Raw genomic sequence first — 121,896 nt, 5'->3', positions numbered from 1 at the left:
GCTTAAAACTATATTTAAAACAGAAATATTTCGCGGTCTTTTGTGATTTTGTAAAGATCGGACACAAGAGTGTAAAACACCAAACGACAAGTCGATACAAGTTACATAACCTCTCAGAATAGTTAAGTTTACGATGGCAACTGATAAACAGCACATTCGGCACTGCATTTTATACGAATTCCAACATGGAAAAAATGCTTCTCAAGCGCGGGAATCAATTTGTAGTGTTCTTGGTGACGACATTGTATCTTATGAAACATGTAATTATTGGTACAAACGTTTTAGAAGTGGTAATTTCGATCTTAGTGACCAGCCGCGTCCTGGGCAGCCTCTAAAGTTTGAAGATGCGGAATTGCAAGGTTTACTAGATGAGGACTCAACCCAAACGCAAAAAGAGCTTGTAGCTCAATTAGGAGTCACCCAAACAGCTATTTCCAAGCGTTTGCATCAAATGGGAAAAATTCATAAGCTTGGACGTTGGGTCCCACATGTGTTGACCGAACACAACCTAGGTCAACGTATGAACACGTGTCTTTCACTGCTTGCCCGACAACAAAAAAAAGACTTCTTGTGGAAAATTGTGACGGGTGATGAGAAATATATTTTTTACGAGAATCCCAAACGTAAAAAGTCGTGGGTAGATCCCGGGCAACCCTCTACATCGACGCCGAAACCGGACAGCCATTTGAAGAAAGTTCTTTTGTGTATCTGGTGGGACATGAAGGGTGTGCTTTATTATGAACTACTGGAAACTGGTCAGACCGTGACAGCGGAACGCTACAGTCGACAATTGAACAAATTGAGCGAACAGCTGGATCAGAAAAGGCCATTTACTGGGCAAGGAAGCCGGCAAGTCATACTGCTGCATGACAACGCTCGACCTCACGTTGCTCGCGCGACTCAAAAGACCCTCTTGGATTTGGGATGGGAAGTTCTCCCGCACGCGGCATATTCGCCAGACTTGGCCCCATCTGATTTTCATTTGTTCCGGTCAATGCAGCACGACTTAAAGGATAAACAGTTCAAAACGCTGGATGATGTGCGTAAATTCGTCGATGACTTTATCGCCTCGAAACCTGCAAGTTTCTTTCGCGACGGCATCCGTATGCTGCCTGATAGATGGCGCAAGGTCATAGAGCACGATGGACAATATGTACAAGATTAAGTTCATTGTTCCTATTTTTTTATAATTAAAAAAAACTATTTAAGAATCTGTAAAAATTAAGTCATACTCCCAACCCAATATTATACTTATTTAGTGTTTATATAGGAATTATGTATCGCACATAATCTTGTTTTTTTTTTGTTCTCACGGCACGGCACCCACCATAGATATAATTATATATTATTAATATTATTATGTAGCACCCACCTTGACGCATATCTGTTTCGCCCTATGGTTGACTGGTAGATAATGCCTAGGTTAAGTCCGCCCGTTGTACTTTTTTATGTGCGCTAAAGTTTAAAATAAAAAATGCCTCAGTGTTAATAATTTCAAATTAATACCAACTATGTAAAGAAATGGTAGATGATAAATTTATTAACTGGTATTACAAAATTTGACATTTGATTTGTAGAGGGGGTCGGGAGGACGAGAGGTAGAGGAGGGCCGGAGGTTTGAATGAAGCCTGTAGCTGTAGTGTAGTGTAGTTTTAGGGAGTGAGTGAGTGAATATCACGGAGGGCGGCGGATTGGCTGTGATTTTGTGACATATGTTCAGTTAGGTGCAAATTAAAAACAATCAGTTTCACACGTACACGTCCGGAGTCCAGACAACATGTCGCGATTTTTCACGTATATCGCTTCCGCGGTGCTTTGTTTTAGCCTAGTTAATACTAACAATGCTCTTAAATTTTATCAGGAAAAGGTAAGTTTGATTAGTATCTGAATGAAAACTTTTTGTTTATTGTTAAGTTTAACATAAAGAGTTCACAAGGTCAGGGTAGCATAAGGAAATGTAAAGTTTAACTGTAATAATTTGACCTTTACTTTCGCCAGTCTAATATCCGAGAAGTGTTGAATTACCTGATATGACCTGTTGCTATTAATTTCTGATTAATTTGGTAGCATTCACTATTTACTATAAAGTTTCTAAATATTTAAATACCTAAATAAAAGTTTTCATTACTTTTTTTTATGGTACAGATAAAAAGCCTATTTTGAAGTAAACTAGTGAATCCCATTATTTTTTAAGGTTCATAGGTGTCCATTCAAATTTAGGTAACCTCTTGTTAGGCTAAATATTTATTGCTAAAGTTACTTCTCTCAACTAAGTAAATAATTTTAACACTTAGAAGTCATTTAAGTTTAAGTTGAATTTAGGATGTCTGTTTAAAAAAAATCCTTTTTTTGAAGAACTTCCATGAAGCCCAAGAACTAACAGACCAGGACATTAAGAACATAGCTGCCATGTCAGACATAACACATTTTAGAACAGTGCTAGACAAGATCATGATCCCTAGAGTAGTTGCAACACCCAACCATGGCAAAGTGAACAAATTCATCAAGAAAGAGATGTCAAGTCTAGGTTGGAATGTAACAGAAGATGCATTTGATGATCAAACGCCAGTATTTGGCACATTGCGGTTTAAGAATATAATTGCCACATTGAATCCAAATGCAGACAGATATTTGGTGCTAGCATGCCATTATGATAGTAAATATACAAGGGAACATGTGTTTATTGGTAAGTTTTTTATTTAATTTTACTTGACTGATTATGAGTATAGTTGTCTGTTTCTTTAAAAATAAATTTTATATGTTATTCAAAGTTTTGTCTATTAATGGACATGAAAAAAAAACATGATTCAAGCTTCATTGCCTATTTAAAGTTTTAAAAATACTGAATAAGAAAACAAAAGATAATGTTATTGGGTGGTCCTTTTTGCCACATAATATCTAAGTGTGCCCTATAAAGGCTTAGTTTAATTATTCACATTAAAAAACAATATATTTCCCTATTGCTTGTTGTGCCAATATCTTATTATTGTTATAGGCATTTTGCAGCAACTTTTATTTTTTAATTCTACCAAATACAATTTACCAACAGGTGCCACAGATTCCGCTGTACCATGTGCCATGATGATAAATCTAGCCAAAGTGATGGGCCCCAAGCTAGAGAAGTTAAAACGGGCAAACCTGAGCCTGATGTTCATATTCTTTGATGGAGAGGAAGCATTCCGGCAGTGGGGGCCTACAGACTCCATCTATGGCGCTCGGCATTTGGCCAAGCAGTGGCATGGGATGTCTTATAAGGATGGTGCTAATCATTTGCAGAGGATGGTGAGTTAAAAAAAAATTGCATATGCTCAGGGGAATTTTTTTTTTAAAGCTCGGAGCTTCCACCAGTCATGTCAAAGAAAATGCTAATTTCTAGTACCTAGCTGGTCACTAAATTGCCTTTTATTCAGCTAACAGCTAAGGTTTTCCTTCTACTGCGACATGGCTGTGTCCCTTGCTGATGTATGATAGTATCCGACTTTTCCTAAGTGTATAAATTAGAAAGAGTCAAACATATACAGTCAGGAGTACAAGATGGTAAGTGGGCAAAGAATTTAAGATTCACTGAACAAAACTTTATTGTTAAAGAGAATAAGAGTGTGTGTTGATAATTCTGAATAACTCGCCCGTTTAGCTAGTTTTGCTATGTTACACAAGTTTCTATAATATAAATAATTCCATTACCATCTCATTCCATATATGCATTGTAGATTTACCTATAGTTTTTAAGATGTTTGTCTATTCTATTCCCTCTGTAATACGTTTATTTAATTCGCTGTACATTTTTTCTAACCTTGAAACTATGTCGTGTATGCTTCCGAACAGTACTAATCGATTTGCATTCAGTTTGTGTCCCCTTTGTAATATAAATCAGTGTTTATATTATTGTACCTTCATTCATACCCGGTTCAAATTCAAACAGATATCCTTTTTAAATACTATAGGTGCTTCGGCTTCCTCTAATCGTAAAGTGGGAATGTTTTTTTTTCGCTTTAACCCTATAGTGCGGGGTATTGTCGCACAGATCTTTCAAAACGAATGGGGGTTTTGAAGAACCATACATACATACATAAACTAGGCAGAGACAAACAGGTTTCCAGCTCATCGCCTACAACACATTTTTTGTTAAAGTGATTTTTTTAGGAAATAATCGTTACGAAAGGAAAAAGAATGTCCCCCTATTACTCTAACTTTTGATCCGTGGGTCCAAGGATATTATGAAAAATAAAATCATGAGCTTTCATTGAAAATTATAGCGAACATGATCGGTTCGGTTAAGCAGTCTTTGATTTTCGCAGTCTTTCCGTCTTGGTAAAGTTACTCCATTTTGCTTGTTATGTACATAATATCAACTAATATTCCCCGTTCTGCCTATTGTGACAGACGGGTAACTGCGGAACCCTACATTGAGCATGGTCCGACATCATTTAGACTCATCTTTTTTTTTTAATACAATAAAAACTCACGAATTACGATTCTAACTTAGTTTAACATGGTATGACTGATTCAATTTACTTACACTAATGTATTTTTCACCACACCGGCTGATAAAGGATCTCTTGGTACTTCAAAAACTAATGAGAAAGTTGCAGTTTATCCACATGTGTGGCAAACATAAAATAATCTAATGCAAATATGGAGTTATTTCCTTATGTAGGTTGATGGTAGAATTGACTTTTAAATGTTGATTTTGAATAATAAATATTTAATAGGTACACATTTATTTTGATTTATTTGGTTTGATTTTGTTTGATTTTTTACAATTTTTATTATCATTGCGCTGGTGTGGTGAAAAATGTCGTGTTTCACTCGATGGCTAAGTTTTTTTAACTCTTATGTCTTAAATATCTTGCAATGCTCAAGATTCAATTTTGGAACCACTCTCTACGCTCGTGGTTCAATTTTGGGGTCTTTCACTTGCACGGGTATCAATATTAGCACGAGGGCTTAAACAACAACTTTGCCTCCTTGTAAAACAAATAACTATTGTGATTGTGACCGTACTCATAACCCCTCTAGTGTTGCGGGTGCAACACCAGGAGGGTTTATGCAATTAATAGGTATATTACTGTAGATTTTTTTTTAATATATACAAGGAAACACCATTTTTGAGTTAAGTATACATATTTAAGTAGGTATTTCCAATGTAGTTCTTATTATATGTATTACCCTTTTGACATGTAAAATTTCTAATTTTATCAATAACAGAAAATGAATATGAATATGTTGAATTGTAATACATAATAACAGGCAACATTTTAATCTTACGTGTGTGTACAACGGCCACAACATCATGCAGAATCGAGGTATTTAACGTACCTAAGGCAATTCAGACTAAAATTAAGTACATGTAAATTATATGTATTTGTTAAAAGTCAGTCTCCTGGTGCCTTTAGCTATTATTACTAAGCCTCTAGCTACATTACAAAGTTGGTCATTTGTGAGGAAAAAAGCGGTAAGTCTTATCCCGTAATTCACCTAGCTTTGAAGTAGCGTGGTTTTGATTAGATTTAGATGTAAGACTAATCATATTTCACTGTAATGCGAATCTGATTCTCCTTTTATCGATTGGTATAAATTGGACGGACTAGTATATAGTTTTTGTACGATTCGTTCGTATCGTTCATTTTATTGTTAATGACTTATAAACATTAGGTAAGCATAATTACATTGTGTTGCGAGCGTGAAACAAATTAACAAATAAACTTTTTTTAACATAACTATGTGCTCTCACTACTCAGGTGAAAAGTGCCACACGAGGCAAAGTTTTTTACAACTCTTGCCTTAGAGTTCCTCGCAGCAAAAACTAACTTTGCTCTTCAGTTGCCCAAAAACTATTGTAAGCTGAGTAGAATAATGTCAAGAAACTTTTTCTTAGAATTATCAATTGAATGTTCTTTTGTTTCCAGGACGTTCTAGTGCTTCTAGACCTCCTAGGCGCCCCAGACCCAGTGTTCTACAGCTACTTCCAGTCTACAGAGAAGTGGTACGTGAGGCTGGCGAGCGCAGAACAGCGGCTAGCGGAGTTGGACCAGCTCGGAGGCTACACTAAGGGCAGGGCCGAGCAGACATACTTCAGACTGTCGAGCTCAAGGTCTTTTGTGGAAGATGATCATATCCCGTTCTTGAGGAGAAGTAAGTAGATTCTTTGGTACGGCAGTTTTTTAAAAGTTGTATTAAAATATCTAGCGTATCTAATGTAGGTTGGAAATGTGAAGGACACGCATAGTTTACGATGCCTTTCGGATAACATCAATTGACATCCTGCTGAGAGAGACATGTGCCTTAATTGGTCAATACATAAAAGCTGTTATTAAGTACAAGGTTGATTAAAAAAGATCCCCGCAACCCTGTACTTTTGCAAATGATACGTATGGTATCAAACGTCGCTTTATCTTAATTGACGGTCACGGTTATATGAACTAAGGAACTTATATAGTGAGTTAAATTAAGCAATTACTCCGTACTGTAATTATAATTGCCCACAAGGTAACAAACCTTAAGACTACTGAGCAGTATTGCCCTACACAGTGGACATAATTTTTCAACCGTTGATGCAAACAATGGGTTAAATTATTTAAAATGGCGTTTAGATAGAAAACTGACGTTTGCGAGCTTTAATTGATACCGATATTAATATACTTTTTTCACTGAGCTTTTTCTTGCATATGTACTACTTATATATAGTTATAAAAAGCGCTTTTAAGTTCGAATCATGAGGGGGAGCGATATATTTAAGTACTTATTTTCAATAAATTTTGGAGAGTAGGAGACCCTGTTATTGGCCCCTATGAATCCTATTCTTTTAATACCGGGTGGGAAATAAAGGAAACAAAATAAATTCGCAATAGATCCGGTTTTAATTTGATTTAAAATTAATTTTTAACAAGCAGAAACGTCTGTGAACGATGCTATTAAGCTAAGAATAAATTTAAAAGTGGAAATTTACTGCCTTGGGTGAGACTTGGACTCAAGACCTCAAACAAATTTCAAAATTTTTAAATGTGTTCAAAACACGAAAGTTTTAATTTTAGGTAGGTATAATCCTTTTATTGTCAGAGAGTCACCAATTTCCCTTTCTTACATAAATACACTTTAAAGGATATTTTAAACGAATTATATTACGTTAATATGATCAGTATAAAACAAGCTTTCAAATCATGGCAATTTTTTTTTATTAAAAGATTTGTATTACGTTTTATCAGTCAAAACCTTTGTGACCTAACTAAGTGTAAAATACTACAAATCAAATTCAAATGAACGCTATTATATATTTATCATTCAAAATCATTTCTTAAAAGTCAATTCCATCTGCCAAAATCAGGAAACACATTAAAATTTACATTTAATTAATTACTTTGCCACTCTTGTGGATAAAATGCAACTTTCTCGTCCGGATTTGAAGTATCGAGCTGGTGTGGCGAAAAAGACTTTCTTATGTAATTTTATAAAATTACAATACTCGTGGATCCAATCTTGTGAGAGATTATCAGATCAGTACCTGCTTTGTCGTAATTTTATCTTATCAGTTATCTGTGATGTCCACGTCTCGCCATTTCTCACGTAATAAATTACCGTACTGCCTGATAGTTAAGTACCTAATATCAAAGAAAATTTGAAATAGAGGTGGATTGTCAAAGAAAATTTTGTAGTCACAGTAAATTTACTCCCATCTCTCGACACATGATTAAAACTATGGACATCGTTTCGAGCAATAAACGCCATAACCTTTGGCCTATGCTCTATTAGATGGCGCCACATTTTGGTATTTATCATTTAACATATCAGTGAAAGACTAAGGATCAAAGTCAAATGGCGTTCTAAAAGTTTTAAGAACGTGTCGAAAGATGGCAGTAAATTTACTGTGGCTACAAAGTTTTCTTTGACAATCCACCTCTATTTCAAATTCTCTTTGCTAATATAAACGTAATTATAAAAAGTTTTACCGTTTTTTATGGTAATTTAATTCTTATAATTCCCATAAAAAATGTTTACGGTGATTTAGATAATGGCTATTGTTATAGTCATTGGAAAAATTATAAAACTTTTATATATTTAAATATTTTAAATAAAAATGTTTTTTTTTTGTTATCGCGGTAGTTAATAAGCCTATAGGTATTATTTTGAATAAAGCTTTCTTTCTTTACTTATGTTGATAGTGTGACAAACTAAGTTTATCACGTGACAAACTTTAAGTCTGTAAGTAGAGTAACACACATGGTAATTACAATAATAAGTCTTCTTCTTCGCGTTGTCCCTGCATTTTGCCACGGCTCATGGGAGAGCCTGGGGTCCGCTTGACAACTAATCCCAAGATTTGGCGCAGGCACTAGTTTTTACGAAAGCGACTGCCATCTGCCCTTCCAACCCAGAGCGTAAACTATAGGCCTTGTTGGGATTAGTCCGATTTCCTCACGATGTTTTCCTTTACCGAAAAGCGACTGGTAAATATCAAATGAAGTACCGAAAAACTTATTAGTACGAGCCGAGGTTTGAATTACAATAATAAGTAGCTAGTTAAAATACCTAATTAAAGAGATAGCGTTTCGTAATAAAAGGCACGTGTAGGTAAGTGTATGTTGACTTTATGCATTGTACGTGTAGATATAGGAACGTATGTAGGTATCTAATTGATTTGATTGTGCTACCTCTCCGCAATTTGACTGTTTAAAGTATTAATTTAAGATGTTGTGATAATATTTATCATAGTAAATTATGATTGGCTCCGGTGTCTGAGCGTGACAGTGTCTGTATATAGCGATGTCCCGCTGGCACACCGGAGCGACGTGCTAATCCGTATGAATGTGAAAACGAGAATGTGTGTGATGGAGTTTACATTCTATCATAACTGGTAAATATTTGAGAATTCGGGATTATGGTGTCAGGGCATGCTAAAGACCCAGATTCGATTCCTGCATTCAAGGCCTTAGTCACTTTTTCTTTCGTATATTCCACTTTAACAGCTTTATTCACCATGAACTTCAGACGTGTACACGTAGGTGTAAATGTGTTGACATTGACTGCATGAGTAAAGTCCCAATCCCTTCACTCGATGAAAATAATACCTAATTGCCGTTTATGGACCAAATTTCCCATACACGATAAGTACTCATAGCTTATCAACTGTGGAAAGAAAGCGATTGGCAAAATTCGTCATGTACCATTTACGTACGAATAACATTTTGTTCGAGATTTTTTTTCTTAGAAACTTCGGTAGCCATTTAAGTATAAAAGTTTGAAGTGTGCACAGTTCGCTTATCTATTCGTATAATTTTCTGAACGAATCAATGTTTTTAGCTTGGTCGTAATATTATGATGAAACTAATCATTGTTTTCAATTAGATAAGGTTGTTGAGTGTATCAACGACATTACACGGATATTTAATAATCTAAGCAATTTAACATAAGACCATCACTATTTATTTAGAATTATCTTTTTTTTTTGTCGGTCATGCTTACTGTAATACACTCATACCTGTATTAACCTTTCGCGTCCGGCTGGTTTTAGCACTGATCATTGCATCCTTACAGTGAACTTATAATGTTAATATGTTGGATGTTATTCATGTTTAGAACAGCCAACATTTTACAGTAACATACGAAAGGTTAGGCAAACCTACGAGGACAACATTAAAAAAAAATAGGCACTTAAAAATGTATATTAAATAGGCACTTGCCTCAAAAAGGCGAACTGGGATATATAGAGTCGCCGGCAAGCTTCGTTCGTTCGTTCTCACTTTAAAACTACGCATTGGATTGTAATGAAACTTTGTATATCTAAATTAGTTCATATTGCACTCCACCTTATAAAACAAACGAAATAGAGAAAAAAGCGGCCAAGTGCGAGTCGGACTCGCCCATGAAGGGTTCCGTACCATTTATGACGTATTAAAAAAAAACTACTTACTAAATCTCGTTCAAACCAATTTTCGGTGGAAGTTTGCATGGTAATGTATCTCATATATTTTTTTTAGATTTTTCATTCTGTTATTTTAGAAGTTACAAGGGGGGGGGGGGGGGGGGGGGTGTACACATTTTTAGGGTTCCGTAGCCAAATGGCAAAAAACGGAACCCTTATAGATTCGTCATGTCCGTCTGTCTGTCCGATTCTGTCACAGCCACTTTTTTCCGAAAGTATAAAAGCTATACTGTTCAAACTTGGTAAGTAGATGTATTCTATGAACCGCATTATTTCACTTTGAAAGTGTCTCTCGTGCAAACTATTCAGTTTAGAAAAAAATGATATTAGGAACCTAAATGTCATTTTTGAAGACCTATCCATAGATACCCCACACGTATGGGTTTGATGAAAAAATTTTTTTTTTTTTAATTTTATGACGTATTAAAAAAAGAACTACTTACTAGATCTCGTTCATACCAATTTTCGGTGGAAGTTTGCATGGTAATGTATATCATATATTTTTTTAGATTTTTCATTCTGTTATTTTAGAAGTTACGGGGGGGGGGGACATTTTTTCACTTTGGACGTGTCTCTCGCGCAAACTATTCAGTTTAGAAAAAAATGATATTAGAAACCTAAATATCATTTTTGAAGACCTATCCATAGATACCCCACACGTATGGGTTTGATGAAAAAATTTTTTTTTTTAATTTTATGACGTATTAAAAAAAACTACTTACTAGATCTCGTTCAAACCAATTTTCGGTGGAAGTTTGCATGGCAATGTATATCATATATCTTTCATTCTGTTATTTTAGAAGTTACGTACGGGGGGGGGGGGGGGGACACATTTTACCACTTTGGAAGTGTCTCTCGCGCAAACTATTCAGCTTAGAAAAAATTATATTAGAAACCTCAATATCATTTTTAAAGACCTATCCATAGACACCCATCGTATCTCCATAGATACGTATGGGTTTGATGAAAAAAGATTTTTTGATTTTCAGTTCTAAGTATGGGGAGCCCCCAAAATTTATTGGTTTTTTTTTCTATTTTTGTGTAAAAATCTTAATGCGGTTCATAGAATACATCTACTTACCAAGTTTGAACGGTATAGCTCTTATAGTTTCGGAAAAAAGTGGCTGTGACATAATCGGACAGACAGACGGACATGACGAATCTATAAGGGTTCCGTTTTTTGCCATTTGGCTACGGAACCCTAAAAACAAGTTTTGTATGAAAATCTTAAATTGCTGTATTTTTTTAACTATGGTATCTGAGGCTACATAAACTAATTACAGTCTTATATACCTTATCCTATTGGAAGTAAAAAGTTACGGAGCAATCTAGCTAGTCGTTTTAAAAATCGATCTCAGTAACTACGTTTGTATGGAGAACCGAGCTTGCCCTTAAATATCGTAACTATACGAGGTAAGACTTGTTCCACCGACCTTAGAGTAGCCAGTTGCCACCTACTTAAATATTGTGTGCAAATAATACTTATCTCTTTGTAGCGCAAAAATAGCCATGGTAGTAAGTTCAAGCCTCATTGACGCTCGATAATTGAGCAATTATATATAAAAATGCAAACAGAAAGGTCACAAATTATGTTGTTTCTAACCTATGTACATTACGTAAAAAAAGGGTTAATAACACATTGTTAACTGTGTTTCCAGACGTGGACTGTCTCCACATAATCCCGTCCCCGTTCCCGGACGTGTGGCACACGGCCGGCGACGACGCCTCGGCGCTGGACTTCAACACCATTGAGAACCTCAACAAGATCATGCGAGTGTTTGTGACGGAATACCTGCACACGCAGGCCTAGCTGTACAACCGATGGCGGCTTTGGAGGGTTATAGTTACTTAATGAGTTACATTCCGAATCAGACATGTTTATGATGTTTCCGTTTGACGGTATTCGATGTTATTGTCCTTTAGAAAGGACATCATTGTTGAACCAAGCAAAAAATATTCTAAAAATTTAGCCCATGTGAATTTTAATAGGTACTTATCATCAGCACATGCAATTCTAATGGATAATGCTACCTTAACCGCAGACTTGGCAAGGTACTCGTTATTTTACATGTTCCAGCAGTTTCCAAAACTAGACATACCTATAAATCCAATGTATCGTCAGGTGACACGAAAACACACTTTACAATTTAGTTGCAAAAAATAATCCAAAATCAACCTTGTGTTATTACTGTTACGGTTCACTATGTCTCTGAACTTGTTGTAGTAATTATAAATTGTTGGTTGTCACCTAACGGTATGATATTATTCTCCTTTATAAAGGGCATATTTTTTGGAGCATAACCAAATATCTATAGATTTTAAAGACATCGAGACTCTTACCAGTGTTTGTATCAGAGGACAAGCAGGCAAAGGCATAGAGCAGGCAGGCATGGCAGGTCCTGGTTACTTAGTGTTCTACATTCCGAATTATAATTATATAACAATATAAATGTTTGTGAGTTTGACTACCGGATGTCTACGCTTGGCTGTGTACGATATTATGCACTTTTAAAAGGATTTTATAATAATTTATCTGCTTATGGTGTCAGAAAAAAAAATTTATATATGTAAATAAATTTTGTCAATGGATTTTTCGCAGTAATATGAACATTATGCATGTTTGTTGTATTCTACTTATAGGATCAACGTCAATTTTATGTCGTCTGACGTAAAATATCTTGACATCGATTGATAAACTTATGTTACAGCTGAGCTGACTTTATTTATACAATTCCCTAATTTAAAGAAAATAGAAAAGAAATAAGTACTTGGAAAGTTACTTTATTTGAGTTTATGCAAAATATGGTCTAAAATGGTCGCAGGTGTGATTTTTACGATCATGTAATTTATTTTTTATTTTAAGGACTTAATTGGTGCTTATTTTTTTATATATTTATTTACAGTTTTGCCTTTTTTGTAGTTAGACAATTTAGATGTAGGATGAATCGTCACAAATGTGATTAGTTATTACTAAGAAAAGTTAATATGATATTATACTTGCTTAAAATGTGACAAATTACTGCGGTTTATTAGTTAGGTTAGGTTAGATGAAATGAATTGAACGCGGCGGGTGCCAACAACTCGAATTAAGTATTTGAAAAAAATTGAGTACCTGCGATATAAATATATTCTCAAACGCCACCTCGTCGCTTACGGGCCGCCTGACTGCTAAGAGGACATTGCATTACGAAGATCGGAATGGCGATCCAGTGTTCATGAGAAAGTAGATAAATTTGGGCAGCAGCGTCTGAAAGCCCTAGATGCTAACTATGCTAAGCGTCATATCTGCAAGACGCGATCTAAGCTCTCTTAAACGTACACCCGCAACTGGACAACTCCATTGCGCATCATGTGACCGCATAAAGTTTGGTTTTGTAAGACACATGGCATTTCATAATCCGGATTAGAATTGTTGATGGAGTCGCCATTGCCGGATACGGCAAGGAAGATTGACTGTATTGTAACACGCAATAGTAAACTTTATAAGAATTTGTTAAGGTTCTTTTTATATTGTACCTTTTGTCGGCTATGGCCGACTGTGGCGGTTAAAAGGTAAAAAAACCTTTCTAGTTGTTGGCGCCCACCCCGTATACATAATGAAGTTTGCTTTAAATACATGTGGCTTATGTGAAATCAAAGCTTTGTATGCATTACGATTTAAAAAGCTTAATGTACAATTATAGTATGCATAGTTGGTATTCTATCTACCAAGCGTTTAAGTATTCTACATAATTATTATATGGTTTAATATATTGTTCCTAGAAGGTTGTGTGAATGAGTGGAAGATATTTTTATCTATGGTATTTTCTGAGATTTTATAACTCTTGATATTTAAAAATATTTACGAATATTATTAGACTAATTTATTAAAGTTTTTAGCCTAATATTAGTTGGGTTAAGGTATTTAAAGATGTGTCTTTGTTAATTAATATTTTATTCAAATCCATTTCCACATTTACAAAAGTACCTACTTAATTTAAAGAACAGATCTTATTTTAAAATATTGTTTAAGTACTAGATTTTCTAGTCTAAGTTTAAACCAGTGTCCAAAATATGGTTGGCTGTACATAAACTGGGTAGTTTCACAAATAATGCCATAGAAACTAAAAACAACAAGATATTTCAAAATAAGATCTTTCTCTATGTGTCGAAATATTTGTATTAGGGTAAAAGATTCTATTATGGACTCACAATTTTTTTCTCAACAATAAATGTGACAGTCAAAAAGTGTCCATAATAGGTTAGTTTATCCACTCTATGTTATAAAATCAATACTGCGAACTGACTGACAACATTTAGCCATTACTTACATTTTGTGCTTGAAAATCCGGTATTACTTATCTTTGATAAGTCTTTTCGAAAAAATGACAGTTATTTAGACTACCTACTAATGTACTTAGTGCTTACAGGAACTCAGCACAGTTAATTGATACAATAAACATCAACAAGAAAGATCTACATTAACGCCAGGTAACAACCAAAACTCACTAATTGCAAACAAGCTCGCCCACCGAGAGTTCCGTACTTTTTAGTATTTGTTGTTATACCGGAAACAAATATGTAGATCTGTGAAAATTTCAACTGTCTACGACTTCAACTATCACGGTTCTGGTGACAGACGGACGGACAGCGGAGTCTTAGTAATAGGGTCCCGTAGCGACCTAAAAAATAATCATCCTTGTTTTATTACTAGTACGGTTCACTGTGCCTCTGAACTTGTGGCAGTCATTGTCATTACGAAATATCCATAGATTTTAACATCATCGAGACATACCTAGGTTATATTCTTAATTTGTGGTAGTAATTAGTGAGTTTTGGTTGTCACCAAACGAAATATTCAACCCTACGTTGGTATACGGTTGAATATCAAATCAGGCAGGTGTGAACGAGAATATTTTAGAAACACTATACAGCTTCCTCATTTACTTTCGTCGGGATTGTAGGTCTAGCACATTTAACTGCGCGAATAGTCGCTCGCGAGAAGATCCACTATCATTTTCTAATTAGTGTCATAAAACTGAGGATGCTGTTTTTTTGTGAATAGATTGTTAGTTGTGCTAGTACTAAGGCAGTTGTCCGACCGTCCACAATTTGTTTTTGCGAGCAATTTTTTCTGATAACGCTGCATATCGCCGGCTGTGTCGAACGAAACAGATTAACGTTTAATGCATCTCTTATCCACACAGGCTCCATCCCTTACGTGAGAAAATGCTCGATGGCTGGTCGCTTTGGTCGGACAGTTTGCCTAAGAGTTGTCTCCATTTTTAGTTTCCAGATTTTAACTAGTGATAATTTTCTAAGCTTACTTAAATGCAGTTTAATAAAAAGTAATGTTCACAAGAACTACAGCCTTACATTCTGGATTAAAGTTTCAAACATGATTGGATTATAAAGTAATGTCATTGGAAATGAAATAAATCATATGATTAAATTCTGATTTTATTTATTTTGAAATACCTAATAGACGGTAAAAACGAACTGTAGTTATGTTTATACAAAAAGTTTGAACGAAATTCATTTTTGTAATAAATAACACTTTTCTTCTAGTAAATATACATTAAGACTACTATAAAAATACAAAATAAAAATATTTTAACATATTTCAAGACAGCTAGGTTCAAACAACACTAACCAAACACTTGACTTTGACTTGGGAATGACCGAAACACTTCGTTCATTCGTCCATTTGCCTCTATGGATAGAATATGCAAGAGCGATAGAGAATCCACTACTCTGGCAAGCCAAATGTCAATCAATGTAAATCAATTCATCGCATTCTAACCTTTAGAACGTTAGCATAAATAGTGAGACTGGCAGAGGGCCTACCGGGAACCACGTTCGACGTGTTGCCTCTCTGTCGCACTCGTAAATTCGTACGTGTGACAGGGAGGCAACACGTCGAACGTGGTTCGCGGTAGGCCCTCTGATATCCTGTAACTGCCGCATTTGGCCAACCAGACACTAAAGCGTTTTACGCAAAGCTTAAAAAAATGCACTTTTTCAAAACTTTGACAAGTCTGATAACTGCAACATCTATATAGGTGTGCAGGAGACGTAATGAGAAATCCTCACTTGACTTTTTTATCTTTAATAATAATATTTGTTGTAGTCTACGCCAGCCCTATTAGGCTTGTCTGCTTACCACACCGAAAGATTTTAGACTTAGAAAAACTTGACACGAAACGTATTACCAACGATGACATTAAAGCGCTGGGTAGAGTTGAGTCTGAGTCTATATCTTCCATAAACACTATAGTTTGCCTCGACTTCAAGTTCTTAACCCTTTTCCAGGCCACACCAATCTAAAAGGTTTTCCCAAAAAAGCCAAATATATACCAATTAATCCAGCTTTGATGATTCATTTGAAGACAAGTAACATTTCCTGAAAGTGTAATCTAATTTGAACCTTAAATCGGAATACTAAAGTTGAAATTATAATGGCGCGTATGTGGTCGATAAATAGTACTATGCCTGGAAAAGGGTTAATCATCACTTGATTTCTATATCTGTATTTCTAGTCCCGTCTCAGATTCTACACGTAGTTATCGTAGTTCACGTAGTTGATAGTAAGTTTTAAAATAATTCCCAATTCATAGTTAGTCTCGCGTGTACTAAAGTCAGACTACAAATGGTTTCATAAAAAATGTTGACTAATTATTAGTTACACAGAAATTCCATGATTTTGTCTTTTGTATAGTACAATACATACATGTTCTAATTAGTATAGATGTTTCAGTTGACTAACTTTTAACCAACAGAAATTCACCGTGCTCAATAATGCACCTATATAAACAATCAGTTCATATTCTCTTACTTTTTAAAATGCAAACATCTGACATCTATCGGTTAAACATACTTATTCAGAATATGCTATCTAAAAGCGACCCCTTAAACTTATTTAAAGTCTTCTCTTCCAATTCAGTTAGTTTAGTTTCAAGATCTTTCTTCGATTCATTATTAACTAATTGTATTGTCGCATCCTTATTTTCTTCTAAATTGGGTACTTCTATCTTATTATTACTTACACTTATAACTTCTGCATCATTCTCTGTACTCACATTTACACTATTATTAGCCTTTCCTGTATCCGAATCACTTTCCGTAACCCTAACATCAATATTCCCATAAGTTTCTTCATTACTTTTATCATTTTCATTATTAACTATATCATTTATCGCATCCTGGTAGTCAGCGGTGCACACGTCTGTATTCTCCTCTGTAAGAATAACCTTATCACCATTCAATCTTTCATTCCTAACTATTTCTTTAAAATTCTCTGTATCGGATTTTATCATTGCTTGGAAATCCATGAATTCTTCAACACCTTCTCCTGTTATCGGCTTTTCGTTTTTTATAAAGCTTTCGACGTCCATTTCTTTATCTTTGTAGTAGTCCTTAGATGTGATAGTGGAGTTCCTCTCTGTAGGTTCGGTTCTCGGGATTTTGGCCGCCTGGTTGGACTCTGCCTCTATTCTGGCTTTGGACCGCTTTATTTTCGTTCCAGTTGCGTCTTTGTTTTTCCGTGATATCCGCGGTGGCTCAAATACTATCGGTACGGGAGGTGCTTGTGTCTGAAAATGGAAGAAATACACTTTAATTTTGTATTAAATTAGTAAAATAAATATTGGTATTGGGAATTTATACAGCACTAAGAAGAACCCTCTGCTACTGAAACTATTGATCGATACTGAAATGTGCAAAATTATTCACTAGTAGCATATAAAGAGGAGTTTTTACGGTTACCCAATTTAAAATAAACAATAATAATAATTCAGCCTAAATACGTCCCACAGCTGGGCACAGCCCTTCTCTCATGTGCGAGGACTTGAGCCATAGTACCCACGCTGGCTCAATGCGCAATTGGGGACTTCACATAGGTACATATTAACAAAGTTTTTACCAAAACAGAGTCATCCTAATCCCCCATACAGTCAAAATACTATAAATGAATCTCGTTACATACCTCTGGTTTCTTAAACGGCGTGAAATTCTTGCTTCTAAATACAATTCCTTCAAACAAAAACTCGAGTAAATAAGCTTTTTTGTCGAAATCCGCGGGACTATTTTTATGTCCTGTGACTTGCTTGATGTCGAACTCGGGTTCTTTGGGGAACATCCATCGGTGTATTGAAGCAAACGTGTTCAAATTTTCCTGTAACAATAATATAAACAATTTAGCGGAACATTAATGATTCGTAACATGGAGCGACATCTGTAAATATGCCTTGAGGTACTCTTCTGAATTAATTATTTTAGCCTCAGAGCGCAACCCTCCCCTGGAGCTCAAATTTTTTATACAGCGTGTGCCCTACTGCGGCGTCTGCGCCCTCCCCCCTACGCCTACACCCCATAGCTCCGCCCTTGTTAATTTCCTTAATTGTTTTTTTATTTATGATCTCTATAGTGCAAGTAAAATCTACTTATTTTTGTTAACGTAACATAAAAATGCATTGAAATCTCAAAATTTCAACAAAAAATTGGCATTTTAGGTATCATTACATTTTTGGTATTCATATGTAACCGCGACCGGCAAATCGTCACACTTTGTTGCGTCCCCTAAGGACGCCTTGTCAGTTGTCGGATTATTCGTATAAAGATACAAGCAAATCTCGTCCTTATGGCAAGCGAAAAAGTGGGACGTTTTGCTGGCCGCGGTCACATATTATTATTTTATGTGCCTGATCATATTTTAATAGAAATCCATAAAGGATGTTTAATGTTTATAATTGTATTCAACCTCAAACTACTCTTTTACTACAATAACCACTTTCCTCATTTCCAGCCCCACATATCTATATTCGTTGATTCGGGCTGCAAGTCTCAAAACTGATTTCAAAATTGTAGATTCTTAAAATTGCATATAAAAACCTTATACAGAAAATTTTGAAAGTTTTATTTTAAAAAATATCGTTCAGCTCTCGGGGTATTTGGGATGAGCATAATGTACTTAGTCTGGTCATAAGTTGTGTCACAATTGTTACTGATAAAAAACTTATAGGCACAGAACCTTTATTATTAATATACAACGGTTGAAATCTTATTTAATGCTGAAATACATACTATATAATGTAACGTAATATACTGTCTCACTTTTGCAGAATTCCATAGTCCGCGCGCGGTGCGTTTGTATAAAGATAACCTACTTCCCCGCTCTTTGTCTATCGCTACCGCTATCATAATTCTATGTAAAATTCGGAAAAAATTAATAAAAAAAACAAGCAAAAAATACGCGACCTGTTCAAGGTGATTTTGATCCCTATTTATTTCATTTTTCTTACAGACTCGCCGGAGAACTAAATGCTGGTTGGAAGATAAAATAACGTTCTAATAAAGTAGGTTCATAAAAATAAACAATTGTAAGTACCTATTTTATTAATGTGACACTGATTTTTACTTCCTTTTGTGAAGTACAGTTATTCACAATCCAGCCGCGTACGAGGGTTGCTACTTATATATCCGGAAACAAAAAAACAAACAAACGTACACGGCTGAAAATGGTTTTATTGTTTTTCAAAGTGATTGATGATCTATGCACTTTTGCATTCGTGTGAACCAATTTTTGAAGCACTTCTGCCACTCCGCCTGAGGTACCTCCATAACGTGTTGTTTGAATGCGTCGACAGCATCTTCAGCGGTCGAAAATCGTTGACCGCGTAATTTATTTTTTATATTGGGAAATAAATAAAAATCATTGGGTGCCAAGTCAGGGCTGTACGGCGGAATGACCCGTTAATTCCACATTTTGACCTTCCAAAAATAGAGTTGTTTCGCGTGACGTATGACAGCTGGCATTGTCATGATGAAGAATGATTCTTCGTCGCTGGTTAGTTTTACGAATTTGTTCAAATACTTCTGGTAAGCAAATGGTCGTGTACCAATCTGAATTAACCGTTTTACGGTTTTCTAGTGGCACTGTAGCTACATGGCCATTAATACCGAAGAAGCAGGCCACCATTTGTTTCAATGTACTTTTTGCACGAGTAACTTTCGTAGGGTTCGGCTCATTTTGAAACACCCATACTGTTGCTTCGTTTCGGGATCGTATGCATAGACCCAGGATTCGTCACCTGTATAGATGTTATAAACGGCCTTTGAGTCACCACGGTTATATATTTTTTACATTTTATTGCACCATTCGACGCGAGCATCTTTTTGCTCCTTAGTTAAGTTGTGCGGTATCCAACGCGAACAATTTTTTTTTACAGATAAATGATCATGTAATATGCTATTAATGCTAGTCATAGAAATACCCAGTGTCGCCTCTATCTTGCGGTACGTAACATGTCGGTCGTCCATTATAAGTTTTCGCACAGCCTCAATATTTTGTGGTTTCGGGCGACCTGCCTTAACTTCGTCCGTAAGCATACTACGTCCACGATTGAACTCGCTAAACCAGTGATACACTGTAGTTTTAGATGGAGCTTCATCACCAAAAGTTGAAGTTAGTTGATCTATGCACTGTTGTTGCGTTAAACCACGCCGAAAATCATAATAAATCATATCACGAATATTTTCACGAGTGAGTTCCATTCTTGCAGCGAGATGACATTTAAAACCCGTCCAAAACAAAACACTAGCGTTAATAAGAAAGAAAAAATATACCGGCCAGTACTCAAAAAAGTTCAAATTTTACCATGGAGGTTAAATATACTATTTAAGAAGATTGTAATCCCGGTTTCCGGATATATAAATAGCAGCCCTAGTATTTGCGTCTATCGACGATCCCAAAGTAAACAAATAGTAAATAATTTCCAAATTTCCAATTGCTCTCAGATGCTGTCGCGTCCCATTTAGATAGTTTCCCATTGTCCCACATTGTTCTACAGTACATACCTTCATATCTTCATTAGTGAGATATATCTTGAAGTCGGCCTGCAGTTCCCTCGGCAGATCATCGTCGACCACGACGACGGACCAGGTGCGGCGGCAGAGCGACGGCAGCTGCTGCCGAGTGTTCACGAAGATGGACTTCTTCACGTAGGGGTTAGAGGACTCGAAGATTACGTCTGGAATTCAATAAAACCATTGGTAACTTTCTACGGAAAATAACTTAATTACAAAATTGGTTTTAATTTTAATCTATATATATAAATGCACGTGTCCTGACTGATTGACTGACTCATCAACGCAGAGCCGAAACTACAAATGCTAGAAAGTTGAAATTTACACACTAGGTTGCATTTATAAAGTGTACAAAAGCTAAGAAGCGATTTTGAGAAATTCAACCCCTAAAGGGGTTAAAAAGGGGATGAAAGTTTGTATGGGGGTCAAACATTTTTTTTAGATAATATATATAAAAAAAAATATATTGGTTATTATCACAATGACGTTAATTAGAATAACGGTGTCTTTTAGAAATTAACTGAATTTATGCTCATTAATGAAACTAACAGAGTTAAAAAAAAGTTTTATTTTTTACATATTTATAGTAGGTTTAAGAGTATATTATTATTATTTGTCAAATTTCATAGTTCTAGGTCGACGGGAAGTATCGTATAAATTTTAATTCCCTTGAGTCTCAAAATTTACGTTTTTTTTACGGCATAAACGGCCGCGTCTTTTTTTACGTTAACTTAGAAGTTTTATTTTTTCCAACTTAAAGGGGTTGTAGACCTGAGTCTATGGTTTTAATTCAACTCGATGTCTCCACACGTTCCCTATATGGTCTTGACAGACAGGCAGATGAACAACAAAGCGATCCTATAAGGGTTGCGTTTTTCCTTTTGTTTTGAGGTACGGAACACTAAAAACACAGTGTATTTATAAACTTTATAGGGATGTAACGTTTATGGATTTGGCCGACTAATCGGCGCTCGGATACTAAATATTACCATAAGTAGCCCCGATAGTAAAATTAAATTATTAGGATATCATTATGTCATCGCTTGTATTTGGGTTTCACAGAACTGGCTTTAGGACCTGTTTAAGTCCAAAGAATTTTTATTAATAAATTTGACCACTGTTAAAATAGACAGTCGTCATTGACATTTATATCGGAACCAATATGGCGCTCATGAATATCTGGAACTCGACGATATTTTCAAGATGTTAAGAGTTAAGTCCAAAGAATTTTTATTAGTAAAGTTGCCCACTGTTAAAATATACAGTCGTCATTGAAATTTATATCGGAACATTCGGAACCAATATGGCGCTCATGAATATCTAGAACTCTACGATATTTTCAAGATGTTAAGGGTGCATCTTCAAAATGTTTTTTAGTGTTTTAAGCATCACTCTGTAAAGTACTGATATTTTGATCATTATTGGTCTATCTGCTTCTTCACTAGTTAAAACCTTTGTGACAGAACTTATCTATCGTACCTATCTTTATACGATATGCACCTATGTAGCTTAGAATAAATTTAAAAGTGGAAAAATTACTGTCTTGGGTGAGACTTGAACTCACGGCCTCTGGATCGATACTCCAGCGCTCTGCCATCTAAGCCACCAAGACCTCATCCCTAGGAAGCAAATTTTTCCACCATATGGGTCTAGGGGACCCTAGCGACATCTACCGTAAGAACGTTACACTTCTTGGACGGCTACCGGAGTTCCAAGTCATATTGGAAATTCACCAGTAACGATGTGCTACCCATACTAAATTATTTTTTAACAAGCAAAAACGTCTGCAAACGATGCTATATAAATATTGAATATTTAGAATCAGATTTTGACGAATAGGTAAATTGAAAGAACCGAATTCTCTGTAAGCATAAGCAATGTTTTGACATTATACGAGCTATAGAAAATAAGCATAAAATATTTTTGAAAGATAAATAAGAAAGTCCAATACAAAATGATAATATTTTATTTCTGTTAGCTATACATTTTTGATTGGTATAAAATACTCTATGCTACTGTACGTCTATTAATCCGATCGTAAAATTCCGACTAACACGATCTCATGCGTATGTGTAAACTGAGGGTCTACCACGAGAACCAATTCCCCACCACACCAATCAAAAACCAATCTTGCATATTCGACCAGAGAGATAACGAAATATCGATTTTCTTGGCAAAGCCCTTTTACTGACCTTCCGTGGTGGCCCAGGTGTGGAAGTGGTGTCGCCAGTGTTGTAGCTCTGTCGCACGGCATAGCACCAATGCGGGCGACGGCAGTACCTGCCGCAGCGCCTGCAGAAACAGCACTGCCACCACTGTCTTCCCGTAACCACTGGGATCGTTGAGAATCAAACCACCCATTTTCTAAAAAATGATTAGATTATAATAAAAATAAGCGTAAACTTCATGTGATACAATGCTAAGTCAAATTTGAAAAATAGACTTTGATAGGTATGCATATTTAATAGGGAATTCAAACCAGTTATAACCAAACCAAAACTGAATGTGTACTCATGTACTCATTTCCTAACACACATATTTCAGTGATTTCTTGATTTTTAAGATTTCTAAAATTTTTGACTATAAGCCAAAACCGGTTTTAACCTTTTTAAGTTATTATCTTAGTTTTAGATTTTTTTTGTCATAACCAATTGAATAACTAGTTATGGAATTTGACATACCTTAGTATGTAAAAAAATATGTTTAAATTTGAGCATCACTTAACAAACATGGGTTTTAGGATATTCTATAGTCATCAGCCTACTCTTAACCTTTACCTTTTTATATTGGGCATAGAGCAGCCGGAGAGCATCAACCTGATGCTGCATTAGCTGGTGATGGTCCACATAGATGTTGTCCGGCTTTGAGAGGTACAGCCGCTCCTTTATCTTAATGTCAGTCATTGTCAATTAATTATCTGTAAGTTGAAACAATTTATTAAAACCATGTTTTTCTTCTTATCTTAGGCCCTGACTTGGCTGTAAACCAATTTTCCTACAAAGATATACTGTATAGTGCATACAGTATCAAAACCTTACCAACAAGTCAGGAATGGACTTAGAAAGTTAAACTATGTTAATATAATGTGGGTACTTAAGTTTTGGCACTTACTGTACACTATTGGGAAGATTGTGATACTTTATTTTATTGAAGTGTTTGCTTATAATGTTTATAGAGTCTGTTTGTAATTTTAGATTCTGGAATGCATTTGATTTATTAGAATTCAAGAAACATTGTTACACAAACAGCCATGTTATCTAACAGATTTGACCAAAAGTAACAATAGCCCCAAGTTAAAACATATTTTTCTAAGTATGTGTGAGATGTTAGTTTATGCTGGTTCAAGGACACATAGTTGTTTTGTACATACAATAGATAAATATTTAGATATGCCATGAGATAGTAAGCAACAAGGTAAAGGTCATGTACCAAGTAGCAAATCCACACTCAATTTGATGAACATGATTGCATGAAAATCACTAAGGAATCAACTTAATATTTTAAAACAATGTTTAGTAATAATTATTAACTACTCACAACTCACAACAATGTTTAAATGGAGTAATTTTTCTAATCAGATTTTTAGATACTTTAATCAACTAACTTTTTTTACAGATACACTTTGATTTCAGGGACTCAATCAAGTACAGTTGTGGGGCAGCTTACTAACATTGATTTCTTATTGAATGGGTGTTGGTTGTGTGTAGGCGGGAAGTCTGTCAAGAAAAATGTTCCAACTTCTACTCATACTGTTTTGTTACATTAGATAAAATTTGATGACTGTGAAAAAAAATTTCATTAACAACGTCAATAACATGCTTGGAGTCTGTTAGTAAATATTTCTGTCACATGTTGCAGTAAAATAATATAAAAATATATTATTTTCCAATCATAATTTTAATAACACTTCAGTATGGAGCTACACTGCTGAAGTAATGATTATAGTAGTTCAATAAACTCATTTAGGTAAATCGCAATCACGACTAGTAATTAACCTAAATGTTCATAACTTACTGTTGAGGTATACCGAGAAATCTTCGGCGATTTACGACGGCATATTCTGATTCAGTCTGTTCAATATTGACAGCGTCATAATCAGAATATACAGCATTTCTAAGTAAAACAACGCTACAAATACAGAGACACTGGTTTTGTGCACTTCTAGGTCCTCGAACTCCTGCATGATATGCCTGTTACGGTAAACATGATCCCAAAACATGGAAACCGATTTTACTATATATATTCACGCGCAGAACACACTCGTAGGAGTCGAAACTTCGCTTATAACTAAAGTTGTAAAAACATTTTGCATTAATTTGCTATGTATGTAAATGAATTCATTTACAAGGTGAGAAACACGTCGGTTTCCGATTATTCCTCAAATCACATATACTATACTATACTTCCAAGTTGAAAGGACTCGAAGGATTTGACTTTTAGCGCTAGTGTTGCAAGTATGGAGCCGTGTTGAAAATAGACCACCACGACTTTTTAATTTGGTTATATTTTTTTCAAGTGACAGTTGCCAGCTGATTTGTACCAGTGCTAAAAATAAAGATTCTCATCTTTATATAAGGGCTGTACTCACTTACGGTTAGCAACCGTAGCGGCAAATCGCGTGTTTATTTTATTTATTTAAACTTTACACATAGGTAGGATTAAATATTATATTAAAATTCAAATATTAATTACATAATTCAATAAAAAGTTAACAACGCTCGGAACTTGCTCTGAGGATGTTGCCAAAAAGTCATATTATGGAAATGTGTTTCCGCTGCTAACATACGGTGTTATTTTCTGGGGGAACTCGGTAGACATTCACAGTACATTTATCCTTCAAAAACATGTTTGCGTACAATATACCGCATGCATACTGAACAATCCTTACGTAATGTGTTTAGAGAAAAGCGGTTTCTTACTCTTACTGGAATATACATTCTAGAACTTTGCCTCTTTATAAAAAATAATGACGCCTATTTTAGGAAAAAACCTCGCAGAGAGATAATATCAGAGATTAGTACAAATTTAATCTTGTATGTCCAAAATCAAATAACTCAATATTTTACAGAAGTACATTCAATACTGCAATACGTGTTTTTAACGCCCTGCCAATTGAAGTAAAAATATTAGAGGGGAATCGTTTTAAATTTAAGTTAAAAAACGGGTTGATTGAAAATGTATTTTACAACCTAAATGAGTTTTATCTGGAATTACCAGTTTGATAATAATAAGTTAGTCACTAAGCTAGTATAGTTAGTAGTTTTAAGATCACATATATTGTATGCTCGAAACGGGCAGCTGTTGGTTCGATATCTCCTGTATATGACATCTTATGTACACAGTTAACAATGAATAAATACTTTACGAGAATAATAAAATGTATAATAACGAGATAATAGTATCATATCACATCACATCTATGCACTTTAAGAGTTTCCTGTAAAATACACCATTCTATCAGCAAAAATATCATTTGACTCCAATATGATGCGGTTAAGGCAACTCGGTGTTTACAGCTTTGTTACAGTTGCTATTCTAACGCCCTTTTCAATCTTACAAACCAATTCTTACAATACCCAAAATACGTTAGCGCGTTTATTCACATTCTTGCTTCCCACGTCCCCTCTCATGCGCATACAATAACTATACTCAAACACATCCAACTTGTCATTATAAAAACATAATGCGCGCTTCGCGCCTACATTGTTTTAAAATATAAATACAATACACCTATTATTGTATTTATATTGGTGTTTGTCTAGTCTGCTGATTCTAGTTGTCTCCAATTTTCTTAAGGCGGGAAAAGATTAAAGTCTTAAAAATAAAGTAGTATATTTAGTAAACGGTAATAAAACAATATACACTGGATTTTAAACAAGATAATTGCACTTTTTCTTACGACCTACATCATTTTCAGATTTTTCAGTATAAACAAATTATAAAATTAGTTATTCTTGAAGTTAGGTGGCCTCTTCTCAATGAATGCTGTCATGCCCTCTTTGCGGTCCTCCTGAAATAGAAAAAGTGAGAGAAATTATATAAATTCCAAAAGCTAACTTTTATACTGCACTAATAGCAGTCTCTCATAAGGAAGGACCTGTATATTACAACGCTCACGTGCATGTGTACGTATACGCACACGCAGCCGGTGTGCACAGGCCTTTAATTGACTATTAATAGACCTTAACTCGTTGTAATAAGCCATAGCCATTAACTGTGGTGACGATGGGACTCGACTAAGGAATCATCCAATGTGAAAATAGATTTTTTTTCTTCAACGATCAATCTCGACCTTGGGTCTCTGGCACAGTGACCTTGTCAGTAGACACAAGCGGAAAATTTAAAAAATGTAGGCGCGAAGAGTTGACTTTCCACAGAAAATTTGAATTTCGCGCCTCTTTTCTACTGACAAGTTGCGTGTGTTTCAGTATTAGGTAGCATTTAAAGAATAGTGTGAGAATGTCGAGAGTTTCGTGTCCTCTAAAATCTAGAATGTACTGTGGCTAAAGTACCGTAGATTTGTTTCTCAAACACTAGCCCAATCTTGACAGTAGTCTCATGAGGCTAGTCGACTGATTTCTCGATGATAGGCGACATGTGTTCAGTCTCTTCTAGAAACATCTAGAACTCACCGTAGCGAAGGTGCCGTAGAAAACTTGCTTCTCGAACTCGAGCCCGCTCCTGAGGGTGGTCTCGTAGGCCTGGTTGACGGCCTTCTTGGCCATCTTGACGACGAGGGGGGAGTGCGTGCCGATGCGCTCTGCGAGCTTGATGGTTTCTTCTAGAAGCTTCTCGACGGGGAACACGCGGCTCACCAGTCCTGAGAGGGTAAAAGACTTATTTATTTATGAATGGCGGTAATGGTGAGGTAAACGTCCTAGTTCTCGATATGCCCATGCCAAATTGACAATGATGTAACTACAAAGATGACATGTACAGTCGCCATCAGATATATCGGAGCGCCCAAGGTATTGTCAAGGCGTTAGAGTGCGAGTCCGGATATTTTTGAGTTCCTGGACCGCTCCGATATATCTGATGGCGAATGTACTGGGGACTCTGACTTCTACCTTATAAAACAACGCATTATATTATACCTATTTTAATTAATAATTATTGAAGGTAGGCGAGTGAAGGGGGTATAAATGAATTCGACATTTAAAGGCGCCATGAGTTCAGGTCATTCTCTGAACGCATCTTGCTGAGCATTGAGCGGACGGCCGGTCGTGCCCCTAGATCAGATATAATAATAATAATATTTAACTTTTATATTCATATTATAAATAGCCTAACCTAAGATTTTAAATGAATAAAGAGAAATAATATTTTCTTTACTGTCCATTAAATAATGGAAAGGGAATACAGAAAAAGAATACACATTACATTACGTAACAACAGTCGGTCTTATCGCTCAAAAGCGATCTCTTCCAGAAAACCTTTGGGTAGCAGGAAACCAATAACAATAATGAACGGGTATCTAGTGCTGATACGAGATATCATTGTTATTGAATTGGGTACTTGACACATGTTGAATATTATAACAAAATTTAGTTTAATGGATAGAAAATGAGCCATCCATTATAAAAAAGTGTAAGTTAAAAAAATATATTGAGATTATAAAAAATTACAATTTCAATTTTTTTTTGTCTTTCAAAAATAATATATAAAAAACTTGTAATAGATGTACTTAGAGATAATAACTAAACTAAATGTAACATCTACTGATATGAAGCGAAAAAAAATTGTAACTATTCAATATTAAAGTAACACTGCATGCACTGTTAACTGTTAAGCTTTAAGGATTATTTTATCTTCTTCATGAATTTATCAATGTCAATGCCTCCCGGAGCCTTAAGCTCCAGTGTTGTAAAACTTGTAAATAAAATCTCCGAATAATCTAACTAATTGTACCTAATTAATAAGTGGTGAACGGTGTTGGTCACACATACTGTAAACACTGTTTAAAATACTTTATATTTAAGCCTTTCTTGTAGTGACTGTTTGTTTACCTAAATAAATTAAAAAAAAAAAAAAAATAGAAAAGAAAATGGTACCATTCGATTCCTTATATCTTATTGAAAAATAAATTGTATGACAACTATACACATAAATGCATTATTTCAAGGTCAAAATGGCAATTTCCTTAATCTTCCATACGTTTAGGACAGACTTATGTGATATGACGTCACATCATATTATAATTTTGTTAGAAGCGTTTCTATCGTCGAGTACGAGCGTCAGACTTTAACTCTCATTTCTGACCTTTGTGTTGCTTAAATGCCACGAGTCCTATATAAACATTTGAAGCTCAGGAAAATCAAGATCGTTTGACATCATTTACAAAAAACTGTCAAGTAGCCAATTGTTATTTTTAGTTATATTAAACAATCGATTAGTTGGATCAAAAATAAAATAACGCATATTTACTAAGTTTGTGCAAAAATAGTTACAAAATTTCGATGGTTGTTGGTGGTGGATGGCACTTTAGACCTATCTTCGTGATTTTCTTTTCTATCAAGCGAAAGTTGTTTACCCAACGAGGTTTTGAATTGATGATGTTACTAGAGAAAGGGCTGAAGAAGTCAAGATCGTTATCCATATTTTTTGTTAACCGTGTTATGATCTAAAAAAAGGCGCTACGATTTTTCAAAAAGTGCTCGAGAAACCCACTGCACCTTAAAACCAGCTTTCGAACTTCCTAATGTTTATGCCCTAGACGCAGACATCCACAACTCGAAGAGACAGCAGTGAGGCTCAAACCCGATTATGTGTGCGTTGAAAATCAACTTGTTATGTTATGAGTAACAGTGTTGTCTTAAGCAAGCCTACATCTGTCTAGCTCACTCACCCATCTTCTCCGCCTCGTGGGCGTCGATGAAGTTGCCGGTGAGCACGATCTCCATGGCCTTGGACTTGCCGACGTAGCGCGGCAGGCGCTGCGTGCCGCCCGCGCCGGGGATGGTGCCGATGTTGATCTCGGGCTGCCCGAACTTGGCCTTCTCGCCGGCGTAGATGATGTCGCACAGCATGGCCAGCTCGCAGCCGCCGCCGAGCTGGACAGGCGGAACGAGTTGGTTACAAATTTGATTCCCGTTCCAACAAAGTGCCAAATGCAATACGCCCTTCGAAGTAAAAAAGTTTGAAACCCCTAACCTTATGATATACATGAACATGGAAATTTACTTTGATTTTTTTTAATACATTTTTTCATGTTTGCAAGATTCAATTCCAAATGCCATCCTTCCTAATATAGATCAACTTTGAAAGTTAATTGGGTTTTGTAGGTAAACTATTGTTGCAATCAACCCGGGCACTCTCCATTCTCCCCAGTGGTTGTTGGGTTGTTTAAACATTAAAAAATCTTCAGATTATTTTGAAAAAGAGCTACGGCGAGCGACGCGAGAAGTGTTTGTTGTATTGTGACAATGGTCAACCTAACCTAATTATAATGTATCTGTTGTAGCAAGTGCACAGCAAAATACACCCAATACCACTCTAATAAGCACAGCAAAATACACCCAATACCACTAATAAGCACAGCAAAATACACCCAATACCACTATAATAAAGTTTAGTTTATTTACAGAAAAGCCATCGACGGCAGCGATGATGGGTTTGCCGCAGCTGGACACGTCTTCCCACTCACACAGGAAGCCGGCCTCCGTGGTGTCCGAGAAAGAGTTGTTCTGCGTCTTTTGTAGCAAGTGCACAGCAAACTACACCCAATACCGCTGTAATAATGTTTAGTTTACTAACAGCAAAGCCATTGACGGCAGCGATGATGGGTTTGCCGCAGTTGGACACATCCTCCCACTCGCGCAGGAAGCCAGCCTTCGTGTTGTCGGAGAAAGTGTTGTTCTGCATCTCCTTGATGTCGGCGCCGGCGGCGAAAGCCTTCTCGTTACCTGGAGATACGAGTACAGAAAACATCTGTTTAATCGTGATATGCTATCTTAAACGGCCGTAATTTATCATATCATTAGCAACACCTCAATCAAAAAGGTATCAGTGGTCAATTATAATTAAATATTATGAAAAATAAATATTATAGGACATTATTACACAAATTGACTAAGTCCCACAGTAAGCTCATTAAGGCTTGTGTTGTGGGTAGTTAGCCAACGATATATATAATATATAAATATTTATATATACTTAAATACATAGAAAACACCCATGAGTCATGGGCCATGACTCAGGAACAAATATTTGTGTTAATCACGCAAATAAATGTCCGTATATATACCAGGATTTGAACCCGGGACCATCGGCTTCATAGGCAGGGTCACTACCCACTAGGCCAGACCGGTCGTCAATTAATCATCGTTGATCATTTTGTTTCAGTTATCTCTGCAGCTTACTGTACACTAGGTACCATCGTATTTATTCAAATAAAAAGACCCTTGTGAGAGGGCATCGCATGCGCGATAACTCTTGAGAGATTTGTTGAAACAAGCGAGCTTTAAGTCATATTAATTTTCATATAATTATTTTCATTCTTCAAGGGAGCCAAAGGGCTCACATGCATTTGATGACAATAGCCTGTAAATATTAAAGAAAACGGGAAGTATGTACCTATGTACAAATGAGTACAAAATAGATAATAGTACTAAGTCCTTCTGTTCTGAGAAAAGTCACGAAGCACGTTGTTCACGACCCCGATAATGACTTTTTTTCTTTATACTACGTCGGTGTCAAACAAGCATACGGCCCCCCTGATGGTAAGCAGTCTCCGTAGCCTATGGACGCCTGCAACTCCAGAGGAGTTACATGCGCGTTGCCGACACTAACACTCCGCACCCTCATTTGAGCTCTGGCAACCTTACTCACTGGCAGGAACACAAGACTATGTGTAGGGTCAAGTGTTATTTGGCTGCGGTTTTCTGTAAGGTGGAGGTACTTCCCCAGTTGGGCTCTGCTCTAGATCTGGAATGACATCCGCTGTGCTGTGCCCTACCACACAAAGCAAGATGACCTTCACGGTGCCGATACCTGTCTATTGGACATAGTTTAAGCACATACCCGGGTCCACTGGGACCCCGAATTGAGTGAAACACCACTGACAGAAGGACCTTTTGAATTTCTTATAATCATATTGTTTATATTTATTTTATTTATTTATGTACCTCCTAAGAATAAGTACCGAGGACGGGCCGTAGGACCGAGGGCCTTAGGACCGAAGGCCTTAGGAGGATAAATGACCAGTCTAATTACCAGTGAGAACGATGGCCGCGATGGAGTCGTCAGCGTCGAAGGCGCGCACAGCCTGCCCAAGCTCTTCGAACAGTGGCTTGCACAACGCGTTCAGGGCCTTGGGCCGGTGTAGCTGGATGAGACCTACATTCTTCTTGGTGCCCACCACTTCAGTCTTGATGTTTTCGTATGCTGGAGCTGTGACGCAATAGGAAGGTTGAAAGAGATTAGGTTATAATTATAATGTACATGTATTTTTTTTATTCTAGAAAGCTAAAGTGTAGCCAAATCTGGCAAATGCCTTACTAGTACATTTTAGATATACCTTTTACCAGTTTTACCTTAAGATATATAATAAACTATGGATTTAGTGAAAAAGGGTTTAAACATAGGACTAACAATAAGTTTAAAACTAAGGCCATTAAAAAAACTTCAGAGATATTATCTCTGGAAACATATCAAAAGTTAGAGAAACAATTGTCTTATATTACACACCCACATTTGGTTACATAAACCTCAAGGTGAACAACTATAGCAAAATAATAGTTTTGTGGCACAGGCAGATAAGATAAACATTAATACAATACTTTAAATGCTCAAAGTCAAGGTCAATTGTTGCCAAGCCTATTTGAACTTTACTCCTTTAAAATAAGTCTCATAATTAATAGCAATGAATGCTCTGACCTCTTAATTATTTTTATCAATGTATTTTATTATGGATTTTATGACACCTCAGCACTGTGTTCATGGTATGACTTGTGTCTCATTTTAATTCCCCTTTAATTAAAAACAATGATTCTAAGTTTTGCCCAATTTTACAATAATTCAGTATACATGAATTTCAATTAGCAAACAACTCATAATGAAAAACATTTTTTCTGTATATTGACTATCTACCATATTTCTTTTCAAAGAACAAAACAAACATGGAATGCATGTGGTCTAAATTCCAATTCAGTAGAGTGTATCAATGACAATTAATTTAACCCAAGACTAATAAAATGGCCATATTCCCATTCATTATTTGAGTGCAGGGAAGTTAACTTTTTGGGACTACCATTGTATGTTACCTCTAGAGCATATCACATTTCATATACATAATAAGAGAGTGCACACATATTGGTCCGTCTGAACTTGTGACAACCATCTGCTCTGTAAGTGATTGGAGTAAAGATAAAGTTGAGGGACTGACTTCTTTCAGATTGTTGAATTTAAATTTACCTATTTTAATTTAGTCCTTTAAATAATTATGTGTGTGCAGTAGAGATAGCAGCATGCGGGTCAATGTCAAATCTATGTGGAAAGCATATTTGCTTTATAAGAGGAGATACAGCATAATGAAATGGCAAACTTTTAAAAGTGCTTTTTAACTACCACTACATCCAAGTGGGCCAACAACCCTGGCCAAGATATCCATATATGAATAATCAATTTCTCCAATAGTATAGAGTGACTGCTACAGTTATTGGCCAATACATAGTAATTGGCCTTTCCTAGCAAATCAGAAAGAAACAAGCCAAAAGAAGTCTTATTTTTAAGAGAAGCCAATTACTATATCAAGTGTTTAATAACTATAGCAGTCAATATATATATATATATCTAAGGACGGGCCTTATGGGCACTAAAAATGGTGTTAGTTCAGTGGTGTCACTCACGAATTCGAGCCAATCGTGTAGTCTAACGCAACTAGTTGCGACCAATCGCGCGCGTCGTGCGAACTCATCAACCACTAAGACCAGATAGCCAGTACCTGCATGACGAGTGTTCCTAATATAAATTTATATAATTTACCTGCACTGTAAAACTTCACCAAACCGGTATTCGATGCTGCTACAAAGCGGCCTCCGTTGAGAACGTTCTTGCCGATCAAAACGCGTGTCACAGAACCAACGGAAGCCATTTTTATATAATACTGTACAAATCTAGTCTTGCCGGCTTCTATAAATGAAATGAGCCGATAAACGAAGCAATATGAAACTTCGTTGAACTTTGGTACAGTGATAAAATGATAAGAAACAAAAAATAAGGTATGTGTCAAAGTAAATGAGAAAGGACGAGAAAAAAGAGAAGGAAGTAGTATTAACCTAATAAGTTAAGGAGATGCTTAGGAGCTCTAAGGTGATACTAAAATTGTGGGCTTGTAAAATATACTAGGATTATACGAGCACGCGTTCCATTCTACGCACATAATAATAATATGATTACTTTTGATGATAAATAATAATTATATTTCATCTATCGTTAATTTTTCTTACACAATATTATCACAGTCACCAACGACGTAAAAGGAGTTAATAAGAAAGTATGTATTTATTTTTGAATAAGCAAAAAAATATCATTGACCGATTGACAGTTACCACATTCTCAAAAGTCAAGTTATTAAACGAAACGTCGGAGCGGTACATCGCCAATGTAAACAAAAGACAAAACGAGCACTTACAAGCAGAGTTTCACATTTATAAAATAAATTAACATAAGAGGACGCGGTAGCACGGGTAGAAGAAATATGCCAAATAAATTAAAATATTTCATTTTAACCGGCGACCCGGGTTAGGTTCATTGATAACCTCAATTTTCTCCACAAACTTCAGCCTTTAATTTCTTATTAGATTCTTCTTACAGGAGTTGGAAAAACAACACTTACGAAAAAGTTATGTGAAGCAATTCAAAAGTTGGGTACACAAGCTTCGGGTTTTTACACAGAAGAGGTTAGAAAAGATAGAATTCGTCTGGGATTTGATGTAGTGACATTGGAGGGAGAACGAGGCCGGCTGGCGAGAGATCAGAGCTTATTGACAGAGCCAGTGAAGTACAATGTTGGGAAATATGGAGTCCTGGTACCTGAGTTTGAAAGTATCGCCTTATATAGTATGAGGAAGGTAAGTAGTATGTTAATTTATGCCTTAATAAAATAAATTCCAAAGTCTCAGCCTAAAAACAGTTTTAAATGTATTTCTCATAGTAACAGTATGGTTAAAATAAAAATAGCTTCCAGATGGATGATGCCACTTGAGTGCAGTTAGATCTTCAAAAGTCCTGTCTGTTGGGATGGTCCTTAACATTATTTAGTGGAAATATAAGCTGTTGTGTTGAGGGTTTCTTAAATTTAAATTTATACCAATTGACTACATTTTTTTGGGCCTCTTGTGTGCCACAATTATTTTTGCCGAATATTTTCCTCATATGCTGGTTTGCATTCAGACATATAAGCACTTAAATGAATTTATTTGTCCTGAGCTAGCATAGATCTCCTTTTAGGTATAAAAACATAACCTTCTATAGCTTCAATTCCATTGATGTGAAGACTATGTGTAGTGCCTCTAAAATAAAAATAAAATATGTAAAAAGGTTTATATTAAGAAAATTAAATATATTTAAATAAACTAAACAGACCTTCCTTTTTCAGCCATTATTTAGTTTTTATGCTCACTTATCACACTTATTTACATTTATACAAAAATATCTTTACTAACTCTTCTTTGTCCCTTGAGTACCAAACAAAAACTAATTACCTTCATAAAAACCACAGCCTTTATGTTATCAGTCTTGACATTATACAGGTTTGATGCAATATTAATGAAGTGAAAAACATGTCAGATATATTGGGGTCAAAAATATTAACAAAAAAATATAGATATATTCCAAAATGATCTCATACATCCATAATATGTATATATCTATATTATGTTGTATGAAGGCTGAAGCTCAACAGATAGAATTAAGTCTTACCCCCTCTGCATAAAAGTTCGTATTTGTGGGGGGCAGGTACCACTGCAGCCAACTGTAATCTGCAATCCTCCATTATTTCTACAAATTTATCGAAAATAAACACAAAACCAATCAGGGAACTAGGTCATACTGTTAATCATATTCATATTAATATTCATTTATTCATATAACAATACAATGATGTGTTTAAAAACATATCTACTGCACATTACAAATTAGTCAAAGTAACAAAAAAGTTTTATTTTTAATTATCATGTCAAAACACGATAATTCAAAACAAGAAGTAAACATGAACAGGTCAAATATCACAAAAAATTACACTAAAATTATAAAATGCTGGTTCAGTAAACAGTTTTAAAATAATAATATTATCTACCTAAATACAGGCATGTACATGTACAATATGCAGACAACAGTTTTTATGAAAGCATTTGCCTAAGCGCACTATCAAAGGCAGGGTCGCCATGTATGCACGGTGTTACGTGAAATAACAGCTTTAAATAGTTAAAGAACATATGAAAAGTTTTCGTTCTAATTAGGCAAGTGTATACGTATATTAACGTATGTAATAGGCGTTAGCCGGGTCCACACAGAGCGAGCATACGCGCGAGGCAATTTCCTCACGAACAATACGGCCAGTGTAGACGTGCCTCGGCGGAAATTACGCCTAATTACAGAAATTGCTAGCTTATTGTTAGTTACTTCGGTTACCTATTCATCTCAAAAGTATGCCTATCCTTGCCCTATAGTATTCGGTAGTATGCAAATCTCAATAAAAGTTACTTACTCAGTCATTGTTAAATCGTAATACCCCTACAGACAGGTATCATTTTATAACGTAGAGCCGGTAAAATGAGTAATCCGGTGCCCGATACTCCTGAGACGTACAGATTACAACAGATAGTTTTGAATAAGCTGCAAATATTCCTAAAAAATCACAAATATAAAAGAAGTTGGAAATGGGAAATTTCGTCCTCCATACAAAAAAATTGAGGCTAGTTCTCATATAAGTATAGGTACCATCATTCCCTCGACATTTCACTACTTACGTTAAGAGGATATATTAGTTGTCATTATTCTCTTCTCTTCTCGACATTTTAGTCTTTGGCTCAACTAAAAAAATAGGGTTATCATCCTATAGAAAATTTGAATTTAGCGCCTTTTTTACTGACAAAGTTGTTTGACAGACTTTAAATTGATCTTACCTGATCGACTGCTGACATGCTTTTAGGTATAATGTTTTATTTACAATTTTATTACACCTTTGTGGTTATTTGCCCCGACTGACTATCCGTTCTGATTTTACAAACAAAAATAACGTTAGCCTATTTTTCAGCTCCCGCCTCCGTCACTTCTTGTAATAGATGAGATAGGTAAAATGGAGTTTTTTAGCGCGCCGTTCAAATCCCAGGTAAAGGAGGTATTCAGCCCAGGCTCGGACTGCTTTGTTTTGGCCACTATACCTATTAGAAAGGGAGATCCGCTCATCGAGTCTGTAAGGAGTAATAAGGACGGGAAAGTTTGGGTGGTAAGTTGTAAAAACCGTCGAAGATTATTTTTATTTATACTAGTACTTCTGATCGCGACTTAAACTGGGTGGAATGATACATATGTCCTATCCCGGGCCTTTGAGGCCTATCTATACTTATACCAATTTGTGTAATAATGTCATATAATATTTATTTATACTTACCAAATTTCATCAAAATCGGTTTAAACGTAAAGAGGTAACAGACAGACAGAGAGAGTTACTTTCGCATTGATAATATTAGTAGGCTTTTATAATGTTTTTTATATTTTTTATCTAAATCAATAAATATATATTGTAGGAAATTTTTACACATCTGTGTACAAAGTCCCACAGTAACCCAACCTCGAGAAGGCTTGTTGTGGGTACTAAGACAACTATATATATAGTATGTAAATACTTAAATACATAGAAAACCCCCATCATGACTCAGGAACAAACATTTGTGCTCATCTCATAAATAAATGCCCTTAACCGGGATTAGAACCCAGGACCATCGGCTTTATAGGCAGGGTCACCCACTAGGCCAGACCGTATAATTGCGACTGGTGGGTGGGATGGACACTGGTGTTTATTTAACTTTTAAATTTGGTATAGGTAACTCCGTACTGTACTTTGGCAGTTTGTTGTCTGATGACACTGAATAAATGGGTATCCTTTTTAGTAAGGCCGCCGACTGGACGCAAGCGCCGCTCGCCGCTTGCGTCCAGTCCGCGGCCTAAAATTTGAGTTGATCGGATATGCAGTCGAAAGATGGCGGTCGGGACTCCTCGATGGAAAAACAAAACGGTCAGAAATATCTGGAGTTGGCTGGCATACCCTGGAAAATCAGTACCTTCCTTTCTTTGTCTAATTGACCGTAGTTCTGTAACTTCTTATTTTTGTCAAAGTGACTTAACCATAACTTAGTGGATTAATGGATTTGGTCGCTTTCTACATTCTTCTTCTTCCTCGCGTTGTCCCGGCATTTTGCCACGGCTCATGGGAGCCTGGGGTCCGCTTGGCAACTAATCCCGAGAATTGGCGTAGGCACTAGTTTTTACGAAAGCGATTGCCATCTGACCTTTCATTCAACCCAGAGGGTAAACTAGGCCTTATTGGGATTAGTCCGGTTTCCTCACGATGTTTTCCTTCAACGAAAAGCGACTGGTGAATGTCAAATGATATTTCGTACTTTCTGCATCAATGAAAAAAAAGAGTTTGTTGTTTTCTGCATAACTACGGTCAATTCTTCCTCGTTTCCTCATGACTAATAAGGATCGCGACCACATGATCGTTATTTTGTGCACGCTTTCCGCCTTTCTTATAATATAATAGGCATCTGTGTTCTATAATAATTTCATTATTGCAGGTAACAAAAGAAAACCGGAACTATATTCACGATGAAATATTAAAGGAAATGAAATTATCACTAGAGATTTCGTAATTAAGAATTATGGAGTCAAGTGTTTTACGATAACGTGCTTTATGGTGTTAAATAACTACGCATGACTGATAGTTAATTAAATATTTTTTTTTATTGTTATTTGATGTTTCTTTTTTTTTAATTAGTGTCCGACCGAAACATTTTTGCCGAAACCGAAGATTTGGGGTTCTAGTTTCGGCCGAAACCAAAACTTTTGTTGGACCGTTACCCATGAAAAAGTAAATACCTGTAATTCGCATAGGTGGTACGAAATAAAACAAGTTTAGTAAAATAAAATGTACCTATTCTAAGTTTTGATCTAAGGTCACAATCAACCAAGCTCCAATAAGGCTTGTTAAATTTACTGAGTGGACACTTATAGACCTCTTTTAATCTGCTAATTAAAAAAATGACTTGCAGCTCGCAACAAGCTCTTATTCATCAATTGCTACATACTTGTTCCTCAACATTAATGTAGAACATTGCAGTTTAGCTGTGCAATCATGGTGCACAGGCAAGTGTTCACTGCTAAACTCTAATTCAAACGCAAATCAAATATTGAAAGCATCATAGAATTGAAGATTTTACAAAATCACAGCCCAGAGTTACTTAAAATCTAAAAATACCTTATTGGTTCGCGAAATTCCAGAAAGCAGACATACGGATATCACAGTCTATAAAACGGCAAGTATTTGAAATATTAAATAATACACTGGAAATATCATTTTAAATCATTCTATATAATGACCAATTATGGCAAAACCTAAGAAAATATTATTATGATGATACACAATCTCCCTTGGTGGCATAAAGCTATAGTGATAATCAGAATTAGCTAAAGTAATAAGTTTGCAGGTGTGTTGGGCGTGTAGCGCCAAAAACGCTTATAGGTATCTAAGGGTTATCGTATTTGCTGACAACTTTAATGCTTTAAAATAAGGTTCATATTTGCTATTAGTAAATCTTAGGATACTAGCACCTAATATTTTTTCAAAAATACCTTTATCACAATAAACAATTTTTTTACGCATACCTATGCTCTTTACTTTATTCTTATTCTGAAAACCACTTTACATAATAAAAAAACCGGCCAAGAGCATGTCGGGCCACGCTCAGTGTAGGGTTCCGTAGTTACTCTTCCATCACATAAGCTAAACTGGAGCTTAAAGTATAGTAAATTGTTAACCAAGGGATGAAACGGTACCTTTCACCCGAATTAAACAAATAGGCAAATTTGCATAATCAGTACCTAATTAAAGTCTTTTTACTATGAAGAGAAAATTTTTTGCGATAACTCAAAAACAGCTAAACTGATCATGTCCGCTATAGTTTTCATTTAATGTCTTTCTTAAGCTCTACTTTCACGATTTTTTTCATATTTTTTGGACCTATGGTTCAAAAGTTAGAGGGGGGGGGGACACATTTTTTCTTTCTTTCGGAGCGATTATCTCCGAATATATTCACTTTATCAAAAAATGTTTCTTGAAAACCCCTATTAGTTTTTAAAGATCTTTCCAACGATACCCCACACTCTAGGGTTGAAGCGAAAAAAAAATTCACCCCCACTTAACGTGTAGGGGAGGTACCCTAAAAAAAATTAAATTTTCAGATTTTATTGTACGACTTTGTCGGCTTTATTGATTTATATATTCATGTCAAATTTCAGCTTTCTAGCACTAACGACCACGGAGCAAAGCCTCGGACAGACAGACAGACAGACAGACGGACATGGCGAAACTATAAGGGTTCCTAGTTGACTACGGAACCCTAAAAAATAAGCAAAAAGGTAGTCAATCTACTAATGCGCTATTAAGTACAATTCCCACCGAACGGGCGGAGTCGGAGCGCGTTTCACATTTATATGGCCGCAAATCGGTCGGTTCCTCGCGAACGCGGACTCCATCGCTTCTGCCATACCTAAAGTATAGGCACATTGAAAATGCGCATCGGCGCCGCCCGACTCCAGCCGGTCGGTGGCTCGGTGCCCTCGGTGGCAATCATACAATAGCGTCTTGAAAGGTACCTACAATCATCATGAAAAATCATTTTGGACTTTGTCATAATCAGTATGACAGGAAACTCACGTATACGAGATTACCTTACCCTTACAGTAGTGTTACAGTTTTAAAAATCTCATTTAACTAATACAATAACTTCAGTGCATGCATATATTTTAGTCTAAAAAATTTACATGAAAGGGTAGGTCTTCAAGGTGCTTTTGTTGACTAAAGAATCGACGTAACATAACATGCGTAAAAATACTTACTAAAACGAAGAGAAATACAAAACTTAACAGTTGGTATAATTTTAGGTATACTACCACATTTCGATGTGTGACTAATAAAAAATCCCATTTTAGTCTGATTTTAGTCAATAGCCGGGTCCACACAGAGCGAGCATACGCGCGAGGCAATTTCCTCACGCACAATACGGCCAGTGTAGACGTGCCTCGGCCGAGGCGGCGCACTCGGGCGAGGAAAACGTGCGCGCCGCCTCGGCCGAGGCACGAGGCACGGCACAATCGTCATTCAATCAACAAAATAATAAGTTTAAATTAATTACTTTGTATAAGATCATTTGAGTGGTAACAGGAGAGAATTATCCGATTATACATAGCAAAACTTAGCACCCGTGTATAGTTGCAGTTACATACAAATATGTACAATATACCTAACGCGGCGAATGATGACCCCAGTGACAGTTCCTTCAATCCTCTTTTTACTACTTAAATAATACATTTCTATATAAATGATTGTGTTAAATCTTCCCAAAAAATGTCTACAAACACTAAGTGACAACTAGTGAAATCCGGTGAAAAAGATTATGTACTTAGTGTAAAACAAAAATATGTTGTAGTGTGTAGACCAGGTACCTACTATGTGATATATTCTAGTAAATTATTACTAAGTTTAGGTACATTGAGTAGGTAGTGTTTCTTTTTTATTAGGGTTCCGTATCCAAAGGGTAAAAACGGGATCCTATAACTAAGGATTGTTTCACACGTACCTCGCCCACAACACGTGGTCGGGCGCATATATTGTATTGAAAATGAATACTATAAGTCACAAGTATTGATATACTTACTAGGAGGTCCCAACCCTTTCTCAATTTGTAACACAATGATTGTGACCAATAAACGATTTTTCATAATTCACACGTATCACATTACGGCAACATGTGGTACGTGTGAATTGTACTATTTTCATTTTCAATACAAAAGATGCGCTCGACCATGTGTTGTAAATAATTGTCGTGAGGTTGTGGTACGTGTGAAACAACCCTAAGACTCCACTGTCCGTCCTATCTATCTGTCTGTCACCAGGCTGTAATCTCATGAACCGTGATAGCTACAGCTAGACAGATGGAATTTTCACAGATGATGTATTTCTGTTGCCGCTATAACAACAAACACTAAAAAAAAAACAAATATATAAATAGGTCTCCCATACGTGTTTTTTTTGCCATTTTTTGCGTCATGGTATGGAACCTTCCGTGTGCGAGTCCGACTCGCGCTTGGCCGGTTTTTAGTTTTGTCCGATCGTCTTAGCAGGGTACTTAAGAAAACAAAGCAATTAGGTTAAACGCAAACCATCACGGTAGTAAAGTCATTATAACTATCTTGGAGGTCCAACGGATTATCGACTCTATCTCTATGAATATAGATTACGAGGCAAATAACAGATAAAATGCCACCCACGGCACGCCTTGACTTGTAATCCATACTATATATACCTACCTATGGCGCATATTGAATAATAAGAAATCTTACGCCTGCTTGTTATAGCTTTTAATACCGTAAATTTTTTCAACTATCCTATCTATATTAATTAGTACATTGTGCAACGAGGGGGGTAAGTGAAATTTTGGATAATACCCGTTTTTGCAATATTCTTACCCCCGGAGTTACACACAATGTTTTTCATCACACTTGTGAAGAAAAAACTAAATTTTAAGCGAAATAATTCTGTAATACGGTGACATATCAAACATTCGTCCGCCATTTGTATTTTCTTGACAGGTTAGGTATCGAAGGCTCAGACCTATTTGGCATTCAGCCACGATTTAAAATTATGTAAAAATATTTTATACGGCTGTTAAAATAATCGAATTAAATAATTTTAAAAATAAACAAAAATATCAAATTCTAAACGTCATAATTTATTTATAAGTAAATTGACATGGTTCGTATGAATTAGTGACAGAATTATAAGAAAAATAACTCCCTAGGGAGTTATAGCTTTTTTCATCATCCATAACTCCCGCGGGAACAATATAGGCCTTTGTCCTTCAGTACACCTGCATGAAATAAGATCTTTTTCGACCAAGTGTGATGAAAAATAAATAAACAAACGAATTTAAGCTTTTTGCATACATGCATAAGGTAAAAATTGTGCTAACTCAGGATAAATATTATAAATAGCTAAGGGTAAAACCCTAATTATTTAGGGCTTTTAACTCCGACAGGTCATATTTTACTACATAGATTACAGGTTTCTCACTGGGTTTTATCCTTTTACATCTTATTACTACCAATAGTTCTATAAAAAATCCGCAAGGATGAAATGCCATTGTCCACACAGTTAACTGACAACATGTAAACCTTATTGCAATGGTTATTTGTTTTACAAGGGAGCAAAGTTGTAGTTTAACCCCTCATGCTAATACTCTAAAGATTGCTAAATTAAACCACGAGCGTAGAGAGTGGTTCGAAAGGTGGAATTATGAGCCTTTCGAGGGTTTCAAGGTACGAGGGTTAAACTGACTTTGCTACCAAGTGAAACACATTTTTTCACAACACCAACGCGAGGAATGTACTAACTGTAATACATTACAAACTAAATTCGAATGAACGTCAATATTTATCATTTAAAATAATTAGTTAAGTCTTACCTACCTTAATTCTACCAGCCAACATGAAGATACAACTCAAAAGAGTGAAATTACTTTGCCACTTGTGAATAAATTGCAGCTTTTTCCTCAGTTTTTGAAGAAAAAAGAGAGTTTTTATGCACTGGTGTGGTGAAAAGATATTTTAAGGTCTACTAATAGTCAGTAAATGCTGTATGAATCCAAAAATGTCCCTTTTAATTCAAAACCTAATGAAGTAAAGCCCATACTGATCCCATCAACTATCATCCTCAGAATAGTCATCAAACTGCCCATCGGACTCATGCTCCTGCGTCGGATGGCACATCACAGGAGCTGTGTGATGATCTGAAGGGCACAGGTTACCATTATCCATGGCTTTCTTTACAAAGGATGTCCAGTATGGCTTGCCTTTTGGGCGCTGGTATTGTATGTTGTATGGTTCCCAATAGGAATCAGAGTCCCAGTCTTCAGGAGAGCTTGGTGGTGCATTTCGTGGTTCTGAAAAATATGTTTGTCTTTTAAGTTTAAAAAATAACTATATGGTTTCAGATTACCTATTGTTGCAATACAAAATTAAATACCGTAAAAACACCCAACTATAATTGTTCAGTACATATCTATGGTCACAACTTTAATAGAGTCAGACCAAGATAAGTTGGCAGCGATTTTGATAGCCCAGACAGTGCAAGTGTTATTTAAAACTTCAAACTTCTATGAAATTATGACATTTACTTGCACAAGTTGGGCTATCAAAATCGCTGCTAACTTATCTTGATTGAGTTTAAGTAATTAATAGGCATCGGAGTGTTCATCGCACGGTAAGATTATAGTGAGCTATTTATTTATTTTTTATACTACGTCGTTGGCAAACAAGCATACGGCCCACCTGATGGTAAGCAGTCTCCGTAGCCTATGTACATCTGCAACTCCAGAGGAGTTACATGCGCGTTGCCGACCCTAACAGTAACAACCCTCCCGCCCCTCATTGAGCTCTGGCAACCTTACTCACCGGCAGGAAAACAACACTGAATCAATTTAATATTAAAATTTAAGTCATAATCATCCTCATAAATCATTCAGTTACTTTAACATATTTTGCCCTCCAATGATTTTGTGTAATGTCATCATTATTTGAAAAGCTCATATTATAGAAATTGTAATTTTAATAAGTTCATCTATGGTTCATCTACAGTGGCCGGTTTGTGCGTGAGGAAATTGCCTTGCGCTTATGCTCGCTCTGTGTGGACCTGCCTAATGCCAATGTTCTTATTGATTATGTCAGATATTCTTCCATTTCTATAAATATTTTTCCTTAGAACTACAAAATTCAAATACAGTGTAAAATCTATATAGCAACACTCAAGACAAGGGACCAGACTTTTTGATGCTATTATAGAGAACAATTAGTCATGAAATTATGTCAGCTCAGATCTTACCTCCATCTGAGCTACTTCTTTCATTCATGCTTTTGATTAGTTCTTCATCATCAGTAGTGTTTGGAGAATGTTCACTCTCAGGCTGTTCCATTTCAAATTTTCTGCAAAAATGTTACAACATTCATAATATGAAAAAATGGTATGTACTTATGTTAAAATAACAACAGTAGGATTAAAGATGCCAACCTCCCATTCAATCGGTCGGAGTTATGAAGTCTTAATTTCCCTCTCTTTTCTAAATAATCATCATCATCAGGCTCCTCAAAGTGGTTTTGTGCCAAATCTAGCTCCGGTATGTTCCTAATGTCTTCAGGGTACTCCGATATATTGTTGTCATACAAATCCAGGACCTTCAAGTTAGTGAGCTCCATTATGTTCTCAGGTAACATGCAAAGTTCATTGACCGCTAGGCACAGGGTGGTCAACTTTTTTAACTTGACTATATTATCAGGTACATACAGTATGTTGTTGAAAGACAATATACAGATCTCTAGATTTTCTAACTCGCAAAATTCTGTTGGTAACCCATTGAGGTTGTTTTGAGACAAATTTATTTCTATTAAATTTTTAAACATGTTTATTTGGGGTGTCATACTGTAAATATGGGTATTCGTTAAGATTAGTCTTTGAATATCACAGCATTTGTTGAGCCCTTGGCATGGTAGCTCTTGCAGGTGATTTGCAGCATAACAGCTCCAGTCCGGAGTGCCGAGTACAAGATCTCTTGCGTTCGGGAAAGTGCCAAGGAAACTTAAGTACTTGCCTAACCTACAATTATACAATGTTACATGCGTGAGCCGAGTGTTGTATTGCAGGAGCTCATCAACATATCCATTTAATAATTCAGCTATGTGCATATTACAACTAATATCTAATCTAGACAGGTTCCTAGGAAATTCCAACCATATCCATAGCGGCGGGCACCTTAATTCATTGCTGGATAGATTGAGATTTTCTATTTCGTGACAGAAGCTTGGAGTTTCGTTGAAATACTGTAGCTTGTTGTGAGAAAAATCTAATACTTGCAATTTTTTAAGGTCCATAACAATCTTTGGAACCTCAAGAAGTTTATTGTGTGACAAATTTAGACAGCGCAAACATGGTGGAAAAGTTGTACCTTCATCAATGTTTTCAAGGTTCTTCTTGCTGAAGTCGATTTCTGTAATGTTTTGAAAGCCTTCTGATATACGAAAATCAAAATTAGATAATCCATTAGGAATGTCCTTTGTTTCATCTAGTTCATTTCTATCCGTAGTCTCTCTAATCTCATCAACATCTTTCAGTTTTTCTTGGCTGACGTCTAATTCTGCTGTGTTTTGCAAGTTTTCTGATACGTGAAGGGCAAAAGATTTTGATATTCCGTTGGGAATATTTTTTGTCTGTTTACCTTTGTCCACAATATTATTATCCATTGTCCTTAAAATTACCTAGATTAATCAAAAGTACTTCATAATATTTAGTTTCCCAACGAAGTTAATATTGTACTGTTCGGATAAGTTCCAAAATATTTAGAGGTTATATTATTTGACATTTGTGTTTTTAATTGCGGGCAGGTTAGGCAAAGGAAAGTTGCCATACAGCCGATAAAAAATCTCATGACATCATCATTCGCAATCACAAACCAAAGAGTAAAGTATAACCCAGCCAGGTTGTTATATATACTCAGACACACCCACTTTGTCATTAGGAAAAGGCGCGAAATATAAATTTTCTATGGGTAGTCAACTCTTCACGACTACATTTTTTAAATTTGCCGGGTTTTCCTCCGAAAATTGGGTGTGTCTGAGCAGTAATCGTTTAGCTAAAAATACACACCTTTAAGCCCTGTAGGTTCATGTTCTTCTCTAACTCTCACCAAGCGTGAGCGTGAGCGAAATGGATGTGCGTGCTCGGGGCCGTTGAAATCATGTTTTCAAAATTTAATTTCGGCTCGTACCAATGAGAAGTTATTCGGAACTTATGTACGAAATATGATTTGATATTTACCAGTCGCTTTTCGGTGAAGGAAAACATCGTTAGGAAATCAGACTAATCCCAATAAGGCCTAGTTTACCCTCTGAGTTGGAAGGTCAGATGGTAGTCGCTTTCGTAAAAACTAAAGCCTACGCCAATTCTAGGGATTAGTTGTCAAGCGGACCCCAGGCTTCCATGAGCCTTGGCAAGAATACCTGGACAACGCTAGGAAGAAGAAGGAAGAAGTAAGTTTTAACAAAAAAAGTAATCGATAAAGTTCCCTGATAAAGTTCCCTTATAAATAATCCCCCCCTTCCCGCCTATAATTATTTATTTATTTTATGTTTTGGTTATTATTATTTATTATTTGAATATATCTGTAGCATGTAGGCACTAACTCCTAGATTTAAGTACTTACTTGTAATACTAACAATTTTATGGACCCAGAGTCTGAAATAAATACATTAAAATTGAAATAAAAATGCGCATTTAGCCGACCGTCGGTCGTCGGTTATATCTACATATGTACTATAAAAACAGTACGAGTTTTCAAAAATTTCGCTCTCTGAACCCACGGCGCCTTATGGCGATAATGATGTTCTCAGAATGTTTTAGTGAAGTTGAAGTTGGTTGGTCAGATTACTAAGGTATGATTGTATTACGACAAATATGGGCTGTTGCACAAATCACGCGAGGTTCGATAAGGGGGGGAGGGGGGTCACGAAATCATCACGACAGATCACGTTGGGGTTATAAGGAGCCCTCACGTGTATTTCTCTACAGTTAACAAAACCACATGAGTCGATACTTTTTCTCGGTTTCGTTAAACATAAATTTCACTTCGCACTTCAAAGTAGCGAGTCTTACGCAATTTTGGAGAGCGTATACTAATTATATCATCATATTCATACCAAAAATCGAAAAATAAACAAGATTTACTATATACAATACTATCTATATCTTAAAATTAGGTCAAATGAAAAAAAAAATACACGTGAGGTTATGGGGGTGGGGAGGGGTAGCCAAAAACCTCACCAAATATCATTAAAGGGGGAGGGGGCGTCAAAAAGTAGCCGAAAAAACCTCGCGTGATTTGTGCACAAGCCCTATTTAGTAATCATTATCATAATTTATCGTAAAATGGTCAAGTGAATGAGTGCTGAGTTTTACTACAATCCTATTTTTGACCTGCACTGTGCTTTAAAATTGCGTAATTCCTTATCAAGTTCCATGTTTTGTAATTCATCTTGATTTTGTAAACACTCCCAATGGCTACTTCCTTACACTACAAAGGAAACCAGCATAAACAGCAATATGTAAACATTTTTCACTTATACCGTAAAATTCTCTTATTACCTAGCAGTAGCTACGAGTGGTCGATTGTAAAATGATTGTCAAAAAACATTTCCTCGCGTTATGCTCGTGCATCTTAGTGGCGATAGTTGAAGCTGGTAAAACCTCGGAAGAGGCTAAACCAGATATAGCAAGAACAGCACCGTTTGGGAAAACGAGAAGAGCTAAAATGGGTAAGCGCCTAAAATGATATTTGTACATTTGCTATGTTTCGATCAGGATATTCTTATATCTGTTATTTAACGTACTCAAAGATGTACTTAATCATATTGTAGAGCCTTCCATCGGTAGATAAGTGAATTGTCTTAGAAAATTTGATTGACCTAAGTGACGATTGGCAGGACTAAATATTAACAGTAGCGGGGGGAGGAAACTAGAGCGTTCGGGGCTTTCTCGGCTCCATTCGGCTTGGCATTGCTCCGAGCAATTATTAGGGTTGGCACAAATTGACGTCCCTTTGCGTGCACAACCACAGATAAGATTATTATACCTAAATTTTGACAACCCTAAATGGCCATTAGAAAGGGACAACGTAATTCGGCCCGGAATCGCTGTCAAACTTCGGCTTTGTAGGAAGTTTCATTCCTGTACGGTAGTGCTATTATTTATTCTGTGACAGTAGGTAGTACTTACATTTTATATATACCTAAGATAAATAAAGTCTAAGAAAAAAACGTGCCTAGAAAAATCAATAAAAATGTATGCTCTAATAGATGACTATATAACTTTAGGCTATACTCGAGTAGATGGCGACACCGTTTGATATTTAACTAACACATTAACAGTGAAAGAACATATGTCAAATAGCCAATTATGTATTCTAAGAGTTTTTCTCCTGTGTTTATTTTACTACAAAATTTACTTTGACAATGCGCCTTTCTAAGTATATTAAATTGTTTTTGCCTATACACCGTGTTTTTTTTGATTTGCGTTAATTTCGAGGGTGCATTCCTGAGCTTTAATTAAGTAACTTTCTCAAAGACACCGATGTTCTAATTAACTCATTTTCGGAGATAATCAATCATATTTTTTTTATATTATAAGGCCCTTACGAGCGTGTACACTTGCCTTAGGGCCTGTTTACTTATTGATTAGTGTTTAGTGCGAGTTCATACATTTGCTACTAACGTACGTTACTATCTCGGACGATCGATGTTAGAAATGACATTGATATACCACAGTTTTCAATTGTTTGGTTGAGTTAAATGTAATGCCCGTGTTACAAAAACGCTATATGCAACATTTAGTTACTTTTTATAAAAATAAAAATAGTAAAAAAAACAAAAAGTTTTTTTTTTTTGTGAAAATTAACTATGCCATTTAGTTTCCTTAAACGTACTTACCGAAACCCCGGAGTTAACGCAATTCAATAAAAACACGGTGTATATTAACATCCCATTCATATTTTTACTCGTTTCGTAACTCGTATGTTTTTGTTTTAGAGGATAAAACTTCCATCGGCACTTTATCGAACGTGATAACTCAAATTCAAAATCTGCCTAACATGGATTTGGGTAAAAGATTCAGGACGCCGTGCAAAACAGGAAACCGATGTGGCAAGGTACTTGTAGATCCTTCACTATCAGTAATACTAATAACTAATAATAACACAAATTTATTGGCATTAATACATTCAGTGCCAGCGCGTGCTACGCGCTACGAGCGTAGCCGGTAACAAGAAAACCCGTTTGTAGCGAAAAGCGACTACGAACAGGGAACCCGCCTAGCGGGTCGCTGTAGTGGGAAGTTAGAGGGAAGTATAACACGTGACCGTCCATGCAAAAAGAGAAAACGTTTTTCCACTACTATATATTTTCAATTTTCCATGATTTTCTAGTATGTTATTGACACAATGAAAAACTAGGTTTATAGGTTTTCCTTTTTTTTTGAATTCACATATATATTTTTTAAGCGAAACCTATAAACCTAGAATATATTATGCTGAAGCGATCGACATCTCAATCAAAGTGATTTGTTAAGATTTAGTTAGTGGAAAACATTTCTCCCGAAATGTAATTTCATAGAAAAATTACCGTTATTTCGTTAGATTTGGAAAGCTAGTTATCCCTCTTAAATAAAACAGAAACGTATAGTTCGTTAGTTACAGTCAGCAAAGTCAGCAAGTCAGCAAATTTGTATGCAGGTGTGCTACATGTAGTAAAATTCAATAAACTCCAGAGCACAGCGGCTCGGCTGCGTGTGCGTAGACTTCCACGTACGCTAAAATTTGTGAGGCGTGCACGCACACGTCTCACAAGGGGTGTGTTGCCTCTCATAATGATCTGTATATTACAACGCGAACGTGAACGTGTACGTCTCCGCGCACGCACCCGGTGTGCACAGGCCTTAAGACTTGGCAAGCCACGTCAAGTCTACATCTGCGATATGTGTTGGAAATATTGCCAAGCTCTTGAGCTCATTTTAAGGGCATTTGCTGAAACGCGCTCGCGCAAGTTATTGTATACGCCCTAATAGTACTACCTAACCATTCCAAACGTTCTAAACATGCAGGTTATAAGAAGACTGATGGTACCGAAGCTGGCGCAGCTGGAGAACACGATCATGGGCATCATGAAGGAGTTGGCCAAGATGCCGCCGGGAGCGCGACTCCCTGATAAGTTCACAAAGACCGAACCTATCAAACTGCTGCTGGACCAGAATTATAAGTAAGGCTTGATGTACCTATTTTTTGCAGTCATAGAGAGGCTATAGACTCTTTGGCGTTGTTGATCGATCGTATCGTCGTACCTTAAGGGATCCTAAGGTTTTATTAAAGGATCGACAACGCACAGAGAAACGTCAATCAATATGCTCTTCTATTCGCTTGTCATCACCGACCAGGGGGCCGGTTTCGATCGCTCGATTTCGTGTTTTCCCTTTAATAATATCTCCACTACTACTTAGACATTTAAATTCTACTAATTGAATTGAAAACGAGTGTTTAATACCACTAGATTCCAAATAGACATTTCGTATAGAGATTCCAATAGACGTTCGTATTTCAAAAAAGCGGCCAAGTGCGAGTCGGACTCGCCCATGAAGGGTTCCAAATATGAGGTTACAGGGGGGGGGGGGCACACATTTTACCACTTTGGAAGTGTCTCTCGCGCAAAAATATTCAGTTTAGAAAAAAAGATGATATTAGAAACCTCAATATCATTTTTGAAGACCTATCCATAGATACCCCACACGTATGGGTTTGATGAAAAAAAAAATTGAGTTTCCGTTCTAAGTATGGGGAACCCCCAAAATTTATGGTTTTTTTTTTCTAATTTTGTGTGAACATCTTAATGCGGTTCACAGAATACATCTACTTACCAAGTTTCAACAATATAGTTCTTATAGTTTGGGCGGACATGACGAATCCATAAGGGTTCAGTTTTTTGCCATTTGGCTACGGAACCCTAAATAGCATTTCGCCGTTTTACACAGATTTTCGAGTGGTGAAATGGAGCGCTCGTAATTCAAAAATAGCTTACAAAGGGCCTACCGCGAAAAACGCTCTTGCATAATTGAGCGATAGAGAGACAGATAACGAAATATCGACTTTCGTTTTTCGCGGTAGGGCCTCTGATTTAGGCTGACTTTTTCTATGATTAAAACACTATACGTCCACATACTTACACTATATACTTACTGTACAGTCACCTGCAATAATATGTTGCATACCGGAGCCCGCAAAAATATCTGACAAGATCTTGTTAGTAGAGCCATAAGAGGTCATTTTGCGGCTTACGAAGAGTAACATATTATTTTGGTTCTATAAAAACAAGGTACACACCAACTGACAGCGGATCTCACTCATATTTAGAGCATTTAACCAACCGGAGACGTCTTTTGTAAACGTGTGTGGTAAACTCGCGTACCGTAACATCGTTTCCACTTCCTCCAGCGGACGTTCCGGCTGTGGAATGAGCTCCCTTCCGAAGTTTTCCCGAGGGTCTACAGTATGGGGTTCTTCAAAAAAGGAGTATACAAGTTTTTAAAGGGTCGCAACGCGTATGTAACACCTCTGGAGTTGCAGGCGTCCATAGGCTGCGGTGACTGCTAACCATCAGGCAGGCCGTATGCTTGTCTGCCACCGTCGTGGTATAAAAAAAAAATCGACCAGCCTTCCTTCACGGATTGTAGTGTAATATCTTATGATACTACTACGTCCGTCATGTATTTGATGGATTATTCCATTACACTTAAAAATAAACGGCGATTTTCTCATTATCGGTCCCATTATTGTCGAGTGCCGACTATGCCGACTGAATTAAGCTGGACTGGATTTCCTTTCAGCTGTTGTGAAAGAACCCGTACTGACTCTAAACCATTCCATTGTTTCAGGGAAGAAGTATGCAGCGATAAACTAGAGACCTGCCTGAAGGAGGACAAGCGACGCAAGCGCATACTGAAGAAGTTGTTCTTCAAGAAATACAACGGGCTAAGACAGGAACTCATTGGTTACGGAGGACGGCGGCTCTGGGGAGGGGAGGGCAATTTGTTCTACAGGAAGTAAAAGGAAGGGGAAGAGGGACAAATGCTTCGATAAATGTAGTAGATACTTATTGATACTATTAATTAGGGTACTTAGTATTTAGTGTTTGTTTCAGTTGAGAGAGCAATAAATGTTTTTGCAGTATATTGAGTTTTAGTTACCCTTTAAAATTCTTATTATAATAATATATAATAATAATAATAATTCAGCCTATATACGTCCCACTGCTGGGCACAGGCCTCCTCTCATGCGCGAGATGGCTCGGGCTATAGTCCCCACGCTAGACGCTAGAATAGACTTATTCGAACAAAAATGCCGTATTATTTGTTGTTTAATATCAAAACGTATAATTTTAATATTAGAAATGAATGAGCATCCTTAATTTACACGACAATGATACCAAACTTTACCACATAGTAAAACTATATTTTTAACAAATTTTGGGGGGCACCCACCCCCCTTAAGAGAAAATTTTCAAAAAATCAATAATTCGATCGGCTCCTCTTCCTAAATCAATCTGAGTCAAAAGGTCAACTACCTATGCAAAAGGAAATTCCTTCATCATCATGTGCCATAAATCGCACTTTTGTCGTGTACATATTCGTACGACTAATACCCCAATTACAATCGGTATTTTTATGGAAGAGTGATATCGAGGTGTAGATATGAACCCTGTAACAATATATCACTGTATAAATGACTACACCACGGTTTCTAGGTTTTATGATTCTAAGTCAGCATGGCAAAAACTGAACCCTTACGGCCCGATTCGAAGAATGATTAAGACACGTTTAAGATCTTGGAACGATCTTTAAAAGATCGATAGCTAAACGACATGTCAAAATTGACGTTTATTTCGATTCCGCTGTGATCCCAATAAGGTCTATCTAGGTACGATATTCCTAACGTCAAAGTGACATTGGTTGCCCTAATCGAACTGCTTCTGTCAATTATACGACATACAAACGATACCTAAATGAGAAAGAACTTATCTAAACCAGAACTTATCGTTATCGTATTTCACTCTTCGAATCGAGCCGTTAGTTTCGTCATGTCCGTCCGTCAGCGTCCCTCTGTCCATATGACATGTCACAGCCATTTTACTCGGAAACTATAAGACATATTTTAATAAAACTTTGAACGTAGGTGTATTTTGTAGATTAGGAGTTAAAATGTATAAAAATATATATTTAGGGGGGGGGGGGGGTGGCATTCCATACATGTAACTCTTCTTCCTCCTCGCGTTTGTCCCGACGTTTTGCCACGGCTCATGGGAATCTGGGGTCCGCTTGGCAACTAATCCCAAGAATTGGCGTAGGCACTATATAGTTTTTACGAAAGCAACTGCCATCTGACCTCCCAACTCGGAGGGTAAACTAGGCCTTATTGGGGTTAGTCCGGTTTTCTCACGATGTTTTCCTTCACCGAAAAGCCACTGGTAGATATCAAATTATATTTCGTACATAAGTTCCGAAAAAGTCAACTAAGGAACCCCGGTAGTAATAGTGAAGGACCCGAAATTGTATCAACTAACGAAATCCACAAATGGATATCCCATGAAAAATATTTTCATGTAAAATGTTGCCAAGACGAAACCATAAGGCTCACACTGTCAAAAAGTTATCAGATCTAAGTATACATTCGTTACAGACAAATATTTATTTATTTAATCTTTATTGCACAATACATACAAATACAAACAAACAAAACAACAAATGGGGTACAAATGGCGGACTTAATGCCTTAAGGCATTCTCTACCAGTCAACCAATGGGTTAAACCAGTAGGGCTAAGATGGTCGGCTCTTTATCATTAGTCACCATGCCTGTCACGTTCTAACAAGTATGTAAGTGCGAAAGTGACGGGCATAGTGACAAGTGATAAAAATGGAACCATGATACGGCCGCAGAAAGATTAAGTAGGTGCAGTGTCTTTTAAAGTAAATGAATTTGTAACCGAGACTATATATTAATATAAACTATATATTGATAAATTAACACAACATACATATATTAATACATACATAATTATACCAAGTGTATTCACACATTAAGTTGATGAAGAAGAAAGTTTGTCAAGGAAATACTTGCGCAACATGCGCTTGAATGTGAATTTGGTCTGCGCTTGTCTGATAGAGAGTGGGAGAACGTTCCAAAGTCTGATTGCATGGACAGTGAAAGAATTAGACATGAAACCCGTTCGGTGTTGGGGGACAATGAGACTACGGGAAGAGCGAAGATTTATGCCTAGACGTGGAGTAACAAATTTAAATTTCGAACGGAGATAATTTGGGGCGGACGGGTCAAACGAGATTGAGTAGAGAATACATAGAATACGAGGGTACCTACGCTCTCGAATAGGGAGCCAATTAAGTTTTCTACGGAAAGAGGAGATATGGTCATACTCACGAAGTCCGAACACGAACCGAATGCAGCTATTAAGGAGCCGGTCAAATTTATTCAAGGAATCTTGAGTGAGATTAGTGATTAGTGTAACAAACATCAGCATAATCAAGGACAGGCAGAACAAGAGCTTGGAAGAGGAGAGTTTTTGTGCTGACCGGGAGAATTTTTTTAAAACGATAGAGCGCTCTTAACGTGTTAATTGCTCTACGACTGACGTTATACATTTATACGATAAACATTTATACAATACTTTTTGTAGTAACGAAACGGCAAAGCCACATATTTTGACTGAGGTGTAGAGTTTGTGAAGTAGGGGCTTGTAGAAGCTTGGCTCTACAAGAGATCTAATAATTTTTTGACAGTGCGAGCCTTATGGTTTATTTCAAGTTTTTGAATTTTTTTGTTGTTTGTGTACGTGACAAATACTTTGTAGTAGTCAAAGTGGCCAAATGGTTCGGTACATCATACTAAATATATGGTGTACCGAACTATTTGGCTACTTTGGTTGCTACGAAGTATTTGACGCTGACTGTACATACCAAATTTCAGCTTCCTAGGATTTCAGGAAGTAGCCTAAGGGTTTTGATGATCATGAGTGAGTGAGTATGTGACGAATTGGGGTTTTTTTATATGAATATAATCTAAAGTATGAGAGCTATGCAATTGACATTGGGAGAATCAACTTTTTAGCGTCACTCGTTGCCATGGTTACGATTACTTGTCCAGGGGACAAAAGTTCATTGAAATACTGATTTTATGGTACTTAAATGTATCAAACTTGCGTTTTTGTGGTCGTTATAACCAATATCCATAATGGGCCCCCTACTAAGCATGTTAATAGAACGGCATACAACGTCTCTTCAAACAAACTGTGCCACTGTTGTCCCTTGTACAACGGGACAGGATAACAAAACAAAAAAAGTTGATTCACCCCATTACTTAATTTTGTTTAACTAGTATAATCCAAACCCAAGTTATGGGGGTAGCAAAACGGCGAAGCGCTTCGAGAAAAGGTAGGAGGGGAAAGGTAGGTTGGCCCGGCACTACCATGCCCCATGATCCGAAATTGAAAGGCGCCTCAATGAAATTTGCACCATTGCAAATGAGGGCATATTTAACTCAGACCAAAAACGGTGGCGGTGGCTCAGGCGGGATCTCGCAAGTAAGTGGCTGTTCCATCTGGTTTTTCATCGAATTCATAGATTAGGTACTTTTTTGTTTGTTAATAATAAGTAAAAAGGAAAAAAATATAGTAACAGTGATATTCGCGATCTGGGGCACATTTTCTATCGTATTTTCATAGAAACGTACGAACGTGTTTTGCTATTTCAGTCAGTATCGGTATAAAAAGTACTGCTGAGGTTGACTGAAGTAGCATGACAAATACGAACGTTTTCGAGAAAATACGATCAAAAACAATTATGCACTACATCGTACCTTTTCTTCCCTTTGTCAAGTCATGTTACGTTAATAGACCCCATGTAAGGGGGCAGCTTACCGAGTACCGAGGCGCAACAATAACAAAGTAAGTACCTAGTGGCGTATTAGAGTACCTATCTTAGTTTGTATGACGGACGTGCATTATTCTGTTTCTGTTACAGCAGTCACGTGCTAGTTCTTATACAATCTACTGTAAGCAAACGAAACTGTTTGCAAACATGTTTCCTTTCAACCTTTAAACAACCGGTATTTTGCTAACTTCTACTTTTGCTAGGAAATGTCAGAATCAGTACAACCTAATCGTTACTACGTTTAACTGGTAAATTTTACAGCTTAAAGAAATGACTGAAATTATCTAAGTTTAACCACAGAATTTTAAGGCGACTACTATAATAAGAACTTAATAATTATATATTTTATATCAGTATTAGTTTAAATATTAAGTGTTTAAAATGAGTGAAACAAAGTTAAAGTTACAAATCGTCTTAATAGTTTTAAGTATAGTTTGGAAAGGTCTTCATGCGATAGATGACTGTAAGTATTTTTTTTTAACACAAGTTGTAAGTATTGCTGTAATAAAGATCATTAAGTACTCGTTTAAAAAATGATTTTAGTATAATATAAACTATAAACGGCTGGTGGATGGGACCGGGGATAAGAGAGCTGGCAGCTTCCTCGCCCAACGCTTGAGCATAGCGATCCAGCGAGGAAATGCTGCCAGCATCCTCGGTACCTTGCCACGGGGGCCCATTTTAGATTTAGATTTTTAGTTTTATATAGTAGTTTTAGTTTAGTTAATTGTATTACTTATATAAATTTTTTTTATATAAACTTATATAGTTTATATTATATATACGTAGACTAGTAAATATTCAAGAAATAACAGTTTGGATTTGGCAAATTCGATACGAATCACATCACAAAGATATGAAATAAAATTGGTTTCCACTAAAATTTTGCGGCAGTCGCCGTTTGAAAACCAGCAACAGAATCTCATGCTGAAAACACTGGAAGCTGTTTTGTGCTTTGGAGTCGATACGAGTAGGTCTTTTGCTTTCTACGACAGGTTGGAAAGATTCTTGATTGTTGTTCATTTAAGCTAAGACACTAATTTAACTCAAGATCAACAATGCCGTAATTATTATAAACAGACAGCTCTAGCGCTACACGATAGTGATCCTTTTGTTGTTAAAGTTTGTGGCAACTGGTCATGCCACGCGTTGTGAGATTGTGAGTTGTGTTATTCGAAATTTGAACGACCAATGTTGCAGCGTTGCTGTTCAGCGTGACCCGTCCACCACGTTACTTCGGCATTCTACAAGATCACCGCGGGCAGCCGCTTTCCGTTGAAGTCTCCGAGGAGTATATGGACCAGGACTACATAGCCACTAACAGGTGACTGACACACAAATATACAACATGACTTGTTCATAGATGTGCGAATGTTATTTCAATATTATGCAAGACCAAAGGCACATTAGCACATAACATTACCCTCACATGTCAGACTTGACTTTTAACTGTTTCAACGCTACGCCTATAGTGTGCGGCGCGTTATTGTGAACCTTGTTGTAAAGGCCTAAAGTTGATATTGGTCTGTAGCCGCGCGCGGCAATTGATGTTTTGACAGTCAAAGGGGTAAAGACTGGGGCTTGCTTGAATGAGGTGTGATCGTGGTCAAACGCCTGCCTATCCTCCATAAAAAAAAAAAAAAGAATCAGAGGTCTCCGTCTCTTTGTGTATCATTTGATTATTCGTTTGCTATAAATTGTGACAAGTTATAAAATGCTGTTTTTATTTTCAGGAAAAGGCATAAAATGAATTGGAACAGGTGAGTTCAACGATGAAAAATTGATCTAGACTAATTCTGTTTAAATAATACTTCCTTAGCTAGTACAACTGTATAATACCTGTATTATATATGTATAATAAAATGGTGTCAATTTCAGGAACCCCTTGGACATCGAAGACTTCGATGATGATGACACAGAAGAAATCTTCGATGACAAGGACAAAGATATAAAAGTGCCCAACTTGCAGGCTGGTCCAGTGTAGAAGCGTGTGATATATAACGCCACCATGATATGGTACCTTATTCCATTGTAGTAAAAATCTGTTATCAATGATACAAAAACATAATTTTTAGTTATATACTTTCTCCTCGCGTCGTGTTCCTCATTGCTGAGTGCCGTGAAATCCCCGTGGGGTCAGCTTCTATTTGACGGTGTCCCGCCATCTAAGCCTGTCTTTGGCCTCCTGAAGCGCAACGTGCTGTTGGATGTCCATGGTAGAACGGACATGATCTGCCCACCTTGTTGGGTTAAGGCTTGTAGGTCAATTTCAGTCAAAAAGGTCGTTTGCCATTAACCTTGCCAGTAACGATGAGTTCAAGATTGTGGCCTTTTTTCCTGGCTATGTGACCGAAAAACTCCAGTATCCTGCGTAGACTGGTGGTTGAGAGCCTGGTTTTTACGTTGAGTTTGCAGTTATATAGAGTCGCTATAAAACCAAAGTTTTTCTTTCTACCTTGAACTAAGCACAGTTTAAAAGAGTGAAAAAGAGTAGACACGCAGCATATCTATTTAGAATAAAACATAAGATTTGTCAAAGTTAGGTTAGTATAAGGTACTTTTATATTAAGCAGATATAGTAAAATAGAATGGTACCTAGACTAAGTCTGTTGTATTGTGAGTAACAAAATTGTACGAAGAATTGATGAGTAAATGATTAGAACAAGGGCTCCCAATCTTTTTTGTAGTTCTAATACCTTTTCATCGCACTTGCAGGAAAAAGTTCTTATTTCATGCAGGTGTACTGAAAGACAAAGGCCTATTTTGTTCCCGGGGGAGTTATGGATTGTGGAAAAAAAACTATAATTCCCTAGGGAGTTATAACTTTTTTTAAAGAATATGTCTCTTATTCATACAAACCAAGTAGCATAAATGATTTTTACTTTTAAAATACATACATTCATAATTTCATATTTTTGTTTATGTTTAAAATTAACTAATTTGAGTAACTTAACTGCCGTTTAAAATATTTTTACATAATTTCCAATCGTGGCTGAATGCCGAATAGGTCTGTGCCCTCGATGCTAATCTGTCAAGAAATTACAAAATGGCGGACAAATGTTTGGTTTGTCACCGTTTTTAAGAATTATTTAGTGTGATCAAGTGTGATGAAAAACATTGTGCGTAACTCCGGGGGTAAGAATATTGCAAACTCGGGTATTAACCACCCTCGTATCCAAAATTTCACTTACCCCCCCTCGTTGCACAATGAACTATTATATGTCCTACGTTTTAGCGACCCCCTTAAATAGTTAATGAAGACAACAGCAGTACTCGTTACTCATTAGCATTCCAGTTCCCGAAACTCCGCGACGTTTGGGAAGCCCGGGGTTAAGTGTATTAGGTACATTTATTTATATGTCTCTATTATTAACTTTGAAAAGAGCTCTGATGCATACAAAAATAAAACAAGAAAGTAAAAACATTTAAAATATATTATTAGCAAACAGTACAAAATTATAAAACAGTTCGTGTCATTACTACCGATCCTAAAATCGGATTTAAAATATAATAAACCACCGCAGGCGGATATTCTTTTGCAAAATTTCAGCCACCTGTGTTACGTAAGTAAGAGGAAACTGATATATCATTTCAGAGCTAAAATAATCGCAAAATTAATTAAATTGGTCTGGATCTTGGTAAATTTTGTCGTCATAGACATCCATCGGTGGCTTCTCAGGATCCATTGCCTCGGCCGGCACTCGGGCCATCTCGAGCGACTCCTCGGAGTAGTCGCTGCTCACCCCCTCAGAGTACTGCTCGTTCATATGGTCCTGGTAGATTTTCTCGCAGTCGTTCAGCGCGGGAGGTTTGGTGGGGTGAAAGCCTAAAGCATCTATAGTGCCGACTGTGAAGTACGGGACTTGGGTTGTCACTTCGAAATGTTTTTCTGGGGATAAAGAATAAGTATTTTAAATTTCTGAATTTATCTATATCTAAATCATTAATATTGAGAACTACGTTCCTAAACTACTTTTAAAAGATACTTTTAAAATCTGAACAAACCAAATTTTTGTTATTGAGTTTAATTAGATGGAGAACAAGTCTGTCCTATACTGTTGGTTGAGCTGGGAGGGATTTAGCTAATTTATATTCCTTCTTATGTACTAGTATCCCTCATAAGTATTTAAAATCTTTATGGCAGAAATGATCACCCTATAACATCATATTTTTAGGGTTTCGTAGTCACCAGAAACCCTTATAGTTTCGCTATGTCCGTCGGTCCGTCAATCCGAGGCTTTTCTCTGTGATCGTTAGTGCTAGAAAGCTGCAATTAGGTATTGACACATAAACCATGCATTGCGACAGAAAGTAAAAACACAAAAAAAAAATTGGGTATCCTCCCATACAATTTTTTTTTCTTCTTTGACAGGTCGTTGGATAGGTCTTTCATAACGAATAAAGGTCTCCAAAAACCATTTTCTTAGTAACATGACGTACAAAGCGCTGCAAATTAAGATACTTCCTTATGATCGTAATGTACTTACATGATACTTACTAATACACTGAGCATGGTCCGACATGCTCTTGGCCGATATTTATTGTATTTTTATTCTTATGCACAAAAATGGACTTTAAGGAGGCTATGAGACAGGAATCGTGTATTTTTTTAGATCTTGACCGTTCAAGGGTTTAGGCTAGAAGATGAACTATGAACACATCCTTTGAATAGAAAGATATATGAATAAATATTAACTAAAGGTTTTGGTCTGAACTCCTTGAGGTTACACAGACTTTCTGATTTTTAAGACGAGGAGCTTTTATTTCAATGGATCGGAATCAACCAAATGTGTGAACAAGTGGATTAATTAGAGTGTAGGAATTGTTCTAGATAAGATACCTTATTATCTATAGTGCCAATTACATCCACACTTTATCAGGCCCGAAATTGGGGCCCAGGCAAGAGTGTTTTTCCGTTCCACCAAATATCAGCCCACCGTTAACAATATTTGAAATGTTAAAAAAAATGGTTCATATGCAAACATATCAAACATTAAACATTTTTGGAAATTTAGAGACAAAGTATTATTTACATTTCTAATATTGTTAACGATGTGCTGATATTCCGTCCGTCCGTGAAAACAATTATCGGGAAGTGTGGATGTAATTGGCACTTAACTGTAATAGGTTGCCTCATTAAAAAGTTGGTCCAGTCCATGGTTGCCTGGATTTTATATAAAAATCGGTTAATCTAGGCAACCATGGAACACCAACCAGTTAGATTATATATAATTAATAAGCTTTCATTTCATGATGAAATAACATACAAAAAAAAAAGTATTTTTTTTTCTATCCGTACGCAGTTTTACAAGGCAACCTTGTAAAGCAACCTGGCAGTTTTGCAGAGTCAATGTGAACATTATCTATCATTTATAAGTAACATATAACTTATAAGGTAACTTCTCGCGAATACTAATTGAGTTATCAACACACTGTATTATAGAGCAAGTCCTTACTGTCAATATGATCAGGTATAATAACCGTCGCCACCGTCTTCTCGCTGTTGTCGTCATAGTAGTCTCCAATGATTTGGACCGTGGCTTCATCGACGACGTTATGAGACCACGGTGTCGGCGTGCAGTCTTCAAGATGGCGGCGCCCGTCTGGGTGAACGTGAGGGCCCATGGGAGGAGGGATCTCCGTCAGGGGCACGAATTTTCTGACTGCGGGAGGGCCCACCGGCTTTACATTGATCAATCTGTAGGGAATTTAATACATGTATATCTGATAAAAACGCCGGAGGTCTATTTAGAAACTAGAAGATAAAATAATATTGTTTTTCACTTGATAATAGCAAGATTTAGTATGTTTTTTTTGGGTTCGTTACTCATAATTTGGGGTAAGTATACCAATGATTAGATGCCGGTGTCTCGGGAGTATAATATATATCGATCTATGGTTCTAGTACTTAGGTATGTACAATTTGTGAATCAACAAATCGTCATATCTCGTCGCAATTTTCCAATGGTACAGAAAAGTCTAAATCCCTCTATCGGAAATGACATTGATGTCTTAAATACCCTTAGAATGATTAATGTCTTAAAGCTCTACAGACCATATTCCAATAAAGGCCACTTGCACCATCCAGGGTTAGCCACTAACTCGGAGTTAACCGTTAACACAGGGTTAAGTTGTACTGGCAACTCCGGGTTTAACTAGTTTACCCCGACGACTTAATTGCTAACCCTGGATGGCGCAAGTGGCTCTAACACATATTTGTCAAACTACCTGTGTGTGTACGTCAACAAGCCACTGCAAACTTACCTAGAAAACTTACAGGACGCGACTACCTATGTGCACCTACATTCCTATTAAGTACCTAATTGCACGATTTTTAATCTCAAGTCTTCCACAGCCGTGTTTTTCACAATTCATAAAACAATCATTCATTTGGCTAGGGAGGGAGAATCGATTTTAACAAAAATTAGTTTCTTCTTTTATTGACACACAATTTTGACACTCTTGATATAAATATTGCATAAATTGTATCGATATTTTACTCACTTGTTCATTAAAGCACTTTTCCTTATCACACCCGCGACGTACACGGCCTGTAGCACCAGACAGACTATCACCTTCATTTTCAGTCACCAGCGGATTAGCATAACCAATGTGCTTGATTTGGATACAGCTCTTATAGAGCTCTCTAATGTTATTCCCATCGTATTGCCTTAAGTAAACCAGTATATGTGTAATCTATGGTTATGTATAGTTTTACGAATCTTGAAGTTAGATTAATACTGGTTCAACCGAGGTACAGCATTGTAAGCGGTGAAATAAGAGCTGTTATCTAAATCTTGGACAATGATCGGAGTAGGCATTGTTGCAGTACAATACAACAGGTGTGAGGTGTAGTTTTATTGTGTCTTATTTAATCGGTTCGGTTTGATGAGGCAAGTTCACGACTAGAATTTGTTTCGACAGTTTGAGGTTTCGCACGTCTATTTGATGGTTTGGAATAATAAAACAGTAAAATGCTTTAAAATCTGAGGTAATCCACTAATCTTCCTCCTTCCCTATAGTCAAATATTTTCCAATCGATCTCTGCTCTCCTGCAGCTCGGCCGTCAGCCTCGCAAGAAGGCGTTCCTCGCCGGGACGGACGCACCTCGGCCCCTCAAATTCGACCACTCAACGAGAGCATTATAACGTTTATTTTTCTATTTGCTCGCTTATAAAAACAATTGAAACTGACTTTAGCTCGGTAGTTGTGAGACATAGGGTCGGTTGCACCAAAAATTTTGTCAACGTAATATTTGTTCGTTTTTTTTTGTAAATACGATAAATTTTCATATTGCTTTATGCTGCTGCTGTCGTTGCTATATTTAACGTTGACAAATGGTTTGACCTGCCCATAAAAGCTAAATAGAAGTGGTAAAGACAAAAAGTTTATAATTATAGTTTATTGTTAACGTAGACATTCTCTTAGTAGAATCTGTTCTTCTTTCCCTTATAGATGACAGGGTCCAGGTGCCAAGTCTTGTTGCCGCCGCAGGAGATCAGTGTGTAGCAGCCGCCGAACACGATCGGCGGGTCCGTGTCGGGGACGCAGATGTTGTCCTGGCAGAACGTTGCTGTGCCTGTAATGTAGCAGTGACAAAGACATATTAAACCTCTCACAAGATGAGGCTACTTTGATCGCCACGGTTAGTGTCTCTGAGACTCGATGTTCAAATCCCGGTAAGGGCATTGTTGATTAAGTATTTAGTCTTTAATAATCCCAAAACAAGACTTGTTGAATTTACGTATTAATTGGACAGTATTAATTTAATATTATATCCCGGTCATTTGATAGGCTTGCGTGGGGACATCGATCCAACACATAGAGGCCCTTTGGAGATTCGTATAATTATTTATTTATTTCATGAGATTTTTTTTCAAAACTGTTAAGTTCATACAAATTACAAATAAATCAATACTTTGATTATGCTGTATATATTTTCGTTTGAAGTATTACAGGTCTAACTTATATTTTATATTCTTGTTTTGTTGTTCACTTTGTCGTTCTAATTCTAATTTATGAAAGGGATTTAAAGCGACTTACCCCATAACTATTCCTAGGAATCTATACGCCCGAAATAAGGCTTTAAAAATGGAAGCACTTACCAACATAGCCAGTTGGGCGCGCCTGTCGCTTATTCTTCACATAGTCCACCACAGCCTTCGCCAAAGCATAGAAGTGCTTGCTGGCCTTATACCTCATCTTCGCCAACGCGGAATCACAATCGCTCTTGTCGGCTCGGCAGTGGTACACCATGTTCTTAGTGTTGGCCTTTATCATCTCTTCGCGGAGCACTTGGTATTTGTTGTCGGTGTACAGCATTTGAGCGAAACGGACGTTTACTGTTGGAATATTAGAGTGGTTTAGATTATTAACATGTAAATATGGGGGCTTCGAGTAGCGCTACCTCGTTTCACGCAAAATAGGCACAATGGTTGTCGATTTGCGGAAAATGCCCAGAAGCACTAACTAACTATGGGGGCTTCGACAGAATAGGCATTAGATATTTTTTATTTTTAATATTAAAGGAAAAAATTAAAAATGTAATAGAACTTGTATTACTATGGTACCTATATGTATGATTCTCTAAGGCGTAAAACTAAGTCTTTTGTCAAAAATTAAATGTTCGATACAAGTTTTTATCGCTGACTGTACTTTTCTTTCAACAGGCAACTAATACTCATCATGAGGTCAATTCTAACAACTTCAAACAGTACTTACTAAGTTGCGTTGTTTTATCACAGAGTTCCTGTGGCCATCTCCTGGGTCCATCATAAGATCAACTCGATGGTACCATAATATTGCATTGTCACTCGACTTAGGAGTACAACATATATGTATATGAAGTTTTAGCTCAATCGAATAATGGGAAGGGGATCTAAAGGATGACTCACGCTAGAACGGTCCGAGCCCGGGCCGAGTCCGGGCCGAAGCGTCCGACACTTCATTTTCTATCGACAGCCGCGGTGATCATTGACCCGGCCTCGGACCTAGCGTGAATCATCCTAATTTAGCTTGATTATACCCGAACAACCATAAATTACAAACATTGCAAATTTGCTTTTGGTAAGATAAGGTAGCTCTTAAAGCTCCGCGGTTTATGTCAATTGTACTAAATTTTTATCTAGGTACTGAGATACTTACCAATAGGGATATAATCAAGCTTTTCAATCTCGTACCTTACTCAGCAAGCTTCGTTGCTTAAACACAGTACTCGACTGAAAAGCTCTCTATTATATCACGATTGCATAAAATATTATTTTAGACAAGCGAATTGTACAAAATATTTGAATGTTGTTTTGTTTCTTTTTAAAAATAAAATAATGTTCCCTTAAAATAAAATTAGATATTTTAAGGTTGTAAGGTACTTTCCTGCCAGGGCCCATTATTTTTTTCCCTATATAAGGAAATAAATACCTTTGTTGAGTTGATATGATCTGTAAACTTTCGAATAAAATATGATGTGTAGGAGTACCTAGATACTATATTATACTTACATCCGGCACCGACATTGTACCCATCTCCTCGTCCAATGTAAAATAGCGCCAAACAAATGACAGCCGCTCTCATTTTACCTGAATACAGAATGATGAAATTAAAACGTAACCAGATAAATCAAAAGCACGAAGAACACAGAGTTTGATAAAGGTTGTAGCTTCGAATATACACTTAGGAGCAAAACTGTCCCAATAGTAGCATATTAGTAGAATGTGGAGAAGTTGATGTCGATGGCATTGGCTTGGCATTTACGGTTATTTGTAATTTCGAATCGAAAAGTAGAAAAAAACACATTTTTATTTTTTCCAATATTTCTAGTTCCTCCTACGATAACTCCAATTATCCCTATTTGACATACATAATAAAGAAATTTAGCCTCTCTAAAATGAGGTATCAACTGTTTAAATCGTGAACATAGTTTTCTAGTTATAGCAGAATAACAGTCGTCTTTAACATTGAACTAACAGACACTATCTATGGCTGTTTTTAATGGTACACTTTTGTACCGCACTATAAGTCGCCTAAAAGCCCCATTAAAATAATTTCATGATGATTTTATAGTGGCAAAATTAATTATATATGGTTCCTTATTTGGAGTTTCCATAGGAGGAAATAAAAATATTGGAAAAAATAAAAATATGTTTTTTCTACTTTTCGATTCGAAATTACAAAATAATCGTAAATGCCAAGTACATCATATGTTAGTACTGTTATGTATTAATTATGTGCCCCTCCTCTTGATCGACATCAACTTCTCCACATTTTACTAATATGCTACTATTGGGACAGTTTTGCTCCTAAGTGTAGGTATTTACTTTTTCTATTTTTTTTATGAAAGTATATTGTTCGGCTGTCTATAAATATAATATTTATACCAATAATTATATTTATAATAATTATTTCATTCATAAATATAATATTTGGGTATTATTTATGATTCATTAAAAAGCAGTTTTGAGACCTCTTTTATTTTACATAATTATTCAGAACAGCATTGAAATTACGGTCAGTCATAGAGTAGGAAAAGGTCATTTCTGATTACCTGTCAGATATACGTCACTCCGTATATAAAATATAATAAACTACCGTTGACACCCGCACCTACAACCAATAGACCTGCACAACTAACAACCGCTGCCAAATGACCAATTAGTTGGTCAGTTACACGAATAGTTTATTGGCAGTAAAAATCTTAACGACTGAAAGGTGTTAAATTAGGAATGTTACTAAAGAACGACATGTTGCCGAACCTGAGCCATGACCGATCCGTGCCCGAACTAACTAAAGTCTTACGACGCGGCAGGCTTACTTAAAATTTCACCTGTTTGTATTATTTCACCTGTTTTAATTTAATTTAATTTGTATAAACGAGCCATTTTGATGAATGTCTCTGTTTCCCGACTAAATCTCATAAGGCCATTTACATTGTGCATGTTTAATGTATGGAAAAAAAGGTGTTCGTGCCTCCGCTTGAACCACGCGATTTGACACCTTTGTAACTCACAAGGAAAGGTACCCCAACTGTCCGACTCCGATTTGATTCATTTTGATATATGTTATAGAGTAGTCTAAAATAACGGACACTTATTTTTTTTAGCTGCCCAAACTCAACCTGTTAGGAGAAAATGGCCTTCAAATACTGAAAAGTTACTAAATCTTCAACTCCTATAGAAAGTGATGCTCAAGCAACTTGCTAGTTAATGTCTCGTTTGAGTATATGTTTGAAAGCAGTAAAAAATAATGAGCACGTGTTTTGTTATATCGGCTAAAACTCATTTTTTCCTAAAAAAATCGACATTCGAAGTTTTATAATATCTTATCGCTAAAGTTACACATAAAGACAGGTATTTTTTTTAGGAAAACTCGAGTTTAAGCAGATATAACAAAACACGTGCTCATTATTTTTTGCTGCTTTCAAACATATACTCAAACCAGCCATTAACTAGCAAGTTGCTTGAGCATCACTTTCTATAGGAGTTAGAAGATTTAGTAACTTTTTAGTACTTTGAAGGCCATTTTCTCCTAACAGGTTGAGTTTGGGCAGCTAAAAAAAAATACGTGTCCGTTATTTTAGACTACTCTATAACATATATCAAAATGAATCAAATCGGAGTCGGACAGTTGGGTACCCTTCCTTGTCAATCCCTAACTCAGTCCTATTCAGGTGAAAACAAAAGTATACACTATGTAGCTTTGTAAAAGTGTGCCTCAGGCCCGGCCTAAAGCTTAATGCATACACACGGCGGTAGCGGGCGTGAGCAGGCGTGCCGTGCGCAGATCTGAGCGGGCGTGGTGCGCGGGCGTGAACGCTCGGCGGCGGGTCCTACGCAGTCTGTATTAGGAGAAAAGAGGATGGCCGTTTCTCCATACAAACGTAGTCCCTATTTTCCTGTCGGCATATTGATATTTTGGAAAATAATTTAACATAATTTGATGTATATTAACAATAGCTATGTCCCTACGTTTGGATTTTTTAGATTTTTGTATTGTTATGAAAATTAGGAACGAAAAACAGATTTCATTCAAAATTTTAAATCTTCTAACTCCTATAATAGTTAAACATTCTAAAAAAAAATCAAACGTAGGAGGATAGCTGTGGTTGATATACAACAAATTGTATGAAAATTTTCAATAAAGTTAATATTCGAAGAGGAAAATGAGGACTACGTTTGTATGAAAAGGTGATTTCGCGCGGGTCCTCCACTTTCGTCTTAAGAGGAAAGATTACGGCCATTTCTCCATACAAAAGTAATCCTCATTTTCCTCTCTGAATATTGACATTATGGAAATTATTTTTACAAAATTCGATGTATATTAACCATTGCAATGCTCATACGTTTTTTCAAATTTTTGAATATTGTGAAAATTCGGAGCGATAAACAGATTTCATACAAATTTTTAGATGCTCCTAACTCTTATAATAATAAAAAAATCGATAAAAATCAAACGTAGGGGCAAAGCTATGGTTGATATTATATCAAATTATGTTAAAATATGTTCCATAATGTTAATAGAGAGGAAAACGGGGACTACGTTTATATGAAAATGCAATTTCACGCGGGTCCTCCACTTTCGTCTTAAGGTCAATTTTAGGACGCGGGACAGATCAGGCCCGCGCACGCCTTCTCCCACCTTGTGTGTGCATTAAGCTTAAGATGGAAGATTAGAAAATATGCCAAATGGTATTCAAGTCAGCTCAGAAGTTTACACGGAATAAGGTAACACATATCAGAACAATAAACGTGGCCGAAACGTTCAATTTAAGGGCTTCTTAAGAAGATAACTCGATAGAGGTTTAAACGGAACAAGGTAACATATATCAGAACAATAAACGTGGCCGAAATATTCAATTTAAGGGCTTCTTAAGAGGATAACTCGATAGAGGTTTAAACGGAACAAGGTAACATATATCAGAACAATAAACGTGGCCGAAACGTTCAATTTAAGGGCTTCTTAAGAAGATAACACGATCGAGGTTTAATTCTTAAGGTAATGCTTTCTATATTGTGTACACGTAGTGATCTAGAATGTCAAAAATGTATTAAGGTGGTCACACTGAACAAGGTTCCCAATGGGACCGATATGAAAATCGTAAAAAAATATACCCATACGTTTCGTCTACTTCGGGCGGGATTGTGTCGTCATGGGAAAATTTCTTTAGTAAGGTACCTGGGTCGAATATGGCCAGCCCGGAAATATGGCCACACCCCTACACGTCCAAAACTATGGCGCCATCTACAACTTTGTTTATACGAGTTAAAACGTCCATATGTGAGTAATGCTCAGGTGTCGCCACCATCTTCCCCGCGGCCCGGGCCCCGCTAGTCCCGCAATGCCACTCGAAGTGAAACCACGTGTCACGGATGCAAATATTCACTCATAATTTTCGATATTTTTTTTGCTTTTATTGACTTTTGCTTTGCTTTTGAATATTTATTCTCTTTTAGTAAATAGTATATTATATGTGTATGTTTTTTTTAAGCTTACTTTTGTATATTTTTGGTTTTGATCTTTTAAGTAAAATATGAGTATGACTGAAAATATGGCCACTTAGTGGCCAAAAAAGAAAAAAGGAAAATAAATCCAAGTTGGGAAGGAAACCACTTATTAGTAATCAGGAAGAAAAGGAGCTGGCATCTCGTATCGTACGGCTAAGTGATGTTGGTTATTCATTAACGTCACGTGTGCTTCGTATGTGCATCTAGAAGTATTGCCAGGGAAAAAATATGGTACAGGCTAGACAAGACGTCTTAATTGGCAGAGATTGGCTAAGGGATTTTATGAATTGGCACAAGAGAATTCGTAAAAGAAAAACCCAAAACAAAGATGTGGTTTTAGACTAATTTACGAAATTTAAAAAGCTGCTGGAAGATAACCAGCTGGTGCGTACACCAGAAAGAATTTAAAACGTAGATGAGAAGGGTTGTTACTAATTTTTTTTTCTTCGGAGTTGATTTTTTTGTTCCTTTATTTGATTAAACAAGTTGTTTCAATAAATTCATTTTATTTATAGCACTTAATTCCATCACAAATATATTTTACCTCCGTTTCTAGTTCATACCGTTAATACGACCATCATCAGGCCATATTCACATACACTGTCGGAAATATGGTTATTTCACCCAACTTTATATTACACTATCATATAAATTAGGACTTGTAACTTCTACTGTTATAAAGTGCGATATATATAGTGTCAAACCTTAACGTGCCCATATGCGACCCAGGTACCTTACTTATGTCCATCTTAACACATTTTTGACATTCAGGATCACGACCCCAAAATTACGTTACCTACATATTTCCTTCTAGGACTCATTAAACTTTTACAAACCTGTCTAAATGTTGAAATTTGGAAAAATAAAGATACTCGTAGCAATTACAACTGAAGCATTGTCTGTTACGTTACCAACATTGCAAAACATTACACGGTGATTGCCGATAGTATTGAGACAATTCGTACCGACAGTTGACCTGCAGGCAAATCTATACCAATAATTCGAATGCATCCGCAAATGCAATAACAATGCAATTCTAAAATAGTCCAGATAAAGGTAATAGAAACAATTAACAATGGTAAGCCCGTTGCCAAATCGTGAGTCAGACGAACAATGCAGCCGTTTCATGCTTATAGGACATATTTGTCTTTGAAACTCGTACAGAAGAAGACGTTTACGCTTTATCCAGTTGTCTTAAGGTTTTCATTGGCCTACTAAGTATGTCGTATATAGAGATACGTCGTTTTAGATTTGTGGAGAAGTTTTGCAGTAATTACCGCCTGTCAGGAAAGATAGCTCCAAATCTTGCGCTCATGGTGTTATTATAAAACTTACTGGTCACGCTACGAGTGAACCGGTATAAGTTTGGTTTAGATTACTCGTAGTTCTTACGAATCTTGGGTTCTAAACATTCTAGAAACCACGGATCTACAGATGAGTGGAGAATAGTTTGGTAGTAGTAGCGAAGTAGAATTATAATATAACCGTATTTCTCGCTTAAATTATAGCTTTAGTAGACTTAAGCCATATAAGGTATGGCAGAGATGTCATTTAGACTTGAGTTCCTGAAATAGTTGTTTGTTTGGCGCAAGTCTCTACCCCTTCTTCCCTAAACTCAGGATTCTCATATTGACCCAATTGTTTCATTTTAAGGATGACTCACGTTAGAACGGTCCGGGCCAGGGACGAAGGTTCAGACACTTCTTTTTAACCCCCGACGCAAAAAGAGAGGGGTGTTATAAGTTTAACGTGTCTGTCTGTGTATCTTGTGTATCTGTCTGTGGTATCGTAGGTCCCAAACGGATGAACCGATTTTCGTCGATGCGTTTTATTGAAAACTGATGTGTCGGATGCTCCGGCCCGGGCCGAGCTCTTGTAGCGTGAATCAACCTTTACTTACTGTTTCGTTACATAACAAACACCTTACATACATACAATACTATTAGAACAAAGTGTTTTTTGAGATAAAAATAATTGTGTCATTCCAATTAGAAACACTACTACTTATATCAATTTTAAGCCGAAATAAATGTCATATGTACAGTCGAGGAAATTAATTCTTTAGCAGTTTACGGTTCAATTTAATTTACATTGGACAGCTCTTAGCATAAGTATGTACAACAAAAATAACTTGAACCGCAAATTGCTAAAGAATCAATTTCCTCGACCGTACTTAGAAAAAGTGACTAAAGTCTCCAGGACCCAGGGCTGGAATTGAATCAGCGTCCTCTGCTTTCGCGGCAGGTGCCTCAGCCCGTCGGCCACCCAGGTTACGGCGGCATGAGTCGAATTTTTCCAAGTACATAATTATATGCAATCTATGTATGCAACTTAACTTACTTGTAAACGCGGCGCTTGTAGCTTGTAGAGGTTCGTAGCGGAACCCGGAGCATTGGGGACCAACGACGTGCGTAATAGAGTTGGCTAAATCATAGAAAACCTTGGGTAGGTACGGGCAGCGCAGGAATGATGCGGGGAATTCGATTAGGAACGTCTTTACAAACCAATGGATGACGAGGATACGAGATACCTATAAGAAAAGTTAACCCCCCCCCCCCCCCTAAAGAAAAAGGGTAGATAACACGCATGCCATACATGCATGCATGCATGGATGTATGGCTTGCGTGTTATCTACCTTATCGTCGACAATAATATTACCTATATCGAGAGGCACTAAACAGGTGCGCGGCTACTTGATCGTTTTTTTTTATGATACAGGAGGCAAACGAGCAGACGGATCACCTGATGGTAAGCGATTACCGCCGCCCATGGACACCTGCAACACCAGAGGGGCTGTAAGTGCGTTGCCGGCCTTTAAGATAGGAGTACGCTCTTTTCTTGAAGGTTTGAGGGTCGAATCGGTCTGGAAATACCGCAGGCGACAGTTCATTCCCCAGTTTAGATGTGCGAGGCAGGAAGTTTCTGGAGAAACGCACAGTTGAGGACTGCCAACCATTTAAGTGGTGAGGATGGAAATGTTGTCGCGTAGGGCGATGGCGAAAAGAAGTGACAGGGATTAATCCGAACAATTCCTCGGAGCACTCCCCGTTATACATGCGATAGAAAATTAAGCTAGCAGTCGACAATTTGAGTCGCTCTTCGTTGGATGCGCTCCATAGGAAGAAGCTGGTACTGGGGTGCCCCTGCCCATAGATGAGAACAGTATTCCATGTGCGAGCGCACGATCGTGATGCCATGCTGGCTAATTAGTTGTTCATTGTCACTGCTAATTTAATTCCTTCTTTCTGAAATTTGTAAGGGAGGTTTTTTGAGCTACTAAGGAGTAGATTACTTGGAATAGAAAACCTGGGAAATTAAATCCTTTCTGTAAGTTCCTGGGAAATTAAATCCTTTCTGTAAGTTCCCGCCAAACAAGAAGTCTATAGCACTCGTGCTATCTCCTTTATAATCGACTATAATATTGTATCGGGTGGCACCAGACTGCGGTACCATGGAGTATATGGTTTGTGGGCTACTCGATCGAGACGACGAGTCTGCAAATGATGTGTCCATTGATGGTTTATTTCCTTTCTATTAGGATTTTTTTTAATTTAATACTTACACAATTTGTAATTACTAATTAGTCTATCCAGTATCAGATTTCAGGTTGACGCAACATCGAATTTTTTTTTAAATATATATTTTTTTTTATTGTGTACTGTTCTTGTATTTGTATTGTGTTTGTTCATATTCTTATAACACTATATTTAATTATTTTTCTTGGTGTTTTCGTGGTCTCTGTACTCGTGGTGTAATGCAAGCCTCTTTAATGTAGCAGTAGAGTTTCGCGGTATCGGTTGGTCCATCGGATTGGGTTACGTCCTCTCCTTCTAGGGATTTTATAAAGACACATGTCTTTCTCTTCATCTCTCGAGCCATAAAAATATGCTTATAGTCATTTTCTCTTTTCCGGGAAAAACCTGTAAGAAAGTAGAGAGGCGTAATAGAGAGTACTCTCCAGGTGGGTGTTGTGCCTGTCGGCCGAAGTCCAATAATAGATGGTTAAGAGTTGTATAGTAACTCATATTCGGAACTCCCTTGGCGCGCTGAAGGGAATGTATGGCGCTGCATAGCATCATTACATGGTATTCGCTCTTTGTATGGAAGTAGCTCTACTTCTTCTTCTTTTAAAATATGGCTTCCATCAAATCTATGATGATTTTGCCAATGTCAAGTTATGTTGTAAGTTTTAAGTGTGCTCGTAGAGCATGACGTTGTTCGGTAGTTGCTTTTAGTAAAGAGATAGCTGGACTTTACTAAAAGTCACGATGGATTGCCGGGTGTTGATTAAAATATGGTTAAACGCGTTTCAAGATTAGTTTTTCATTAGCTGCACACTTCTACGATAGTTCACTGCATAATAAGCTATCAATATTACACTTTAAACTACATGAATGAGCAAAACACAAAAAAATATTCTAGAGACGTGCTCGCCATCTTGAATCTCAACGACAACCCCCGTAGCTCTACTTAGTGTGGCACGCATTTGACAGTGACATAGGAAACGCCAGTAATCTTCTTTTTTCCTTAGGCAAATCAATGTACACCATCCACCGCAAAATTCCCTTAAACATGTACTCCGCACCAAAAAGGACACACTAATTGTGCTACAAAATAATACATCACGTTATCGACCGCTGGCGCCGCTAAATAATTACACTTACATTCTATTGTTCTGGTGTCAGATAATATTATTTAATAGGTGGTAGCAGTGTCACTGTAGATAACTCTAATTGGTCTTGCCTAACCTATCTAGTTACAAATGCATACATTTCTCTATGCATTATTATATACCTTGCTCGGTATCATGTCGATATTAATTAATACAATGTTCTCATTATGTCTACAGTCTACAATATAGTTCTCAATTGGATACTGGAGTTATTAGTTTTATTTGTTTTATTTAATAGTTGATGTGATATATTTAATCTTAAGACATCTGTGGGGACCGGTATCATCGGTGGCAATAAGAAATAAAGTACCAAAGCTGGAATAAAAATAAAGATAGGTACTGGCACATATTATCGGTTTGATTATTACAACCTAAATATGAAACCCCGCTTTGATAAAATTAAGCATACCTCTGGAAGTAAAAAAATGGAAATAGACATATTTGTAAAACATAAAAGCATAGGATTTTTTTTTGCCTTATATAAACTGATATGGTTAGCTAAACTGAACCTGTATTATAATTAATCATCGGCCAGAAGATATTGACTGCTAGATTAAAGCCTTAGCTTCTCTCCACAATCTCCACAACGAGTCGTTGAGCGGTGCCCTCACTCAACGGTCTCCTGCGTTGGTTAGATCGGTGGTCCACTTCGTCAGTGGCCTGCGCTACCCGTCCCTTAAATACTCAGATTAAATTAATTTGCATTGAGAACCATATTCATTGCCCAACGACGTAGCATCGAACACGATCTATCGGGCAATTCCTAACATAACTTCGAGCACAGAATTATGACGGACTGACGGCCGCTGTTGTAGCAGGTGGATTTATAGACTGAATACCTATTAAACTTGTTGCTTGTGTTATCCATTTACAAATTTATCTTTGCAGATAATAAAATAAGATTTAATCAAATATGTATCTAAACAATCTTGCAATAGGGAAAATGGATAAATCTGGGTGGATTTTAAATGTTGTTGTTAGTTTGGTAATTGTATTCGCATTTAAGAAGGGTGGTCGCGTCGATAAAACTGCTTTATTGGCGTGTGAGAGCTGTGAATTATTACATGTTAAGCAGGTAATAGTAATAGTGTATGTGATGTGATATAATTGATATGAAATTATTACTTGGATACGAGTATAATTAAATAAAAATTATGCTTGCTTGAGTACTTATATTTAGAGTACTATTATAATATGCATATAAATATTTAGAACAACATTGTTACGAGTATATTCTATGGGCGAAGTTGTTGATATTTTGACGACCGGTCTGGCCTAGTGGGTAGTGACCCTGCCTATGAAGCCGATGGTCCCGGATTCAAATCCCGGTAAGGGCATTTATTTGTATGATGAACACAGATATTTGTTCCTGAGTTATGGGTGTTTTCTATGTATATACGTATATATATCGTCGCCTTCCCATAGCACAGGCTTCGCTTAGTTTGGGGCTAGGTCGATCTGTGTCAGAATGTCCCCAAGTATTTATTATTTATTTTTTATTTTCGGAAGGGAGCTTATGACTGATTGTAAGTGGACACAGTACCTTGTAGAGACTTGCGACTCTAGAGGAGTCACGTTATCGAGCCTTTATAGGTAAGTACTTAACAAGAATTAGCTGCTGAGACCACTGAGACTACTTAATGCATGTTTTTCACCGTCAATATAGAGTAGGTCTATCCATTGAGCACTTTGGGATGTATACTGCACCCAACCGAGTCTGATGCCGAAATGTCATAATTCAATAATTCAAATTTATTTGAGGTTGGATATCGTAGCTGAAATTTAAAGCAACCCAAGTATGGTTCACACAAAAGACCAAAAAGAATGCAGAGTACCTAATGAGTAACTTGTGAATTGAGGTTATATAGGTAGGTATCGGTATACCCCTTCGTTAAAATTCCGAATCTTTAAAGATGTATGCTACATAAAAAAATGTAATTGTAAAAAAAAAAAAAAAAAATTGCTACATGAAAGCTTATGTAAATATGTATATCTCATCTCGTGGTACCATCTGTTACCCGGAGTTAGCGATTATCATCACATGCGTGTATTGTGTGTATCAACGGCTGTTCTAAGCAGAGATCGAGTCCAAATCTTAAAATGTTTGAGAAGAGTTTGCAATCCGGATACGAAATGTATGAAATTATCCGGATCCACGGATCTCCCCATACATTTCAGATCCGACGTGCAAACCCTATGTTTGAGTTTTTATCTCAAATGTTTGAGTTTAGGCCAAGACAATTTACGTCTTCCTGTATATACATTTTAGTATAAATATCAGTACACCATATAAAATAAAGTCCCCCGCCGCATCTGTCTGTGTGCATGTATGTTTGCGATAAACTCAAAAACTATTGAACGGATTTTCATGAGGCTTTCACCTATGGATACAGTGATTTTTGAGGAAGGTTTAAGTGTGTAATTTGCTAACCTGTGAGAAGCCGGGACGGGTCGCTAGTATCAATTAAGTGATAAAAACCCGATGATCAGCGCACGCTACAATATCAGAAACAATGAAACATCGATAATTCCACGCAAAACCATTTAACCATTCGCGGACCATCGGCATCTCAGCCAGCCAGTAATTCGATTGGTGGAAACAATGGTTATAAAATGGCCGCGATCTGCTAATGCAACAATAGCGTGATAACCCTCTCACCCCATTAGGGAGCACCGCGAACACCAGTTTATTAGAATGGCTTTCTGGATAATAAAAGGAATCCATAGTTGGAAATTATGCTTAGTAGCATCATTGTGATCTTTATTGGCCTTATCCTTTACGGGAACAATTACATGTTCGGTACCGCCTGTAGATACAGTCAGGCTACAATTTCTTCTGTAACAATCCCTGGGTACAGTCAAAGCTATTAAATATCGACACGGACTAAGTGCCAACATTATGTGTTCATGACCTTATTGCCCGTAATTTTTTTTTAATTTCTCATGCTTTGAAAGAGCATGTTGGAAAAAGTGTGTAGAAAATGATACGTTTCCACACTACATTTTACTTTCCAAGTACGATTTTTTTTTTACGATAAGCAATTGATATTTGGGTTTAAATGGATTTGTTCTGCAATTTCCATTCTGATATTGAACTCCACATTCCATAAATAATGATACTTTTACCTAAATGGTTAATTGAAAGTTAAATTATAAATGGTTAAAAGTAATGCTATAAAAATATAAGTACAAGTACAAATGTTTAAAAAAACACATGTATTTTTCTTTCCTCGAATTCGAAATGAAATGTAGAGTAATTAACTCAGTGAAAGGCACCATTTCAGCCTCGGACTATTGGTGCTCTCACTACGTTCAAGCGTCAAACTACCTCGGCAGAAATGAGTGGCTTTTATCCCTTGGTTAACAATCTAGATACTATTGGAACTTTATCTGACTGTACTGTCATGTTTTTATCATTGCTAATTTGCAGTCGTACGATCAATTTTGGAAAAGAACATGTCGGATATGCCCAGTGTACAGTTTCATTACCACATCTGAATGGACGAGAAAACCCATCTTAACTTTATAATTACGGAGAACTTGATTTTAGCACCCAAAAAGTACCTATATTCTGATACCTTTTTGTTTTTGTCAGTGTATCTAACTAATGTCTGTATATATGTGATTATTATCTGTTTACATTGTACAGCTTTCTTGTATGAAAATCTGTAGTTATGAACTTACGATGACACTTTTTGGACACCTATCTACGATATTTAAGTGTTCACCACCTAGTGGGTTAAACTCATATTCTATAGGCACAGCGATGAACATATAAACTTATAATATCCCTGTGGCATTAAAGCTCTTCCTGGCTTGTCATCCGATTTATGAAGCCATCTAGTGTCCCCCGTGAATCAATACGGTGCTACTGATCGTGCGAAGTCGGCTAATAGTAACCTTCAGTGATGATTTATTCGCGGCAATATAATAATCGGACACGTGACAAACGGGTACTAAAGGTCTAAATGCCATTTCGAAGCGATTGCGGGTGCTGCCAACAAATCATGGTATAGTCGGTCACAAAATTCGTGTTGATATCGCAAAATTTTGTAAAAACGGCGGTTACCGGGCATCTCCGAACAAAAGCTCGCGACCAGGGCTATAAACGCGAAAATCGATGTTCATGAATTGCGGGCATTTATCTCTGTCACTTTAATTACGTCATATTGAGAGTAAAAGAGAAAGATCTCCGTAATATAATTTGACGTATATTTGAACCAATGACCAACTCACACCAAATGAGTAGAGACTCTCTGTATAGAGTGGTATAGATGCGCCTGCCCGTGCGAACGTCGGTTGTAACATATGGAAATAGATGTCAGGTGTCTCATATTATAGGGAGAGGGAGCTCTATGTAACAGTGGATTTCTTAAAGGTCCCAGTGGATACCTATTTGACCAAAAGTGACGATTTCGCATTTACCTTTGATGTTGCAAAGGCGCATTTAAGCTTCATCTACAGCGTCCCTTTCCATTCCAAAGTAACAGTCAAATAACGTTATTGGTACCTCAAGTACCTTGTATATGTTATGGACCAAGTGATAAATTGGGCATTTTTCATAATGCCCAATTTATGAAAAATGCCAAATTTGAGATGGCAATTTGATAATAAGTATGCAAATAATTAAATTGCCCGGGCATTATACATACTGCCTCTCACCTAATGGGCAAAGTAATAAAAAAACATGTTTCACTACTATTATTTTTAACATTAAAGTGAACGCAAACAACGTAAAATTCCTAAACAACTAACCATTTAGGTAAAACATCTAAATAACTACAGGTAATTAATATCCGTTATTCATTTGTATTTCTTATCATAACATTATCTTAGTCGAGTATACCGGTAATATTGAAATGGATAAATAAGTCCATAGACGCAATATTAATAAAACTCGTGCGGGTGAGAACAATAAGATCGCAGCCGTACTCCATAACTATTATGAATTGTGGTTTGTCCGTCTTTGCGTGCCGTGCCAACTCCGGGAGCCTAAACTTTATGGCCGTTTGCTTAAATTTAATATTGTATGGTGTTTATTATGTGTCCATAAATAAATAAAGCCTTAGAAAGAATCTCATTCGACGTTGAAAATATCGATCAACTCAAAAAACTGGTTATCTATTGGGATTTAAATATATGATGTTTGAAGAGGCCTTATATCTAGTCCATATAAAGAGATGAGTGGCGATTACTCAACCAAGACGAGCATAAAATCTATTAAGAGCAATTCCTAGCTGAGCAACTTTTCAAATCTCAAATTTTTGAAGCTATGTTTCTGTCGCGCTGCGGTGGGCGGGAGCCGGAGCTATCTAAGTGTGAGTGCGCGCACACAGACGCGAGACTCGTGCGCTCGCTCATTGCGCGCCGTTCCGTCGACATCGCCCGCGAGCCAGACGGAATTTATTCTGCGCTGCCCGACGCAAGTTGTTTTTGTTGTTACCACGTAATATTGTTTTTCATTTTTATATTATACTGTATCTATTACACCCTAATACCAAACACCCTATCACCTGTACTAAATGTATTTTACACCTATGAGGACGAAATAATAAATGATTGATTGATTGATTGATATTAATTACCATATAGGTAAAAACTGCAAAAAAGAATGATGTCTCAGCTTCGGTTGTCGTCGTACAGTCAAGTGCAAAAATATGTATCGAAAGAATCGTCTCATAAATATGGTACTACGCTCTTATTACACTGGAATAAGATGCTATGGGACATATTTTTGAGTAAGATGTGTACACCCATATTTTTACACTTGACTGTACTATCCGTATCAGTAAGTTGGGAGTTATCATGGTGTGTTGTGGAATTTTGTAAGTAGGTATAAATATACCTATGGTTAAACTACAATCTATTTAACATGTAGTACGATGAGGCTAAACTTGGGCCGCCTTATTGAAGAACGTATTGCAATGACAATCTGGGTAAAGTATGTTGGGATAATGCCGGACAATTTTGGGACCAATTGAGAGAACTCGTGAAAAAATGTTTTTTCGAGATCTCAACACGTGACATATTCTTGAAGTACGTAGCGAATCGTTAAATAATAACCGTAGATTCGGCCTGAATTTTGGTAATCTTCAATATAGAACGGTTTTAGTTTTGTACCTGTGTAAAGATGAGACATACTTTTTTTTAGGGTAACGAGTGTTTTGCCATCAAGGGAGAACATTGGATGGTGAAAAAAAGTTGCTTCTAATGGAAAGAGAATAAGGTATCACAAAGAAATAGGTCCGGTGTCTACCCTTTTGTATCCGATCTTAACCCTGATACAAAAATTGGTAAAATTGTAGCTCTCAAACTTTTGATACCCATGTCATAAGGCAATTTGATAAGTAAACAATGTGCTAAGAAACCTCTTATTGTAAGGTTTACCCGAAAAAATAAAAAAAAACCACTAAAATAATAGATACGTTGCGAAGTTTTGACAATTTAAGATTTCGTGAACTGTACAAGTTTAGGGAAAGTGTAAATGTATTGTTTATTGAATGGAATGTACTGGAAGATATTAAGTACTTAAGTATAATCGTGCCCAGTCATTTTTAATGAAGGTCGCCAAAAAAATAAGAATCAAACTTAGAAATCAAAAAGACTAAGTAGTTCTTTAAAAAGGTCAAGGTCACTGAGAGCCCATCTTGAAGTATGGAACATAATAAAAATTGCGATTTTGTTGGTTTAATTTTGCAATTATGTATATATATATATATATATATATATATAGTTGATATACAATCTTTTTTTTTTGATAAAATGTAATGATCGTATGTAAAGTAAATATATAGGAAAAGAGAGCCCTCTTGAAGCATTTTAAGGAAACTAATTTCGAAGCCCTATCTCTATTTTGTATCCGAAACTAGCAATGTATGTATGCCTGCACATCTACATATGCATCCGTATGTGTAGGTACGAGGGTCATGCCAAAAGAAATTAGATACTCAAAAGTTACCGACTTTATTCTTTATTACAGCTATCTATTTTTTCGAAGTAGTCACCGTGAACACGTATACACTTTTCCATCCGTCTAAACCACTTAGAAAATACCGATGACCACTCTTCTTTAGATACCTCAGAAATTTCATAATTATACGCAGCCAGGGCATCTTCTTTGTTCTCAAATCGCCTTCCTTTTAATTTTTCTTTAATTTTGGGAAATAAGTAAAAATCGCAAGGGGCTAGGTCGGGGGAATATGGCGGGTGGGGCAAGATAGTCACGTTTTTTGAGCTGAAATAGTCAAGTGTTCTAGCAGAAGTGTGAGGGGCAGCGTTGTCATGGTGCCAGAGCAGGTGCTGAGTTCCCGATTTCGGCCGCTTGTCACACCAAGCTGACAGTACTCTGGGGGCACAAACTGTCACATACCATTCAGAGTTGACTGTCCTTTGATCTTCTAGCACTATCGTAGCAATATGTCCCGTCTTGCAGAAAAATGAGGCAATCATTTGTTTTTGTGTACTTCGGGTTCGGCGACATTTTGTTGGCGTCGGCTCATCTTCAAAACACCATACTGTGGACTGCCGCTTTGTTTCGGGGTCGTAGTTATATAGCCATGTTTCGTCACCTGTAAGTATATCATATACATTTTTTTTCTCGCCAGCGTCGAATTTATCTATCATAAATTTGCACCAATCTACGCGGCGGTCTTTTTGCAAATCGGTGAGTTTGTGCGGCACCCATCTTGAACAACGCTTATGAAGGGCCAGATGATAATGAATTATAGTTTGCAATGCTGCTGATCCAATACCCAGCTCACGCACGAGCTCTGCATATGTAATTCGTCGGTTCGCACGAACATTTTTTTCCACAGCCTGTACGTTTTCTTGAGTGACTGCGGTTGGCGGCCGTCCGGTCTTCGCCTCATCTTCAAAGGTCTCTCGTCCCCTTTTAAATTCAGCAAACCAATTAAAAACAGTTGCACGTGAACAAGCAGACTCGCCAAAAGTTGAAACTAAAAGTTCAAAACACTCTTGAGGTTTTAAACCTTTTTTAAAATCATAATAAATCATAACACGAAAATCACGTCGAGTGAGCTCCATTGTTGCGAAAATTTCCCTCCAAAATTACCCAGAAAAAAAATAATTAAAAAAGGAATCCTAACATTTTCCGAGTGTTCCATATTTGAATTTATTAGCAAATAACCTACCTTTACAATGGTGTATAACTGGCCAGTATCGATCAAATGACCATAGAGTATCTAACTTCTTTTGGCATGACCCTCGTACTTTATTGCGAAAAATTGCTCATTTGCTATCTATTTTACTCGATTTTGTTATAAATTTCAACATGTATCATCAATCATTATCCCTATGCAATATAAATACTCTTTATTGCACATCTCAATAAAAGAAAACAATACAAAAGAAAACATACACATAAGCACAGGTAAACAACATGCGGTCTTATCGCTAAAAGGCAACCTTTGGGTTTCGGAAATTAAAAAAAATTACATTGTCAGTAACCATCGCGCTGGTAGTGGTACTGGATAAAAATAATGGTACGAAAGTGTGATCAAGAAAACAATAAATGTGATAATTAAGGTCAGTAGGTAAATTGAAGAAAATTTAAAGTTTGATAATCACTGCTGTTTTTTAAATAGGTAAAGATCTGATTGTTTCTGGTCCGATCTTTACCTGGAAGGATCAAGATCGGATATCGGTCTACAGCAGTGCTAGGTCTGTTAACACAATTAAAAAAACAAACACAGTTTCATCACAATACGCAAAATAAATTACAGAGCGAAGATCGGATAGAAGGAAGAATTCGCGAAATTTACCTTGCTCTCTGTGATTGCACATAGCACAAGCCCGACTCCCTGAGCGACGCGGGGACACTGACTGTCGAGGCCAAATTAGGGGGAAATGCATGTCCTACGTTCTTCACCCGCATCCGGTATTTACCCAACATACCTTAATCGTTGAACCGCCGCATTTCAAATGGCCCTTATTTTGATATCGGCTAGCCGTAATGTAATACGGCGGATTATACAATACGACTGCGATACTTATATATAAATCCCCTCGTCAATGTAATTTCATTAAATTTGCTATCTAGTGGCAAACATCAAAGTAGTTATCTTTTACTTGTGACGCACAAGTGTGAGCAATGTAAAATACTATATTTCTAAAAAAAATTGCCTACTACGTAATAAAAGAAAATGTGATTATTAAATTATAATACGAAAGGTGGTCAAATCGCAAAATGCTGTCGTTTTATTTAAAATAATGAAATAATTAGACCAGTTCCGAAAGTACCGGGAAATCCCGGTTCTTTAAAACAGTACCGGTTCTGCAATCCCTAATAAGGATGTTATGCCCATCACTATTCCTTCTGTGTACGTATATTTAGAAACTGTCTCCGCCTCCAATTCGTGCGATAAGGACAACTGCAGCTCGGACCGAAATTCACTCGCAAAAAACTCAAAAATCGAGGTTTCGCTCTCGACTGTTTCCTCCTCCAAAACGCAACTAATCATTATGAAATTTTGGAAATTGCAAGAGGAAGAAATAATCTATGCCTCTATGTTTTGATTTTTTGGATATTTTTTGTCATATTTGTATATTGTGCCTTTTTTTACAGCCAATTCAATTTAGCCGTTTTTGCGATTTTCGAGGCGCTGTATCTTTCGTCAAAATAAAATAATCCAAAAAAACAAAACATAGCGGCACAGATATTGATGATATTGATCTTATTTGAAAAAATCACTGCTCTAGGTTAAAAATCCAGGGAGGAATCAGTCGAGAGCGTTTGTATGGAAAAATCGCAACTAGGAATTCCTCTTAAGTGACTCTACTAGTGATTTCATGTTTTTTAAAACCATTGAAGGTTTGACGAGATTTTTTCATACTAACTTACTCACGTGGAGTACCATCGCTTCACGTCCAACGATGATGATATCAATGAGGTCCAAGATTATTCACTTAACATAAATACACACAACAGTTAATCACATGATATACAAGGAAACCAAATTTATTTATAAAACCTAACCTTGACGGTCATGACACAGACTTGACAGCGAGAAAGAACTGGAAAATTATAGGTATTCTCTTTGGATTAGGCTATATTCGTATTAATAAAAAAAACATTTTTTTTATATTCGCATTAATTAAACGTATGTTTTATTTAATATTTAACTTTCTTTAAAAATCATGTCATTTATACAATATCTGCGCTGTCAGTTTGACACGGTAACATGTAATTATTTTAGTAGTAGAATAATTAACATACTTTGGCAAATAGTTAATAAAATAGCTAAGCATTTGAGCATACTGGCTTTAGTAGGTAATGTGCAAACTGTGCAAGTGGCCGTGACTATAGCGGTGTATTGTGGTAGTAGTAGGACATGAGTAGGACTAATATTGCACGAATAAGGAGTTGCCGGTGATGATTCGAAGGTCAGTTTTCTTCTTAGTAGGTTAGTTAAAATTACGAAGGTGAAATTAATTATACTGCATGAAGCATCGGTCCTCATCCAACCACAAAATAACACCATGAGGGAAATCTCAGGGCCAGTAAATTAATGTAAGTGTTCGCAATGTCCCATTCGTTAAAACAATGGTAACTCCTTTCTAATAGTCTCCTTGTAATTGGCGATGTCTTAACTCTTTGCTGGACAGTCTTTACGGCGAATGAGCCGGGAATTAATTACTTTTATGGCGCTCTAGCCCGAGTGAGACCTCTGAACGCGGTAGTCCGTTAATTTATTGATATTGGGCTATTGTAGTACAATTGAGTTATACACAGGTTGTTTGTATTTGGCTTTCCAGCTTGTATCTATCGACTTAGTATTTGCCACGCGTAAAACTACAATTGTGATAATTTTTATAGGGGCAAAAAGTAATCACATTTTATATATATTGAATTTGTTAAATATTGGAAAACGGTTTTATAACCAGAAATTTAGTCTTAAATTAAGTTAGATTTATTAAGTATGTTTGCTTAGGATGCTAGAGGCAAACCAAGCTAAGTTGGCAGTGATTTTGATAGCCCAGCCTATGCAAGTGATAAGTAAATGTCATGATTTCATAGAAATTTGACGTTTAAAATAACAATTGCACTGTCTGGGCTGTCAAAATCGCTGCCAACTTATCTTGGTCTGACTCTATGGTGAATTACTCTAATATATTGGAAATCATAGTTTATTCTTATGATAATATTATAGTACGATGGTCAAAAAAAAAATTCTTCACAATTTTTTTACTGTAGATGAATTGCGTGCTATAAACTTGCATTTTTTGTATCACACGATTTATATTCAGCGTATCCCACATGTTTTCTATGCCTACATGTAAACAGTGTAGTACAGATTCTCATCCAGAAACATGTTAAAAATAAAGACTGACATTTAATGTACAAAGGTATTCATGTAGATATAGCCATCACGCGCCACAGAAGTGAGGTCTTAAACCCATATATTTTTAACTCTTGCTGGAACTCAACTTAATATACTTAGTACCGTAAGGCGTAATCTAGCAAGCAAGCTTTTCGAGCGAAAAAACAAAGGAAAGTACAGTCACATTGCAGCATTGTCAAGCTGAAACTTCGCTATAGTGACGATATCCGTATTTTTTGGAAACTTCTGGACTACTTTACTGTTTTTATTATTTATGTGTCTCTACGTCTCCTTTCCATCGCCCGAGGCTAAGATAATGCTTTAGAACATTTCTATGGGCAATTTTTCACTCGGATCAAAGTCATTTGCCAATGACAGCCCCGGTCTTTGTGTATTCGCGTTATTGATTATTTCCAATTGAGATACATCGGAATAGGAATTAGACCCTAAGTTATTGTGGGCGGTTCCGATAGAGACGTGGTGGTCGTCGTATTGGTCTGTCATCCTGGGGAAGAGTAAGAGCTTTATTTATAATGAAATGGATCTATAATGTACAGATTGTCATGTTTATTAAGAGAAAAATGGGATCGCTTTCGTAAAAAGTTTCTGCGTCAATTATTGGGATCAGGTTTGCAAAGGGAGCCCCGCTTCGATGATGAGGTTATACAGTAGAAACAAAAAATTTTCACGTCAGTCAGCCATCAAAAAATACAACCTGAAAAAATATAATCCAGACGGACGGATCACTATTTCACTCATGTTTTCTGAAGGTATTCTAACAATTACCTTTAATTACCGCAATAAAACAAAACGAAAGAAATTTCAATAAAATAATACGAAAATAATGAATTAACGAACATCAATTGACAGTTCAATCGACAACTTTTTTTTTGTAAAAAAAACTGTAGGATGCGGTCCGAATTGCGGATACTACTATTTGTCAACTATAGTAGAGATCGTTAAAAGTAGTTAAGTAGAATTATTTACTGCGTAACAATTGCGCAAATTTGTATGAGTTCATTGTTTTGATTGTATAATAAATTACCTAAAATATGGTGTTTTTATTAAATTTTTATTTCATTAATTAATTATTACGAATGAAGACTCGTAGGGTGTTTTGGAACGATGCGGTCTGACTTATTTCGGGGGTCTATTATAAACCGTTGAATTACGTATGCACTTTTTTGTCTCTTTCTTTTTGCTAATGACGTGAAAGGGATAAAGACAATAGAATCCAAATATTTCGAACTTGTATTAGGTCCCGCACGTTGAAATGACATTCGAATCTAAAGGTCACTTGAATGTTATTTTGTCTCACTCGGTGAGCAAAATGCGATTTTGCTCACTGTTTTTAAGCAGCAAAATACCCTTTTTCGAGCTGCTGACGTGAAAATGAATAATCAATAATGTTATTTATATATTTAGAGTCCTTGTAGGAATAATAAAAATACTCTAAAACAAAAGGTTTTATCGGCTTCACCAACAGCAACGAAAAAAAATTAATCAATTACTTTATTTGTATTGAGTGAGGATGCGTGGAGAGGGATGTGGTTGGTTAGAATAGAACCAATAGAAAATTGCCGACTACTACGCATCCTCGCACATATGGTCCAAAATAGTTAACTTGAAATTCTTCGTTCAGGTGTAACTATTATTCGAATGTCGTATTTCTTTGGCAAGATATTTATAAAATGGAAAGCCAAAAATCACACCAATAGAAAAACTACCCTGCTATTTATAGCAAGTATTTATACTTAATTGTTTTAAGCTATTACGTTTTGCAAAATAAATACTCAAAGGGTCAGGCCACCAAAGCCAGCATTAAATGCAGTCACTGTTAAACGTCTTTACTTTCAAAGTAGCGGAAATATCTACATGAACTTAAGCTATAGAGTAATATCCTGTTCTTTAAGTAATCTAGTAATCTCGGACAAGTAAACATCAGAGTGGGATCTCAATCGGATCGGGGGCCGGTCGGTCCGGGCAAATATCCCCCGGCGGGATGTATACAGCCGTATCTGATCCGGCCCGAGATATACTTAAGAAAGTAACATTGGTTTTCGATTAGAAATGTTTACTAGAATTTTATAATTAACTAGCTTATGACCGCGATGATTTTCTTACTACGTTCGAGCGCCAAAATACCTCGTCACAAATGGGCCCCTTGCATTCGGCTTGCGGCTTGTGTGGTGTTAAAGACTCCGACACGAATGTACTTATAATTAGCTGTTATAGGAGTCCTAACGATGACAATTTAGCAAATTTTCTTGTTAGATTGGAACGGTTATTAGATTACTGTGTTGGTAAAATTTGTGTAATTTGTGGGGATTTTAACATTGACCTACAGAAACATGACAAGAAATCTATTGAATTTCAGTCTTTGCTCAAATGTTACAATTTTATTCCCCTCATTAAAGATGTTACTTTTAAAAGCAATCAATCAGAGTCTTGCATTGACAATATTTTGTCCAATATACCTCAAGACAAGATAGAAAACACTTGGATCGATCATAATGGTTTGGCTGACGGACATGCAGGTTTGTGCTGTGAAATGGTATTAGAATGTTCTGGTGGTAAGAGAGACGAACCGGTGATTTATACTAACCGCAGGGTACTGAGCATAAATAACAACATTGCTTTCAGACAAGAATTATCGCAGCAAAATTTTAATAATATTGGCGTTAATGAGTTCCTGAAAGAATTTAGTGGTTTATTTGATTCCTGTTTCAAGAAAAAGAGAAATAAAATGGTTAAAACTAAATGTAGTATACCATGGATCTCCACAGTCATCAAAACCTCAAGTAAAATGAAACGATTTTTAAATAGCGTAGATAAAGACAATACCAATGATTCAATAGATGCATATCGTAAAAGATATCTAACGATATATAATAGAGTACTAAGGTATGCTAAAAAAAATGCTGTGAGTTTAGAAATAAGCAAAGCTAACAACTCAACTAAACAATTATGGAAAATTGTAAACAGACAAAGCAACAGGGTAACGGCTAAGTCAAATGCCAAGTTAGTCCTCAAAACCGACAAGGTCGTTGAAGATCCTCAGGAACAAGCCGAAATATTTTCAAATCTATTTGAGCATAATAAAGGCACTTCAACTACTGATATTACATCTGCTATGCATGTCCTGAGGCAGAGTTCACTAAGGGTAGAGCAATCTATGAGTTGTGAGAGTGTAACCCCACAAGAGGTTTTTGGGATTGTAAAAAAGATGGAACAGAAATCATCAACGGGACATGATGACATACCCATAAGCGTATTTAAAGATAACATTGATTTGTTATCGGAACCACTGGCATACTTCTATAATAACTGCTTCCATATAGGGGTCTTTCCTGACCAATTAAAAGTTGCGAAAGTACTGCCGATATACAAAAAAGGCATCAGAAGTGACCCCAAAAACTATAGACCGATATCCTTATTACCTACGTTGTCAAAAATATTTGAAAAGTTATTAAAGGTGAGGTTGCAAAGACATCTAATTGTTAATAATGTCCTAAACAACAGACAGTTTGGATACCAGAAAGGTGTAGGTACTGGAGAGGCCATAGCTACCTTGGTTCAGGACGTGGTAACAGGTATGAATGACAGGATGAAAGTGGCTGGCATCTTTCTAGATCTCAGCTCCGCTTTCGATACTGTTGACCATGAAATACTGATAAAAAAACTTGAGCACTATGGCATTAGAGGAAAGGTCCTTGAGATATTAGATTCGTATCTAAATAATAGGAAGCAGTATGTCGAACTAAAAACAATCGATGGAGACACAGAGAAACTGGTCAAGTCAAAGACTGCTATTATAAGACGCGGAGTCCCACAAGGCTCAGTACTTGGCCCACTATTTTTTGTCCTGTTTATGAACGATTTGATACAATATATAATGAATTCACAACCTCATACCAAATTAGTTGTTTTTGCAGATGACACTAACGCTATTATCAGTGCTGAGAATATGACTCAGTTAAATGAAAGGGGGAATGCTGCAGTATTAGCTTTTAATGAGTGGTTCGCAATAAATAATCTAAGACTAAACAGCAACAAAACCAGTGTCATACTATTTTCGGCGACAGCAAAAATATCTGATGTTTTGGAAATAAGTTTAAACGGCAACAAAATTGTGCAAGCTGATGTTGTTAAATTTTTGGGGGTCTACATTGATGCACAACTTAACTGGAAGCACGAAATGCAGGCACTGAGCAATAGTATTAGTTCCTCTTGTTATGCCTTACGCTGTCTACGAGATTCTATAGATACCACGCAACTAAAAATGGTATACCACGCTCTTATAGCAGCAAAGCTGCGTTATAGCATCACATTATGGGGCAACAGCTATAGCTATAATGTAAATGCTGCCTTTGTACTGCAAAAAAGGGCAATTAGAACGATTGTACGCATACCGCAAATGGCATCTTGCAGAGAGCATTTTATCAAACTCAGAATCCTTACCGTACCGTGTCTTTACATACTTGTACTTTTAACGGACTTAGTAAAGCACCTACACAAGTATGAGAGTGCGACCGAGAGAGAAAGCAGGCTGTCTACAAGGCGGAAAGACATAAAAAATGCTGTAGTCCCTAGGCTTAACGTTATGAAGCACGCCGCAAGTTACCAGGCCATCTTCCTTTTCAATAATTTACCCACTGAATTTAAAACAATTACTAACAGTAAAATTTTCAATGCAAGACTCAAGAGTTATCTTTTTAAAAAGTCGTACTATTGTATAACCGACTTTATAGACGATAGCTGTACTTAATTATAGTTTATTTGAATTTTTGCTGAGTTTACGTTTTTACTATGTACATATTAGTGTATTATTCTAGTAGGATACCAAAGTGACGATATTATTATTTATTGTTGACATATCTTAGTTATTAAATTATAAATTTCTAACAGTTTTTATTTTTATTTTTATTGATATTTTATTTGCTTGGTTGATATTTAAATCTTATTGACATCATACAAATTTCAGTTAATATTATACATATATTTTTCAATACTTTTAATTAATATCGTCATCTTGGGATCACTAATTAAGCTTTAATTTCTTTAATATAATGTAATGTTTTATTTTTAATTTTAAGATATGTTCAACACAATATTTTATTGTTATGAATGAATAAAGAATAAAAAAAAGAATTCCTTGGTTAATAATCTTCTATTTAATCACTGAACCACAATCCTGATACATGGGATCTTCATATATTTTATATTTTGTTGTCTCATCAGTGTGGCATTGTCTATCAAATCAAAATGAAATATTATTTGTAGTCAGACACGAAAGGCCCATGATAGATACTTACATACCTTTATAGACTACAAATACTTATAATCACCACGGTCTCTGTGTGAAATTAACAATGTTCCTAATAATGCTTTAAACGATCCTACCTACCTACTTCCATTGCTGCGCCCATCAGGGTTTCATGTGTCACTTGTGTACCTACCTATACTTTTAAGTACTTGGAATTTGGAATACCTGTAATGTATATGTGAAATGTATGTCGCCGCGCCCTAAGCACCGCCTCTATTCCAGCGACATTGGAGCCGTCATCAGGCCTCTCGGCGGCTGACGGCAAGAGACCGGAAGGATGCACTCTCGTGCCATGGAGCCTGGGTCATCCGTTAGCGTGGGACGCTACCTGCGTCGACACGCTGGCCCCGTCCCACGTTGATGGGTCTGCTCGGAAGCCTGGGACAGCCGCGGACCAGGCACAGACACCGAAGGGCCGCAACTATGCGTTCTTAACGAAAGAATACGAGTTTGCGGCGCTTGCAGTCGAAACTTTGGGTCCGTGGACGACCGATACTAAAAAAATAGTCAAAGAGGGCGGGCTCGTTCTTTGCTCAGAGGCTAGGCCTAGCGATTCAGAGGGGGAATGTCGCCAGCATTTTGGGGAGTTTTCCGGAAGCGGGTGATTTAAGGGAGATTTTTTACATTTAGTTTTAAATGTTTTAGTTTTTTTTTAGTTATAGTTAGGTTTAATTAGTAATAATTAGTTTTAAGTTTGTTTTGCGTTTTTTATATGACATTGATGTACAAATTTTTATGAATTATGAAATAAATGATAATACTCTAAATGCAATAAATAAATACAATACAATCATTATAATCTTGAAAACTAAAAATATCTTTGGAGACAACAGTTTTTTCTGCGTGATTGATAGGATTCGGCAGATTGCTACGGAACTGCGATCTACTACACCTAATAAGGCCAGAAGTTCGCGCTCGCAATGGTTTCCAGCAGCGGTCGAGACGAAACGTTAGTAGTAGCCACATGCAACCTGTGTTATCGAATCTGGGGGTTCTGGCATCTGTTTGCGCAGTGCAGCCATTTTCAGAACTTTCTCGAAGCCTAGAGATGCAAACGATATTGGGTTATTTACCGGGGTAATGATTTTATAATAAGTATTGGAATAGTATATGTCAACAGCTATGCGGATAAAATGCTCAATATTAAGATTATGAGCACATGGCTTTATCGTTAGAGAATATAACATTAAACAAAAACACCTGTTTTTAAGGTATCACATAGTAAGTTAGACATTATGCACACTGATTGTAATAACGGATTATGAATTTAATCTGTATTTGTTATGAATGACCTGCCAGCTGCCATAAGTGACATTTCTGCTTGAACAATGTGATATGTCACTGTTGAAGAAATGTTTCGTTACAAACGTCTTTTCATGGTACATTAAGAGATAAGTTTTTGTTTAAACCAAAATTTCACATTGAGGAATTCCAATATCGCTTTGCAGTTATTTGCCACAATCGAGAACAGAATATGACATAATCTCCAAGCAATGTCGAGGGAAGTATTTATTATACCATTATTATAAGTAATACCTGACAATAGGCTCCTATAAAGGAGCCGTTACAGTATTAAGAGTACAACTAAAAAGGCACCGGGATTAAGAGCCGCTGTATTGGAACACCCAGCTGGCCCATTTAATGCGTTCGCCCTGGTATTGTGGTGCAAGGCATAGACATCGGACTACAAATCTGACTTTACTGAGAGCCTACTCGTACTATATTATATACGCTGCGGTAATTAGTCATTTGCATATCGGGCCGAAACGACGTGATGATGCCGCGAAAGTGTTAGAAAATCGCAGCGAGGGTTCCATTAAACTTTGAATTATCTTGTGTGATTAAAAAGGCGAAAAACTTTTGATCAGAAGTACCTATACGAAGTACGAGGGCTGATCCAAAAGTTGTTAGTTGCTCCGGCTTTACTCATGCGATAAAAAAAAATTATACTATTGTGAAGGATATTTCAATGCTACTTATGGCCATCCATTTTTTTAAATGAATGCAAATAGTTTTTTTATTATATTTTTTTAACTGAAAGCTGTTTTGTCCAGTTACGAATTGCTTAGAAAAAAGGCAATTTTGGGCACAATTAAATGAATTACGTATTGAAATCTTTGAAAATAGAACTTAAATTTACCCGGGACTAATGATTATCTTCCTTCTGCTATTTCCAATGTATAAATCAATAAATAATCTTATATGTAAAATATGTGTCCCCCCCCACCCCTGTAACTTCTAAAATAAGAGAATGATAAAACTAAAAAAAAATATATGATGTACATTACTATGCAAACTTCCACCGAAAATTGGTTTGAACAAGGTCTAGTAAGTTGTTTTTTTTAATACGTCATAAAATAATAAAAAACAAAAAAAAATCATCAAACCCGTAGTGTGGGGTATGTATGGATAGGTTTTCAAAAATGATATTGAGGTTTCTAATATAATTTTTTTTCTAAACTGAATTGTTTGCTCGAGAGACACTTCCAAAGTGATAAAATGTGTGCCCCCCCTGTAACTTCTAAAATAACAAAATGATAAAATCGAAAAAAGAATATAAGATATACATTACCATGCAAACTTCCACCGAAAATTGGTTTGAACTAGATCTAGGAAGTAGTTTTTTTTTAATACGTCTTAAATGGTACGGAACCCTTCATGGGCGACTATATTGTCGTCTGCTGATATCTGAATTTTAATATCGTATCGAATTGAATCAATCTGTGTCACCAAGTCACCATTCAGGGGCACTGATGTAACGCAAGGGCCACGGAACTCTGGCTCTGAGAGTGCATGCTCATTGCTAAACGTTGACACCAATTGATATACCAATGTTGGTTAAATTTTTATAACAAATTCGCTCGAAACATTTCCGAACTTCGTAATTTCCCATTCGCTAGATTTACCTCCTTGTACCGGCGCCGACGGCACGCGCGTAAAATATGGCAGCAGGGCCCGCGCATCGTGCGCGCGCAGACATTGCTCGCTGCGCTGAGTCTAAGCGTCAAAACGCTACGCTTGCTTGTAGCAAGTAATGCATTTTTCCGTTTTGTACCGAAAAAACCCGCCTAGTGGGCCGCTGGCCCTGGGCTGGGCTTTACATATTTACGTTTGTATGATTTTTAGTACCTAATATAATAATATTTTAGACTATAAAATGTGGTAAAGAATTAAGACGTAAGAGAATTTGGCCTACTTACTACTTACCTTAATAAATTTTCTCGAGGTAGTTAATTAAAAAAAAAATCATTTCTCATCCTCGGTAAGTGGGTACTAGTTGTTCTAAAAATGATAAGTTTTTGCATTAGAGCATTTTACTTTCCAGTAGGTACGTTTTTTTCGTTTATATTACGATAAGCTATTAAAATTTAAGCAACATGAATCACGATACTTTTACCTAAATTGTTAATTGAAAGTGGGTACTGTCTCAAGAAATACTATAAAATTCATATGTTTTTTTATATAATATACACATGCATTTTACTTTCCTCGTATTCGAAATGAAAAGTAGAACTCGGGTGAAAGGCACCATTTCAGTCTCGAACTATTGGCGCTCTCACTGCGTTCGAGTACCAAACCACCTCGACAGACAACTGCCTTTCATCCCTTGGTTAACAATCTTCTATTTCATCACACTTGCTCGAAAAAGATCTTATTTTATGCAGGACAAAGTCCTATATTGTTCCCGTGGGAGTTATGGATTGTGGAAAAAAAGGTATAATATATGAACTGTCAACTAACTTAGGTGTTTTGTTATTTGCATTAGATATGTGACAACCTTTACCACCCTTTATCATCCTGTGTTATAAATTACAACTAGAAATGTACATGTTTCCGTCGATGTGATATGTAGGCAGGTGTCCCTTACGGGATCGCTGCCATTCCAACCTCCGCAGAAAAAAGATTATAACCGCCTAAACAAATCTATAACCATGTATTCACATAGAACTTTATGTTTATGGGTTAAGATTCAAAATTGTGATCATAATTTTTAGACCTAACGTTACTAAACTACAGATTGTGAGAGACTCCTGGACAGGACATGTTGTCTGTTGTATATTGATGTACAAGTGGGTGCTGTGCTAAAATACGAACTTGTAGTGTGACTGGTTTCATTGAAATTTGAAATATGCGGTGATAGTGAAAATACACATGCTGGCTGTATAGCTAAAGGTTACCCTACTGTTAAATGTTCATTTTTATTTTTTATTGAATTTAATAATTGTTAGTGTGCATAAATTCTAGAGGGCTGCACATGAGTCTTTTGTTTATCTGTGTGTGAGTGTCTAGTTTCAGTTTTCGATATTGGCCACAAGATTGCATACAATGCGCACGGCACTTAGGTACTTTATTTTTCTTTAATCGCACTGTGAAAAGCCGCCGCACCTAAAAGTTGTAAGCGTCCCCACGGTCGCTTTTCGCGACGGCCATATTCTTGTTTACAACCGACTAATCAGACACACGAAAAAAAATAGTGATACCATTATTTGTTTTTTTTTTCCACACTTTATGTTGGTGTTAATAGAAATATGTACCTATAGATACACATATATGTACCCATTTACTCAATGTATATCTTCGTCTCCGCCTTCCTTGGCACAATCTAGGCATTGTTATTTCTAATGTCAAGGAGGTTCCCTTGGGCAACCGAAACCCTTTCATAATGGAGCCATTAGCACTTTAACTGACGTTTACCGACGTTTACCATATTTGCAACGCACGCATACTAGACCCGACCCCCGAATAAGACATTAAGTGTACACAAGGGTGATTATAACGGATGGTACTGTTGTTCTATTCCATAAACAATAATAAATACATAACACAAGGAACTTTATCTGCTCAAATATGTACTCTAATCTTTTGGTTAGGTTCAGGTTTCACAGAATATTGTTTTATGTAGGCATGAAAATAAGACAATATCAATGTATATTTATTTACGTTTGAACTTTGTTTTCGTGTACTTATTGTTAGGAAAATTATATTTACATACAGTTCTTATATCTGTGCCACCGTACGCTATCTACGCGTTTTTCTCTTTCGTTGTGTATAGAGTTATCGACTGAAATATGTCCTATTAAGGCTATAAAGGTATCGGATATCTCAAAGTAGGCAATCCGATATGATTTTAGTTCCATAAACATTTAGTTCTTGAGCGTATGCACACAGATAAAAAAGATATCTTAATTCAAAACGCAAAAGTCTCTTGCGCACGGTTGCTTAAATAAAATAATAAATTGCTTAGTTGAGTTAAAAACAACATAATTTTTAAAAGGAGAATAAAAAATATTTAGTTTTATCTTTACACATTTTTAAAGCGAATGGTAGTGATTTGAGTTAAGATATTAATTATTCGCCGCAAGAAAAAAAAATCTTAGAAAGAGATATAGCACGCTCTTAAAAAACGGTTTTATCTTGAGTAACTCTACCTCAAACCAAAAATATTACGAAATTCCAAAGAAGAACCACCAAATTTTTCCTTTGAGACTTTTAAGTTTTTAGGCAAGAGCGATTAATTCTTGGTTTGATGTTTTCAATTTGCAGTCAAGAGCTAAAGCTTTTTAAAAAAAGAAGCACCAAAACTTTGGTTTGAGACTTTTAAGTTTTTATACAAGAGCCATTAATTCTTGGTTTGATGTTTTCAACCTACAGTCAAGAGCCAAAGCTATTTCAAAGAAGAAGCACCAAAATTTTCCTTTGAGACTTTAAGTTTTAAGACCATGCTGGTTTAAGAAAATTCATTCTTTATTCAAAACATACTAAACTTGGCGCTAAGAGATTTCAGCTCTAGATATAAATAATATCATATTTCACATTGAGTAACGCACTCTTGAACCAATACTTTTTCTTGTTTTTATGGAGAAATATAATTCTCAATTCAATTATGAGTATCTAACCCCAAGAAACAAAGTTTCTTGGCACAAGTTCTTTAAGTATTGCACGAAGACAGTTAGGTTCAATTTAAAAAATATAATACTTAAAACAAAACGTAAACGCTCTTGGTGAGAATAATGAGCTTTTAAAAAAAAAACTTTTTATAGCTCGGATAGAGAATTTAATTTTTTAGCTTAAATAATAAACTTTGAAATATTTTATATCTTGACGCAAGAATTTTATTGTTTCCTTATATAGGAAACACAAAATGTCTTGACACAAGAGTATTTACTTGGCTGGAGAACTTTTTTTTTTTCTGTGCAAAGTATCTGGCCGTATGTATCCAGGTATGTGCCTATAGACTGGTCTTTACTGATCGGTTCCGAGCCACTCAGGGCGAGCATTACACCCAGAGGCTCTCGACAACCTTTTGCCGTAGTTCGATAATCATATCTATATACTGAAACATAAAACTAAACTATAAATAAAATAGGTAGTGATACAGCCGAGCGAGGTCACTAGCAAAATTCTAAAAAAGAAATAGTTTTTCAGAGTAGTTGATGTACCTAAAGCGTTTATTTTTACATAAATTAATTTCCAGTATGGAAATCGTCTTAAAACCTTCATCTGGTCCTAAATGCGTGCGATCCGAGTTGGCGCAATCCCAGGAAGTGTGCATAAATTTTTGCTCTTTTGTCAGTTTTTTGCTTGTAGCTCGAAAACGGTACGTCCGACGAGATATGTCATTCTCTTTAATATTAAAGACGGTTAAATATAGCGTCGAATGAGCATTTAAAACTTCAAATTCCGTCACTAGTACAGCCAAATGAAAAGGTAGAAACCGGGAAACTTTCACATTTCATTGAAAACTTATATTTTATTAAGACTACGCCTTTTCACCAGTGTTTGATTCACCAAACCTTGATATATTTTTTATTTATTAAGACTTTATTTCGGACATCAAAGATCCATATGTTAGGTACACTATTACTTATCACTATGTTAGTATTGACAAAGCAATTTATACTTAAGTACATACATTATTTACAATTAGATTAAATTAATTCATAAAAATATTAAAAATATTAAATATATTGGTAGTGCGATTGTAATTAGTGGTGGGCTTTCTACATCGAGCAGTTTGGCAATCCAAGAAAAAATGTATTCTACCAAGGCTCCCAAAATGTATGCACACCTCCTGGGATTGCGCAAACTTGGATTACACGGACCAATAGAACGATTTCCAGCTTGCTGAAAATGAATTCCTCAAAACGCTTTTTATGGATCTTATTTGATTTGGCTTACAGGATCTCCCGTCGCAACTATAGCGCGACATAGCTTTTGTTTCTTTCTAAACCGTTTTCCTGGCTTTAAGGTTAATTCATCACAATAAATTTCAATATAACGCGATTTCAGACAAGCTGCGTGTCGGTTTATCACAAGACAAGACAGCCCGTAACTCCGAGTAGACTAATTGGAGTCGGTGCACTGACAATTAACACGGATTGACTTATTTGACGACTGATGATATACATGTAGTTGCACCAAATAAGTGTTACAGGTAGGTAGAGCCATATGTATGCGTAATTGTTACTGATTTAAACTTTAACGATTTTCATACATTATTACGAGTATATGTATACGTAAACGGGGTTTGATCCCGGAAAATTAAGTTTCAAAATTACTTCCGATGTTCCGAGGTAGGCAGTCCCTTAGTCTCGGAGAAGACTGGCTAAAGTTGACATCAACATCTTCTAGGTACGCGAGTTTTTTAACTACCCGGGACTTGTTCTTGTTTATCAACTTGAATGTTTTGCACACTAGGGATGTCATTCGGTCGACACATAACACTAACGATGTTTTTCAATCGTCGATACTCATTTCAACGCGCCAATGCGGTCCTCGAACAGTCTGAGGTAATTAAGAAACTTAATTCAACGTATTTTTTGTAACTTGATTAAATCCCGTAGGTATAGGTATCGTAAATGTAACTGTTACTATTCGAAGTACTTTTGTACCTTTTAATTCTGTTTCCTACTAGTCCGGTGTGTTCCTGAACTTTTCCTTTAACCCTTTAAAAAAGGGACTCGGATAAATATTAATACCTTCTAGTTACATAGATTGCTAGCGAATACCAAAACACACTATTAATAGTTGTGCCTACTTTTTACCCAATTCGCAAACTTGCTCCTCATCCTCAACTTTAGTGTTTTGCTCCATCTCACTCATTTAAATCACATTCAATCTTTGTCGCTAACAAATCGCCATACACTTTTTATCTCCATACACAAGAAATAGCACCACACTGGAAGCTGCAATCTAATCCAGAAATGAGCCCGATTTGTAGGCTGTCAAGAGGCAACTGCTGTCTCTGTCCTTATCTTACATAGGGAAACCGAGTGAGAGGGATATATCCAATTTGTTCGAGCATTTAGCTTAATGCTTATGCTCAAGCCCTGATACGTATGCGTCGTGATGGACTCATTAACGGGCGATCCCATTTGTCTATAGTCAAGCATTTAGCAGGTTGGATATAAACTTAAAGAGGGTTTCTATATACATATATAAGTTTTTCTATCGAGTTGAAAATGCTAAGGTTGAAGCTAATTCCCTGACAATTCCATATAAGTTTTGGTCGCCTTTGACAAATAGCGGCGTTATAACAATTATTGATCCAACCAACTAACAAAAATTTATAATAATATGTGTACTTTTTTGGGAGGCGCCACTATGTAAAATATAATTACGTGAGCTTTATATCGCCAGTACAAGTTAAAATGAAAAAGCCAATAGTTCTTTAAGTCTCTCAAAATCTTTTACAAAATTTCATTAAAAAATTTAAACTACAATCATTTAACTAGAACCAAACGTATTATCTTCAAAAATATTATCCTTTAACTATGATACATAAACGTAAACTTTTGGTAAAATTATTAACAATATGCTGCAATAAAAATAAAAATAAACCTATTTTTGGGCCCGTATGACTTCCCAAGTTGATAAGGAACGGCTCTACTCAACAGTAAGTGTAAGGCCTGAGTGGGCACTCGAAGTGGAGCGTTCGGCGGGGCGTGCAGCGTGGCGTCGGACTCACAAGAAATTTGAACAGCGTGCACCTTAGTGCATCTTACCCACTCCTATACGTTTGAATTTGTTTAGCATGCACGATGCACGCCGCACTGCACGCTCAACTCATTGCGTCTTCTCAAGCCTTACAGTAATAGTCATCCACCGCGAAGCTAGGTATCGCCAGAAGGCCGAAGACGTCAACTGACGCGCGCGGCTTCAGCCAAATATCAACCTTCGTGCATTTCGACAAGGTTCATGATGACGCACCGCGCCCAATTGACGTGGCGTTCAAAGGAATGGAATGTGTCGAATACGTATCCATTTTAATTGCCTGGCGAGCTACCGTTCTAGTTAATGTGAGTAAAATTTCGCGTTCCGAACAGTGGAACCATAAAATCATTGGAAGAAGTCGTGGGCGTATAATGGCTTCTAATTATCGTGCTTTGATGCAACAGTGTTGCTAAGGGAATTGCTACCACTAAGGTACGGCGGCGAATTTTTGCCTTCATATCTTCTTTAGCAAGTATATAGGTAATAAGCTTAAATGGTATTGAGAGGGACATGTCGCCAGGAACAGTGATGCAAAATGTTGACGGATTGGTGGTCATATGAAATAAGCGCCTGGTGTCCGTTAGTTCGTTAGCTGGACGACATTTGGAAGATCACGGGGCACTTCTGCATGAGACTAGCTCAGGACCGGGATAATTGGCGTCCACAAAGAGAGCCATATGCTCAGCAATGGTCGGCAGGAGGCTAAAATGTTGATGATGATGTCGGTACTATCAAGTACCATCAGCCAGAAATTGCTCTAAGGAATTGGGAAAATATGGGTTGTGTTCTCCAATTGGCCGGAAGTCTGGAATACGAAACAATAAGAAAATATTTCTTTAAAAAATCAAATTGGATTTGACGTTGATTAAAATATCTTAAGAGCAGAAATTTTTCAGTTGTTTGTGTCTCACCTGTATATAGACAGTATTGTTTAAAGATGAAAAAAGTTAAGATAAAGACACAAATAAATTCATTGACATTCGGAAAGCAGTTAAGTTTATTCTACCGATAGCGTCTATCCCATTAATTTAATAATTAATGGCGATGGCGCCTTTGTTTCATTCCACTCCTGCTTTCAATAAACCTAACGGTCTTATTATGGCTGCTATTTTATCGTTTATCAAGCTTCACTTTCGCACTTGTTAAATGTGATGATTGTCTTATACACAGCGTTAAGCGATAAAAGCTTAACCACCATATTTTTATACGAGTATCTCATCGCCAGTCCGGCAGCTGCCTTAACCTAGGTACTATAAAACTTTAAAGCAAAGATTTAAATTACTGTAAAGCAAAGATTAGCCAGGCGCAGAGTACACGATTCGCCGTTTAGATAGCGCATTGAAGTCATTGTTGCACCAGTTATTGCAAGGCATTGGGATGACTGCTTAGGTCCGATATTCTGGTTTATTCGTAATGCATTTCTTTTTTCGTGACTATCAATAACCAAGCAGTGGCGATGGCGTACGGCTTCTACATATAGCTCAGGAGGTCGTGGGTTCAAACTCTGGCTCGTAGAAATTAGTTTATGGGAATGGGAACGTAGTTGCGTACTTGGAAACCGTCCTGATCACAAAAAATAACTGTACTCCTCTGGATAGAAATCAATTTCGTTGACTGTAGCTACGATGGAGTCTAAGTATTTATAAGTACTGCGAAACCTAAATTAAGGATATGATTAATAGTTTATGTATGTATGTATCTATGTGTGTGTAATTTTGAAATCTTATTACATGTGTTCCATCGTAGCGTCGAATTGCTGTATGAATTAAGCGATATAACAGCTGACATGTAATTCCAAACGTTACAGCCGAATTGTATCCGGTGTGGCCACGCCTTAACACTTCATTGAGAGCCCGTCCGATATCAGCATGTTACCTTGTTAAACGTTCGACACATGCAGCGTGTTCGTTAGCATAACGTTTGTTAAGTGACTGCGATGTAGATACGGTGGCAATTCGTACCGTTCCCTACGAACGTGACCTCTCACACCAGCTACTGTCACAACTGCGTTAGGGACGGTCAAGGATTTGATTTCTGTACTATTCCGGACCTCGCCACAATAATAACAATATGAGATCCCTAGAGGCTTTCCTATTGACTACCTACATGTCTGTCACAAAGGTAGGTATGAAATGTACAGACATCAATCTTGGTACGGAGGATAGCGACGACCCCTACTTTGCCCTTGATCCTGGTATCTGGGTACCTTGTGTCATGATTTATTTATGTTTACATTTAAGATAGCAGTTAAATAATAATTATACCGTGACAACATTATTATGTTACCCTGATTAATACAGGGGTAGTTGGGAAAATAACATTATACTGTTGACAACACGGTAGTTTTAGCAAGTGGTGGGGACACGGTAAATGTTGGACAGGCTCGTTCACTTGGGTTGAGGCCGTCAGAGAGGACGCATCGTAATGAACTGGTTAGGTCAGAGTACCTGCAAGTATCCCGATTGTTGTAGTAGTAATAGTTTAGAGTAACCTGAGTAACCATGCGAGAAAAAGCACTATACTTGAGACCTGCGGAGACGATACACTTTGCCATTTTTATGCCAAATAATAGTGCAGGATTATGACAATATGCTTTAGGACACTCGATAATCTAAGTAGAATAGAATCTACAAAATATGCATATAGGCAGTAGATATATTGTCAATGCAAAATACTTAAAAATAGTAGTAGACATAGTAGATCCGCCAGAAGTAATTAAGCGGGGTATTCAAAATGCACACGCTTTTATTCCTTTAACAATAAATTGTTAATTTACTAGTTGTGTAGAAATTATACTCTCATCAAGAATTTACTGTTTCTCGGCTTGTCATTTCAGGGTAGGGCCCGATCCCATCGTTTCACCCATTGCCGCAATGGCTCCACAGAATTCCTTAAAGAGATGTCATCTAAGGCGTGAAGCCCTCCATTCTCGACCTATCGCCTTCGTTAGTAACTATCTCACCTACCGCGACAACACGGCCCAATATCGTCTGCATACTTCCCCAGAGCTCGACCCCAACGACTTGGGCATGCCCAAATTAGTCACGCGGCTCTCGACCTTACCGTCTTTAAAATTCAATACTCGATATGTCCAATGGTCATTTCAGTCCAATATCGTATGAATCACTTTTCGCCGTGCAAAGTTATTTTAACAGCTCGTAAAATACAGTTTCTGCTAATTTGTTATTTATGACATGTGCTTTAAGGATCATATTTAAATGTAATGGAGTTATTTTTCTGGTAGTTTGGTATATGCCACCCGCGAACGGATGGCGTTTGATAAGAAAAGTCAGTAATGGGCTGCTGTTATTGGGAAAAAATAGACGAAAATGGACTTTTGCTAAATATCTGAAATAGGACAATTCGTGCTCGTTTATTCCTCATTCGGTGTTGCACGAATATTTCTGTGTTTAGATTTACTAAAGAACACATGTGTAACAGATACTTAAGCTATCCACAGTGCTGTGTTTCAGTAGGTATATTAAGGTATATATTAAGTGTTGTATACACACACATATCGGGATTCGGTGAATATTCGCGATAGCGTCTCTTGTTACTCAAGGTAAATGAAAGAGACGCCATCACTGAATATTCGCCGAATGCCTGCATGTTTGGCCACACCATAACGCGTTAGATCGCAATTATCATTGGTTTCATTTTATTTCTTAATAAATATTCTGTAAGAAAATTTAACAAAGGTCTCCACTAACTATCTCTATCTGATCTTATTTTGATTGATGAAATATTAGGATATTTATCATATATTCTGTTAAATGCATTTTTTGCAAGAAAAGGTATTTTAAAAATTCATACATTTCCAGTCCATATTAGATACAAAGAAGGAACCCGAAAGCGTAAGATGGTTATCTCTATAGAAAGATATTAGAGAGATAAAGACGAAATCGATAGCGCTGAAATAAATATGGAGGTAATAGAAATGGTCGCCATATTAGGGGAGCCCGCAATATAGTATTGTTTAATTGTGTTGCCGCGGTTGTAAAGAAACCTTATCCTGGATCTAAGTATCTGTAGGAGGCCAATTCAATCTTTAAAAACCCTCATCTCTTTTTTTGATATGTTATTGATATCTGTGCATCTCGCCCGCACTGTATTTGTTAGAACGAAATGTAAAGATGGTTTAAATGAGATTTTTAAAGTTCGACCTGGTCTCCTGGGCATTATGTCGGTGCGTCTGTTGCTTAATTGGTTCGGTCATAACTTGACATAAGTACTCGTATTGTTTAAATGGAATCTGCGGGCAAAATGGCGGCAAAGACAATAGGGTTAATATTGTAGGTACGGATACAGTACAGTAGACTCTACCCAACATGCGTTACAGTAGACTCTGAAGTAACTAATAGTTTTTTTTTGTTGATTCAGTTTTTGGTAATTTTTCGAACTGGTGGAGTCAAGGGGATCGCGAGGTCTATAGCTCACAGAGCACTAGTGGTAGAAATTTAATAAGGTTGACATGAAAGACACAAATTTTTCTTTTATTTTATAAATACGTTTCAATCGTTGCCCAAGACACCAAATCTTATTCGCTGGATAGAGCAAGCAGCCAAGCACTCCATTGACTTGCAGATCCAACAATGGTCATTGTGGTGAGAGTGATGGCCCGAGTCAGGCTCGTGCCCGTGTCGAGTACATTGTCTTAACGGCTTTTTACTAGGATGGCTATGAACATTTGTGTGGCTACCGCTATCCGAGGTGATTGTTAAGTAAAATATAGGACCGCTGAGCAATGCATCGCGGCGCATACGATGTATTTGTGTACCTACAGGCGCATAGGATATCACACTTGCGAGGAAATAGTTATTTGTTTTACAAGGGGGCAAAGTTGTTGTTTAATGGCTTGTGCTAATATTAATATCTGAGCGAGCGGAAGATTCAACAATTGAACCACGAGCGTAGCAAATGGTTAGAAAAGTGAAATTTTGAGTGTCACGAGGGTCTCAAGGCACGAGGGTTAAATAAATTTTCCTACCGAGTGAAACAACAGGAAAAATACTAACTATGCAACATCAAACATAATCAAACCAAACTAACGTTAATAAAAATGTATTACTCAAAATCATCATTTAAAAGTAAATTCTACTTGCTAATAAAAGGAAACAACTGAAAATTTGCATCCAATTACTTTGCAATCAATCCTCTACGAGCTGCCCGCGTAGCCAACGTGCATATCGTTCACGCTCCGTGACGAACGAAACGCAACTGTCACAGTCGCACTAATATGGAAGAGTGATAGAGAGAGATGACTACGCTACGCTACGGAGCGTTAACGATTGTAACGTTGGCTACGCGGCCTGGTGTGATGATTTTTTTTTGCCAAATGTTTTCTTGTGTTATTGTAACATATTGGTTATAGCTGAGGTGTGAAGCAAATTATTACGTTTTTAACATATACTCGTTATGTCTTCCATACTGCGATCTGCTATAGCTGCAATACGTCGCTTCTATTTTCAGACCAGTACAACCATTCTTGTCAAAGTATGAAAGATAAGCCTTTATTAGGCTCCATCTCCTGCATCACAAAAATGTATATTCTTAGGAAATAAAGAATTTTGTATTTTTGTATTACAGGGTTCCCTAAAGTGGGGTCCAAAAGCATGTTTTTATAAGGAATTTTTGTAGTAAATTGATGAGACCTATGAGTAAGAAAATTATAATAAAAGTAAATTTTAAAATAGGTATAAATATGTGTATTTATTGTTTAAATTGTGAAAGTGGTCCGTGACGGCAACAAGTTTATGAAACCCGGCTTTATTAGATTAGATTTCTGAATCAGTTAGTTTCATATTTTCCCTACGTTTTGCTATCTATATTTCGGGAGAAAACGCTTTCCATTAACTAAATCTTAAGAAATCACTTTGATTTTGATGTCGATCGCTTCAGCATAATAATATATCAGCATAATTATATTCTACGTTTATAGGTTATGGTTTAAGAAGATATATTATTAGTTTATAGGTTCGCTTTAAAAAAAATATTGCAATTAAAAAAAAACTATAAATCTAGTTTTTCATTGTGTCAATTACATACTAAAACATCTTGGAGAATGGAAAATATTTAGAAGTGGAATAGTTATTTGTACAACAAGAGAGCAAAGTTTGATATTTATTCGAGTGCTCATTTTGAGTCCCGTGCAAGCGAAAGATTCTATAATAGAATCTTATTTAGAATCTTGAGCGCAGTAAGGGAGTCAAAAGCGCACGAGATATAAATAACTTTGATCTCGTGTAGTACACAAAATATTTCTCGACAGCAGTGTGGACATATTTGAAAGGTAAAAATACAACTTCAAAGAATGTAATCCGTCTTCATCACTATTTCACTCATGTATTCTTAAGGTATTCTAACAATTAAGTTTAATTACCACAATAAAACAAAACGAAAGAAATTTCAATTAAATAATACCTACGGAAATAATGAAGTAACGAACATCAATTGACAGTTCAATCGACAACTTTTCTTTGTAAAAAAAACTTTGTAAGATACGGTCCGAATTGCGGATACAACTATTTGTCAACTATAGTAGAGATCGTTAAGAGTAGAATTATTTACTTTTGCGTAACAATTGCGTATTTTTTTAAGTTTATTGTTTTGATTGTATAATAAAATACGTAAAATATGGTGTTTTTTATTAAATTTTAAACTTTTATTTAATTCATTAATTATTACGATACTCGGACTCGTAGAGTGTTTTGGAACGATACGGTCTGAAATATATCGGAGGTCTAATATCAACAGTCAATATACCGTTGAATTACGTATGCACTTATTTTTGTCTCTTTCTTTTTGCTAATGACGTGAATGGGACAAAGACAATAGAATTCAAATATTTCGAACTTGTATTAGGCCCCGCACGTTGAAATGACATTCGAATATAAAGTTCATTTGATTGTTATTTTGTCTCACTCAGTGAGCAAAATGCGATTTTGCTCACTGTGTTTAACCAGAAAATTAACCTTGTTCCAGCTGCTGACGTGAAAAAACTTTTTCTCTATTATTATCTGTATGGGCGAATACGTAGTATAGTGCTCTATTAATTTCAGAAGCTTTGGTCGGGTGTTGAGGTGGGCGCCGACTAAAAAAATGGCAGCGGCGGCGCCGCGCCGGCGCGCATCATGTTACCTGATAAAAAAAGCGATTTTTAGTATTTACTATAGGATCTGGTGTTGTCAGGTATTTCCAGAATTCTTGGCTGTAATCGATTTCTCCTGACTCTTCATATTGTCGGAAGCGCTGTTTTTTCGATAATCTTACTAAACTGAGTTCCTAAAGAGGTGCTTGGTCAAATAGATAAGTCATCGGAAGTTTTCTTAGAAAAGCTGCACGAGTTGTCTCGAGTTGTTGTGAGATGTTGTCTTCATCTAAAAACGAATCGATTTCTTTTAACCCTTGTTCTTTACGCACAGCACACATTTGGCCCAGCAGCAGATTTGACCAAGTTCGCTCAGCGCGAATTTTTCAAGCGGCCGGCGCGGCGCCCACCTCTTTTTTTTATACCACGACGGTGGCAAACAAGCATACGGCCCGCCTGATGGTAAGCAGTCACCGTAGCCTATGAACGCCAACATCAGAGGTATTACATGCGCGTTGCCGACCCTTTAAAAACCTGTAGACTCCTTTTTTGAAAAACCCCATACTGTAGGCCCTCGGGAAAACCTTGGCAGGAAGCACATTCCACAGCCGAAGCGTTCGCGGGAGGAAATTCCTCTTAAACCGCACAGTACGCGACCATTTCGGTTCTTAGGGTGTGAGGATGAACACCCTGCCGACGGCGAGCGTTGCGGTGATAGAAAGCGGCTCTAGTCGGGTACTTAAAAAAATTGTGTCGAAGCAAGATGGTGCCATTTTATTGACAAAAATATTACGCGCAGCGGAAAAGCGACCTGATTAAACAGTAATCATTTTGCCTGCGAATGTATTTATAAGTACCGTCACCTGCATATATATTGACCTGCGATTTTTTTCAAAATTCCGCAACAACAGTCAAAGGTCATTGGAGTACAGTCAACTGCAGTAATTGACCCCCCTGCATACGAACAGTCTATGCCGAGAGGGTCAATTACCTCTGCAGCTGACTGTACTCCGATGACCTCTGACTTTTGACAGTTGTTGCGAAATCGAATAAAATCACAGTAAAGCCACCACCAAACTTTTTACTCCCCATTACTAGTAATTCAGCCCATTATAGACGGAGCGATAATAATAATAATAATTATTATTTATTCTTATTTCAGAATTCCACACATTTGATACACATTTACCAAAAGATATAGCAACGCATCTTACGATATATTTTACGTACTTACCATTGGACAGAGTTCACACTCGAAGCTATAATATATATCTTGGTATCTTACAACATCTTATAGCAAGGCATATTAAGGTTATATTACGATATATTCTGGTATATTTCGTCTCTCTCACAATGTAGGTGCTAGACGTCTGTCTAATAAATCGCTGTCTAGCGATATAATATGTACTCGTATATATATTTTAGTATCTTTGGCGTGTGTGCTGCTTAGCTATACTATAAGATATCTGTCGGTATCTTACGGTATATTAATATATCTTGTCGCTCCATCTGTGTCGGGCTTAAGTGTAGGTATGAAAATCTATTGCTGGTTCATTTATATGCCCCAATACGCCCAGTCTCAGGGCCCACAGCGAAAACCGAAATTAATCTTTCTCTTCTACTCCCATTAATTAGAGTGACAGAGAAAGATGCCTGCAATTTGCGAACTTCGGTTTTCGCCCTGAAACGCGAAGTCACGATCATTATCTCTAACACAAGGACGATTGATTTGCACCTTTAAAACAATAATATATACTCGTAATCATAACACGTTTCTCAACCTGTCGCTGTAATCCTGACCAGCCTTTTATGGCTCTCTGTAATTGAGAATTCATGGACTTAATATCTCCTTTAATTGACAGAAGACGACTCTACGTGTTAACCAGCTAGCCAGGTCTGTGTACCTACACTCACATAAGACCTGAACTGGAAGAACGTAAGTAAAATAATTCTTGAAAAGCATAAGCTGAATTGTTATTAGAAATACATTTTGCCGCGTGTTTAAAGAAAAACTTTAAAGTATTTGGGGCTAAGATATTTTAAGCTGTTTTCGAAATAATGATATATTTGAATTAAAATGTTAAAAGCGGTTCAAATTTCTTACGTCATCAGCAAAAGGTTCACCGCAAAAGATGCACACGAATTCTGCCTTTGCTTACACTTAACAATTACATTAGGACTTCATTTGTTTTTGAATTTACATACGGAGTTGGGAATGTACTGTTCGATTATTAAAGGCCGGATGCATTGGTCAAGGATGCAGTGTCCACGAATTCATAAATGCCACCAACCACCATTTGTTTCAAGTAGGTGTTAAGTTGTAGTGGGTTCATCCGGTAAAGTTGTTTAAAAATTGTAAATAACAATTAAATAACAATTATATCCGCGATCCCGGGCACGCACGGTCGTCCTCTCAGTGCTCAACGAGCTGCATTCGGAAAAGGAGCTGAACTCCCTGCATCTTAATTAACTTCTCTGAGATTTTTTTCGAGTGGACTTATTATTGATAAGTTTAGAACGACTGAGCTAGTGTACCCGAAAGATACTTTTAGTAATAAAGAAATTATTTTAGAAACTCAATATCTAAGGTCCAGTAAAACCAATTTTGCTAAAGGAGAGATTTTAATCAAGTTCAGTGAGCGTTTTATTTGGTATCGTTTGCAGACGTTTCTGCTTAATACAAATTTAATCATATTTCAAGTAGAAAAGAAATGGAAAAACATGCGATCTAGCTACATATTTACGAGTATTGAAATTCGGCCCGATTCGAAATTTAAGATACGTCAAATATCAGTTCTAGAAACGATATGGATCGGATATGTCAGTGATAAAAGTCACGATTCTTCAAACATAAACTTAACTTTTATCACTAACATATCTGTCTCCGAGTATATAGCTCCATTTTTCGTGACTGGTCATCCGTTCACCACAGCGAGAACAAAAAATGACAGTACATTGTAAAATCAATATAAAAATAAAAATAACTAGTTATATGACGACTGAAACAACTCTTAATTTAAGTTGATATTATTATATTATAATTATTTTGTATTTTTTATATGGACTTTGGTCTGAAATAAAGTGATTTTATTATTTTTATTTATTATATCCGATCCATATTGTATCTAGATCTAATACATATTTGACGTAAGTATCTTAATATTCGAATCGGGCCGATTGTTTCTAATGGCGAGATATCAATTTGAGCAATAAGGGCTATCGATTAAGGTTTTATCTGAACCTGATCTGTCAGCTTCGTCTTGCAAAGTGATCAGGAAACTAGTGTTTAAGGTGTGTTCCTGATTATTCACGGCTCGTGTGGGTGGACTGCGATTCGCATCTGTTTACTAATGTTATTTGTATTCTGTAAAGACTGTGATACTAGTACAAATTTATTAGGTCGTTTAAAAAAATCAATGCGCTTGTAGTTCCATACCTAGAAACTCATGTGTTCCATAGTTGCTAGAACACTTAAAAGTTTTAACTAGTCTTAACTTAAAATTTATCAAGGCCATATGACATGGATATATTCACACGGAAATTAGACTACCTATAATCGCAAGGGCAGAATCTAAGCAAAATATTAAGGCTAACGTTGGCTCGGTAGAAAAAAATGACGAAAACATGTCTAATTTTCATTCAGGTATTTTTAATTCTGTATTATTAACATTATTATCCTGAAATATAAATAGAAATACATTTAATTTTAACAATGCAGAACAAAAAGGTTACAAAAAGGGTAAATAAATACATATACATTCCGCCACATAATGGTATGCAAAATTAGTTACATTCTTAATTTAATTCCAAGCTGAATTCTAGTAACCTCTAGCAATATAATTTAATAAAATAGCTTGTGATATATCTGACGGATTTGGCGTGCAAATTTTGAATAAAACAATACTTTCAGAGTTAATAAGGTATTGAAACGTTAAAACCCGCGCGATCGCCAAATCTTCCCTCGAAAGGTTCATGTGGCGCTCCAAATCTTTTGTTTCTTTCTTATTTCCCGGCTTTACGCCCCCTCTTAATTGTACCCCTCCCTTATTTATCATCACAAGATCCGTATCACACTAACCCTAGTTAAGGAAGCAGGTAACAGCCATTTAATTATAATCCAATATTTACAACAGTAATTATTCAGGTTCCGCGTTAAGTACACAGGGCTGTCAACGGGAAATTAATTGGTCGATCTCATTTGGAGATATGCGATTGGCTAACAACACCCTGTGGTAATGGGTAAAGATACAATTTATTTTAAGTTTGTGCTAATATGCAGTATCGTCACTTGATCGGTCGTTGAAGACCATTTTATTACAGTTACATTATATTACAGTCCGATTCGAAAATCCTTTAAATGGTTCAATTCAAACCGAAACCAAAAGTCCGTGTCACACGTACGTAGTAATAATAGTTCAATGGTCACACGTATTCAAAATGGTCTTACTTAAATTAGTTATTTTTGTAACAACCAATTTTATTAATGCTTTCGAGAAATACATATAAGCCTATGTCACTTCCATATTATGAAAAGTCACAAGTACACAAAACGCTTCAAATAAATCTATCAAGACGTTATAGCTGTAAGGCATAGCAAACCAATAACTAATTGCTTTCCCTTCCTCCGGATAAGAAAAATGATTAAAATTTCCATATTGTGTATGGCAGCAACATTCAAAGGTTGTAGAACCGTGGATAGTAGTAAAAATTTGTACTTATTGAGTTAAAATACTGATGACACTTGCACTGTGCTTTAACTATCGACCCGCCGCTAGCTTTGCCCAGTTAAATTATATACTGAAAATTGACAACAGAAATCAGTTAATAGATTGTTTATTTATGATTTCCATTATATTATTTATGTGACATGTTACTAAGATATTATGTCGAGTAAATTATGATTATTTAATTTTAGATACTAACTTTAAATTAAACGGGTAGGTAAACATCTCAGATAATTTATGGGAAATCATATTTATATGGACGCTGGTGCAGTTTTCTATTTAAAACTTGTCAAATATTATTTATTATTTAATACCATGATGGAAGCAATCAAAAGTGTACGACTTCCCTGATGGTGATTGGTTTCCAACCAAAGAGTACCATGCAAGTTGCTTTCACGGCATTTGCATATTACCACTGAAGTATAGGTAGGTAATTAATTATTGGTTTTGCTCTGAGTTAAACCCATTAACAGACCAGATTATAAAAATTCCTTAATTCAAGCCTAATAGACGCACTTTCGGCTATTTACAAGACAAGTGTTTTCTGAACCTACATATAAATTCATGTCTGTTGCCACCAGTCTCATCTTTGTATCAGATGACGTAAATTCCACTCTTTTTAGTACCTTCAAAATGCCCGGCAGACGTATTTCGGCCATATAAGTACTGTCAGGCGAGTGGTTTTTGAAGCTACATATAAATTTCTATCTGTTGCCACCAGTCTCATCTTTGTATCAGATGGCGTAAATTCCACTCTTTTTAGTACCTTCAAAGTGCCCGGCAGACGTATTTCGGCCATATAATATAACTTGACATTAGAATTAAGATTTAACATGTAAACGACTTGGTGACTACTGTAAGTTTATTATGTGTCTAAATAAATAAATATTAAATATATAAGTCCTGTCAGGCGAGTGGTTTTTGAAGTTACATATAAATTTCTATCTGTTGCCACCAGTCTCATCTTTGTATCAGATGGCGTAAATTCCACTCTTTTTAGTACCTTCAAAGTGCCCGGCAGACGTATTTCGGCCATATAATATAACTTGACATTAGAATTAAGATTTAACATGTAAACGACTTGGTGACTACTGTAAGTTTATTATGTGTCTAAATAAATAAATATTAAATATATAAGTACTGTCAGGCGAGTGGTTTTTGAAGTTACATGTAAATTTCTATCTGTTGCCACCAGTCTCATCTTTGTATCAGATGACGTAAATTTATTAATTTTCTTTCCACTTTTTTCGTGCTTTCAGGCAATCCTAATTTTATTTACTATTTTTTTTTCAAACTTTGCATCATTTTTTTGAACGTGTGCTATGGAGCTTATCCTTGTATCAGATGACGTAGTAGATCATACGGTCCCCGCCCGCACTAATTCTTAAAAATTCTCCGTAAGGAAAAAAAAATATTAATATTTTTTCTCTAAATAATATTTTATAAAATGTGCCGTATAATAAAGGCTTCAAACATGATATTGCTATATGGTTACGAGATAGACACACATAATGTGAAATTTCAGCCAACCTCAGCTCGCTTTAAATGATTGTATCAGATAAATAAAAATAAGTTAACCCAACCATAGGTGCAAATATACATGATATCTTAAGATCATAACATGCTCATACTTCCCCACAGATAATTTCCATGTGCTATGGACATAGACTATCGATAAGGGCGCGAGGCGTGCTAGCATGATGCATTGCTAACGCCTTTCGACTTTATCTGAAGTCTGAACTAATACAATCTTTTTGAGATTAAAATATTCGCTCACTTACCCTCGAAAGTTATTTTAGATAATAGGTATGTACAGTCAGCAATACTATTCGCTTAGCACGTTTGCATCTTCTTCTTTGCAACTTCTATGCAGGGGGTCCCTTTTCTCTGCAGCTGACTGTACTATCGAATGACTTTATTCCAGATCCACTGTGAAATTTTTTCGTTTTTACTACGTCATTGGCACTACAGTGATTAAAACCGGCCAAGAGCATGTCGGGCCATATTCAGAGTAGGGTTCCGTAGTTACTCTTCCGTCACAATAAGCTAAACTGGAGCTTAAAGTATGGTAGATTGTTAACCAAGGGATGAACTGTAGGTGTACGTCTTTTTACTATGAACGGGAAACTTTTTGCGATAACTCAAAAACAGCTAAACTGATCATATCCGCTATAGTTTTCATTTAATGTCTTTCTTAAGCTCTACTTCCAAGATTTTTTTCATATTTTTTGGCCCTATGGTTCAAAAGTTAGAGGGGGGGGACACATTTTTTTTTTCTTTCGGAGCAATTACCTCTGAATATATTCACTTTATCAAGAAGTGTTTGTTGAAGACCCCTATTAGTTTTGAACGACCTATCCAACGATATCCCACACTGTAGGGTTGAAGCAAAAAACATTTTCACCCCCACTTTACGTGGTTAGGGGAGGTACCCTAAAAAAATTAAATTTTTAGATTTTATTGTACGACTTTGTCGGCTTTATTGATTTATATATCCATGCCAAATTTCGGCTTTCTAGCACTAACGACCACGGAGCAAAGCCTCGGACAGACAGACAGACAGACAGACAGACAGACAGACGGACATGGCGAAATTATAAGGGTTCCTAGTTGACTACGGAACCCTAAAAAAGTAAAATTATTATCACACTCTGTGAAAACGTTCTGCTATGTATGTGGTGGCAAACAAGGGTGCGGTAAGCTTAACGGTAATTCTTATTTGGTAGGTAAGCCACTTACTTGCACAATGGGCTGTGCTCTGAAGAATTGTTTGACATGATGCCAACGGCCGCTCGCCGTCGGCAGGGTTATCATCCTCATACCCTAGAGCCAGTATAGATTTCCTTAAACTAGGTTTCCTCAAGTTAGAAACTCTGTTTCCTTAATAGGTATAATCTGTACTTTAGGGTAAATAGCGCTCCTCCTCAAAAATGTAGTTGCAGGAGATGTTTTATTTATACAATTTTAGACACAAATTTAAAAACATTTAGGATCATTAATACTGAAAATTTTAACTTATAAATCTAAACATGTGTATGTGTGTGTGTGTGTGTGTGTGTGTGTGTGTGTGTTTGTGTCTGTATGCAAAAAATTGACAGAAATTTTCAACAGATAGTTAAGTAATTATATTCAAAATATCTTCAGTGTTTCGTAATAAAAAAATGGTCGTGCACTGTGCGGTTTAAGAAGAATTTCCTCCCGCGGACGCTCCGGCTGTGGAATGAGCTGCCTGCCGAGGTTTTCCCGAGGGTCTACAGTATGGGGTTCTTCAAAAAAGGAGTGCACAGGTTTTTAAAGCGTCGGCAACACGCATGTAACACCTTGGAGTTTCAGGTATCCATAAGCTACGGTGACTGCTTACCATCAGGCGGGCCGTATGCTTGATTGCCACCGACGTGATATAAAAAAGGGCATGATGTTTATAAAGATTTACTGTATCTATGTTTAAGTATTATTAGCTACTTACACATATACGTCCCAAGTTAGGGTTTTTATACTTCGTTTCCCTTTTTAAAACTGAGTAAAGAGTGTATTAGAATATTTGATTTGATATTTGGCTCGGCGTCTTTTGTAAGGTCCATCTTGTTCTTTCTGTAGTATTATTTCACATAGCTAATAGAGGTACAGTGACATCTGTCAATTCAATACAATTTTAAGGTTATATATTGTATGCAGATGATAGCTGTTACCGTATTACCCAATCTATGTGAAAAATAATTTAGGTATGTCTTGCTTATTATATTATATTGCTTAGTATATATATATATATATATATATCTTGCTTTGCTTCTTATGCAAACACCTACGAGTATATTTAGTTGTGTCTTATGCTATTTCCAAAGAAATACGTATACTTTTCCAAATCATTATCCTTAGCTAGGTTGTTAGGCAAAAAGTTGGTAAGTTAATCTATTACCGGACAGCGCTTTAAGTGGCGGTTAATTCCTGGGACAAAACCGGCGCAGGCGCTCCTCGTCCGATCGATCATTGTGGTCATTTGCTTAAGCTTGCGGCGCGTCAAGTCATGAGAAACAGAGATTTTCCATTTTTACATCTTGTCGGCAACCAACTAGCATACAGCCCGCCTGATAAGCGGTGACCACAAAGAATGACTAAAACTAGAATTCGGACTGAAGTGTCCGACCCTTCAGTGTCTACGACGGGTGATCGGTGATCACGTGATGCTTTGAAAGAGAACTGAAGTGTTGGATGCTTCGGCCCGGATCCAGCCCATTATAGCGTGAGTCATCATCTATTTAGACCTTACGGACCATCTGACTGACTGACTGAAATTTCAAGTTGAAGTTGATTTAAGAGCTTGAGAAACATCAATTTTTGATCACTTGTTGCCACCCGCTTGCCCTAAAATTTGAAATTATTTAAACTAGAAGATCCCTAACGAAATCAAAACAACTGAATATATAAGTAACGGAACTGTTTTATATACAAAGTAGGATAATCACTCACCCCTCGTTACTTGAACGCAGGAAGGTGTACCCACTCAATGCAGCGTACAATTCAGAACAGATTAAAATGTACCCCTGATAGCATAATTTGTCTTATTACGCGAATCAATTTTGCAATCTATGGACTCTTGAATGGAGTTGCAACAAAAACGGTTTATTTAGCTTCAAGACTGACAATACAACGAATAGTTAGACGATGATTACAGATTCATGTCATGGGATAAGAATCTTGAAATGTTACTTTGAAAGAAACGTGCCCTTAATTTGAAATGTATGATTTTGTAAATTAGAAAAAAGCGGCCAAGTGCGAGTCGGACTCGCCCATGAAGGGTTCCGTACCATTTATGACGTATTAAAAAAAACTACTTACTAAATCTGGTTCAAACCAATTTTCGGTGGAAGTTTGCATGGTAATGTATATCATATATTTTTTTTAGATTTTTCATTCTGTTAATTTAGAAGTTACAGGGGGGGGGACACATTTTTTCACTTTGGAAGTGTCTCTCGCGCAAACTATTCAGTTTAGAAAAAAATGATATTAGAAACCTAAATATCATTTTTGAAGACCTATCCCTAGATACCCCACACGTATGGGTTTGATGAAAAAAAAATTTTTATTTTTATTTTTATGACGTATTAAAAAAAAACTACTTACTAGATCTCGTTCGAACCAATTTTCGGTGGAAGTTTGCATGGCAATGTATATCATATATTTTTTTTAGATTTTTCATTCTGTTATTTTAGAAGTTACGGGGGGGGGGGGGGGGGGGACACATTTTACCACTTTGGAAGTGTCTCTCGCGCAAACTATTCATTTTAGAAAAAAATGATATTAGTAACCTCAATATCATTTTTGAAGACCTATCCATAGATACCCCACACGTATGGGTTTGATGAAAAAAGATTTTTTGAGTTTCAGTTCTAAGTATGGGGAACCCCCAAAATTTATTGTTTTTTTTTTCTATTTTTGTGTAAACATCATAATGCGGTTCATAGAATACATCTACTTACCAAGTTAGAACAGTATAGCTTTTATAGTTTCGGAAAAAAGTGGCTGTGACAGAATCGGACAGACAGACGGACATGACGAATCTATAAGGGTTCCGTGTTTTGCCATTTGGCTACGGAACCCTAAAAAGGCTCGCTCTAATACTCGTAGTCTGGCATAATAAGAATTTGGTAGGTTTTTAACACTAGTAAAAAATAAGTTTTTTTTTCGGAATGTGGCCTCTTGCATCAGCAAACAATATGTTTATTTGTTGGGTGTTGTGGTAGAATCGTTCACGCCCATTAGAAATAGGTAAACACAGGCATTTACCATCACTTTCATATGAATGAACTAGCGGTGCCGACGGCTTTGCTGATATAATTAATTCTGCTTGTGCTTTTTTTCCACCAGAAATAGAACAGTTTGTCACGCTCTTAACGGCTGGCCAATAGAGAAAAATATTATGACCAGTGTTTTCGACGTTATCCGTGCCAAATGTCTTTAAAATTGGTTCAGTCAGTACTATTTAGTCTTTAAAAGTAAAACACCAGTAAACAGACGATATAGTATAGATGAATCAATGAATGTAACTCATGTGCTTCTTGTGTAACTGTCAAGTGTCAACACTGACTTTGTGATAGTGATAAGATGTCAATTAAAATGATCACAGGATTTTAGATTAAGATGAGATAAGATAGAATCATAGGATATAACTGGAATTGCTTTTCTCATGCGATTATAATATATCACGTATCACCTTCATTAAGTGATTTTCTGCATTTTTTTTTTGTTTTTTAACTGTTTGTGTACATTAACATTCGTAACGAACAGCATCGCAAAATATTTTGAACTTTTGTTACAGTAAATATCTTATGACAATATCATTAAAACTTAGGACGAAGTGCGTATGTTTTATGTCGTACAGTATTTTGTAGCACATTTGTAAATAATATATGATCATTAATTAAAGTATAGTCATGATAATTTCAGTCTATTATTTATTAAACTCCTACCTTATTCCTACATCATAACGAGAACACCTTAACTTCAGACCATTAAAATAAAGCCTACAAATTATCGCCTTATGATCGATTTCCTTGGACTTTGGCACAAAAGGTGTTAAGCATCGGAACCTTTAATCTCTGAGCGAAAATCTGTATTTACCCGCGCTGCAGAATATTGCATAAATACCTGTTGGGTTACTCAAGGGTTAATCGTAGGCCCGATAGTCTTGTTAACTGTCGGAATGGGATAATTGCTGTGTGGGGTCAGGAATGGTATTTTTATTGTTATTCGGCTTTTATGCATTCGGGTATTGAATGGAAATTGCAACATTAAGTAAGAAATATTGTGAGGAAACTTTACGAAAGTCCTTGTTTCTCTTGGTTTCGAATGTAAGATGGTAGTCGCACACACATAAAAGCCTAAACCCTAAGCCTAATAAAGTAGCTAAAGCCTGGGATTAAGGGCCTTTCTTAGGATGAAGCCGATAAAAAAACGCGTTACTGAAATGAATGATGAATAGAAGATGCGTAATAAAAATATTGAATAAATAAATCGTTCTATATTGTTTTAATTACTGACCCTACTCTCAGGGGTACGGGGCACGTTAGAGCCCCACCAAGTCCAGTTAACGTAAATAAATGATGTTAAATCAAATCAAAATGATGTTAAGCCTGAAATGGTTCTTTTAGTACCTAGATTTGCAAATATTATAGTATTTATAGTTTCATTGTGTTCGCGCTTGGACATTAAGTTGTTTCATTGAAATACCGTCTCTTATGTGCAAATGAGCGAATTGTGGTACAATGGAATAGTTTACATAGGTGTATTTTTTCAAACACCTTAACTAAATACTCATTGTCAGTCCTTTGGTAATGTAGCTTGCGAGTTTAAGCTTAGAATCGAATTTTGAAATAACTTTTGCAAGTAATACGTCCTATTAGAAATATAGGCTTTAGTGTTAAGAAAGGTTAAAATGTTGGATTGGTATTAGCAAAAGAATGAGGTGATCTACTGAACAATTTACTGCAAAAGTCATTGTTTTGTAACAAATACCAAAGTAAATTTGTAAGTGTTTACATACCTACATATACATACATAGGTACCTGCACGAAAGAAAGGCCATCGTTATATTTACTTTTTATTTTTCCTATAATTAATATAAATTTGCAATTGTGTCTATGGTCCTAGCGAACGTGAACGCAAAATTTGAACCCATTTAGACTTAATAAAAGTATGAAATTCTGAAAGTAGGCAAGCTTAAGGACCGAGCCTTTTTTGGCGCAGGTAACCCAGTGTCATCTTTTATACCACGGCACGCCAAGCAATTGAAAGAGACTTTGTCACTTATCAGTTTATCACGCTGGCACGTTGATAAATATGTCCATCGTCACATACGCTTATTGGTGCGCATGAAATGAACTCTTACCGTGTCATATCATAACATCCTTTCACTGCGCGGGAAAATCGCGAGATGTACTTCGTGTCGTGTCAATAACAATATCAAAATTCTAACAGATTTGAGGACTGTTTCTTATTACGACTTTTTATCAGGAAGGGTTTAAGGCTCTAATAAAAAATATTGCTAAAATAATCACCCCCCTTTTCCTCTTCCCCCCTATTCATAGTACCTATGTCGGTAGCAAAGCCGGTGGTCGCGGTCGCGTTTATGGCGCTCGTTTGCTTGAATGGCCGCGGCGATGCAAATTTTGATATTTGCCTTATCTGTGGACAGTTTCGCCTGTGGTCTTGTATGGTTTGCAGAGGCAGATCTGTAACTACTGTTAGTGCCTGTGGCAACGGTCAATAATAGTTCTACACATAAAACTCATACACTAAAAAAATACGACAAACCCGTACCCGTCTTTTACTAAACATTACGTTTATTGTTAACGTTATGGTATCATCTTACACCAATAATATTCTCTAAGTGGTTCATTATAGAAACATTTTGTAACAAATTAAAAATTATTTCCAACTACTAATAGCAAATAATAACAAAACAAAAGAAAATGACATGATCATGTCAAAATCGGTGCGTTCCGTTCTTCCGTTTTGTTAAGTGTATTCAATTTCACACATGTCATCTAAAAGTAGACACTACCACTTCGTAAGAAGATCTATTTTATCAACTTTGGTTTATACCAACAACATAGGTATGAGAGAGATAAAAATCTGCCTCGTGCCGTGTTTAAAAAAGCATACCTAAATGCCATAGTTCGATTTCACAAAGTTATATTTGCTGATAGTCGATAAAGTCCTATAGTTTTGTGAAGAAGAAGTGGCGGGTTATCCGATGGTAAAAATAAATTGGCATTTCTGTTATCTAGGTGACTGACGCTGACTATTGTACGAAATGTAACGGTATTGCAGATTCTTTATGAAAAAGTGAACACGTGTATTTTTTTAAATCAGTTTGCTACAAATTAATTAAAAAAAAAAAATCGAACGTAGGTAGGTGCCTACATATCGCATCGCATTCTTTTCAGTCCAAAATTAACATTGTTTTTTGAAGGCTCGTATAGGGGCCGTGAGCGGGGAACATGGCTTGTAGAACGCCAGTCCTTGACTTGAACATATCAGGTACTCGTAAATTCGTAACCCAGCGTGGGGATGGTTCCAAGTAAAATGGACCGACGATTTGGTAAAGATCATAATAGTACATTACGATACAAGTCCGAAAAGTAGAAAATTTGAATTACTTATTCGCACGTGTATTGTACAACGTTTTACAGTACATATTGCCCTTTAATTTTTTGACATAGGCACGTAAAGTGCTAATTATCGCACTAGGGCGGTAAAGAAGCACCATTATGTACATATTTTTGTTGGATGAAGCGGTTGTGAAAATATTAGGGAAAGTCTCTGTTCAGCAGTAAAAGTTTTTCAGCTTATATGATGATGATGATAATGAGCTCGTGGAATGCCTCTTATAATATGACTTTTATTTTCCTAAAACTTCAACATTGTAATGGTACCTAATTTAAAATTAAAAAGGTAAAATGTGACGTTTTTTTTGTTATTTTAAGCAAGTAAGTAACAATATTCTACTTAAATTCTGATAACATAACTTGGTCATATAAAACGCAAGGAATATAGAAGAAGGTAAGAGTCGCTAATTTGAGTCCAACGTGGCACGTGGCAAGCAGGCAACTGTAATAAGCTATCATTTATATTCAG

The 121,896-nt window shown here is 36.5% G+C and overlaps 9 protein-coding genes across 13 annotated transcripts; 4 read left to right on the top strand and 5 right to left on the bottom strand.

Annotated features, from left to right (window-relative positions):
- The first annotated feature begins 1,564 nt into the window (after positions 1 to 1,564).
- LOC133522270 (glutaminyl-peptide cyclotransferase-like) lies at positions 1,565 to 12,472 on the top strand. Its single transcript, XM_061857542.1, has 5 exons — positions 1,565 to 1,867; positions 2,356 to 2,686; positions 3,050 to 3,282; positions 5,910 to 6,135; positions 11,578 to 12,472. Exons 1-5 carry the CDS (start codon positions 1,778 to 1,780, stop codon positions 11,727 to 11,729), a joined length of 1,032 nt encoding a protein of 343 aa, XP_061713526.1. The 5' UTR covers positions 1,565 to 1,777; the 3' UTR covers positions 11,730 to 12,472.
- A 2,868-nt stretch (positions 12,473 to 15,340) lies between these two features.
- LOC133522262 (uncharacterized) lies at positions 15,341 to 26,424 on the bottom strand. Its single transcript, XM_061857532.1, has 6 exons — positions 24,776 to 26,424; positions 23,539 to 23,678; positions 22,954 to 23,125; positions 20,753 to 20,925; positions 17,883 to 18,071; positions 15,341 to 17,490 (listed from the first exon to the last, which is right to left on the bottom strand). The coding sequence occupies exons 2-6, from the start codon at positions 23,662 to 23,664 to the stop codon at positions 16,780 to 16,782; spliced, it is 1,371 nt and encodes a 456-aa protein (XP_061713516.1). The 5' UTR covers positions 23,665 to 23,678; positions 24,776 to 26,424; the 3' UTR covers positions 15,341 to 16,779.
- A 152-nt stretch (positions 26,425 to 26,576) lies between these two features.
- LOC133522263 (enoyl-CoA hydratase, mitochondrial) lies at positions 26,577 to 35,403 on the bottom strand. 2 transcript variants are annotated; one of them, XM_061857534.1, is made up of 7 exons: positions 35,345 to 35,403; positions 35,225 to 35,271; positions 31,973 to 32,149; positions 30,515 to 30,663; positions 29,607 to 29,811; positions 27,394 to 27,581; positions 26,577 to 26,771 (listed from the first exon to the last, which is right to left on the bottom strand). In XM_061857534.1, exons 1-7 carry the CDS (start codon positions 35,359 to 35,361, stop codon positions 26,706 to 26,708), a joined length of 849 nt encoding a protein of 282 aa, XP_061713518.1. In that variant the 5' UTR covers positions 35,362 to 35,403; the 3' UTR covers positions 26,577 to 26,705. The 2 variants fall into 2 exon arrangements, with proteins under 2 accessions (XP_061713518.1, XP_061713517.1); XM_061857533.1 differs by lacking the exons at positions 35,225 to 35,271; positions 35,345 to 35,403 and adding an exon at positions 33,743 to 33,993.
- On the top strand, positions 34,132 to 38,733 carry LOC133522266 (cancer-related nucleoside-triphosphatase homolog). The gene is made up of 4 exons (XM_061857537.1): positions 34,132 to 34,500; positions 34,574 to 34,830; positions 37,017 to 37,208; positions 38,560 to 38,733. The coding sequence occupies exons 1-4, from the start codon at positions 34,458 to 34,460 to the stop codon at positions 38,632 to 38,634; spliced, it is 567 nt and encodes a 188-aa protein (XP_061713521.1). The 5' UTR covers positions 34,132 to 34,457; the 3' UTR covers positions 38,635 to 38,733.
- Positions 38,734 to 39,334: 601 nt separating this feature from the next.
- Positions 39,335 to 47,080, bottom strand: LOC133522261 (leucine-rich repeat and death domain-containing protein 1-like). 3 transcript variants are annotated; one of them, XM_061857531.1, is made up of 5 exons: positions 46,306 to 47,076; positions 46,036 to 46,077; positions 45,105 to 45,268; positions 44,919 to 45,019; positions 39,335 to 43,980 (listed from the first exon to the last, which is right to left on the bottom strand). In XM_061857531.1, the coding sequence occupies exons 2-5, from the start codon at positions 46,039 to 46,041 to the stop codon at positions 43,739 to 43,741; spliced, it is 513 nt and encodes a 170-aa protein (XP_061713515.1). In that variant the 5' UTR covers positions 46,042 to 46,077; positions 46,306 to 47,076; the 3' UTR covers positions 39,335 to 43,738. The 3 variants fall into 3 exon arrangements, with proteins under 3 accessions (XP_061713515.1, XP_061713514.1, XP_061713512.1); XM_061857530.1 differs by lacking the exon at positions 46,306 to 47,076 and having other exon boundaries at positions 46,036 to 46,171; XM_061857528.1 differs by having other exon boundaries at positions 45,105 to 47,080.
- An 819-nt stretch (positions 47,081 to 47,899) lies between these two features.
- On the top strand, positions 47,900 to 52,851 carry LOC133522265 (uncharacterized). The gene is made up of 4 exons (XM_061857536.1): positions 47,900 to 48,397; positions 49,667 to 49,785; positions 50,736 to 50,890; positions 52,557 to 52,851. The coding sequence occupies exons 1-4, from the start codon at positions 48,259 to 48,261 to the stop codon at positions 52,726 to 52,728; spliced, it is 585 nt and encodes a 194-aa protein (XP_061713520.1). The 5' UTR covers positions 47,900 to 48,258; the 3' UTR covers positions 52,729 to 52,851.
- Positions 52,852 to 56,149: 3,298 nt separating this feature from the next.
- LOC133522269 (uncharacterized) lies at positions 56,150 to 59,291 on the top strand. The gene is made up of 4 exons (XM_061857540.1): positions 56,150 to 57,085; positions 57,823 to 57,946; positions 58,356 to 58,382; positions 58,501 to 59,291. Exons 1-4 carry the CDS (start codon positions 57,004 to 57,006, stop codon positions 58,604 to 58,606), a joined length of 339 nt encoding a protein of 112 aa, XP_061713524.1. The 5' UTR covers positions 56,150 to 57,003; the 3' UTR covers positions 58,607 to 59,291.
- A 747-nt stretch (positions 59,292 to 60,038) lies between these two features.
- On the bottom strand, positions 60,039 to 63,237 carry LOC133522264 (uncharacterized). Its single transcript, XM_061857535.1, has 3 exons — positions 63,127 to 63,237; positions 62,079 to 62,320; positions 60,039 to 60,511 (listed from the first exon to the last, which is right to left on the bottom strand). The coding sequence occupies exons 1-3, from the start codon at positions 63,201 to 63,203 to the stop codon at positions 60,237 to 60,239; spliced, it is 594 nt and encodes a 197-aa protein (XP_061713519.1). The 5' UTR covers positions 63,204 to 63,237; the 3' UTR covers positions 60,039 to 60,236.
- Positions 63,238 to 64,009: 772 nt separating this feature from the next.
- On the bottom strand, positions 64,010 to 84,666 carry LOC133522268 (uncharacterized). Of its 2 annotated transcripts, none has more exons than XM_061857539.1 (4): positions 84,646 to 84,666; positions 66,120 to 66,197; positions 64,728 to 64,964; positions 64,010 to 64,201 (listed from the first exon to the last, which is right to left on the bottom strand). In XM_061857539.1, exons 2-4 carry the CDS (start codon positions 66,190 to 66,192, stop codon positions 64,047 to 64,049), a joined length of 465 nt encoding a protein of 154 aa, XP_061713523.1. In that variant the 5' UTR covers positions 66,193 to 66,197; positions 84,646 to 84,666; the 3' UTR covers positions 64,010 to 64,046. The 2 variants fall into 2 exon arrangements, with proteins under 2 accessions (XP_061713523.1, XP_061713522.1); XM_061857538.1 differs by lacking the exon at positions 84,646 to 84,666 and adding an exon at positions 67,163 to 67,265.
- Positions 84,667 to 121,896: the final 37,230 nt, after the last annotated feature.

The sequence above is a fragment of the Cydia pomonella genome, chromosome 10 (assembly GCF_033807575.1).
Source record: "Cydia pomonella isolate Wapato2018A chromosome 10, ilCydPomo1, whole genome shotgun sequence".
In the NCBI taxonomy this organism is placed as follows: Eukaryota; Metazoa; Arthropoda; class Insecta; order Lepidoptera; family Tortricidae; genus Cydia; species Cydia pomonella.
Note: the sequence above shows the minus strand (reverse complement) of the source record. Positions and strands in the feature narration are given on the sequence as shown.

Excerpts from the sequence above, each read along its gene's own strand:
- LOC133522270 (XM_061857542.1), top strand. The coding sequence starts at position 1,778 with ATGTCGCGATTTTTCACGTATATCGCTTCCGCGGTGCTTTGTTTTAGC. Across the intron at positions 3,283-5,909 it reads CTAATCATTTGCAGAGGATG|GACGTTCTAGTGCTTCTAGA; the intron begins GTGAGTTAAAAA and ends TTTTGTTTCCAG. Across the intron at positions 6,136-11,577 it reads TATCCCGTTCTTGAGGAGAA|ACGTGGACTGTCTCCACATA; the intron begins GTAAGTAGATTC and ends CTGTGTTTCCAG.
- LOC133522262 (XM_061857532.1), bottom strand. The coding sequence starts at position 23,664 with ATGACTGACATTAAGATAAAGGAGCGGCTGTACCTCTCAAAGCCGGAC. Across the intron at positions 23,126-23,538 it reads TCTATGCCCAATATAAAAAG|AAAATGGGTGGTTTGATTCT; the intron begins GTAAAGGTTAAG and ends ATCATTTTTTAG. Across the intron at positions 17,491-17,882 it reads CGCCGTTTAAGAAACCAGAG|ACACAAGCACCTCCCGTACC; the intron begins GTATGTAACGAG and ends TTCCATTTTCAG.
- LOC133522263 (XM_061857533.1), bottom strand. The coding sequence starts at position 33,851 with ATGGCTTCCGTTGGTTCTGTGACACGCGTTTTGATCGGCAAGAACGTT. Across the intron at positions 32,150-33,742 it reads GGTGAAGTTTTACAGTGCAG|CTCCAGCATACGAAAACATC; the intron begins GTAAATTATATA and ends ATTGCGTCACAG. Across the intron at positions 26,772-27,393 it reads TCTACGGCACCTTCGCTACG|GAGGACCGCAAAGAGGGCAT; the intron begins GTGAGTTCTAGA and ends TTTCTATTTCAG.
- LOC133522266 (XM_061857537.1), top strand. The coding sequence starts at position 34,458 with ATGCCAAATAAATTAAAATATTTCATTTTAACCGGCGACCCGG. Across the intron at positions 34,501-34,573 it reads CATTTTAACCGGCGACCCGG|GAGTTGGAAAAACAACACTT; the intron begins GTTAGGTTCATT and ends TTCTTCTTACAG. Across the intron at positions 37,209-38,559 it reads AGGACGGGAAAGTTTGGGTG|GTAACAAAAGAAAACCGGAA; the intron begins GTAAGTTGTAAA and ends TCATTATTGCAG.
- LOC133522261 (XM_061857528.1), bottom strand. The coding sequence starts at position 46,330 with ATGGATAATAATATTGTGGACAAAGGTAAACAGACAAAAAATATTCCC. Across the intron at positions 45,020-45,104 it reads TCCGACCGATTGAATGGGAG|AAAATTTGAAATGGAACAGC; the intron begins GTTGGCATCTTT and ends ACATTTTTGCAG. Across the intron at positions 43,981-44,918 it reads AAGAAGTAGCTCAGATGGAG|AACCACGAAATGCACCACCA; the intron begins GTAAGATCTGAG and ends CATATTTTTCAG.
- LOC133522265 (XM_061857536.1), top strand. The coding sequence starts at position 48,259 with ATGATTGTCAAAAAACATTTCCTCGCGTTATGCTCGTGCATCTTAGTG. Across the intron at positions 48,398-49,666 it reads AACGAGAAGAGCTAAAATGG|AGGATAAAACTTCCATCGGC; the intron begins GTAAGCGCCTAA and ends TTTTTGTTTTAG. Across the intron at positions 49,786-50,735 it reads CAGGAAACCGATGTGGCAAG|GTTATAAGAAGACTGATGGT; the intron begins GTACTTGTAGAT and ends CTAAACATGCAG.
- LOC133522269 (XM_061857540.1), top strand. The coding sequence starts at position 57,004 with ATGAGTGAAACAAAGTTAAAGTTACAAATCGTCTTAATAGTTTTAAGT. Across the intron at positions 57,086-57,822 it reads TCTTCATGCGATAGATGACT|CGTTGCTGTTCAGCGTGACC; the intron begins GTAAGTATTTTT and ends CCAATGTTGCAG. Across the intron at positions 57,947-58,355 it reads GACTACATAGCCACTAACAG|GAAAAGGCATAAAATGAATT; the intron begins GTGACTGACACA and ends TTTTATTTTCAG.
- LOC133522264 (XM_061857535.1), bottom strand. The coding sequence starts at position 63,203 with ATGAAGGTGATAGTCTGTCTGGTGCTACAGGCCGTGTACGTCGCGGGT. Across the intron at positions 62,321-63,126 it reads AAAAGTGCTTTAATGAACAA|ATTGATCAATGTAAAGCCGG; the intron begins GTGAGTAAAATA and ends AATTCCCTACAG. Across the intron at positions 60,512-62,078 it reads TATACCTGATCATATTGACA|AAAAACATTTCGAAGTGACA; the intron begins GTAAGGACTTGC and ends CTTTATCCCCAG.
- LOC133522268 (XM_061857539.1), bottom strand. The coding sequence starts at position 66,192 with ATGAGAGCGGCTGTCATTTGTTTGGCGCTATTTTACATTGGACGAGGA. Across the intron at positions 64,965-66,119 it reads GTACAATGTCGGTGCCGGAT|TAAACGTCCGTTTCGCTCAA; the intron begins GTAAGTATAATA and ends ATATTCCAACAG. Across the intron at positions 64,202-64,727 it reads GCGCCCAACTGGCTATGTTG|GCACAGCAACGTTCTGCCAG; the intron begins GTAAGTGCTTCC and ends GCTACATTACAG.